Genomic DNA, 124,485 nt, shown 5'->3' on the forward strand with positions numbered 1-124,485 from the left:
GGCTAGTTTCCTTAGAACTCCTTTTGTGATTTAATGCATTTAGTCCTAACGTCCAAAACATAGATCCAGGTCCTTTATGACGTACTAAACTATAAAGTTACAAACTTTATGTCTTTGCATGCATGGATAGGGGTCAAGACATGATATAAGTCCTTAAACACACTTTATGACCATCTAACACTTGCATGGTTGTGGCTTAACCATCAAGGACTGATTTTTATGACTCTAAATGCTTCCAAGAGCTCAAAAGGACAACTGTTATGGGCTGGAACTATCAGAACACAAGAAACCTCAACTATGGAGTTAAAATATCACATAAAACACCCCAAAACTACAATTAAGCATGCAATGGTCAAGCTTGAAGCTTGATACTTCAAATGAGTCATTAAAGATGCTAATCTTCTGGATCTACAAGCTCTCTTCAAGTCCTTGCTTCTTCTTCAAACTCCTTGCTCTTCAAAACCACCAAAACAACACCAAAATGCTCAAAGTAAGCTCAAGATACATGCAATGGAGTTAGGGTTCGAGTTGGGCACTGAGAGAACAAGGGAGGCTGAGAGGATAAGGATTTGGAGGGTTATAAATTGTTTAAATAGGGTGCAGACCCTAAAATTTAGGATTTGCATCTTATCACTCTATGCCCAGCATACGCATGGGGGTTCCCCGTTCCTCGCCTCATATGTGTACGTCGTGCGTACACCTTGTACGCCCAGCGTACGCTCCACCCCAAAAATCCCAGCATTTCATAATTAAAAATTGAATAAAAAGTAACATAATACCTGATAAATCTCGGACGTTACAAATCTCCACCACTTGAATTAGACTTTGTCCTCGAAGTATGCTGCTGCTGCTGGGAATAACTCGGGGTAATGCTCCCTCATCTCGTCCTATTGCTCCCACATCCATTCCGAGCCCTTACGGTGCTGCCACTGCCACTGCACCTTTACCAGTTCTACTTCCTTGTTTCTCAGAGCCTTCATCTTCCTGTCGAGAATGGCTACAGGCCTCTCGATGTAGTTCAGGCGGTCATCCACATGTATTTCCTCCAAAGGAACCACTACAGAATCATCGGCTATGCACTTCCACAGCTGCGAAACATGAAAAGTGATGTGGATCTGTCTAAGCTCCTCCGGAAGGTCCAACCGATATGCTACCTTGCCCACCCGAGCTAGCACCCAGAAAGGTCCGATATACCTGGGGCCCAACTTGCCCTGTTTTCTGAAGCTGATGACACCTTTCCAAGGTGACACCTTCAGAAGGACCATATCCCCGACCTGAAACTCCAAGTCCGATCGGCGTCTGTCGGCATAGCTCTTATTCCGACTCTGGGCCGTCTAGAGTCTACTCCGGACCTGCTGGATCTTCTCCGTCATCTTGAGTACCACCTCGGTTTTTTATAGTATAGTTGGTTCATATTATGCTAGTTAGGATGAAACCTTGGAATATTAAATATTTGCATGTATAATAGAGAAAACTTAGATCCAAGTTTTATAGGGTTGCATGTACACTATAGGAGTGTTAGAATGCTCAAAACCCATCAGTGGTATCAGAGCCTAGGGTTGTTTTCAATTATACTTGATGCAACTTATTTTTTTAAACCATGAATCTGCCCAGACTGAAAACTCGACGAGTTCTGGCCAAAAACTCGACGAGTTCTGGCCAAAAACTCGACGAGTTCATGTGTTAAAGAATGAACTCGACGAGTTCCTTATAGAACTCGACGAGTTGGTCTTCCATTTTGCAGATTTTCGTGTTTTAAGGCTGGAATTGGACTAGAATCATTACACTAAGCTGTTTTTGAACATATAAACATGTTTTTGATGTGGTAATGATCATTCTAATCCAATTCAAAAGATAATTGTCAATAGATTCATGTTTTGTATTAGTTTAATTGTTTGGCTAATTACATGAAAATTGTTTGATTTGAATTGTCTTGTTCATATGAATTTAATCTAGATCATTGTTTTGCTTGATATGTTTGTTTCTTTATTAGATGATCTAAATGGCCTTTAATGGATTCCATAACTTGTCCTCAAGTTATGGAAAACCAAAAGTTTTTCTTTAAAAGAATTATTAAAGAGTCTTAGGTTATGAACTTAGAGAGTCTTTTCCCATAAATTGTTTTATGAGCTCCATAACTTGTCCTCAAGTTATGGATGTCCAAGAGTCTTGCCATTAAAATCCATATTAAACTCATAAGTTATAAAAATGAAAAGTTTTTGAATAGTTTCAAAACTTTCCCTCAAGTTTTGGAATTTGTAAAGTCTCACACACACTTTAATTCCAAACCCTAGAGTTTTAAAAGATAAAATTCAACCCTTATACTTTATAGTATTATGAGTTAATAATATATATGTATAAGAGCAAGTCAGTCTTACTGATAGTAGGCCTCATTCACGAACCCGGTCTATAAGGGGGGTATAGGGGTGTCAATTTATGACACGACACGACAAAAATACACGAAACAAAACGAAATCGGGACGAAATCAAAATTTGAATTCGTGTTCGTGTCGTTTTCGTGTCAAGATTAAAAAACACGATTTCGTGTCGTGTCGTGTTCGTGTTCATAAATCGACACGAAATTGACACGATTAAGCATGTGGTTGTCGTGTTTTTCGTTTTTGTCGTTTTTGTCGTGTTATATATCTTTAAGTATGAACGAAATACACTAATAGTTATGTAATATTATATTTGTCGTGTCGTGTCATGTTGTCGTGTTTTAATTGGTTCGTTTTCGTGTTAATGAAAAAAAACACGACATCGTGTCGTGTCGTGTTATACAAAACATTGTCGTGTCGTGTCATGTCAGACAAAAACACGACACGACCGCCCGATTTGACAGCCCTAGGGGGTATAAGGTTGTTGCCTATAAAATGGCAGCTTAATGGGTGTCCACTCTCACCCACCGCTTCCTTGACTTGTGGAGGGTCGTTAGCCGAACGGATAGGACAACGACTATAATTCTCCCTTCATTATAAGTATAATGATAAATATAAAGTAACTAAACCTTTTATAAATTCCCAATCTTAGTTACTTTACGAAAATGTGAATTTGGTGCTAACCCATGAAATTACACTTTGCACTTTGCTTAAATCGTTAGTGGATCGTGTGTGGTTAACCGGCACACTAACCTGGATTTAACAAGGTAGGAAAAGGGTAATTTAATGTTTATCATAGGATCGGTGGAACGCGTGTGGTTAACCGGCACATCGATTAAGTGATAAATATTAAGGGTACCAAGTATATTTGCATGGTTATTCACACCTTGTTTTGTGATCCTCGGTATCCCAGTCACAAAACTTGAGAGGGCACAATCGAGACTGAAACATGCCATTGAAAAGTTCAATGAATCTCAAAAGATCTAGGAGTTTCAAATCCAATTAAAACCTAATAAATTATTTCGTTTTTCATGGTGGAAATTGGTGAATCGTCATTCGCCTACCTTCAAATATTTTATAGCTTGAATTACGGCATCCCTCTTCCAAGTTATAAAATATTGTGTTGGGTCCTAGCCTTAATATTTCATATTGGGTGTTATATTAAGGACTTTAAATCAACTAACTTGAATTTCTCCCATTGTAAATGTCTGGTTCAGACAACTATGATCTTCCTAAATCTCATGGAACAAGCTTTCCTAATGAAGATGATGTCCCGTGGTTGGCTCATGGAAATCATACTTCACTTCCTCCACCTCCTCCAATTATTCTCCCTAACCCACAAGTTCTTGAATAGTTCAAGGTCACTCAAGCCCTATTGGCAAGCAAGGTCTATGTGTGCTCACATCTTGGAGATGAAGTCACATATTGACAAGCCGGGAGAGTTGGGTGTCAAAGTCTTGAGAAAGTTGGTTGTTCAATCACTTTCTAAGTCACATAGTGAGTATCCTTTGGGACTACTATAAAACAGACTATGACATGACCCTTAATGATCTTATCTATTTGCTTGGTGCTGCTGAATCAGCAATGATTTGGAGGACTGGTAAAGCAAATTTGATTAGAAGATCAACTTACCAAACCTCCATGGACATTTACAATGGTAACATTGGATATCCAGAAAAGCCTTCTCTTCCCCATGGAAAGGGATCGGCCATAGTCAACTCGGTTGACCAAATGGTAAAGAGAAAGACTAAGTCTGAGATAGTCACATGTACCATTACCAAAGAGTCCATATGGTTCTATTTCCAAAGGAAGAGGCATTGGTTGCGAAGCTGCCCTAACTACCTGAAAGATCTGAGAGAAGGTCAAGTCAAAAAGTTTGACTCTGCTTCGGGTAAGTCCATTATCTAACTCTGTTAAGTTCCTTATTGATGATTCTTAATACAAAATGTGACTCGGTTACATTTTGATGTTTGGCAGGATCAAGCAAAGGGAATGAAACTTAAAGGAAGAGTATGCTGAATCTGATCGAGAAGATGGATTTCAATCGCATGGTTCGAAGATCAGATTCTTGAGCTACTACTTAGGAGTTATGATAGATTGCTAGGAAAATATATAATAGCATAGTTTTCATTTAAAGTTGCATTGTAAGGAAAAACGTTTTTCCGCATTTTTTAATAAATAAATAAAATTTTGTTTTATTTTATATCTCCTTGCAATGGCATTTATTGAAAATTGATGTTTGTATGTTTCTAGCAATAATGGAAATATGAATTTCATTCTTTCATTTGTGGTAGTGTCTAAATTTACCAAATAAGGAAAGATTCTCATCACCCAAGTTTTCAATTGGACCGAAACTTGGAATCATGCAAGTTGTATGATGAATGAGAATTTTCATCTTTGGAAAATTAAGACTAGTTCCTTGTTCACATGTATATGTGAGTCAAGTGAAGGACTAAGGGATCGAGTACGCATTCTTGTGCACTGGTCAAGTCCACCACAAAAGATCGATAAGACTATTCGTCATGATTTACTAAAGTTTAGTAAATATGGTTATACTTACAAGTTTAAGTATAATTCTGAAGCATTGGAAAAGTTTCGATGTATGACAGAACGAATGAGAAGAATCAAATTTGGCAGAAAGATAAAAGTTTCTCAAATCTGAAAAGATGGGAGAGTACTTTAGTATCATGTTTTATGATCATCTTAATGATTGTGAGACCATATCATAATTCATCCTCTAGGGTCATCTTAGTGCACTCTTATGGCTAAGAACAGGAGTCATGAATTATTGAAATTGTTAAATCAAGAAGGTGATACATACTTCGTTCCAAAACAAGTCTTAGATTCATACTCCAAGATTGTAATTTGAGTGACACATCTTAAAGAAGGTTTATTAACACTTGTCAAATGTAAGAGTAAAATGTGCCCTACTCTTGTACATTTGAAATTGGTAAGTTGTGATGTTTTGGATAAAACAGAGACCAACTTAGGCCAATTGTGTGAAGTGTTTGTCTTGATAAGAATCCGCACTATCTCTTGAATATTTGTTTGTCAAGGAATGGGTCTTGGCAAGAGAGTCTTATATGTCAAGAGGACAGTGGGAGTCTTAAAGATCATGAAAAAGCTTCAAGATCTAATCAAGAATAAAAACCTGTAGTTTATCACTAGCACGCGACGTGAGGTTTATAACCTATCGTGTTGACATATTCCTATTTCTGTGTCCATTCCAGTTAAAGTTGGCTTTGCATATGAGTTCTGAGAGTTCTCAGTTGGTTGCATAACAACTTGGAAGCAATGGCAGGCCCTTGTGCTGCCAGGTGGCAAGAAGTAAAGACTGCACAAGTTCAGTCCATATGAGTTTGGATTTGTCACTAACCTTATCTTGTGATTATGGTTTTGACAAATTCACATGGATAGGAACACATACACCATAAAATCTAAGTGTCATAAGGTTTCTCTCCGATTCATGAAAATGATGGTGAGGAAACGCTTTCGCTAAGTAGGTTTTAAGTAGATATCAATTGTGATATTTGCATTCTCAAAGTCGTTAGTGGAGCGTGTGTGGTTAACCGACACACTAACATGGACTTGTGAGGAATGACAAAGGTTTAAACAATTGAGGCTGTGATTACGACATCCCTTTTCATAGTTCTGAAATTGTTTAGACACACAGGTGTGCTATCTAAGGAAAGGTGTATGATTTTGATAAAGTTTTATCAAAACATTTCGTATCAGAAGTCTGAACTTTGGTAAGAAAGTCAATAAAGTATTGATTTCTAGAAGTCCAGCTGATCTCTAAGTACATGTCAAAGCTAGTGGGAGCATAAGTGTTATGCTAATAATCATCATGCAAGTGGGAGTATGATAATTATAATAAGTGTTGCAAGTTAGCAATGTTAATTATAGAAAACAAAAGTTTCAATTGGGAAAAGTTGTTTTGCTATAATTAAGGGAGATGAAATTATACTTCATTTCAAATCTAAAAGCTTAGATCGTGAGATTTTAATCAAATTTAGTCAATTATATATATGAATGTTATGTTGGAATGGTTCAAGATAAGAAAATTCTATATATGGGAACATTATTTGCGTTCAAAAATTCGATTATGATTACGGCATCCCTTTTCATAATCTGAATTATGAGAACATGGCAAATAGAAATAGAAATATTATAGCAAAAGACTGGTCTAGTATCATGTCTTTATGTGAGACATCATGAATCGTTTCCATATGCTTCGGATATAGGATCGATTGTATGTGCTATAATATTCATCTGTTCTAAACTCTTCCAAATGCCTATAGCATTAAGAGGGAAAAATACTAGAACGGGATATGACTAAAGTGATTAAGCAATTGTCGAGGACAATCTAAGGTTTACCAAAGATTAGTTGCTCAGGGACAGTTGGAAGTATGGTGTAAATTTTTGGAGAGGACCATATTGACATATTCTGAAAAGAGGCAACTCTTGTTCAGAAGTGATAGTCAAAATGGGAATGTGGAAATGTTCCCATAGGTGGAAGTTATTCATTAGATCTGTGTAAGATTAGGAAACTTAATGCAAGAAGGATGTTCAAAGCATTGTGCTTTGAATTTGAGACTTCGTCTCCACGGAATGATCTCGATTGGAATACTATGTAATGTCTGTTGACAAGTCTTTGTGAATTTGTGCATAGTCATTACGAGAGGATCAGTGCATATAAGTTTAAAATCTAACAGATTTCGGTAAATGGCAGGAATTTTGAATTCTTGCATTTGCGGTAAGGATTTGAGATTGTGAAATGAGAATCATTGGAATTATGTTCAATCGATCTATCCCACAAAGTAAAGATCATAGACAAACATAGTGTGCATACTTGGTGTATGGCATGACTAGTGTTCAGAAAAACGTAGTGTACATGCTTGGAGCATGGGACAACTAATGTTTTAATTCAAGTATTAAGTTGATAAATTTGAAACATTATACAATGAATAATGTGTAATCAATATGGTGATAAATAAAAGGTGTTCTATTTATATTCATAAGTTCTGAGACCATATTGGATTCTATTATTCTTGTGTTTCACTTTGCATGTTTTGACTTCCACAATAACTAGGTCATTCTTCCTGAATGACTAAGTTATTCAAACCATCCACATTCGATAATACGTTGGAAGTATGTATTAAGGCAAGACTGTCATGATGTTGGTTTGTAGATGTCTAAGGTATTGGACATAGCAAGAGTTGCTACAACATTCATGAGTGCTCATAAGTTCTGAGTAATGGATTAAACCCACGCTCATTTGACTCACTTCATGGATTTATCACGAGTGATCATGAGACGATAATATCTTATATTCTTCAAACCTAGAGATATGAGTTGTTGCCTATGAGTTGGTTATACATTGATTGTACGAAAACGCATTGGTAACTCGATGTTATAAAACGTGCCTTTGTGTATGATTCAACAAGTAGTAGAACAAGCATATGAGTCGAAGTTTATCCATTCATTTTACCCTTGTAGGGATAAAAGCGATATCTGTGGGCCCCTCGATGATTTAGTGATGACACCCCTAAGTGCTTGCCAGGCCTGGACTGATTTGATTTGTTCAATTAGTCGGTCGTCATAAATCGGGAATCGGGAAACAACAAATGGACAGAGAGAATGATTATAATCCATGTCTCAGTCCATATGATATCTAGAATGGAGGAATATATGATCCCTTATCTAATGGACGCGTCATTGATTTGTTCAGAGTTCAACAACGGCTTTTAAGAGCTACGATTGCTAGTCGGGTTGCAGAGTCATACACAATAATAGTTTTAGACTTATCCAAGTGGGAGACTGTTGGATTAGTGTCTAAGTCCATAACTATAATTGGTATGTACTTGACCCGATTTGGCATGGTCCATTTGGTTTGCACTTCACCAGAACAATTTATATGGATAGTCTTTTGAGAATAGTATGTTTATGATTTATATTAATATATTATAAGTTCTAATATATTAATATGGAATCATATTATATAATTAGTATTGATCAAGAATTAATTTAGAATTAATTTAGTAATCAAAAGGAACTAATTAAATATGGACTCTTATATATAGTATGGGCCAAGTTCATTTAGGTTGGGCTAAGCTTGCATGGATAGTCCATGGAGTTTTTAACCCATGGATCCTATGGAAATGAAAGGTCATGGGTATTAGGGTTTACATGGATGAAACCCTAATCCTCCATACTATATACAGAGGTCTTTGGCACATGAAATGACACTAGTGTGTGAGGATACAAGAGTGGGCCAATTTCTAGTGTGCTTACTATTCTCTCAAGTTTTCCAAGGTGTTTTGGTGATTTGTGATTCCACTTGAGGCTTCCACAATATTGGGGCTAAGCTCTTAAAGTTCAAGACTTCAAGCTTCATTAGAAGGTATGTCATCTAACTATGATTTTTGTAGTATAGTTGGTTCATATTATGCTAGTTAGGATGAAACCTTAGAATATTGAATATTTGCATGTATAATAGAGAAAACATAGATCCAAGGTTTATAGGGTTGCATGTACACCATAGGAGTGTTAGAATGCTCAAAACCCATCAGCTACATCTCGCTTCATGCAGGGCCACCAGTAATCCAGACGGAGATCTCTATACATCTTCGTCGCCCCGGGATGGATGGAAAATCTAGATTTGTGCGCCTCCTCCATCAGGATTTGGCACACACCACCCGTGTACGGAACCTATACTCTGCGATGGAGTGTCAATAGCCTGCGTCAATCATAGTCAAAAGAGGAAATCTGTCCCACGATACGCTCACTCTTCCGGTGTTCCTCCTTCATAGCCTCCTGCTGAGCCTCTCGAATTCGCTCCAAGAGTGGGGTCACTACTGTCATCCTCAGGTAGATGTCTCTGCTCGGGGCCGCGAATGCCTTGAGGCTAAGTGCATCGGCCACAACATTGGCCTTCCCTGGGTGGTAGAGCATCTCGCAATCATAATCCTTCACCACGTCCAACCACCGTCGCTGTCTCATGTTCAGATTTGGCTGGTCCATCAAGTACCTCAAACTTGTAACACTGTAAAGTATCATTGACTGCCTCCCACCAGTCTCTAGCCCGCTCCCTCAAACACCCAGCAATAAACCTAACCTTCGACCCCTCAGGTCAGAAGCTCTTCATCCGTGCAGACTCTATGTCCGCAATCCATCGTCTGGCTACAATAGGGTCCTTCACCCCATAGAAGTCTGGTGCCCCGCATCCCCTGAAATCCTTGAAGGAGAGCGTACGAGTCCTAGAATTGTCAGGTGACATGTCACTCCTAAATGCCCCACGACGGTCCTCCATCAGCTCAATGATACCTTCCTTGATCGACCCGAAAATCACCGGGGTCGCCTCAAGGATGCCTCTCGTAATCTCGGATGCAATGAACTCGCGTAATCCATCATCAATTGGCTCGGAACCCATACCCGAACCAGACCCAAACCCTGAACCTCCTGCTTCGTGACGTGTCATCACCATTTTGAAACAAACCACAGAATCGTCAGAGTCATACATAATATCGAGAGACCTCATGCTCACTACAAGTTCCCTGGTTTAATCTCAGTTCTCCTTGACTCGAGTACGGATCCACTACTTTCAGTAGTACGAGCCCATACTACCTTCCACATCTATCCGTACTTTCGTCAAGGATTGCCTTGATTTCACTAATTCCCTTTCACTATTTCTGCTCTCCATACTAATCTCATCCTAGGCTTGTCCTAGGGTAATCCTCGACCCACTCTCCGCTATCAGCTGCATAAGAAGTCCCTGCTATCCCTCCCTAATTAGCTCACGAATACCATTACATATTACTAAGACCAGATAATTCTTCGAATGAGAGGTCTCTCCCCACAACGGTTAGACTCAAACGAGAGCTGTGAAATAGGGCTAAACCTAACCTTCTGAAATTATTTAGTCCTCGTAATATGTAACTTAACATATTCGTCTACTAGTTAGTTAAAGATAGCTAGAACTCCTAAAAGCACAAAACAAGCAGCATTCGGGCATCGAGTAAACAAAACCAAGCATATCCTAATTAGGTCATCATATCACTGACTAATCAGTACTAGCATGCAGTTCAATAAGCTCATACCGTGGGCATACAAGGCATCTTTCCTAGATCCTTAGCTCTAATCTAGCATGCAATTCAATAAGCACATACAGTAGGCATACAAGGCATCCTTCCTAGATCCTTAGCCCTAATCTAGCATGAAGTTCACATATTCACACTCCATATCATAATATAACATGTATGTGTACCTTGGGAAAACTTACTTGAGCTCGGCCGATTGCTCGCATCACACTCCTTGTTCTTTATCTAAAACCCTAATTTTAAATTTTTGAAAAATTATTTTTCTTGTAAAAATCTCTCAAACCCTTGATTTAAGTCCAGACACCCCCGAGGGTCTGTCCGAATCCCTCAAACCGAGGCTCTGCTACCAACTTATAACATCCCAAAATTCATGACCAAAAAATTTCATTTTTGATTTACATAACTATAAAAGCCAGTGGTCTAAAAACATCAATAGTGTCATCACATGTCATAATCAAAATCAATATCCAAAACATGTCATAAGAAAACAACATCAGAGTACAACTCCCAAAGATCTCAAGTGCAGAAAATCATCATAGTGTGATGCGTTGCGATCGTGCCAACTCCTTTCCTTTCGAAGAAGAGGTACCTGAAACCAAAACTGAAAACCGTAAGTACGAAACTTAGTGATTTCCCCCATCATACCACATACCATACAACAAATACATTGCCAAGCATATATGGGTGCCGGCCTCCCCTTCGGTCTATTTCAACCGGATACTGCCGAGTATCTGGGTGTTGGCCTCCCCTTCGGTCTATTTCAACCGGATACTGCGGAGCATATCTGGGTGCTGGCCTCCCCTTCGGTCTATATCAACCAGATACTGGGTCTATTTCACCCCTACCATTACCACATAATATCGTATCAAATAAGCACATAAAACATAACAGATGGTGACATATCGGGCAATTATCACAAAGACAATCATCTCTACTACAAACAACTACTAGTGGGTCGACATTGATGCCTTCGACCCACTCATACAGGAAGGTAACTCACCTCAACCGTGTATGTCGAAATCGTACTCCTCGGATGGCTCGGGACTCCTCTCCCTAAAGCATAACAAGTCCCCTAGTTAGTTATTGGGTCCAAGTATGACTCTCTTATGGCCCAACTTCTAATTCATGTCCCAAGGCAAGGTCCCTAGTCCTTGCCCTAATAGGCCTTTTCCCCCAAGGTCCAATCCATACTCAATTTAAGGCCCAAGTCCATTACTTTAAGCTTTAAAGCCCAATAAGGCCCAAAAAGGCCCATTACCATAAATCTCAGTCCTAGGCCCAGAGGCCTTACTCCATAGTGGGCCATGAGACCCAACAAATCAAGGCCTAATCACCCAAGGCCCAAAAACTACATTAATCACTCTATATGCGTACTCGCCGCGTACCTGGCACGTACGCCCGACGTACGCTGGCCTTGACCAGAAGCGGGAAATTGACCTAGTACGTGCAACGTACCAGGGGTACGCCCAGCGTACTGGCTAGTTTCCTTAGAACTCCTTTTGTGACTTAATCCATTAAGTCCTAACGTCCAAAACATAGATCCAGGTCCTTTAAGACATCCTAAACTACAAAGTTACAGACTTTATGTCTTTGCAAGCATGGATGGGGGTTAAGACATGATATAAGTCCTTAAACACACTTTGTGAGCATCTAACACTTGCATGGTTGTGGCTTAACCATCAAGGCCCGATTTTTATGACTCTAAAAGCTTCTAATAGCTCAAAAGGACAGCTCTTATGGCTGAAACTACCAGAACACAAGAAATCTCAACTATAGAGTCAAAATATCACATAAAACACCCCAAAACTACAACTAAGCATGCAATGGTCAAGCTTGAAGCTTGATACCTCATATGAGTCAGAAAAGATGCTAATCTCTTGGATCTACAAGCTCTCTTCAAGTCCTTGCTCCTTCTTCAAAATCCTTGCTCTTCAAAACCACCAAAACAACACCAAAATGCTCAAAGTAAGCTCAAGATACATGCAATGGAGTTAGGGTTCGAGTTGGGCACTTAGAGAACAAGGGAGGATGAGAGGATATGGGTTTGGAGGAATATAAGTTGTTTAAATAGGGTGCAAACCCTAAAATTTAGGGTTTGCATCTGATCATCCTACGTCCAGCGTACACATGGGTACGCCCAACGTACGCATGCGGGTTCCCCATTCCGCACCTCATATGTGTACGCCGTGCGTACACCCTGTATGCCTAGCGTACGCTCCGCCCCAAAAATACCAACATTTCATAATTAAAACTAGAATAAAAAATAATACCTGATAAATCTCAGACGTTACATTTGAATTCGAGTCTTACGTGAATATGCTTAACAACTTACCATCTGATCGGGCATGCCATATCCAAACTAACATGCTCTTTTACTATTATTAGGGGTGGAAACTCTCGACCCAACCCCGTAACCCGACACAAAAATAAGCAGGTTAGGGTTGAGATTTCTGACCCGGTAACCTGTTTATTTAATGGGTTGGGTTGGGTTACCTGTCTGGATTCGCGTGTCAACCCACCAACCCGCCTAGTATATTTAATTATCTATTTATTTTAATTTTTAACAATCTAAGAACGTATTATACTATTATTTATCGTATCTTAAATTTTATTTTGGTATTTGTATCATCAGTCGTATAGTCGTATGTATGTGGTTCATCCATCCTTGACTCCTTGTGCAGCCACTGCGTGCCTAATAAAAAAAAACGCATCTCTTTCCAGCCTCCAGTCTACACATTCACAAACGAAAGAGAAGGACTGAACTTTGAAGGAAGAACCATCACGAATTCACGATTCATTCACTCATCGGCCGCTCCTCATCCGCTCAACGGTCATCCTCGGTCTCACTATCGTACAAAACTTGTCGACGTCGCACTCGTATTGTCGCACAAAATTTGGTGAGTTCTTTTTAGTACAAATATTTATGCAGCTTTCAAAAGATCATAAATTTGATTTTTCATATTGTTTCTATTTGAAGATCATCTTGAAGAAGTCGGTGTTGGATCCTGCTCCTGGGGCAAATTCCTTGAGCCGGTTCTAACGTGAGTATGTGTTTCTATATGTATATGTATGTGTATATGTATATGAATGTATGTGTATAACTGAAAGTGTATATGTAAGTATATGTATATGAATATGTATGTGTAAGTGTGAATGTATGTGTACTGTGTGTATACACACGTATATATTAGGTATATGTGAATGTATGTGTATGTGTGTGTGTATATATATATATATATATATATATATGTGTGTGTGTGTGTGTGTGTGTGTAAGTGTATGTATGAATGTATATGTATGTATGTATGTATATGTATGTATCTATGGGTATGTGTGAATGTATTTGTATGTGTATGTGAATGTATGTGTATCTGTAAATGTGTGTATGTATGTGTATTTATGTGTCTATGGTTATGTGTGAATATATGTGTATATGTATGTATATATATGCGTGTATGTGTGAATGTATGTGAAAGGAATAACTTAGAAAAAGGTGCATACCGCTATACACGTGTAGATATTATGTATAAGTTTGGGAAAGTATAGATAATCATGTATAGTATATGTGTGAAAAAAAAACGAATAAATGTACGTGTGTATATGTGAATGTTAAACAATGAAACGAGTAATGGATCCCGATGGTGCACGCGACCTTATGAACGATATTAATAGCTATAAATTGGTGAAAGTGTAGATAATAATGTATAATAGAGATGTGAAAAAAACGATGTTCGGCGTCCGAAAAATACGAAAATAAGTAAAATATGTAGCTAATCCGTAGGTAATTATCTACGGATTGGTGATGGAATTCTGACGGAAGGCCTTTTCCGACGGTATTCCGTAGGTAATTACCTATGGAATACCTACGGAAAAGGCCTTCCGTTAGAATTCCGTCTATGGATTGACCTTAGATTTTTCCTTATTTTCGTATTTTCGGGCGCCGAATGTCGTTTTTTCCGCTTCGTTTTTTCACACCTCTATTATACATTATTATCTACATTTTCACCGACTTATAGCTATTAATATCAATCATAAAGTCGTGTACGTATTCGGGATCCATTACTCTTTACATTATTTAATATTTTAATGCTTACACTTTCACTAACAAGCTACATTTAAATACAAGGAAATATACATAAACACATACATACACATACACATACACACATAAACATACACATACACATATACACATAAATACATTCATACACATAAACACATACATACACATACACATACATACATAAACACATACATATATATATACACATACGTACATAAATATATAGACATACACATACACACATACATACATATACACACATACACATACACATACACTTATACATACACATACATATACACTCATAAATATACACATAAGCATACACATTCAAATACACACATACACATACATATACATACACACACATACACATACATATACATACACACACATACACATATATACATACGTATACATACACACTCACATACATACATACACATACATAAACATACATACATACGTATATACATACATACATACATACACACACACATACATACACACACATACATACATACATACATAGACATTACAATGTTAAACCATGAAATGACGTGAGGCTGTTTCTTTTTTCTTTTGTTTTATACACCTTTATATCCTCCTCTACAAACATATGTGATCTCTTTTGAGCTTCACGTGCTTCTTAGCTCGACCCATTCTTTCTTCCATACCCTAACATAAGAAATTAGAGTATAAAAACACATATATTAAGAAATTTTTTGAATCAAAATTATAAATCAGAATATCATAAACATTCCTGAGAGTCTTGAAGATGGGTTGATGGCGATGGACAAAGACGATTATAGTGGAGTTCGATGCCTCAAAGAGAAATAAAATTCATCACGATGTCGACCTGAAGCCGTGAATCGGCAATGATGGGAGTGGGTCGACCGAAATCAAAGATGATGGAGGTAGTGGCAGCGTAAATTAGTGTTGATGGGGATGGGGGTGATATGACTCGGTGATGGTGATGAGGGTGGCAGAAGTCGACGATGTTGGGGGTGGTGTGGTGAAATGAAATTAGGTTAAGAAAATATGTAGTGGATAAGAAAGGCATCGCGTGGGAAATGAAATTTTGAAAGGAGCATCGCACGGGAACCAAAATATGAGGAGGGAACTCAATCTTCAATGGTGTGGCCTAGATCTAAATGCACAAATAAATGTTGTTTAATGTGGTGTTTGTATAAACGCACCAACAAATTATTTAGATAGTGCGGTTCTATGGCTTATTAATGTGAAACTAACTTTTGGTGTTTTAATGATGCGGTTTTGGGCTACCACCGCACCAAAAAAACTCATAGCACTATTAAATACGTTTTGTAGTAGTGTTGATCAGTTAGAAGTTAATTATGAAGTTTGTTAAGTTGTTTTCTTTATGTCTGAATGTATATGTGTGTAGCTTAAGGTCCATTTGAATTAATGAGAAGATTCACTCTTTCTCTCAATCTCTTTCATCACTTTTTCTCTCAAATTATATAGTCTACACACCTTGGCCACAATGTTCTTAACACGTTGGCCACAATGTTCTTAATAGAATGTCCATGATTGCACTTTCACACTTTGGCTATTAAGATAAAAAATAAACTAAAATAAAATATAATAATAATAATAATAACAACAACTAGGTGGGGAGCCCCCGCGTTGCGGGGGTCGGATGCGACAATTTTTTCCGTTGTTTGTTTTTTGTAAATGTTATTTGATCAACTATTTGTTTATAGTTTGAGTATTGTTATGGGGCAGTAATATTGTTTCGTCATGGATACTTTTTTTGTTGTCGGATAAGCTATTTATCAAAATATATACTTCATGGGTTTATCCTTTGGTAGTTCACATGCCTTATTTTCCAATTGATTATCGATAAAAAACAATAATTTTTAATTATAATCCTCTACTTTACATGGTTGGAACTCAATAGGGGCTTAGGGGGGTTATGGTTGGAACTCAATATGCCACCTTTCTTGTGGATCATCTTGAAAACCACTTGTTGAATCAACCGAGGATCTTCTCATCGGCACATCATCTGCAAAAAATAAAAAATAAAAAATAAACCTGTGCACCAACGGGAACATGGAATGTGAGATTATGGGGGAAGCCATTGATGTTACGTGTAAAAATAATAAAAAACTATTTATTACCTAATAAACTCCGAAATCAGCAGGAATATCCAGCCGACCAATGTTGTCGCCTCGAAAGAAGGTGGCACCTTTTGACTTTGAGTCGGTTTTCTACTATTTGCAGCTGCTCACAAACTTCTGCGATAGCTTTGTAATTTCCATTGCTGCCAACAGCCTTAATCAAAGGGATACACAGCACAAAACCATACAATGTAAAATCATGAATCCACAGACCTGAAATTCCCAAGAAATGCCTAAAAATGTTTAAATGAGAATATAAGAATTTAGCATATTCATAGGACCTATCATATAAGCTGAAAACAGTTCAGATTGATACCTCTTACAATTATGTGGGGGAAGTGTAATATCATCAAAGTACAAAAGAACATGAAATCATGCCAACCATTAGATAACGGAAAACTATTTCATACTTGGATTACATTGCTATAATTAGGCTAAATGTTAATAGTAGAATGTTGTAATAGGAGTTAAGAATGAAAGAATGATGATATAAGGAACAAATCGGTAGAATCACATTGCTATTCGAGTAAAAACAAATTCGAGTAAAAATTGGTAAAATATTTGCATAAATTAGACTTAAATGACAATATGTTAGCGTAACTAACTAATTTATGGAAAAAACTGTCATGTGCTCGAATTTGCATACTAACTAATTTATGGAAATAACTGCCATGTAACTTGTTCTCTTTCTGTAACTTGCATATCATCATTATTAATTGATAGTTACTAATTAATAACTAATAATAATAAATACCCGACCAGGTTCCTCGACAGGTACGGTCCAGTTACTCTCCTGTTGAAAGTAGTCAAATGATGTGGACTCGATGTGGTTCCATGTCCCTAGTGCTTCCAACTGGTATGTGCCGATGGCTGCTGCACAGAGCTCTTCAAAGTCCATCTTCTTGTAAGATATAACACAGGGGCGCCATCTACAACATCACACCACACATTAATCATTAATTATCCATCCTATCATTCTAATTTTATCATATAAAATAAACCCAAGGTTAGATGACCCACCGCATGATGTTCTTAAGGTATGATAATTCATTTACCAGCTTTCTTAATATCTTTACCAAACTGTTTGTTGGAGTATAAGGGTAAAACGGTCATGTATCATGATAACAAAGGAAATACATACCTTGGGAATACGAATGAGGGGACATTGGATTTAATTCAATCTGTGGGTTTGTAATTTTATTCCACTGCTGCCTCACCTGTAAACCAATGAAATATAGAAACAGGGTGTTAGAATTTGCATTTCCATGTTTGAGAGAAGGAAAATGTAGGAAAGTCAAAGTTAATCATCCAAGGGCAAAGGGGGCAAGAATATTACCTGATGCCCAGGAAAGAATTGCTCCAACCATGTTTGGCAGCAAGAGGAACGATAGGTACAGAGTATTTTGGGGATTTATGAGGCTTAATTGGAATTTTTGATATATAATTAGAAACTAATATAGTAAAAGATAGCTTTTGCAGAAAAGATTTTGATCTTTCATCATGGTTATTTCCCTTTTTGAAGGTGTGGGTAATTGCAGATACCAAACGTGAAACCGATCTTATAGATTGTCTGCAAGTGAATAAAGAAGAATATATGAAATACATCACATGAATGTAAGCACTTTTTTGTTCAGGTGAAGTGCAATTTCCTTGAAAATGCACAAGTTTGTGATACTTCAGTTGTCGGTCGATCCAACCACATGTACCACAAACAACAACAAATTAGACACAGAGAGTAACCAAGAAAAAAGAGTCATACCTGTGTCGATATGTAGGGTTCCTGTTGCTAATGAGTATTCCAAACTGTAAATTTCTTCACACAGGAAACTAAATTGTGAGGATCAGAGAAAAAAAGAACCTGATTGAGAACACGGGCTTTCAAGCGATGGTAGTCGGAAAGATAGTAGGAGTGAGGATCAGTAATGGTAGGGTTCAATCGTCTACATGAGTACTGAAATCCACTACATACACAAAATTGAAATGAAATTAACATGTAATTGGAACTGAAATCAACAGCAAAATCAGATTAATATGCAACCTTACAGCCTTCACTTGTATTGGATACAACCAATCGATAGAAACCCCTGTTTATCCTCAATCATGAAGAAAACCATAATCGAACCGTAGTTTCCTAAAATTAACGATACCAGAGAAGTAGATGAGTCCATCGGTGTTCATGTTACCTGAAAAAAGAAACATCAAATCAAGGAAACGTATGGTTATCGAAGGCATGTACGATATCACAGAAGTAGATGAGTCCATCGATTTCAGTCCATCAGACGGAGCAGAGGGTAGAAGAAGGGAGGAGACTCTCTTTCTAAGTGTTTGTGTATGTTACTCTCTCTAAAATCTTCAGTGAAGTGTTACAGAGAGCAAGCAAAGGTTGGTTTGGCAGTTTGGTTATGAAGGTTTGGAAGACTTACAGTGTTGTTGCAGTAGTCGTCGTTGCTGCTGTCTACGATGTCGACACGAAGACGAAACCGGTGGGAAATCGTGGATTGAAAAAAAAAATCGGTAATTGGAGAATGATAGGTTCAGAAGAATGGGCCGCTTCTGTTAGCACCTAATTGGATGAGAACGGCGGTGATGAATGGGCGTTTGGAGATCAGTGAATGGGCGCATGGGCGCACACAGGAGGTAGGTGTTTGAAGTAGACGAAAAATTGAGGGTTTTTACGTCTTTGGAAACCATCAACATCAGAACGATCGATAGCAGGTAGAGCGGATCTCAGTCGGACGTTTCGTTTCACATCGGCTCAGATCGTTTTCATCAGGACGATATACGAAGGGAAACTGTGGAGAAGGATCCAGAAACGCTAACATACATCAAATAGTCAAATACAGCGACACAAATCCAACGATGAACGACACGTGTCCGAAAGAATGTACATAATGACATAAAATGCCCTCTACAGAAAAGGATCCGAAACTGAAACGAAACCCATAAACAGGGGACCATTTGTGGCAACCCCTTAGGAACTTTATTGTTAAAAAAGGTGGTCATCTTTAATATATATATATATATATATATATATATATATATATATATATATATATATATATGAATAATAATAATAATAATAATAATAATAATAATAATAATAATCTCCACAGTTAATCCATCGACAGTTAAAGTTACATAAAGCCCATTGAATTTGTTCAATAGTTTGTTTTTAGCCGCTTTACATACAAGATTCACGATTTTAGGACATTTTTGTAAATTTTTAGCATTGGAAGTGTAAACTAAAAAAAAAATCTCTAATTAGTGTTTGAGTTTTATGAAGAAACAAATGAAAAAAATATAACTTTAATCAAGCTTGTTAAATGTAATTCAAGAAGTGTATATTTAGAAAATTAAGATGACTAACTGAATCAAATTGCTCTTAGAAGAGTTGGATTCAGTCTTTTGACATTTATAAGAAAATTTGAAAAATATGTGATAACTTTTGTCAAATTATAGTTAATGGAAAAAGAGAATGCAAGAGTAAAATATAGAATGACTAGACAAGTAGACATGTGGGTTTAAACATAGTTAAGGGACCATTTTATTGTCTTTTAAAGGACGTGAATGATAACATTCATGATCGTTTGGGGAAGTTTTTTTAATAACAAATCTAAAGGGTCCTTTTTGGTATATCGATGTTTTTGTTTTTCTTCCCAAATAAGAAATAAAAAAACCTCCAATATCTCCATCTCGGTCTTTCTCCCCCGCCTGCCCTCAAAACATCAAAAATCAGAGCAGCTCTAAACGGAAATAATTGAAGGCTTTTTGACGGACAGTGGGAGGTTTGAGAGTACATTTCGATTCCCTGAAGCGGCACAGTGAGGTTTAGTACCGGTCATCCCTCACTTCAACCCAACTAAAGCTGCCAGAAAGTTCAGGTATATGATAAGTATGCACAGTGATACATTATCTGTATCTGTATATACATTAATTTGGTTTGAATTCTTCATGGCATCACATGTTCTCTTCTCCTAAGAGATCTCAGGCCCCACAACACATCCGAAAGGTTGGGCACCTGGAAATTATTTTAACATTTTTTCAGTCACTCTTTTTTCAAGTTTTGCAGTGTTAGAACTTTCTTTTTGGAAAGTTATTACATCAATAAGTGAAATATTTATTATATGTGAAGACAATCTAATGCGAAATGGAATTAAATAACGTTTTTATGTTTACTCTTTTGACAGAAAATATGCATACGGGTACAAAATTATAATTTATGACAGCACCACCATTTTTTAAAAAGGATCAAAAGTCAGCTATCCAAAATTTTTAATTATTTACTAGTTGTATCCCTAATCGCATCAAGTAGAACAGTTCTTTCTGAATTGTTCAAATAAGGAATCTTGTAATCTTTTTATCCAGACAAACGTAGCACGTTCCACTGCTACAACCGTTGGCTTTTTAACAATTAAAACAGTTCTTTTTGAATTGTTTAAATAAGGAATCTTATAATATTTTTATCCATACAAACCCATCACCTTTTGACCTTTTAATATACACTTTATGCCTTTTAATTCAGCTCATCCAAATTTCTTTGCAATCGTTTCACATAAGTTTTCCCCAGCAAATATTTGATTTTATAGAATCCTTCAAGCATATATACAATCATGGATTCTTCTTCAACTTCATCCACTCGGAAGAGCTTTAAATATGATGTGTTTTTAAGTTTTAGAGGTGAAGACACTCGTACAAAGTTCGTTGATCATCTTTATTCAGCTCTTCAGCATAAAAGCATTTACACTTACAAGGATGATGAGAGAATCAAGAAAGGGAAAAAGGATCAGCGATGAGCTGATCGGATCCATTGAAGACTCGAGATTTTACATCATTGTTTTCTCCAAGAACTATGCATCTTCATCATGGTGCTTGGATGAGCTTGTGAAGATAATGGAGTGTCACAAGATAATGGAGCATACTGCTTACCCCATCTTCTATGATGTCACACCCACTGAAGTCCGCCACCAGAGCGGGGCAGTTAGAAAAGCCTTTGCCAAACATAAAAATAAAGAGGCTGCTGGAAAATGGAGGGAGGCTATGAAAGAAGCAGCCGATCTGGCTGGATGAGAGTTGAAGAACACTGCTGATAGGTAATTCCTTTGTATGCGTGCAACTTTCTTAATTTTGTTTTAAAAGGGTTACCCATCGCATCTCATGTTGTGTTGTCAAATTCTAACTCAAACTCGAGTCTTTTCCAAAGATTAAACATGAGATGTGAAGGTAATTGTACATGTGAGAGTTTTAGTAAAGTTAATTGAATCTTCTTTAAAATACAGGCATGAAGCTAAATTCATCCAAATAATTGTTGAACAACTATCACTAGAGCTATGTTCCATCACTTTCAGTATTTATGAAAAATTAGTGGGCATGGAGACACGGGTAAAGGATATTGTATCGTCTTTAGATATCGGTATTGATGATGTTCGAATTATTGGGATCAAAGGGATGGGAGGTGGTGGGAAGACAACATTGGCCATAACTGTTTTTGATCAAATATCATTTCACTTCGAAGGTAAAAGCTTCGTTGAGAATGTTAGGGAAGTTTCAAGTGCTTCGTTGTCTGGTTTGAACTCGTTGCAAAATAAAGTCCTTTCGGAAGTCTTAAATGATAAAGGCATCAACATAAGAGATATTTATGACGGGAAAAACATGATGAAGAGGAGGATGCCTACTAAAAAGGTTCTTATTGTTCTAGATGATGTAAATCATATTAACCAGCTTGAGGCGTTAGCCGGAGAGCCTAATTGGTTTAAGCCAGGAAGTAGAATTATTATTACAACAAGAGATGAGAAAGTACTGTTAGCACACAGAGTGACGCTGATTCGTGATGTTAATTTGTTATCGGATGAGGAAGCAATTTGCCTTTTTAGTAGGTATGCATTTAAGAAAGACATTCCAATTGAAGGGTACCAAGGTCTTTCAGAACAAGTTGTATGTTATGCTGCTGGTCTTCCTTTAACAATCACAGTCTTAGGTTCGTTTCTGTGTGGTGAAGATAAGCCGGAATGGGAAGATGCTTTAGCAAGATTAAAAACAATTCCACTAACAGAAACTCTAAAAATATTGGAATTAAGCTATACCGCTCTAGAGGATGATTACAAGGAGATATTCCTCGATGTTGCAGGCATTATGAAAGGTGACATAAAAGAGTTCGCAATCCAAGTTCTTGAAAGCTTTGGGTTTCATGCTAGAATTGGTTTAAGAGTTCTTCAGCAAAAATCTCTACTTCTCTAGTAACTATTTATAAAGATGATTATTATGGTGAGTGTTTGGACATGCATGACAGTATCCAAGAAATGGGCAGACATATTGTTCGCCGTTCTCACCCTGATTTGCCAAAGAAACATAGCCGGTTATGGAAGAATGATGAAATTGAACATATATTGGCTAATGACTTGATGAGGATCAAGTTTATGTGTATGTTCGAGAAATCTAACACTTTTTCATCTATTTTCACACAACTTTCATCGTGACCACCTTTCAGGGTACTGAAGAAACAAGATGTATAGAATTTTACAGTACAAAACTCGATCCTTATAAGCTTATAAAAGGTCTTGGAAAGATGAAGGCACTTAGGTATCTTTCAGTGGTTACGACAAATCATTTGAGAGACGCTGAACTTGATACATTTAGTCCAAGCTTTCCAGATGCTTTACGATATCTAAAATGGGATTCTTACCCTTTTAGGTCTTTACCCAAAACATTTCAAGCAAATAATCTTGTTAGACTTGAGATGCCTACAAGCGAAATCGTACAACTTTGGGAAGGGGGAGAAAAAAAGGTAACATTATGGTTGATTGATTATTTTTGCATGATTCATTGTAATGTTATGACTTACACATTCATTGCTTTGTATTGACAGCAATATTCATCTTGTTTTTCTCCTTATGTTAGGTTCTTGACAAGCTTAGATTCCTTGATCTCAGGGATTCAAGATTGAAGACCATTGACCTTGATCTAACCCCAAATCTCGAGACGTTGGATCTTAGTGATTGTCGTGATTTGGTAGAACTTCCAGATGATATCTGGAATTTGGAACATCTGAAATTTATCGAACTTTGGGCTTGTTTGTCCCTTAAGAATTTACCTGAGGTTTTTCAGTGGGTAGGGTGTTTAGAGAATCTAAATTTGTCTCCGGATAGCATTTCCATGCCAAAAAATTTAAAATATCTTCGCCTTGCTCATTGTGATGAGTTTGAGAAGTTACCTGAGGATCTTGGCCGCTTAGAATGTTTAGAGGTTCTAGATTTGACAAATACAAAGCTTAAACATCTTCCGGACAGTATTAATTTGTTGAAACACCTCAACATTCTCATACTTTACCATTCTTGGTATTTTAACAAGTTACCAGAGGACCTTAGTGGGTAAGAATCTTTAAAGGATCTAGATTTGTCATTTACAAATATCGAGCATCTTCCAGATAGCATTTGTGAGTTGAAACATCTGGTGTCTCTTGATATTAATCGTTGTTCAAGGCTAGAGAAGTTACCCGAGGATATTATTAACCAAAATATATACCTTCTGTATATTCCCGATCTTATATTTACTGTGTATTTAATGTAGATTACTTCTTCCTTATTTAGCCTAGATTTTCCCCACTTTCCTCCTGTAATCACTCTGTACAGTGGGTATTTAATCCCCTCCTTTATCAATGAAAGACATCGATTCTTTTGTAATTATATGGTATCAGAGCCAAGTGCTCCTTACCTCAAAATCTCTCCCTACTGTCTCAGCTACTGCGGGACATCTTTACTTCGTTTCTGATCATCCTCTCTATTCACGATGTCAGAAAAACAAGACCCAACTCCTGTCAAAGCTCTCCATCCCGTCTACACGGTCACAAACATACAGAACAAGATCCGCACCCTTGATGGTACCAAGGTATCATACTCTTCATGGGTTCGCTTGTTCAAACTTCATGCTAGAGGTTACAGAGTCCTTGCCCATATCGATGGTTCCGACCCTCCATCCAAGACTGACCCGACCTATGAAAACTGGTCAGAGATTGATGCCATCGTCCTCCAATGGATTTATGGAACAGTTTCAGACGATCTCCTTGCGCGGGTGCTTGAACCGAACTCCACAGCATATGAAGCCTGGTTCAAAATTCAAAATATCTTCCTCAACAACAAAGGATCTCGTGTTGCTGCTCTTGAACACGAGTTCACAAACCTTACCCTTCGAGCAATGTCGTCCCTTGAAGCTTATTGCCAACGTCTCAAGATCTGGCAAGTCAACTGAATGACGTCGATTGCCCTGTCAACGGGAAACGTCTGGTTCTTCAACTTATCCGTGGGTTGCCATCCGAATTTGACATAGTCGGCGCCTACATCAATCAGACCCTACCTCCATGGGATACCGCGTGCTCCATGCTTCAACTTGAAACTCAGCGACAACGTGCTCGAGATTCGCACTCATCCACAGAGATCGTCGCTGCTGTTGAACACAACCCACCAACAAACTCTAATTTCCGATGTGGCGAATCTGGAAACAGAGGCCGCCCTAACCAGCAACGGAACACAAATCGTCGAGCGCCTGTATCTGCATCTCCTTCTCGACCCGGTTATACGTCCTCTGGTCGGCCAACACAAACCCAGTCAAATAATCGCAAAAGCCCTATGTCCAATCAAACACACCCTACATGGGCCGGATACCCACCACCATTCTGGGCCCACCCATATTGGGCTTCACCACCACCTTGTCCATATCCTACTCAAGCTGGATGGGCTTCTCCCTGGCCTACCTCTTCTTCCCAGCAGCAACCATGACAACCACCAACTGAAGCCAATCTTACGGAGGTAAACCCACTTGAACCTTCGGAACTCGGGGCTGCTTTTTCAGCTATGACTATGGACCAAGAACATGCTGATTGGTACATGGACACTGGATCTACATCTCATCTCACAGCCAACGAAGTTAAAATCTCGGTCCATAGTTTGTCTTCTATTAAATCTGTGTTTGTTGCAAATGGCAATCAAGTACCAGTTCGGATCAGGTCATACAACATTACCCCATCCATCCAAACCTATTCATCTAAAAGATGTACTCCACACACCTCATACCGTTAAAGATCTTATATATGTTCGTAAATTTTGTCGTGATAATTCATTTTCTGTTGAATTTGACTCCTTTGGTTTTTCTATAAAGGATTACAAGACCAAGAAGCACCTCTCCAGACACGACAGTTCCGGCGATCTCTACCCCTTCACCAAACAAGCCAACGCTCCAGCTTCATCTTTTTATGTTTCTTCTAGTTCTCCTCTTTGGCATTTTAGACTCGGTCATCCTGGTCATCATGTAATAGATTTTCTTAGTCAAAATAAAAATATTTCTTGCAATAAAAATGATCGTTTATCAGTTTGTCATTCTTGCCAACTTGCTAAACACAAGCGTCTACCATTCAAAAACTCCACATCCTTCACTCTCAAACCATTTGATCTAGTTCACGCCGACCTTTGGACCTCACCTATCCACAGCAAAACTAATTTTAAATAATACCTATCATTATTGACGATTTCAGCCATTTTACATGGGTGTTTCCCTTAAAATACAAATCAGAAACTTTTCCCAAAATCACAGCCTTCTACAAATATATCCACACTCAATTCAATATCACCCTCAAAACTTTCCAATGTGACAAGGGCGGTGAATTCGACAATCACCACTTCTATAATTTTGCTTCCACCATCGGTCTTCACATTCGCTTCTCGTGTCCACACACCTCTCAACAAAATGGCACAGCCGAACGACTGATCCGTCGCATAAACGAAATCATGTTGTGCTTACTTACCCATGCTTTTTTACCACCTTCCTTTTGGGTCGAGGCCCTTCATACCGCTACCTACTTGCACAACATCCTTCCTACTCCATTACTTGACAACCGAACCCCTACCTCCGTCCTCTACCTCAAACATCCAACTTACGACCACCTACGAATCTTTGGTTGTGCCTGCTTTCCCAACCTAACCGCCACCCGCCAACACAAACTAGCACCTCGGTCTACACCTTGCCTTTTTCTAGGCTACCCAGCCCAATACCGAGGATATAGATGCCTCGACATGTCCACCGGTAAAGTCATTCTCTCCCGACATGTAACCTTCGATGAAACTTCTTTTCCTTATGCATCTCAGACACCAAACCCACTACACAATTACTCTTTCCTTGAAACAGAACCCTCTCCTCTCCTCTTCCACCCTCCAACAACATCAATATCCACTCCACTCAACCACCTTCGAACCACAACCCTCCCTCTCCCAACCAAACCCCCGACACTTCGTCCCACCCTACCCCTCCTCCACCCTCATACTACCCACTTACTTACTCCCGGTGAAGCCAACCACCCCCTCCACCTCCGCCACCCCCTCCTACATCATGTCACCCCATGACCACCCGCTCCAAAGTTGGGATCACCAAACCAAACCCACCACTCAACCTTCACACCAACACCAACACCTCCACCATTTCACCTCTTCCCAAATCCCACAAACATGCCCTATCTGATCCAAACTGGTACTCCGCCATGACCGATGAACATCGAGCTCTAATAGATAACAACACATGGGAACTTGTACCTCGTCCCCCCGAGGCTCATGTCATACGTTGTATGTGGATATACCGGCACAAATTTCATGAAAACGGAACTCTTGCACGATATAAAGCACGCTTAGTGATTAATGGAAAATGTCAACAAGTCGGAGTAGACTGCGATGAAACATTCAGTCCTATAGTGAAACCTACCACAATCCGCACTGTTCTTAGTCTTGCCGTTTCCCGATCATGGCCTATACACCAACTAGATGTAAAGAATGCTTTCTTACATGGGAATCTCAACGAGACCGTGTATATGTTCCAACCCCCTGGTTTCACGGACCCGCAACACCCAACACATGTTTGTCGGTTACGCAAATCTTTGTACGGGCTTAAACAAGCTCTGCGAGCTTGGTATCATCGTTTTGCAACATTCATTCACATGCGGTTTTAAAAGCACCAAAAGTGATACCTTTCTTTTTGTCTTCCAACAAGGCACAAAAATGGCATATCTTCTTCTTTATGTGGATGATATCGTCTTAACCGCTTCCGACGACGCAACTCTTTGCCAATTCATCACTCTATTATCCAAAGAGTTTGGTATGTCGGACCTTGGGTCATCACTTCCTCGGCATCCAAGTGAAACATCAAAATGGAGGATTATTTCTTACACAAGAACAATATGTGGATGATATTCTTCACCGGGCGAACATGCAACAATGTAAACCTTGTGCCACTCCAGTCGACACTAACTCTAAACTCAGCGCAACCGCCGGCGACCTAATGCAAGACACAACTCTATATCGCAGCCTCGCTGGAGCATTACAGTACTTAACCTTCACTCGCCCCGACATTGCGTATGTTGTCCAACAAGTATGCCTTTTTATGCATGCCCCTCGCGATCCACATTTTAACTTTCTAAAACGTATTCTACGATACCTCCAAGGCACCCGTCATCATGGACTTCATATTTCTCCCTCCAAATCTATAAAACTCACTGCCTACTCCGACGCAGATTGGGGGGGTGTCCCAACTCTCAACGGTCCACATCCGGCTACTGTGTATTTCTCGGTGATAATCTCATTTCATGGTCGTCCAAACGACAACCAACTATCTCCCGGTCCAGTGCCGAAGCCGAGTACAAAGGCGTCGCCAACGCCGCAGCTGAAACAACATGGCTACGCAACTTACTCGTCGAGCTACATCTTCCGCTTCTTCGCCAGGCGACGATTATACATTGTGACAACATTTCAGCCGTATATCTTACTCAAAACCCGGTTCAGCACCAACGCACGAAGCATATTGAGATCGACATCCATTTCGTTCAAGAAAAAGTTCGCATGGGTTCCCTTCGCGTTCTTCATGTCCCTGCTGATTACCAATACGCAGATATATTTACCAAGGGATTACCCCGTCAGCTATTCATCCGCTTCCGTTCCAGTCTCTCTATTCGGCCAGCCAACCATTCGACTGCGGGGGAGTATTAACCAAAATATATACCTTCTGTATATTCCCGATCTTATATTTACTGTGTAATTAATGTAGATTACTTCTTCCTTATTTAGCCTAGATTTTCCCCAATTTCCTCCTGTAATTACTCTGTACAGTGGGTATTTAATCCCCTCCTTTATCAATGAAAGGCATCGATTCTTTTGTAATTATAGATATTGGCCGGTTAGAATGCTTACGCTTGCTAGATTTGTCACGTACATATATTAAACATCTTCCAGATAGCATAGTTATGTTGAAAAATCTACATAAACTTGATCTTGATCAATGTTTTTCACTTGAGAAGTTACCTGAAGATCTTGGCAGGTTAGAATGTTTAGAGTTGCTGAGTTTGTCAGATACAAGGATTAGACATCTTCCGGATAGCATTTGTATGTTGAAACATCTGAAATCTCTCAATCTGGATGCTTGTCGGTCGCTGGAGAAGCTACCTGAGGAACTTGGACATTTAGAATGTCTAGAAGACTTATCTATAGGAGCTACACACATAAGTCATCTTCCGCAGAGCATTCTTATGTTGAAATGTCTGCATGTTTATGGGTCAAGAGGGAGTCTTGAGGTGTCTGATGAGATACAAATCTCCTATTACGATGACAATCACGTTTTCAATCGCGATCTTCAATACGATTACGTGGCTGGTCACAAATGCTATTACGATTACGATTAACAGGGCCCAGAAATGTTGTAACAGGTATTCTCTCTTTTTCAGTTTTCTATTTTAATTAACCATTTGACTTTGATGTGAATTTTGAGATTGATATGACAATAATAACTATTTCAGCCAAAAATAAATAATTAAATTTAAAATACATACAACTACCATACACAAAACAAAAATCCTTGTTATATTTCTAAAACTGATATGGTAGAGCAGCTTATTCATGTTTTGAACCTTTTCCTGCAATTAGTAGTTATATTACATTGTTCTCCATCAGTAAACCAACTTAACTGTTATTTTGGAAAATACAAGGAAAAACACAACAGTGGTCCCAAATTGACAAGGGTTGGAGAACTCAGCAAAACGAACAAGATGTTATTCTATGCACTGGAGGATGTCCAAGATGAACTTGAAAAGGTAATTGATGTCTTCTCTTCACTTATCTAACTTTCAGTTGGGTGTTTGCATATGTACATTCTCAAGCATGGTTGTTGTCACTTTTGTGGATGTGGATCAGCAAGTAATATGTCCATGTATTGTCATTGTCAATCTGCAACCAGATTAATCAGGAAGCAAGACATGAAGTCTTGTAAGTGGAACGGAAAAACAACTACATTGGGAAGCAAGTGTGTGAAAGCGCACAAAAAATCACCAAAACGATTCATGATTCTTGGCTGACTGCTGTGAGCGATCCAATCTGATATGACTAGTAGACTTTTCCTAATTCAAATCAAGTATGTACTTGTTCGTTAAGTTCTTGAGGCTATCTTCTATGTGAACAAGACCATCTTTTTATTTTGTTTTGTTTCGACATTTTTATTTGCATTCATTTGTTGAGGATTTGTACGAAGAGCTTCACGTAAAAATTACACTATTTTGCTACAACAAGTGGATAAACAATTTTAGTCGTGTTGATTGCTAATTAGTTGTTAAGCAACTCACACAGAACATGGTATTAGATTGTGTGCATTAGCATAACTCAATCACCGAATGGAATAATGATGTAATTCATAGTAGTAAAGGTGATGTCAAGTCACCTTATTGATGCTGAATAATGCTTGCTAAAATTTCGATTACAAGACAATCAAGGGCAACTCACCAAACTATGCCAACCGCAGGAAGAGAAGGAAACAACAAAATATTTTTGAGAGGTAATTGAACATGTAAGAGCACAAAGGATTCAAGTCTTTTAAAACATGTTATTGTTAAATTTTGGTGATGATCCCTAACTTGGAAGGTGTAGTAATTAAGTGACGACTTTGAATCAATTCAGAATTTTGAGCAAGATAAGATCATGTTCTTAGATGAAAATGGTGTGTGATTTGGGTGCCATCACACATGACTTCTTCAAAAAGTCGAATTGTGTTCTTAGATGAAAGTGGTGTGATTTGGTATAAGGTTAAATATGATCCTGTTAAAATTACACTTAAGAAGTTCTTGTAAGTTCTTTAATATCTAAAGAATTTTGATATGCACAATATTCTGAATTGGGTTGAACTCATTAAACATATAAATATTTAACTTTTGAGTCAAACTATTGACTTTCAATCAATTCACTAAGTTTCTTATATTGAAGTACATATTTGAGAATGTTTATTGGTGTTAAACGAATCTATAGAATAATAGAACATGTTTCAATAGTAAGAAGTTGTAGAGGATGATTGTGGAAAATCTGAGTTTGGACTAAAAGTTCAAAGCCAGAAAAACAGGGGCTGAAACTATGAAATAGAACCACATTGCTGCCTTGATAATTAGAGCTTGACGTCATGTTGTGCTCAGCAACCATCTTTAAACATGAAGATGATTTCTCTTCAACATTTAAATTATTTCTTTAATCAAGTGCAAATAATGGGTATATTAAAGAAATCAAATTCAAAGTTGTTATACTCATAAGTAAAACAACACTAAAAGGGCTAAATTGACAAGGTTGAGATCACACAAACCGTTGTTTAAAACGGAGACGACTTCGATGAATCTCAAAGGAGACATTGTTAGAAGGTTCGGGACAACATGGGCTATTTGAGACTGTTTTATAGCAGAAGACGAAGACGGTAAACTGTTTTCGAGTCGACCGTTGTTTTCTTGGTCGGTGGAGATGTCTCTTTAAACAAAGGTGATCGAAACAAAGGAACAGATTGAAAAAACTACACTGTACGAACATTATGGCTTTGGAGTTCAAATCGGATGGTTTTGGATGTGGCCGGGGAGAGGTCGTGAATCCGGGAAAAGTCAAGTTGACTATGAACGTGTCCAACGGGATATCATGTTACATGTTACGTGTGTTGTGGCTTGTGAACAATCAAAAGTACTGATAGAAGATTGGGTGTCCGGGACCCCGGGAAAGGATGTGACCGAGGTGAAGAGTGGGTGTCCGGGACTCCGGGAAAGGCCGGGAATCAAAATGGTTCGAAAAGACGAGATGTACAAGTTGCTATGATTGAAGATGTGCATGATTCTAAATTAGGAGGGAAATGATAGATAATTCAGAATATGGGACGAATTCTATGTCAGGAATATTTTGGGAATTCTTTCTTTTTAAAGGTTTTTCAGTTAGATTAGGATACTTTTTATCTACTATATATAGGGAACATATGTTAGACGTTTTTTCTTTTCATTTTTTTCCAGAGAAAATAATCCTTGTTACCCAAGTAAATTCAAGTTCTTTTCCTTTCAATTATTTCCTACTTTCCTCTATTTGTTTTTTCTTTCTGTTGTTGTTGTTAATCGACTTATATTTTGATCACCAAGGCAACATCAGGTTGTTGCCTTACAGACATTCCTTTGACAAGAATCAAATCAAAAAATACATATAGATTTGTGCAAAGTACCAAACATGTAAAAGGAGTTAAATGTCAAAAACTTATATTCTTGGACATTAGTCTTTCAAATTTGAGGTTTGATATATATATATATATATATATATATATATATATATATATATATATATATATATATATATATATATATATATATATAGGAGTAGGATCAAATGAGAACACCTAAAAGGTTGAGAACGCAAGAACAGATCTGAGCCATCTAATTCTTAAGATGTGTGGCTATAATTAATTGTTATTTTTCTAAGTATTAATACATTTAAATTTTAAATTTTAAATTAAAAAAAATTATAAAGGCTATTAAGGTAAATAAGCATTACCCTAATTTTGTAAAATCCTATAATTACTCTATTTCACTCTATTTTGTTGACCATACAATCGGCATCTACATCATCTCGCCGCCTCATCTCATACAACATATTAGAAGCCCACCCAGACCATAGAGCAGGAGGAGGCCATAGAATCAGCGAAAGAGCACTCTTACAAGTCGATGTTAGTTCATCGGTTTTCATTAGAGATTCTAGACCAGCAATCAATTTCAAGTTGGAAGGTATGGTCTCGATTTTGCTTGAATGTTGCTGTGAAGATAAAGGTTGATGATGGAGGCTATGTCGATGGTGGTTTCCTGGTTACGAAGGGTAAAGGGTATGATTAGGGCTTCCTTTATCTTTCATTTATTCAGAATCGATTCATTGATATATCACCTTTATTCAATGTTTTGAGTTGCAAATCCATCTCTTTCACTTTCAATTTTGTGTTTTTCCGATTTTGGGGTTTTCTATCAAGAACATGAAATGATGAAGTATGAAATTGTTTCAGGAGCGAAGAAAGAAGAATAGGGAGCACCTCCACCGATTTGGTGGTTCATCGCAGTAGTGGAGTGGCTGGGGCTATTCTGGCAACCTCTTCACCACTTCGTTTTCTTGTTCCAGTTACTGTCGATGAGAGGGGGAGGAAGGCAGAAAGAAAACGAAAACAGGGGGTGTTTGGGTTGCTTTGTGTGTCGTAAAACAGTGGGAGAAAACGGAGGGGACTGCTGCCCTTGGCTCGCCGGAAACCACCAGCAAACACCTCTGGTGGGGGTGTTTTTGTTGCACCTCAAAGATAGGAGAAAAAGAAGGGAGGGTGAGAGGAAATGGAAGAATGAAAAATTGTATTTATCTATGAATAGCAGTTATTCATTTATGGATAGCAGTGCATTCATGTGTGAATAACAGTGAATGAATGGCAGTGCATTCATGTGTGAATAGAAGTGTATTCATTTGTGAATAACAGTGAATGAATGTATTTATTTATGATTAGAGGTATTCATTTATTCAATTCTGAATAACAAGGTACTCATTTGTTAATAGCAGTGTATTCATTTGTGAATAACAGTGTAAGCATGTGTTAATGAGTATATTTATTTATGATTAGAGGTATTATTTTTATGAAGAAATGATAATTTTTACACTCTTTTTATTTTCAATTGATTAAAAAAAGGAATTAGATTACTTGTAAATTGATGTGTATTTATTTGTGATTGGAGTAGTATCTGGTTTTTTGAAAAAAAAAATCATTTATGAATACAAATATACTAATTTGGTGTTCGATTTCTATTCATTTTTTAACACAAAAAAAAACGTGAAATAAGAGAAAAAAAAATTGATTTTTTTAAGAATTTGTTTTTTTCAGTTTTAAAATAAATTTTGGTAAAAATGTTTTTTATATTCCATTAATAAGAAAAATAAAAAATTGAATATTTATTTCTTTTTTGGTAACTGGTCCTAAATTTAAGGGAATTTGATTGAAATTTATTTTATTTTAATTTAATTAAAATATACAAATACTAGTATGCCCTTATATATTGATTGGTCCAGAATTGTTCTCACGTTCTCAACCTTTTAGGTGTTCTCATTTGATCATCTCCCTATATATATATATATATATATATATATATATATATATATATATATATATATATATATATATATATATATATATATATATATATATATATATATATATATATATTAGCCTTAATTATTGCTATTTAGAACTAAAAGATACTTATAGTGTTTAAATTTATATTTTATAGGTATATTGTTGTTAGAGCGGAAAAGAAGTAAAAGGAGACGGAAATTGGGCTTGGAATGCAAAAAGGAACGAGGTGGCTGAAGGCAGCCCACTATGCCCCGCGTAATGGGTGTACGCCTTGCGTACTCTGAAGATTAGCACTACGCCCAACGTAGTTCGTGGTACACCCAGCGTACTGGGCTATGGAAAATCGAGTTCTCTTCTCTGGTTGTCCGAAAATCGCTTTTTATATAATTTGGATCCGACTCCGTACACTGGCGTAATGGAATTTACGCGGGGCGTAACAAGAAACTCATCGGATCTAGCTATGTGTCTAGATCCAGATCGCGATGAGTTTCTTGTTACGCCCCGCGTAAATTCCATTACCCTAGTGTACGGAGTCGGTTCCATATAATATAAAAAGCGATTTTCGGCCAACCAGAGAAGAGAACTCGATTTTCCATTGATTCGTAGTCGACAAGAAACCTCTATTATGCCGTTTTGAGGGTCTAGAAGGCGGCCGGAAGGCCGTTAAGCTGACAAGAGGAAATATCTGAGGGATTAGAGAGCGGATTCGTGCAAGCAATCATGTGGTTTGTTATCGTGACCATGTTTAGCATTCCACTGTGATTCCACTATGTGTTTACTTTCTGATTTGGGTATTAAAACCTTTTACTTTATGTTTATGATTGAATGAATCTTTGAATTTATGGTTTAATTGGTATTTTGATTGTTTATTCTTATTTAATTTATTTTGTCAAGTTTGATTGCAAGATCCCTATGTGTTAAGGTTGTTACTTATTCCTTATTGCTGAATTGATAGAGTTTAGATGACCATCTGATTGTGTTAATTTGAATCAAAGTTGTCCACTAGATTTTTGACCAAAACCTAGGGTTTGGAAATAAGTGATGAACTTTAATGTGTATGCATGAGTAGGCTGTCACACCCCGATCCTTGTCGGAATCGATCAAGGCGTGATATATTGTTCAAAGTCTCATGACAACTATGTTATAATATGATTAGATTCAATTAAGTACTAAGTATGCAAACAAGATCCACAACATACAAATACATATCCAAATACGAACAACATTTATTACATCAAATTTAAATTGTCTTGTGGATTTCTAAGGCGCAACCTATTTTTCATCATTCTTCATTCTTCAAATCTGCACCATGGGTAAAAACAGGTCAACTACGAGAGTTGGTGAGTAATCAAATTTTAGTAGAGAAAATTGTGAAGTTGAAACATTTATAATTTGAAATTTGTTTTCTTTTGAAGTCGCCAAACAATTGTATTTGAGATAAATGTTTATAAATCAAAAATTGATTAACAATTGATAACAACAACAATAAGTCCTCACCCTATATATATATATATATATATATATATATATATATATATATATATATATGTATATATATAAATATATATAGGATGGAGCATCTAATCATCATACACACTCAACCACGTGTGATCAATCACCTTAGCGTCCCAAGGCGGGGTGGTCAACCCAATAGCGCTATTATTGTCCATGACGTACCTCAAGAATACGGGCATAGTCATGGAGATTAGACTAAAAATGGTAATGCACTACAAGTACATGTAGCGTAAACAAACAATAGTTATACAATTAATGACTCACGTATAAATGTCCCAACAATGTCTCAATTGTGATAAAACAATAAAATGAAGTTGAAATATATTAGAACCACATGATACACCCCAAAAGTATTGAAAAATTATAAAGTATGGGGTAGATTACTCACTTTAGTCCCAAAACGAAATGCGTGTGTCGTACGATAGACGATTCGGGTCAAAATGGCGTAGAACCTAATATAATTAATAGTTTTGGTTTAGGAACTGCTAAACAAGAATGAAGTATTAATACAAATAATTAGACATGTATTCTTATATTAGATGAATTAACAATAATTCATTTTGATTATAATATTAAGGTATTTATTTGTTAAATGAATTTTAAATTGAATTACTTACTTTGCATAATTAGTTTATATTTTCAATTTAGGCTAGATTTTAATAATTTCTTATTAAAATAATAACTTGCCTAATTATAATTATTTATAGATTTTAACAATTATTTATATGAAATAATCATTAAAATGCATTTTTACATGCTTAAATACTTAGGAAAATAGTTTTAAATAGTAAACAGTATTGAAAAATTATGAAATTATTAGGAAATCATTATTTCATACAATATGAATTACTGTAAAATTTGTATATTTTTCTGAACTGTTTTAGTATTTATTTAATATTTTAATGATTAAACAACACAAAATTCGGGAAAAATAGTAAATGATTCTCAAAAAAATCTGTAAAATTAACCATAGTTTTATAACATGATGTAGAGCCCAGTGTATAAGTTTCAGATATTTGTTACTATGGGAAGTATTTTTTATATATTTCATTATTAATTAATCAATAAAATCATAAATAATAGTAAACAGTAATATAAATGCATGAAACTTCATATATCATGTTTAATCAGTATACAGGTCATCCCAGAATTTTCTCAGAATTTATTGAATGCAACAAGTATTTTATGTGAATTATTGCCATACTTTATTGAAATAATTATGATAATTCAATAAAAATAAGTTATTTTCTGAAAATTTCCAGAACTTCTTATTTTATTGATGGTATTCTGAGAAAAATCAGGTTTATGAAAAAAATGAGTTTTAGATATTTTGGTGGATTTAATTTGTTTCTTGTATGAATTTGAAACTTTTAACAACATACCTTGATGAATGCTTCAAGAGGGATGAAGATTTGAGTATAATAGATTGTTCTTGGATGGAATATGAGTATTCTTGGAGGAAATTTCGAGATTGAGAGTGAGAGAAAGAATAGAGAAGATTTAAGTGGTGAAGAGAATAATGTGTTGGGAGAAAAAAGAAAGGAAAGTGGATGGGAGGTGTGAGTGGGAGACCATGAGAATAATCTTTTTGCTTTTGGTGGTCTTCATAATTTCCCACTAACACAAGCATCTTTTACATAATTAATATATGAGTTTTATAAAATTTAAAGTAAAGTTTATAAAAAATAGAGTTTTATAAAATTTAATGTAAAGTTTATAAAAATGGAGTTTTATAAAAGATAGGTTATTATTTGATTATAACAATCTACTTTCATTTGAAGTTTAATTAGAGAATTCAAGTTTGATTCTTTTAATTTAATTAGAGCATTATACTTTGATTTTATTTTTAATATGGTATCATAATTTACTTTGGTTATAGTTATAACGTTGTACAATACTATGTTGCTATTAACGTCAAGTTATATCGTATTGCATGGGTTTTGATCCTATTAGCGTCAAGTAATCTTGAGTAGGGTTTATTAAATTTCCAATTGGGTTGGGTTGACCCGAATCCATTTTAGGCGGATGTCACAGTCTCCCCTACTTTAGGAAATTTCGTCCCGAAATTTTAGAAGAGAGTACCTTAAGAGAAAAGTTGTGGGTATTTGGTACGCATATGATCCTCACGCTCCCATGTATACTCAGGTCCACGTGCCGACTGCCACCTGACCTTAACCAGGGGAATGCGACTTCTTTTGAGTTGCTTTTCCTTTCGGTCGGCAATTTCCAAGGGTTTCTCGGTAAATTGCATTGTCTCGTCGATTTGGATATCCTCGAGAGGAACATGAAGGTTCTCGTCTGCTAAACACTTCTTGAGGTTGGCTATATGAAATACTGGGTGAACTTTCTTAAGCTCTGTTGGTAGATCCAACTCGTAGGCTACTGGTCCGATCCTTTTTATGATCTTAAACGGGCCTACGTAGCGTGGTGCCAATTTACCCTTGCGTCCAAATCGAACCACACCTTTCCATGGGGACACTTTTAACATGACCATGTCACCTACGGTAAATTCAAGCGGTTTGCGTCGCTTGTCGGCATAACTCTTTTGTCGGCTACGAGATGCGAGAAGGTTATCGCGAATCTGAGTGATTTTGTCGGTTGTTTCCTGGATAAGCTCAGGACCAACGATTGGAGAATCCACTGTTGCGCGAATCACGTGGGACTCACCGATTTCATGCCAGCAAATAGGAGATCGGCATTTACGGCCATACAATGCCTCAAATGGTGGCATCTTGATGCTAGAATGATAACTGTTATTATAGGAGAATTCCACCAACGGTAAATGAGAGTCCCAGTTTCCTCCGAAATCCAAGACACACGCCCTCAACATATCTTCGAGTGTTTGAATTGTCCTCTCAGATTGACCATCGGTCTGAGGATGATAGGCGGTACTGAGATCGAGGCGGGTTCCCATGGCTGTTTGAAGTGATTGCCAAAACCGAGAGAGAAATCTCCCATCACGATCTGAAATGATGCTGAGAGGAATGCCATTCCGACTAACTATCTCGTTGATGTAAATCCGAGCAAGTTTTTCGACTTTGAAATTTTCCCGGATGGGAAGGAAATGAGCGGATTTGGTTAAACGGTCAATGATTATCCAAATGCTGTCGTGTCCTTTTGTGGTACGGGGAAGTTTGGTTACGAAATCCATGGCGATCGCTTCCCATTTCCACCTGGGGATTTCTGGTTGGACCAATAGTCCAGAGGGTCGTTGATGTTCTACTTTGACCCTGGAACATGTAAGACATTTGGCCACGAATAAAGCAATATCCTTTTTCATTCCCGACCACCAATAATTGGTTCTCAGGCCATGATACATCTTGTCAGTGCCCGGATGAATGGAATATCGGGTTTTATGGATTTCTTCCATCAGGAATATGCGAAGATTGTCACGATCTAGGATCCAGATGCGATCTTGATAATAGAAAATACCATCAGATTTGGTTTCCAACTCCCCATCAATTCCCGTGGGCATGTCATTTTCGGTAATTGCCGAGTGTTGGGCTCCTCGAATTCGGTCGCTGAGATTGGACAAGATAGGAGAACATATTAGATGAAATGCATGGGCATGTTCTTTTCGGCTTAACGCGTCGGCTACGACGTTTGCCTTGCCCGGATGATAGCATATTTCACACTCGTAATCATTTAGGAGTTCGACCCATCGTCTTTGCCTCATATTGAGTTCCTTTTGATTAAGAATATGTTGCAAGCTCTTGTGGTCGGTGAAAATTACGCATTTAGTGCCGTAAAGGTAATGCCTCCAAATTTTAAGAGCGAAAATCACGGCACCGAGCTCCAAATCATGAGTCGTATAATTCCTTTCGTGGATTTTGAGTTGTCGTGATGCGTAAGATATAACCTTTCCCCTTTGCATCAAAACACAACCTAGACCGAGATTGGAGGCATCGCAGAATACCACGAAATCTTCGGATCCTTCAGGGAGTGTAAGAATCGGAGCGTCACACAAACTTTGTTTAAGGGTTTGGAAAGCGTATTCCTGCTTGGGTCCCCAATCAAATGGTGTACCCTTGCAAGTGAGAGAAGTAAGCGGTAAAGCAATCTTTGAGAAATTTGAAATGAAACGCCGGTAATATCCGGCTAAACCAAGGAAGGACCGGATTTCCTTAGGGGTACGGGGGGCTTTCCAATCCTGGACTGCTTCAACTTTTGCGGGATCGACTAAAATACCCTTGTCACTTACAATATGACCAAGGAATTGTACCTCATTTAACCAAAACTCACATTTCGAAAATTTGGCGTAGAGCCGATTTCCTTGCAACGTTTGGAGAGTTAGGCGAAGGTGTCTTTCATGCTCTGCCCTTGTCTTGGAGTAAATGAGGATGTCATCAATAAAGACGATAACAAAATGGTCGAGATAAGGTTTAAATACCCGATTCATCAAGTCCATGAATACGGCAGGGGCATTTGTTAGGCCGAAAGGCATAACGGTGAACTCGTAATGACCATAGCGGGTTCGGAAAGCGGTTTTGGGGATGTCTTCTTCCCGTACTCGAAGTTGGTGATAACTTGAGCGAAGGTCAATTTTTGAGAAGCATGAAGCTCCTTGAAGCTGATCAAAAAGGTCGTCGATCCGAGGTAACGGATATCGGTTCTTGATGGTTAATTTATTTAACTCCCGATAATCGATACACATACGAAACGAACCATCTTTCTTTTTGATGAAGAGAACCGGGGCTCCCCAGGGTGAAGTACTAGGGCGGATAAATCCCTTATCGGTTAGTTCTTGGAGCTGACTTGCCAATTCTTGCATCTCGGTTGGAGCCAACCGATATGGAGACTTGGCTATGGGAGTAGCCTCAGGAACAAGTTCGATGCGGAACTCTAGCTCACGTACTGGAGGGAGTCCAGATACATCATCAGGAAAGACGTCGGGAAAGTCTCGTACTATCGGAATATCTTCGATCTTCTTTTCTTTGACCTTTGTTTCCACCACATGGGCTAAGAAAGCCATATATTCTTTTCGTAGATATGATCGAGCTTGAGTACATGACATAAGACTAAGCTTTTTCGAATGAGTCTCGCCATAAATACGAAGACTTTGACCGTCGGCGAGAGGAATACGAATGAACTTATCATAACATACTATTTCAGCATGGTTTTGGGATAACCAATCCATTCCTACGATGATGTCGAAGCTACCAAGTTCCATAGGAACTAAATTGACAGAAAATTTATGACCGGAAAAATCGAAAGTGCAATCTTGGATGACTGCATTGAGTGAAACGTATTTTCCATCGGCGACTTCTACGGTAAAGTACTCATTAAGAATCGTGCGAGGTGTGTGAAGTATGGGCTCAAATTCCAAAGACACAAAACTTTTATCGGCACCTGAATCAAAAAGTACTGACGCGTAGCAGTTATTTATGAGAAACGTACCATTTACGACCTTGTTATCGGTCTTTGCTTGGGTTGCGGTAATGACAAAGGCTCGGCCTTTGGGAGCTGGAACCTGCATTGTTGGATTTGCCTGGGCTTGGGTGTTGATGATATTGACTAGCCTAGGACACGCGTTTTTGAAATGGGTGGGGTCACCACAGTTGAAGCATGTTCCAGTTGGATACCGAGTTTGTGTTTGCTGATTTGAGGGTAGATAGAGTGGTCGCTGAGTTTTTGGTGCACGACATGTGTCCGCCAAGTGGCCATAGCGACCACAATTCGTACAGAGGCGACACGGGCTAGTGGTCATATGGTGATAGTTACAGTGGTTACAGAGGGGGTGAGGTCCGGTATACGGCTTTTTATTTGGTTGGGCTGGTGGGGTGACTTGGGTGATAGGAGTAGCAGGGGTAATAACAGCATGGTTGTGGTGATGACTTTTCCGCTTCTTTTTGTCATGTCGGTGGGAGGACTCGGACTTGACAATTTGGGGGGTCTCAGGGGTCGACTTTTCAGTTGACACCTTTGAACCCTTGCGTGGGAGGACACCATCGTTCACATTGTCCTCGTTGAGTTGACCTGCTATTTCAATGGCAGATTCTAGGGTAGATGGCCTGCTGCTGGTCACCGAATCACGGATCTGGCGTGGTAACCCTTTGATGTAGCGGCGTATTGCAGTTTTCATAGGTTGAACCATGTGAGGTAGGAGTCTCGAGAGATCATGGAATCTATTGGTGTAGGTCGCGTTGTCGCCTCCCTCCTGTTTCAGATTCCAGAATTCATCCTCGAGAGTTTGCAATTCGCTGTCAGGGCAGAACTTCTCCATCATGCGTTCTTTTAGTTTTGACCAGGTCATTCCCAAGGCAACAACCTCTCCCTTTGCCCGTTTTTCTAGGTTCCACCATGTGAGAGCATGACCTAGGAGGCACCCTGTAGCATGACGGACCATCAGGTCCTCAGGACACTCACTATGGATGAAAGTACTCTCCATTTCTTCAATCCATGTGAGGAGTGCGGTGGCACCATCGGTGCCTTTGAAGTAAGGCGGATTGCAGTTACGAAAGTGCTTGAACGAGCAACGAGGAGTTGTTGCTGGAGCTTGTGGCTGAAGAGAATGAAGTTGGGTTGCAATTGTTGGGATGACGTTTGCTACCTCCTTGGCGACCAGGGCAGCTAGCCTTCTGTTGTTGCGAGCAGCGTATGGGGGTCGTAATGCCATCTACGAGAAACACGCATATGGACTTGTGAGTTATTTGTAAATTGATTATGGAAATAAAGTTTTTAGACATTGTTGGGTAAAATAATTGTAAAACACTTGTTGGGCCATGGTTAGGAGTGTTGGACACCTTTTGGGCTTTCCATGGTTACTAAATGTGAAACATGTAGCACTTGCGTGGGCCCCCACAAAACTAAGTTTTCACATTTCTTTCCCACTTCTAGGCCCATTAGGGAACTTAATAGTCCAATGAGTTGGCCATTTTGGAGTGTATCCTTTCGGATACGTTTGATAAGGTCGGGTATTTTGATGGCTCAAAAGTAATGTGAATGACGCGCTTTGGCCTATAGGTTTGGGAACTCTCGCCTTTGGTCCCCAGATAAGCAAACTGGTCCCTCGGTTGATTGGGATGTATACGAATGCTTACCTAGTCAGGACTTTCAGGCTACCGGCACCTCCCCCTTCCAGTTACTACGCGTCCATTACTATGATCCCACCCAACTAGAGTGGATGACTTTGAATTTCCTATGAGCTCTAAGGAATACATATATGTATATACATTTTGTTAAACAACTTGAGTATGCGTGTTATTTTCAAAGAAAGTGGAGAATATTCACAAGTGTATGCACACATATAAGTGTCAGGAGTAATACATATGCACATAAGGGAGCAATTAACACACAAAGGTATTCCTAGGATTTTCTAAGTGCGAATTGCATACAGTTGTGTGTGCATTTTATAAACTAGCATACGAGAGGACCCTAGAGGCTATAGACTAGGTCAAGGCAATTAACCTAATTCCCTATAGTCAAGGGCTCTGATACCAATCTGTCACACCCCGATCCTTGTCGGAATCGATCAAGGCGTGATATATTGTTCAAAGTCTCATGACAACTATGTTATAATATGATTAGATTCAATTAAGTACTAAGTATGCAAACAAGATCCACAACATACAAATACATATCCAAATACGAACAACATTTATTACATCAAATTTAAATTGTCTTGTGGATTTCTAAGGCGCAACCTATTTTTCATCATTCTTCATTCTTCAAATCTGCACCATGGGTAAAAACAGGTCAACTACGAGAGTTGGTGAGTAATCAAATTTTAGTAGAGAAAATTGTGAAGTTGAAACATTTATAATTTGAAATTTGTTTTCTTTTGAAGTCGCCAAACAATTGTATTTGAGATAAATGTTTATAAATCAAAAATTGATTAACAATTGATAACAACAACAATAAGTCCTCACCCTATATATATATATATATATATATATATATATATATATATATATATATATATATATATATATATATATATATATATATATATATATATATATATATATATATATATATATATAATATATATAGGATGGAGCATCTAATCATCATACACACTCAACCACGTGTGATCAATCACCTTAGCGTCCCAAGGCGGGGTGGTCAACCCAATAGCGCTATTATTGTCCATGACGTACCTCAAGAATACGGGCATAGTCATGGAGATTAGACTAAAAATGGTAATGCACTACAAGTACATGTAGCGTAAACAAACAATAGTTATACAATTAATGACTCACGTATAAATGTCCCAACAATGTCTCAATTGTGATAAAACAATAAAATGAAGTTGAAATATATTAGAACCACATGATACACCCCAAAAGTATTGAAAAATTATAAAGTATGGGGTAGATTACTCACTTTAGTCCCAAAACGAAATGCGTGTGTCGTACGATAGACGATTCGGGTCAAAATGGCGTAGAACCTAATATAATTAATAGTTTTGGTTTAGGAACTGCTAAACAAGAATGAAGTATTAATACAAATAATTAGACACGTATTCTTATATTAGATGAATTAACAATAATTCATTTTGATTATAATATTAAGGTATTTATTTGTTAAATGAATTTTAAATTGAATTACTTACTTTGCATAATTAGTTTATATTTTCAATTTAGGCTAGATTTTAATAATTTCTTATTAAAATAATAACTTGCCTAATTATAATTATTTATAGATTTTAACAATTATTTATATGAAATAATCATTAAAATGCATTTTTACATGCTTAAATACTTAGGAAAATAGTTTTAAATAGTAAACAGTATTGAAAAATTATGAAATTATTAGGAAATCATTATTTCATACAATATGAATTACTGTAAAATTTGTATATTTTTCTGAACTGTTTTAGTATTTATTTAATATTTTAATGATTAAACAACACAAAATTCGGGAAAAATAGTAAATGATTCTCAAAAAAATCTGTAAAATTAACCATAGTTTTATAACATGATGTAGAGCCCAGTGTATAAGTTTCAGATATTTGTTACTATGGGAAGTATTTTTTATATATTTCATTATTAATTAATCAATAAAATCATAAATAATAGTAAACAGTAATATAAATGCATGAAACTTCATATATCATGTTTAATCAGTATATAGGTCATCCCAGAATTTTCTCAGAATTTATTGAATGCAACAAGTATTTTATGTGAATTATTGCCCTACTTTATTGAAATAATTATGATAATTCAATAAAAATAAGTTATTTTCTGAAAATTTCCAGAACTTCTTATTTTATTGATGGTATTCTGAGAAAAATCAGGTTTATGAAAAAAATGAGTTTTAGATATTTTGGTGGATTTAATTTGTTTCTTGTATGAATTTGAAACTTTTAACAACATACCTTGATGAATGCTTCAAGAGGGATGAAGATTTGAGTATAATAGATTGTTCTTGGATGGAATATGAGTATTCTTGGAGGAAATTTCGAGATTGAGAGTGAGAGAAAGAATAGAGAAGATTTAAGTGGTGAAGAGAATAATGTGTTGGGAGAAAAAAGAAAGGAAAGTGGATGGGAGGTGTGAGTGGGAGACCATGAGAATAATCTTTTTGCTTTTGGTGGTCTTCATAATTTCCCACTAACACAAGCATCTTTTACATAATTAATATATGAGTTTTATAAAATTTAAAGTAAAGTTTATAAAAAATAGAGTTTTATAAAATTTAATGTAAAGTTTATAAAAATGGAGTTTTATAAAAGATAGGTTATTATTTGATTATAACAATCTACTTTCATTTGAAGTTTAATTAGAGAATTCAAGTTTGATTCTTTTAATTTAATTAGAGCATTATACTTTGATTTTATTTTTAATATGGTATCATAATTTACTTTGGTTATAGTTATAACGTTGTACAATACTATGTTGCTATTAACGTCAAGTTATATCGTATTGCATGGGTTTTGATCCTATTAGCGTCAAGTAATCTTGAGTAGGGTTTATTAAATTTCCAATTGGGTTGGGTTGACCCGAATCCATTTTAGGCGGATGTCACATAGGCGACCAATCTATGCATGATTTCATTCCTATGAACATTAGGGTTAAATAAGGCTAAATCTTTCTTAATATGAACTAAATACTAATTTGAATGATTGTTTGTTCACCTGATCAATGAATTAATAGTTGTGCTGAAAGCAAAGGATTAGTGACCATGATGCTAGTCATTTCAGGAATCGGTGAACAAGAATAAATAAAGTTGTATGTGGAATTATTTATGATTTTAAGATGTAATTTGTCTAAACCAAAGTATCTAAAGAGATTTGTCTTCGGTCAGTTTATCGAGATTTGTTGTTTAGTCGATTGTTTGAGATTTAATTCCATAAAACCCTTCTTTAATGCTTTCGTGTGTTTTGTGAAACATATAATCAAACATTCTAAAATTAATTCACCACCGTTCCTCTTTTGTTCGAGACATGTTCTTACCACAACTATACAATTACACGATTAGGTTCACTGCCTAATGTGTGTGTTAGTCCGGTTGCGATAAATTCAATTTTATAAATTTAAAACTTGAGCTATATATATATATATATATATATATATATATATATATATATATATATATATATATATAACACATCAAGTTTTTTGCACCGTTGCCGGGGAACGGTTTTGCAATTAATTTGGTTTATTTGATTATTCATTATTTGTTTTTCGTTTTATTTTATTTTTAATTTCGTTGATAACGCGTCATTTGTTGGAGGGTTTTTGTTGTTGTGTAAGTGCAGAGAATTTCATTATTCAAACGTCACCAAACGGAATTAGATGGAAAAAGAAATTAAAATGGACAAAGAGAAAAAATTTTGATTAATATTATGCCCAACATAAGTTTAAGAACGCCGACGTACAGAAGATGATAGCGACCAAGATTTCTCAGCATAGCGAGTACATCCAGCGTACTTATGGACTACGCACAGTGTAACTAAGGAAAACCGAGTACGCTCAACATAATTAAGTTGTACGCCTCTCACACCTTGTCGTCATAGGTTATAGTGTTCTTTCCAGCTTTCTTTATCTCTTTCACTTCTTTTCCAACCTTATGTTGTGTCGGCTTGTACTCTACACAAAACTCCGATTTTTTCTTCTTTTCTTGCTAAATTCAACACTAAGGTATGTTGTATGTTAACCCTTTAGGGACCCTAATGATCCCTAAAAATGCAAACTTTATGGACATACATGCCCAAGGCATGTCCTTTCCCAAATCTAGGTCAAGAGATGCAATATGACCTGGATTTCATGTAAGGCTCCCAAATCACCACCACTTCCTAGATATATGAGATATAATGCTCTTGGGACATAGAGAACCCATAAATTTGCAAACTTTATCTCTTCCAACCATACAAACCACATCAAAGGGACCAAAATATAACTTAAAACCTAGATCTAAAGATAAAAGCATCAAAAGGTGGAAACTTGAGGACTTACAAAGAGTCTAGAAGATGCACACAAGTGAGGGAAAGGTTTGATTGTTGAATCAAGGCACAAACTCTTCTTCTTCTTCCTTTAAAACCACCAAGAACTTGAAAAATAAGCACAAAAGCTTCGAAAGAGCTAGGGTTTAGACAAAGGTTCGTTTGAAGGTGATGGAGCCTGATGGTGGAGGAAACCCTAGCCATCACTTCCTTTAAATAGGGATTAAAGCCCGAAAATTAGCGTTTGACCCAAAACAGTTGCCACACTGTGGCCAACATAATGTCACGTCGTGACACTCATTTAAGATGTGCATTTCCAACTAATTTGCCACGTGTGATACTTTCAACACATTCTGGCCAACTAGATTTTAAAAATATAAATATTTAAAAAAAATCATTTCTCGAAATTTTGGATGTTACACAAACCATGTAAGAAGCATAGTGTGTGTAAGAAGAAGACTTACAAGCAATATCCACCCAAGTATGAGTGGATTCGGCCAAAAGAAAGAAAGAAGAGACTATGGAGTGTCTTACATTCAATATCATTTCCCACATGTACATTACTTTATATAAATGAACTCTAAAGGGTCCAAATTTTGTATATAACATATTAATTCATACCTTATGATTTAATAATTTGTTACACTCTTAGAAAATATTATTTTCAAAAAAATATTAAATTTTCCAAGTAAATACAAGAGTTAATAACATTTATTAATAATCGAATTGTATACAAAAGTTAGGCCATCTCTAAAAATTTATTGGCATGGCATTAATATGGTCAAGTTCTTATTGTCTTTTACTTGTGGTTTTATGCTGGCCATGGTGTTTGAAACCGAAGCAGCTGATCAGGCTATAGAACCGTATATAAATGAAAATGTTGACACAAACGATTCCATGGAAGCAACATATGAATCTGAAGAACTTAACGATTTCGGTGTGAACATTGAAATTGACGAAGATGATGTTGATGATGAAAGGATATTGGGAAAGGTTTTTGATACACCTGATGATGCCTATACATTTTATAATGATTATTCATTTTTGCATGGCTTTGGTATACGTAGAGATGACACAATTAAAAATCCTAAAACAAATGAGCCTTTTCGAAAGATATATGTATGCAACAAAGAAGGTTTCAAACGGATGGACAAAAATGATTCAAGTGAAAATGAGAAAAAACGTCGTAGAGATGTTAGAACCGGATGTCAAGCTAAGCTTCGAATAACAAGACAGGAAGATGGAAAATGGTTGGTGGACTCGTTTAATGACACACATAATCACGACTTGACCATGACACCTACGAAGGTGATGAAGCATCGATCTCATAGCAATTTCCACCGTTCAATAGAAGGTAAATCTCTTATGGTGCAATTTGGTCAAGCAGGGTTAAAACCTTCTCAGATTAAAAAGGCTGTTAATACACTGAAAACCTCAAATGTACCTGATGTAACTTCAAAGCAATGTGCTGATGTTTTATCTGAGCATAGAAAACAGCATAGAGGAAAGGAGTTTTATGGACTTATAAAACATTTTCAAGATAAAATATTAGTTGACAGTGACCAATATTTTGTCGTGGATTTATCTGATGATGGGTATCCTAGAAATATCTTTTGGGCTGATGGTAGATCAAGAGATGCCTATACAAAATTCAGAGATATTGTTGTGTTTGATGTCACTTATATGACTAACAAATTCATGACATTTTTTTTGGTTAACTGCACATTTTTCATGTTTTAGACACAAACAATGTATGAAACTATGAATAATCTAGAAGTAATTGATGTTTCTTAACAATTTAAATGTTTTCGAATGAAATATGTTGATTGTTTGTGAAAAAAAAACAAAAATACGATGGTATTTTGTGAAAAAACAAAATTATGAGGGTATTTTGTGACAAAAACAAAAATACGATTGTATTTTGTGAAAAAACAAAATTATAAGGGTATTTTGTGACAAAAACAAAAATACTATGGTATTTTGTGAAAAGAAGAAAGTATGATGCCATTTTGTAAAAAAAAAAACGAAAATTTGAGGCTATTTTGTGAACAAACTGAAATTTGAGGCTATTTTGTGATAAAAAGAAAGTATAAGGCTAGTTTGTGAAAATTAAAGAAAATTTGTAGCTATTTTGTGAAAAAAAGAAATTATGAGGCCATTTTGTGAAAAAACAAAAAATTGAGGCTATTTTGTGAAAAAACTGAAATTTGAGGCTATTTTGTGATAAAAAGAAAGTATGAGGCTAGTTTGTGTAAAAAAAAACGAAAATTTGTGACTATTTTGTGAAAAAAAAAGTATGAGGCCATTATGTGAAAAAAACGAAAAATTGAGGCTATTTTGTGAAAAAACTGAAATTTGAGGCTATTTTGTGAAAAAAAAAAAGAAAGTATGAGGCTAGTTTGTGAAAAAAACAAAAATTTGTGGCTATTTTGTGAAAAGAAGAAAGTATGAGGCTATTTTGTAAAAAAAAAAAAACAAAAATTTTAGGCTATTTTTGTGAAAAAAGGAAAGTATGAGGCTATTATGTGAAAAAAAACGAAAATTTAAGGCTAATTTGTGGAAAAAAAAACTAAAAGTTGTGGCTATTTTGTGAAAAAAGGAAAGTATGAAGCTATTTTTTAAAAAATACAAAAATTTGAGGCTATTCTGTGAAAAAACTAAACTTTGAGGCTATTTTGTGAAAAAAAAAGTATGAAGTTATATCATTATTCACAATCTTATTTAACAAACACATCATACAACCAACTAGGAAATCTGGAAATTTAATGACTTACATTTCATTAAAATATCGCGAAAGTTAGTTTTACACTCAAAATTCATTACAACAATAAAACGTATATCAACATACAATGGTGTTTGTACATATGTGTTTCATTTTTCACCACCTGCATTGGGGTTTGGGTAACATGGTAGTCCCTAATCAAAGCTTCTATCAGGACTTATAGTGGGAATCCATGGAAAGGTAAATATGAAGATAACTAAACTGCATCTTTCAATATGTGAATGCTTTATGAAGTGTGAGGGCAAATCAGTCTTTTTGATTTGAGGGAGCAATCAACAAACACCATGTGGCATCTATTAAAGCCTGAAAATCAAATATTCAAACAGATTCAATATGGCATAATAAGTTGACCAAAAACAAGAAATCATTGATGGTATAGATTTGACGGAGAGTCAACTAATCAGCCGGACAACAACGCCACCTTCTGAACCTCCCTCTCTTTTAATGATACTGAAAATCTTCTCAAAAGCACTCTCAAAGACCAAGATTTTTTGGATTTCCTAGTATTGCAATCAAAGGTCAATAGGCAGGAGACAGAAAGTAATGTAACTTTATAGTTAAATAAAAAAATTTGGCATTAAATAGGGGAAAAATATTACCTCTACTTCATAGGATTGTAAGAATGACTTCTTGTCACCTGAAGGAGACCTTAGTATATGAAATAAAAGTTAAAAAGAACAAAGAAAAAGTGTGTATGACACATACCTAATAGGGGAATTTGTTAAAAGGGGCAGTCAAAAGGTGAAGCATATAATATCTTATATAAAAGTCACCCTCTCCCTGTAAAGACACTTGATTACCAATCACAAACCAAAAAAAAAATCAAGAATTCATTTCCTAAGGTAAAGAAGATCAAGATTAGAAGCCTTACAAGCAAGCTTAAAAGAAGAGAAATGCTTTGTCCATCTCTTGATAAAAGGTCAGTGTTCATCGAAGTTGGTTGAACCTCATTTGCATGTAGTTTTGCATGAGGAATTGGTGTTAAAGGAGTCGCAAGAGTTTCTAGAGCCCCGTGAACCTTTGACAATAAATCAATATATATACCATAAATATGATTTAAAAGAACACATAAAGAGGTGACACCTGCCACACACACCCATGGTTCCAAGACTATGTGTTCCTAGTCAGGCTTCCTAGACACTTACTTGCAGTTTATATTTGTTATGGACTAATTCTTAGATGCATATATATACAATAGAAATGCACCAACCAGAAACAATGTTGCAAATGAAAAACCATTTGAGATTCACATAAAAAAATGAAAAAAATAGTGTTATTATAGGAGATGACATTTTATCGAACACCTGGTGGGCTTCTTTTAATATAGCTGCAAATGTAAAACCATTTGAGATTCACAAATCATTGACATTCTGTGGAAACACATACTCAAACTGAATCATAAATGAACTTTGAGTCAAATGAATTAGTCTCCATTCTTCAAAGATCAAACTTCCAACAATAGGATATATAATAACTTTTGAGTTCTAGTTTTCTGAATTTTAGAGATTCAGATTAAATCAGAAAACTTGGAAGAAAAAATTAGGAGAGGAAATCAACTAACAGTTGGTTGTCTTGAGAAAAGGAAGTCGTTTGAAATATGATAAAAGGAAATCGTTGTCTCGCTCGGTCGTTAGGGTGTAAGCCCGGAACCAATTGAAATAAACCCACTTTGCCCATCTTCGTAATAGGAGTCAATGATTCAATAAGTTGAGAAGAATCGAAGGAGTCGCATCTTTTTCCCATTTTCGTAATAGGTGTGGAAGAGAGTACAGCCTGATCGACCAAGTCGCCGATGTTACTGCCCCCATGTAGAGTACAACCTGATAGCCGATAAGGTCTGAGGAAGAAAGCAAGCTCATTTAACTTGAAACGACGTCGAATAATTCTTTTGGGTACCTAACTTGTATACCCGGTATATTCACTTTTCCATATATATATATATATATATATATATATATATATATATATATATATATATATATATATATATATATATATATATATATATATGGTTAGGTTATTGTGTTCTAACTCTCTATTATGTGTATAAGATTGATTGTGGACCAATCATTTTAACTATTTTAATAAAGTAATTAATGCATATTACATGTTGAAGATATAATGAGTATTAATTAAATCTTCAACATTTAATATGCATTAATTACTTTCTTAAAGTAACTAAAATGATTGGTCCACAATCATTCCTACATACACACAATAGATAGTAAAAACATTTGAACCTAACTCTCTCTCTCTCTCTTATATATATATATATATATATATATATATATATATATATATATATATATATATATATATATATATATATATAAGTTCAAATGAGAACACTAAATAAAGTGAGAACACCATTTGTATGCTATTATTCTTCTTTGAATTTAATATGTATAGTATTGTAGTAATTATAATATGAATATATTCAATTTTATATTGCTATTCTACTATAAAATATATATATATATATATATATATATATATATATATATATATAGTAATTTAGTAAATTCTAATATGAATGTTAAATATGTGATTGTTCATATATTCGTTGATTAATAATGTCATAAAGTTGTACATACAAAATTTTAATGTGAATATTAATGTGTGATTGTTCATATATTTGTTGATGAATAATGTTATAACGTTGTATATACAAAATTCATACCAGAATAGTAACATAAAGTAGTGTTCTCACGTTGTCACTTTATATAGTGTTTTCATTTGAACTTAACCCTATATATATATATATATATATATATATATATATATATATATATATATATATATATATATATATATATATATATATAGAGAGAGAGAGAGAGAGAGAGAGAGAGAGAGAGAGATTTCGTATTGTTCCCAGCTCTACCAAAAAGCATCTTAATTTATTGGTTTAGTTAGTTTATAAGATTGTGTAGTGGTCATATGTTCCAAAATATAATGCACAATTTACGTACATATTTTGTTTTTTGTTTTTCAAAAAGTGTTTTATCATCATAAGATGCTTCTTTCCTTGTTGTTTGAGTTGTAGTATTAAGGTTATGCATTTTTGTACTTCATTGAAGTGAAGATCATGTCCTCTTCTCATGCCATAATGAATTCCATGTTTCCTTCGGTCTCAAATTTATTTATAAGCCATTGAAGGGCAAACCACCAACATAAGAACGCATAAGTGACATACTAATTTTGTATGTCAATGGGAAGGTGAGAAGGAAACATCACATGTTTGAGTGGAAATTCAACAGAGGTTAAAGTACAAGGATAATGGACAAAATATTCAAGTTACTACAAACTAGTTAATTCATGGTGTTTAGCCAACACATTTGACTTCTTTAAAAAGTCAAACTTTGTTCTTGATAAAAATGGTTGAATTTTGATATTAATTTGCATATGATATGTTACAAATAAATTCATTAAGATTTCTAAGTGATGTAAGATCACACCCAAGTTTTTAGTTACCCAAATATTTTCCAAACTCTGTTGAATTCAGAAAACAGTAAAATATTTGACATGATTCAAAGTATTGACTTTCATCAAGTTTACTAATTTATTTATTTATTTGTTATTTTGGAACGATGGAGAAGTTCAATAAGCTTTTAACCAAATTTTAATTAAGAATACATTTCAAATATCCGAATTTGGAAGAAGAAAAATTCAAAACCAATAACGGTGACAAAATTAAATCATCAAAATATGGCTAGAGATGATGAGGTGATACTAGGTCACATACCAAAAGGTTTGTAGCCCAACGGTAGCGGTATCAAATGTTTGTGGAAGGGTGCTCCCAACTAAAGATTCATAGTTCTAGTATCGCTGGAGACGAAAACAGTTGTTTAGGAGTAGTGTACAAATTATTGTGATTGCCGTTCTAAAAAAATATACTAGGTCAAGGGATGGACGCATGATTTCATAGTAGAGGTGTCACGGGAAATTTTAGTAGTGTCACGATAGTAGAAAAAAAAATCAAAAATTTTACACTGCGTCCAGAAAAACTAGACGTTGTCGGTACCACTATATGCACAATAGTAAAACCGCCTATCAGTACGTAATTTAAATAATGATTAACTTGTATGGTTACAATGTAACTTTCAGAACAAAATGGTGATTTATTTTCTCTTTGCTACTTTGTCTATTGAGATAAAAAAATAAAATTTTTGAAGTTAGTTCACCAGCTACTAATTAATTAAAATTATATAGATAATAGCACCCGTTGAACTTGTTTAATAGTTTATTTTTATCTGCTCTATATTTAAGATTCTTCTAGACATTTTTGTAAATTTAAAACATCAATGTATAAACTAATAAAATTTTCTGATTAATGTTTCAGTTTTACGAGGAAATAATTTTTTTTAGCAGGTCTTGTGACAAGAAGTTCAAGAATTATAAAATTAGAAGATTTAATATGTTTAAAACAATCATTAAGTTTAAGTAAATCACTATTTAATCAAACTGGTCTTCGAAGAATTAGATTTGGTTTTTCTACAATTATTAAAAAGTTTGAAAAATATAAGATAATTTTTGTAAAATTGTAGTTAACAGGAAAAGAAAATGCAAGAGTAAAACATAGAATGACCAGACATGTGTATTTAGACATATTTAAGGGACCATTTCTGTTACTCCTCTTAAAGTCTTTTAAGTTTTAAGGGACTTGAATGATAACATTCATGATCGGGCAAGTTTTAGGAATAACAAATCCATAGGGTCCTTCTTGGTCTATCAACATTTTCTTCCCAAATAAGAAATCAAAAGATTCAAAATCCTCCATCTCCATCTGGCTTGTCCAGTTCCCCTCAAAATTAAACATCAAGAATCGGAGTATACAGATGTTCTGAGCTCCGGCTGAAATAATTGAAGGAAGGAGGCTATTCGACAGAGGATGGGAGGTTCGACAATACATTTCGATCCTGATAAACGATGCGCACAGCAAGATTTAGTACTGGTTATCCGTCACCTCAACCCACCTACAGATTCTGGAAAGTTCAAGTATATAGTATGCACAATGATACATTATCTGTATATATATTTATTTGTTAAGAATTCTCTATGGTTTTATATGTTAATTGTTCAATCATGGCATCACATAGGAAGTATCTTCTCCTAGAGGTCGCACAAGTTCTTAACGGAAAGTTTATTTTTTTGCACTTTGGCCACCGAGTATTAAATTTTTAGAAACTACATATGCAGCCCCTGGAAACTACTTTCACAATTTTTAGTCACTCTTCTTTCAAGATTTGGAATTCAGAACTTCTTTTTGGAAAACTGTCACATCAAAAGTTTAAATATTATATGTAAAGGTATTCGTGGAATCGAATTAAATCATGTTTTATGTTTATTCTTTGATAGACAACGAATTCTAATTATGACAAGTTGACAACACCATTTTTTTTAAAAGATGATCAAAAGTCCGCTATCAAAAATTTTAACTATTTACAAGTTGTATCCCTAATCGAATCATGTAGAACAGTTTTCTTTTAATTGTTCAAACTTCAAATAACGAATCTTACAGTTTTTCTATCCATACAAATATCATCTTCCAGAGCTACAACCGTTGACTTTTTAACAATCAGAACAATTCTCTTTGAATTGTTTAAATAAGGAATATTATAATCTTTTTATCCATACAAACACATCACCTTCCAGAGCTACAACAGTTGACCTTTTCACATATACACTTTAAGCCTTTTAATTCTTCTCATCCAAAAATTTCTTTGCAATCTTTTCACATAAGCTTTCCCTAGGAAAATATTTGATTTTATAAGATCCATCAAGCATACCATCAATGGCGTCTTCTTCAACTTCATCCATGCAGAAGAGCTTTAAATACGATGTATTTTTAAGTTTTAGAGGTATAGACACTCGTAAGAACTTCGTTGATCATCTTTATCATGCTCTTCAACAACAAGGCATTTACACTTACAAGGACGACGTGAGAATCACGAAACGGAAACGGATCAGTGATGAGCTCATCGGATCCATTCAAGATTCAAAATTCTACATCATTGTATTCTCCAAGAACTATGCCTCTTCATCTTGGTGCTTGGATGAGCTTGTGAAGATAATGGAGTGTCACAAGACAACCCAACATAATGTTTACCCTGTCTTCTATGATGTGGAACCCACCGAAGTCCGCAAACAAAGTGGGGCTGTTGGAGAAGCCTTTGCCAGACATGAGAAAGCAGAGGCTGCTGAGAAATGGAGAGAGGCAATGAAAGAAGCAGCGAATCTTGCTGGGTTGGAGTTGAAGAACACTGCTGATGGGTAATTCCTTCCTCATATCTCTGCAATATTCTTGCATTTTGTGTTTTTCTTATTGTATACATTTACATGTATTTAAAAAGGCTTGTACATGGCGTCTGATGCTGGATTCTCAAATTTCAACTCAAACTGGAGTCTTTTTTGGAACGGGGATTGCTCAAGCTGAAGTCATTAAACATGAAATATGCTTATATTACTTTGTTTAATCACTTCATATACGTTTATATGTTATAGATCTAAAAGTAAATTTTCACGAGGGAGTTTAAGCAAGCTAATTGAATCTTTTTCCAAAATGTAGGCATGAAGCCAAGTTCATCCAAAAAATCGTTGAAGATATATCACTAGAGCTACACATCATCAATTTCAGCTTTGATAAAAAATTAGTTGGTATTGAGACCCGGGTAAATGATCTTATATCATCTTTAGATTTAGGTATTAATGATGTTCGCATGATCGGGATCAAGGGGATGGGAGGTGCTGGGAAGACAACTCTGGCCAGAGCTGTTTTTGATAAAATATCATTTCGGTTCGAAGGTAAAAGCTTTGTTGAGAATGTGAGGGAAGTTACAAACACTCCTTTGTCTGGTTTAAAGTCATTGCAAGAACAAATCCTTTCAGATGTCTTAAATGATAAAGACATCAGAGTAAGTGGTGTTCGTGAAGGGCAAAACATTCTGAAAAGGAGGATGCGTGGTAGAAAGGTTCTTATTGCTCTAGATGATGTAGATGATATAGAACAGCTTGAGGCGCTAGCTGGTGAGCATGATTGGTTTAAGTCGGGAAGTAGAATTATCATTACAACAAGAGACGAGCAAGTACTTCTAGCACACAGAGTGACTTTGATTCATGATGTCAATCTGTTATCGGATAAAGAAGCAACTTGCCTCTTCAGTAGGTATGCATTTGGGAGAGAGATTCCAGTTCAAGGGTACCAAGAATTATCGGGACAAGTTGTACATTATGCTTCTGGTCTTCCCTTAACGATCAAAGTTTTGGGTTCACTCTTGTTTGGTAAAGATAAAGCTGAGTGGAAAGATGCCTTAGAAAGGTTAAAAACTATTCCGTTAGCAAAAACTTTGAAAATATTGGAATTAAGCTATACTGCTCTAGAGGATGATTACAAGGAAATATTTCTAGATGTTGCATGCATAATGAAAGGTGGGACCCGGAAGGACCAAGCAATCAAAGTGCTTGAGAGCTGTGGATTTTGTGCTAAAATTGGTTTAAGGGTTCTTCAGTTAAAATCTCTCATAACTGTTGATGACTATCGAGGATATGAGTATGTGTCCATGCATGACCATCTTAGAGAAATGGGCATGAATATTGTTCGTCGATTGCACCCAAAAATGCCTCAAAAACATAGCCGATTGTGGAAGAATGACGAAATTGAACATATTTTGGCTAATGACTTGGTAAGGATCAAGTTAATTTGTAAGTTAGAGAAATCTGATTTTTTTTTTTTTTTTATCTATTATGACACAACTTTTCATGTTGACCACCTTACAGGGTACTGAAGAAACAAGATGTATAACATTGTACACTGAGAAACTCGATCCATATATTCTTATAAAAGGTCTTGCAAAGATGAAGGCACTTAGATTTCTTTGTGTGGATATGAGAGATTGTTTCTGGAACCTTGAACTTGATACATTTAGCCCAAGCTTTCCAGATACTTTAGAATATTTGAGTTTTAATCAATACCCATTTAGGTCTTTACCTAAAACATTTCAAGCAAGTAATCTTGTTACACTTGAGATGTGTCACAGCAAAATCGTACTACTTTGGGACGGGGCAGAAAGAAAGGTAGAATTATGGTTGACTGATTGTTTTTCATGATTAACTATACACCAATTGCTTTGTTATGACACCTATAAGATTTTTTTTACTTATGTTGTTAGGTTCTTGAGAAACTCAGATTCCTTGATCTCAGTTATTCAAAGTTGAAGACCCTTGACCTTCGGTTGGTTCCAAATCTCGACACATTGACTCTTACAGGATGTGTTGATCTGGTTGAATTTCCAGATGGTAATTGGAAGTTGGAGCATCTGAAATCTCTAGAACTTGATGGTTGTAAGTTACTTGAGAAGTTATCTGAGGATCTTCACCGGTTAGGACGTTTAGAGAAGCTAAACTTGTCATCTACAAGTATTGAATATCTCCCAGATAACATTAGCATATTCCAGCATCTAAAATATCTTGAACTTGATAGATGTCAGTTGATTGAGAAGTTACCTGACTATCTTGGCCAACTTGAGTCATTAGAACACCTCAGTTTGTCATCTACAAAGATTCAACATCTTCCAGATAGCATTTGTATGTTGAAACATCTGGAATCTCTGGAACTTGATAATTGTACATTGCTTGAGAAGATACCCGAAGATCTTGGCCAACTAGAGTCATTAGAGCACCTAACTTTGTCATATACAAAGATTCAATATCTTCCAGATAGCATTTGTATTTTGAAACGTCTAGAATCTCTAAAACTTATTAATTGTCGGTTGCTTGAGAAGCTGCCTGAAGATCTTGGCCAATTAGAGTCATTAGAACAACTCAGTTTGTCATCTACAAAGATTAAACATCTTCCGAATAGTATTTGTATGTTGAAACATCTAAAATCTCTCGAACTTAATTTCATTTTGCTTGAGGAGTTACCTGAGGATATTGGCCAATTAGAGTCATTAGAGAACCTAACTTTGTCATCGACAAAGATTCAACATCTTCCGGATAGCATTTGTATGTTGAAACATCTGAAATCTCTCAACCTAGGTGATTGTTGGTTTCTTGAGAAGTTACCTGAGGATCTTGGTCAATTAAAGTGTTTAGATAAGCTGCACATGTCTTATACAAAGATTAAAGATTTTCCAGATAGCATTTCTATGTTGAAACATCTAAAAGTTCTCAAACTTTATGATTGGGGGTCATTTGAGATGTTACCTGAGGATCTCAGTGGGTTACGCTGTTTAAAGGTGCTGCTGCTGTTATCTACACAGATTAGGCATCTTCCAGATAGCATTTGTATGTTGAAACATCTGAAACTTCTCAGCCTGGCTCAATGTTGGTTGCTTGAGAAGTTACCCGATGATCTTGGCCGATTAGAGTTTTTAGAAAAGCTTCGTTTGCATTGTACACAGATTAAACATCTTCCAGATAGTATTTCTATGTTGAAACATCTAAAAGTTCTCAAACTTGATGAATGTCGGTTGCTTGAGATATTACCTGAAGATCTCGGTGGGTTAGACTGTTTAGAGGTGTTGCGGTTGTCATATACAAAGATTAGAAATCTCCCAGATAGCATTTGTATGTTGATACATCTGGAATATCTCGATCTTGATCATTGTTCATTGCTTGAAAAGTTGCCTAAGGGTCTCAGTGGGTTAGTGTGTTTACAGGTGTTGCGTTTGCCATATACATATATTAGACATCTTCCAGATAGCATTTGTATGTTGAAACAACTGAGAGTTCTCAACCTGCGTGAATGTTCATTGCTGGAGAAGTTACCTGAGGATCTTGGCGAATTAGAAAGTTTAGAATTCTTAAATATAGTAGGTACAAGCATATGTTTTATTCCGCAGAGCATTCATAATTTGATAGTAGGTCTGCATTTTTGTGGGTCAAGAGGGCTTCTTCATTCATTTGGTTTCAATGTTGAAGACGAAGACGTCAACGAAGACAAATACATATATGAGTACGAAGATGACTACGAAGACCTATACGGATACGGATATGAATATGATGATGAAGACGAAGAAGAAATGTTATAAGGAACGGACCCGAAGCAGGAGGCTACTCTACTGTGCTTGGGATATTATTTTCAGAAGCCCTGAAGAATATTAATGTATATTTTGTATTGATACATATTGTACTTTAGAGTAAATAGACTTGCAGTATGTGAAAACAAATGAGCAGGTAGCAGATATCCTAACCAAGAGCCTTGCAAGTAGGAAACTAATTGAATTCAACAACATGATGGGTATGGTAGAAGTTGATGTTGAGAAGGAATATTAAAATGCGCAACATCCAACTCATGCAAGCACCTCACCTACTTGCTTCTATCCTTAATTTAGTTTATGTTTATTTTACACTAGGTGTAAAACCCATGTATTATATGGGTTCATTTAAAAGAAAAATTAAATATGAAATTCTAAACATTTAAAAGTTTGAAAGAAAAATATTGAATTATTAAAATTAATTTGTTTTTTTCTTTTTTAAATTTAAATAAATAATTTAGATAAGTAACAAAGGAAACTAATGAGGTTTTAATTTAGAAATTTTAAAACTAAAAGGAAAGTCAATTAATAAAATTGATATGCATTTATTATTACATTTAAATATTATATGGAATATGATAAAATGAAAAAAACCACAAAATGCCATGTGGAAAAAATTTAATTGAAAATAACCACAAAATGACATGTGACCAAATCAATGAGAGTGTGACATGTGGCAAAAAGATTTTCATTTATTAGAGTAGAAGATGTCTACCATAATTTAATTTATGTTTATTTTACATGTCTAGCATCTTTCTTTCTGTTGAATTAGTGTAGATAGTGGGCAGTTGTCCAATTGTATTTTCTTGTTTTCTAGGTAGTGGTATTGTATTAGCACTATAGCAGTTTTCCTCTTTTTAGTTTTGCCTTATATGGTTTTCATGTAATCCGTTTTCAAGTTATCAAAATATACACACACACTTGATAACTGTGTGTTTCCTTCTTCATTGCTTTGTTGTGTTCCTTAGTTGTGTACTAGGAAGATTGTCTTCATCAGGTCAACAAAGTGGTATCAGAGCCTAAGTATCTACGGCTGAACTACAAGTCGTTGGTGGAGTAAAGAAGCTGAACAATAAGAACTACAACACTTGGTCTACTTGCAGCACGTCATACATGCAAGGGCAAGATTTGTGGGAAGTTGTGAATTGGACTGAAACTAAGCAACCTGAGTCAGAAGACAATAACGGGATCTTACGTAAGTGGAAGATCAAGGCTGGCAAAACTATGTTTGTTTTAAAAACAACCGTTGAAGAAGATGTGCTTGAGCATGGGATATCTTATCAGCCTTGATCTTAAAGAAGAATGATACGAAGTTGCAACTCCTTGAGAATGAACTCCTATCTGTTACCCAGAGAGATATGACAAACTCACAATATTTTCACAAGGTTAAAGCTACGTGTAGAGAAATTATGGAGCTTGTTCCATACTATCAAATTGGTGAAGCAAGGATGAAAAGAATAATCATCCATGGGCTGAAACCCGAATTTAGAAGTTTTGAAGTAGTGATTCAAGGTTGGGCAACTCAACCTTCCCTTGTTGAATTTGAGAACCTCTTGGCTGGACAGAAAGCTTTAACGAAACAGATGGGAGGGGTAACTATCAAGGATGATGGAGAAGCTTTGTATGCGGAGAAAGACAAAGGAAAACATCGATCTTCAGGAAATCATTGGTATAGAAACTATTCGGACAGAAATAAGAATCAGGAAAAAGAAAAGGACTTACAAGCATGAGAAAGGAGAGTCATCTGAAGAAATATCAAAGAATCACCATCACAACAAACGTTTTCCTTACAAGTGCTACAACTGTGGTAAAAAAGGTCATATGGCGCGTAATTATCGTTTTGAGAAAGCGGAAGAAGGGAATGATGCAACATCACAAGAGAAAGAAGTATGGGACGTAGAAGCAATGTATGCCCAAGTCCAAGATGTTAATAACTTAGCACTAATAGCAACCATTAAAACAAAAACTATATTGATGAACGGATTCTCGACTCGGGCTGTTCTAATCATATAACAGGATATCATAAAAAGCTTCAAGAATCAGTTAGTTATGGAGGAAGTAGGGTGGTTGTAATTGCCGATAATTCCAGACTCCCAATAATACATGTCGGTGAGGTAGTATTTCGTCCTGAAGATAACAACAAGGAACTAACACTCGAAAGCATGTACCACGTCCCAGGTATGAAGAATTATATCCTTTCAGTCCCGCATTTAGCTTCCACTAGTCATTATGTGTTGTTTGGACCAGATGATGTGAAGATTTTTACAGAATTTGAGACTCCTTCGAAACCTATTTTGACAGGTAGACGATAAGATTCCATCTATGTAATGTTTGCATAAACAACTTATGTAAAGAAAACAAAAAGAAATCAAAATCCAGAGCTTGAAGTTAGAAAAGATGTGGTGTGTTCCGGATATCAATTCGGCTAAGCTCATTAACAACCATTTGGCAGATCAGTGTACAAGTCCAAAGCACCGTTAGAACTTATACACTCCGATGTGTTTATACCGGTTAAGAAATCCTCTGTGAAAGGTATGAAGTACATTGTAACATTCATAGAGGGATTTTCAAGGTATGTTTGGGTGTATTTCATGGTTGAAAAGTCTGAAACGTTTGCCAAGTTTAAGGAATTTAAAGTGGAAGCTGAAAGAGAAACAAAACACAACATCGGTTGTCTCCGATCTGATAATGGAGGTGATTACCTTGCCACAGAATTTGGTGAGCACCTGAAAACACATAAAATCAAACGCCAGAATTTGGGTATAATCTTGATGGGTTAAGTGGTTTTTAGTTCATGGGTCGTTTGAGTCTTTTATGCATGTTTTATTGTAATAATAAAGGGCTTGGTCAAATCTCATTCCGATTGAGATGTATTCAGTTGGGTAGAAAAGGTCTTTCATGACCTGGTCCTTAGGTAGAATAGTATTTAATTTGTTTTTCTTTTGATTGTCACGTGGTGTGTAAGGCCTATATAAGGCATAGGTTTCTTTCAATAAAGATATGCAGAGATTGAGTGTTTACCCCTACTCCTTTTCACTTCTTATTTTATTCTTATTTTGTCTTCATATCTGTGCAGTAAACAAGGATAAGAGGCTGTAAGTTAGGCCTTATATCCAACATTTGGTATCAGAGCACCAGGCTCATACCTGGTTCGCAACAAGAAAGGAAGATGAAAGCTAACAGCAAGGTATCACACTTGGTGATATGAAGATCGACTGATGTGCATCAAGAAACAACATACAAGTAGCAAGAAAGCAAGAAACAACATCAAGTAGCAAGAATTAATAAGCAAGTAAGCAAGAAAGAAAGTAGCAAGAAGAAAGAAGAAAGTAGTAGCAAGAAAAGAAAGCAGTTAGCAAGTGGCAAGAAGAAAAAAACGAGATCAGATCCTGTTCTTTTTAAACTCGAAATCTCAGCAAAAAAATTGGTAGAAAGTGCAGGTACATCAACAGTTCGTGAGCAAGGTAATGTCACACTCCAGTGCCCAAAATTGACTGAAACCAATTACACTTCATGGTCAATCTTGGTTGAAACTGTGTTGAGAGCACATGGCCTTTGGAAGACTGTTCTCCCAGAAGATGTTCTTTTGCAGGTAGCAAAATACAAAGATGCACAAGATGTTTGGGACTCCATTAAGATTCGGTACTTAGGTACTGAAAGGGTGCAAAAGGCAAGGTTGAAAACATTAAGGGGTGAGTTGGAGAGGCTAAATATGAAGGATGATGAGACAATCAATGACTTTTCAGGAAATATAAGTGCTATAGTTGAGAAGTTTAAAAGTCTTGGTTCATCTCTTGATGAAGAAGTGATTGTTAGAAAGTTCCTTAACTCCGTTCCAAAGAAGTATTTGCCAATTGTAGCTTCTATTGAGCAATACTCTGATCTTGAAAGTTTGCCACTTGAAGAAGCCGTAGGAAGGATAAAAGCCTATAAAGATAGGCTCAAAAGTCATGATGAAAAGGAGGAAGAGCAAGGTCAACTCTTGTTAACAAGTTCCAAGAGTAGTGAGCATGAAGATAAGCAAATGGGAAGAGGAAGAGGTAGAGGAAGAGGTTTCGGTAGAGGTGAAAGAGGACTTGGAAGAGGCTCGGGTCGAGGTGATAAGAGCGGGTTTAGATGCTATGAATGTGGAGAGTATGGACATTTTGCAAATGAATGTACAAAATGGAAAGACAAAGAAAAAGAATTCAATTTGATTCAAGAGGAAGAAGTGGCTTTGCTGTGATAAAGAAATGGTTCAAGAGCATCAAGATTAGGGGGGTGATTGTTGGGTATAATCTTGATGGGTTAAGTGGTTTTTAGTTCATGGGTCGTTTGAGTCTTTTATGCATGTTTTATTTTAATAATAAAGGGCTTGGTCAAAGCTCCTTCCGATTGAGATGTATGCAGTTGGGTAGAAAAGGTCTTTCATGACCTGGTCCTTAGGTAGAATAATATTTAATTTGTTTTTCTTTTGATTGTCACGTGGTGTGTAAGGCCTATATAAGTCATAGGTTTCTTTCAATAAAGATATGCAGAGATTGAGTGTTTACCGCTACTCCTTTTCACTTCTTATTTTATTCTTATTTTGTCTTCATATCTGTGCAGTAAACAAGGATAAGAGGCTGTAAGTTAGGCCTTATATCCAACATCCAAATACACCACAACAAAAGGGTATCTGAGAGGAAAAATAGACACCTAGGTGAGATTTGCAAAATTATAATGCACGACAAAAGTGTTCCAGGGGAGTATTGGGCAGAAGCTATGAAAAAACAGCTTACGTGATCAATAGCATACCACAACAAAATCTTGATTACGTATCACTGTTCGAAAAGCACTTGGAGATCAAACCAAATGTGAGTCATCTACGTGTATTTGGGTGTGTTTGTTATGTGATTATACCCAACCACTTGTTGAGTAAAATGGAAAAGAAAGATGTTCGATACATATTTGTGGGATATGATGAAGAAAGAAAGGGTTGGAGGTGTTGTGATCCTAATTATGGAAGGTGTTATATCTCAAGGAATGTGGCTTTCGATGAGAATTCTTCATGGTGGTCAGAAAATCATGAGGCTTTTCTTAATACTAAACTTCTTAAAGAAGAAATTGAGTTGTCAAATGTGACGCTAGACATAGAAGGGAGTGATGTGGTTAATGATAATGATGATGTTCATGTTTAAGGTCAATATCTGGAACCGTCAAATGAAGTTGTCAATGATGATGACAACAACGAGACTCAAAATACTAGAAGATCATCTAGAGTCAGGAAGCCAAACCCTCGCTATGCCAATGTTGTAATAGTTGAAGAAGTAAAAACTAAACCAAACATATATGATTAAGCTGCAACTAAACAAGAGTGGCTTTTGGAAATGAAGGAATAATTTTATGCCCTAATTAGGAACCATACATGGGATTTGGTCCCAAAATTAGATGAAGTGAATCTCATTTCATGCAAGTGGGTATTTAAGATAAAACGCAACGATGATGGATCGATTGGTTGACAAAAGGTGCATTTAGTAGCATGTGGTTTCTCACAACAATACGGGCTAGATTATGAGGATATGTTTAGCCCGATGGATAAGTTAACCACAATTAGGGTTTTGCTAGCTTTGGCGGCAAGTAAAAGTTGGAAAATATGGAAAATGGACGTGAGCAATGCTTTTCTATATGGAGACTTGGATCATGTAATCCATATGGATCAGTCTCGTAGTTTCGAGAGTAAAAGTCAAGCAAGCTATGTGTGTAAACTCAAGAAAAATTTATATGGCCTAAAACAATCTCTAAGGGCGTGGTTTGGAAAAATGTATGAATTTCTTGAACATAACGGGTATACAAGTACTCCAGGAGATGCAAGTTTATTTGTGAAGAAGGTTGGAAACAAAGTTGCATTTGTTCTCGTTTATGTCGATGATTCGATAATCACAGGAGATTTGGAAGATATGGTCAATCAACTCAAAGATAACCTAAGTACTCATTTCCACATGAGAGACTTGGGAAGGCTGAAACACTTCTTAGGGCTCGAACTGAATTATGATGATGAAGGCATAGTTTTGCATCAGCGGAAGCGGAAGTACTGTACTGATTCGTTGAAAAGGCTCATAATGTTGGAATGTAAAGCAGCAGTAACACCTATGGATACTAATGCTAAATTGTGTGTATAATCAGGAAGTAAATTAGAAGATGCAACACTATATAGGAAGATGGTGGGAAGCCTCGTTTATCTTACCTTGACGCGACCAGATATATCATTTGCAGTTGGTGTGTTAAGCAGGTTCATGCATAATCCAAGAAAGCCTCATCTTGGAGCTGCACCCAGAGTGTTAAAGTACATAAAAGCCACCCTCGGCTATGGAGTTTAGTTCAAGAGGGAACCTGATTGTAAATTGATGGGTTTTTGTGATCAAGAGGGAACCTGATTGTAAATTGATGGGTTTTTGTGATACTGATTATGTTGGTGACTTGAACACAAAAAGGTCAACAACTGGCTATGTATTCATGCTTGGGTCCAGTATCATATCATGAAGTAGTAAGCGCCAACCCATCATGTCTTTATCTACAACGGAAGCAGAATATAGAGTTGCTGTCATGGCAGCTCAAGAATGTACCTGGCTTGTTTAACTGTTGAAGAATATAAACCAGGAACTTGGTTATAGTATTCCACTTTTATGTGACAATATGTCCTCCATAAAACTTGTTGAAAATCCTATCTTTCATGCTCGTACCAAGCATATTGAAGTTCACTAGTCCTTCATTAGAGATAAGGTATTAATGGGAGAAATAGACTTGCAGTATGTGAAAAAAAATAAGCAGGTAGCAGATACCCTAACCAAGAGCCTTTCAAGTGGGAAACTAATTGAATTCAACATGATGAGTATGGTAGAAGTTGATGTTGAGAGGGAATATTAAAATGTGCAACGTCCAACTCCTACAAGCTCCTCACATGCTTCCTTCTATCCTTAATTTAGTTTATGTTTACTTTACATGTCTAGCATCTTTCTTTCTGTTGAATTAGTCTAGATAGTGGGAAGTTGTCCAATTGTATATTCCTGTTTTCTAGGTAGTACCATTGTAGTAGCAGTTTTCCTCTTTTCAATTTTTCCTTATATGGTTTTTCATGTAATCGGTTTTTAAGTTATCAGAATATACACAAGTATGTGTTAACTGTGTGTTTCCTTCTTCATTGGTTTGATGTGTTCCCTAGTTGTGTACTAGGAAGATTGTCTTCATCATGTCAACATATTTTAGAGTTTAATTAGCCCATTAGTTTAGCTTAGTCTATTGGCCTTAGAGCCCATGGTAAATTGTATTTATTATGCATTAGTTAAATGAAATGGACATGGGAAATTATATGCCAAAGATGGTATCAGATATCTTCTATTGATCTTAGCAACCCTATTTTTCTGCCTGCCTTACCCTTCCCTTCTTTTCCCTCTCTTTTCTTCTATCGATCTCTCTATTGTCACTTCTTCGGGCATGGCAAATCAAAAACCTTTTGGTATTACTAATATCAAAGCTTATGTTCCCCAAATTATCGACATGAATAAGCTTAACTATGACCTTTGGTGCCATTTATTTACCATTTATTGCTGAGCTTTTAGAGTGTACGACATTCTCACAGGTACCACCAAACCCACTGGACCTACTAATACAGAATGGGAGCATCTAGATAACATTATTCAGATGTGGCTCTATGGCACCATGACCCTACCGCTTCTCAACACTATCCTCAAACCAAACTCCATTGCCAATTCTGTTTTGCTGGCTGTTGAATCAGTTTTCCGAGAAAACAAAGACGCCAACGTTGTAGAATTTGACAGCGAGCTCTGATCCATGGTCCTTGGAGATCGCAACATGGCTGATTATTGTAAGAAAATGAAGTTCATCTATAACTTATTAAACAACATCCGTTCTCCAGTAACCGAGAACACCCTTTTCACATACCTGCTTAACGGTCTCTCGCCTCAATATGAGAGCATTGGCATGGTGATCCGCCATAAGGAGCCATTCCTTTCCTATCTGCAAGCTTGTTCCATTCTAGTATCCGAAGAAGTTCGCCTTAATAGAAGCCACCCACCACCATCGAGCCATCAAGACCACAACTCTTCTCAAACAGTCCTTCTTTTCAATAACAGGACCGACAACTGGCGGGTCCAAAATAGTCGCCCCTCCTCCTCCTGACGTCCTTCTGTCTTGTCCAACAACCATCGAGGACAACCACCTACCGACAACAATTAGCCACAAAACCTCCAGCGCCAATAACAAATTCCACCATGGAACCTATTTTATTTTCCATGGTCCCCCTATGGCAGGTTTGCTCCGCCCTCGTGGGTTGCCCCACACCCTCCACCTGCCATCCTGCAACAACAGCAACACCAATAGTCACCTATCGCCGGTATTCTTGGCAGATCGTCGGCCTCCTTCTTCGGCTCGGGTTCCAAACTGGTAGCCTATCATACCACCACCGACCCGAATGTTGTTCCACAACCATGGAAGTGGTTCCCTCTTGTCACCATTGATCAACCTTCCGGACATCCCACATATATTGCTGCTATGTTTAATACCACGACTTTAAACAATCCATGGGATCCCAGCTAGTACATGGATATAGGTTCCACCTTGCACCTTGCTTCGGATTAAGGTATTCTCTCTTCTATCAATAATACACGTCATTATAATTTAGTTTTTGTTGGCAACGGGTCCTCCATATCGGTCACTCAAACCGGTCATACCACCATTTCCTCTTATCATCGCCCCTTACATTTAAACCATATTCTTGTCACTCCCAATATCATCAAAAACCTTATTTATGTTCATAAATTTACTACTGATAATGATACTTCCATTGAATTTGATCCCTCTGGTTTTACTGTGAAGGATTTTTTTCACCAAACAGTAGCTCCTTAGATGTGATAGCACAGGCGACCTCTATCCCATCACTCCATCCGTGGTCGCCTTCATTACCACCGCTTCTCTTTGGCACCAACGCTTGGGACACCGTGGACCACGCTGACCATTTATTTCTTCCAATAATAACGCCAATGAGTTGTTTGAAATTATTCACTCTGATATATGGACCTCACCCATCCTAGCACTAGTGGTATCAACTATTACATTATATTTCTTGACCATTACGCTCATTTTTTGTTGGTGTACCCCTTACGTAAAAAATCCGATGTTTTCACTAAATTTTTATACTTTCGGTCATATGTTCAAACTCAATTCAAAACTGAAATCAAATCATTCCAATGTGACTATTTTGGTGAATTTGATAACCGACAATTCCATTCCCTTTTTGATCAAAACGGAATCCATTTCTATTTCTCTTGCCCTCGTACCTCTCAACAAAATGAATGATCTGTACCATTAACAACATTATATGTACCCTTCTCTTTCATGCCCACATTCCCCCTACCTATTGGGTTGAGGCCTTACACATGGCATGCCCCCTTCTTAACCTCAACCTATCTACCTCTATCCATAATGACATCCCTTTCACCCGCCTTTTCAATAAGAAAACCCTCATACACTCACTTACATGTCTTTAAATGTCTATGCTACCCCCTTATCCAAACTCTCCGCCCTCTTACTCCTTTCTCGATCCACCTTTACCCTCTTCTTCCACCCCTACTTCTCTTTCCTTTGACGACCCTTCCCCATTCTTGGGTACATATAGCCACCCCTCTTACCGAAACAACCACCGAAACACCCCCAACCGCCCTCCACCCTCTCACACACCTCCCACCAATCCCCTACTTCTGCTACTACCCAAAATAGCACCCAGACATTATCAAAAATTCCAAAAACAGCCCCTTCCACCACAAAAACCTTCCAAATAGCCCCCTCTTCCGGTTCCTCTAACTCTAACTCTCCCTCTTCGTCCCCTTCTCCTCCTCCTATACAATCCACCCACCTAATGCGCACACGTGCCAAACGTGAAATCACTAAACCTGTCACCAAACTCAACCTCTACACCACAACCGAATCACCCATACCTCGTTCTTATCTTCATGCTCTTCATAACTCTAACTGGACCGATGCCATGAAATTTGAATTTAATGCTCTTATTAGTAATAGAACGTGGGTACTTGTTCCTAGGCCACATGTCACTAACATTGTGCGGTCTATGTGATTATTTAAAACAAAATATAAAGCAGGTGACTCTCTAGAACAGTACAAAGCCCGTCTCATTGCTGTAACACCCGTTTTCCTAGACGAATCGAATTGGGACATAAGGGCTCACGACGTGAGATGGGATGCATGAAGATTTCTGTCTAGGACTGAGCTCACGACGTGAGCAATAGGAGCTTACAACGTGAGCAGCTCTGCAGCCGAAGCCCACGAACTTTTAGGGTATCCCACATATTTAAGCTCCCTTAACTTGGTTTTAGGATTCATTTCTCATCCTCCACCTCCCTCAAACTCAGAAAAACCCTAACCCTCATCCCTCTTGGTGGTTTTGGATCCATCTTGGTGTTTTAGTGGCTATAAGAAGAAGAAGGTGTTCTAAAGTGTTGATCCAGCAAGGAGGCTTCATCATCATCGTCTTGTGTACATTCTGGACCATTGTAAGTGTCCAAGATTCAACCTTTATGGGTTTAAGTTGCTAGATCTAGGTTCTTGTACCTTTTCTTTCATGATTATGAAAGTTTGCATGGAGGAAATCCATAAAGTTGGCAACTTTATGGCCATTAAGGGTCCCTTGAGCATCATATCTTATGGATCTGAAGTTTAGATGTGATTTATGAATCTTGCATGAGTTTGGGGCCATTTCTTGTCATTTTGACCTAAGATGGGTTTAGGACATGCATGGGGGCATGCATGTCCATCAAGTAATCATTTTTATTGACCTTTGGAGTCCTCTTTAGCTTCTAAAAGAATTGGGGTTGAAGTCTTAATGGATTAAGGACTTAAAAGTTGGATTTTTAGCCTCAAATTGTTCTCATGACGTTAGACAAAAGGTCTCGCGACGTGGGGAGCGTTTGGTTGCATTTTTGATGAGCTTGTTGGGGATCATGATGTGAGGATATGTTGCTCACGTGAAACGCCTCAAAAATAATGACATAAAATTTCAGTTTTCAGGCTAATAAATCGTTAATACATAACATTTCCATAAAACCAAGTTAATTGAGATTTATCAAAACACCATCAAATCAGAGTAAATCGCAGAATGCAGAAACATGTGGTGTGTGCTCTGCAATCACCCCGAGCTCTTCCATTTGAAAACCGAAGTACCTGAAACATAAACTGAAAACCGTAAGCACAAAACTTAGTGAGTTCCCCAAGATACCTCATACCATACATATATAAATCACATACTAGGGCCCCGCCCTCCATCGGGCCTTGCCTAGTCTCGAGTCCCACTTGGTCTCGGGCCCCGCCATGCATCGAGCCTCACCCGGATTACAGATCTGTCAATCACCGGGCCCCGCGTGACATTGGTCCCCGCCCGATACACACACAATCATATAACAATATATTCATATAAACATATAACCTTACTAACACATGCAATAATCACAAAGACTATAGCATACCATACAGCCATCGAGCCTCGCCTGGTAAGCATAAAAACAGATACTTATAACTAGCATTCAATATACTCATCAGGCCTCGCCTGGCATCTAGCATCCTAACATATAAACCACGGGCCGACATTAGTGCCTTCGACCCGCTAAACCCAGTGAGGAAACTCACCTCACACTGCTTAATCCCGCAGATAAATCTCTGGCTGATGGCTGACTGATCCCCGAACTAACAATATCAAAAAAACCTATCAACATGTGAATCCTAATCCATATCCATAAGTCCATACACGGGGTAAAAAGACCATTTTACTCCTAACCTAGCTTGGTCCAATCCTAAGGCCAAAACTCACAATCTGAAAGGCCCAAAAGCCAAATAATCAACCAAGGCCCAAACATGGCCCCACATATCCCATGGTCAACCCTGGTCAAACTTCTGGTCAAAGTCAAAGTCAACAGTCCATGTTGACCAAACACGTGGTGTTGACTTTCCAATATGTCGTGCTTCGCCATTAACTAAACAGTTAGGAAAATCCCAGCCAACACGCCATATTGACTTCCAAACATGTCGTGTTTGCCTGAATTCCAACAGCTTGATACATTAAGCTACTTTCTCTGATTCTAAGAGCTCGAAAGCTTAGATCTAGTCCATAACATGGTCCAGAAGCATAAAGTTTCCAACTTCATCCCTTGGGATTACCCAAAAGGTTCAAAACTCCATCCATAATCTTAACGATGCAATGGCTTAAACGATAAGCACTTAACCCATAAAGACATAGCCCCAAAAAGGACTTAACAAGGGACTTAATGCATGCATGTAACCAATTATCTCATAAAGCTTGCACCTTTATGCTCAAGGAGTCCAATACCAATTCGGATCTGGGATAACAAACCCTTAAACTTCTTCACTCTCTCCTTAACCCAAAAAGGGACCAAAAGAACAACAAAGGACAAATGAAGAGATCTAAACATATACAAGACAAGATGCAAACTTTATACCTCAAAAAGCTTCCCCACTAGATGATGATTCTGGATCTAAAGCCTTTTCCCTAAACAAAGCAACTTCAAGATCTCCTCTTCCTTCACAAAGACCAACAATGAGCACCAAAAACTTCTTACTAGCTCAAGAACACCAACAAGAGACTTAAAGATCGATTTTAGGGTTTTGGTATCAATGGAGGCTGGTAAGGAGACCAGTCCTTGGGGCTTAAAGATATTATATAGGGTGCAACATCCTAAAAATTGGGGTTTCCTTCCCATCTTCCAACACGCCGTGTTTAGAAACCAACACACCATGTTGACCTTAATGAGAACCGCGATTTTCCTTAACTATACACGTCGTGTTGGTTCCTCCAACACGCCGTGATCAAACCTTAAAATAGGATTTATTCCCAACAATTGATCCTCAAGATTTCTGGTGTTACAACTCTCCCCCACATGAATTAGATTTCGTCCTCGAAATCATTCCTTACCATCCCAGGCGCGCTAAACAGCCTGAAGAACGAAACCACAGCCCCAAGCATACAACGGCCTCCCCAAGGCTACCGAACCCAACCTTAGAAGAACTCTCCAAACCCAAAGGAGACGAATCCATAATCCAATGCAGAAAATCAGCCCTACCATACTTGTTACCTAAAATCTCGAATTGTACTGTCTCCCCGACAGACCGCCCACACCGAACCCCTTCCATGCCAAAATCTCATTGAAAACCTGACTTAATCAGAACGTTTCCAACACTTGATCGACTTGATGCTTCTAATGTAAACGAAATCAATGACCATTATTGCTGCAGAACACTTACACTTGACAGTAGACTCAAATAATCCTTCGAGTAAATGACTCATCCCTACAACAGTTAGACTCAGAATAGAGCTGCATAACAGGGTTAAATCATTTACTTTGAGAGTATCCAATCCAAGATGTAAATGTCTTACCATATTCTCCGAATAACAAGCAACTCTACACGTGAGCCCCAAATCACTGATACCGTCTTGACTTAACTCACTGCCCCCTAGCTGCCTTCCAAAGCAGCTGAGACCTCTCTGATCCCATCTTGTCTGCCTCTAATTGAAACACCAGATTCCTGCCCGGTTGCTCAGTCAAAAGAAACACACACATAGTCGCCCCATGCGAATTCCGAATGAAGGCCTCATCTGGCAATAATTGCCCCAAGCTATCTCACCACTTACGGCTCCAACCAATCATAACATCCCGAAAACCCTAGCTCCACCAAATCCAGTGCTAAAAGAAAATGCTACAAGACCAACTGTAGTCTTATATCATAACCGGTCTCCAACGACCTACCACTTCCCGGTTCCATGCATGTTGTGGTCTTTCGACAACCTTACAAACTTATCCACCCTGGTCTAACCATCTGAAGAAATCCCTGACCAATCATATAATGAAATCCGTCTAAAAATCCGAAGCCCCATACTTGTCTAACCCCACACGGATAGAACCACACCAAAAATACAGGAGCCTGAACTGCTAATAAAATTGAACCATTCATTACCCCTGAACCCTTCCATTTATTCCATTGGCATACTGATACCTTATTTCATATCCTACTGAATAGAAGACCTTACACATAAACACCCACGATTCCCAATGCGAGTTCCCACTAAGAACCAACTCAGTACCCAACTCATAATCCGAGACCCAAAGATCTACACTTGCAGTTCACCCACAACCCTTTGATTCACGACAACCCCTCCCTAGAGTGGAAGGTGAAGGTTTCCAACCCAATACTGAGTGTACCAGTCTAGCACCTGGTCCAACAACCCATTTCCCAAGAATCTAAATAACAAGGCTACCCAGCCTATAAACCCCTCTGCGTCACAGATTGACTATCCACTCAATCCTGCAACCCAAGATTCAAAACCTTAACCCAACGGTCTCTACCAGGTCCCACCTGTATTGCCATAAACACATGGGCCTCGCCCACATGTCCCACCCAACTATACCACTTAGCGGCCTCACCCACGGGTCCCACCCATCTAGAGCTACACATGCCCGACTCCGCCTCGGACCCCAATGGTTCTCAACCTAAACAGAGAATACCCCCGGAAATCCTGACTGGTGTGCCCAAGGCACAAACTGATTCCCCTTTGCGTTTATGACCACCTCCAACAATAGTCTACCTAATATCGGTGAATGCTACAATCCCATCGCAGTTTTACAACACTTCTAAACAACCCCTGGTTTCACCACACCCAAACCATCTTACCCCAAGATATCCTGAATCGAACCCGCATTCGACTGAAATCAATCACGTGTTCGGGTCATGCTTCGAGCCCCAAAGCCTTCATCAGACAAGAACATGCAGCGAGGCTCTAACACAACCATCGACCTGGATCCATCCACAAACCTGCCATGCATAATAAAAAGACACCGACCAGCTGTTGGGAGTTTCCTGAACTCCTAACTTACACATATTCATTCCAGACAACCACTTGTGTCGCTTCCCTCTTGACTGTGATGTGGAGCTTACCCTAGTTCCATACCTAATCCTGCTCCCAAAGATTCTAATCGATTCTCCCCCACTTGGATTCGACGAAGCTCTCTCATCCCATAAATGTTGGATTAGTGTCTAAGTCCATAACTATAATTGGTATATACTTGACCCGACCCGACATTGTCCATTTGGGTTGCATGGCATCATGCATTTGGATAGACTAAAATGAGAGAAATAAAACTTAAGGTTTATTAATATATTATTAGTTCTAATATATTAATAAGATTATTTAATTAGTATTGATCAAGAATTAATCTAGAATTAATTAAGTGATCAAAAGAAGACTAATTAAATATATGGGTTGATTGTGTAAATCATCCATACTTGTATAGTGGGCTAAGACTCCATGGATTACCAAGTTGGGCTAAAACCCATAGGATACTCCATGGATGCTCCATGGTGTATTTGAACCCATGGATCCAAGGAAATGAAAAGCCATGACAATTAGGGTTTACCCTAATTATAACAACTATATAAGCATCTTATTTTGTGCAAAAATCGGACACTATGAATGAAGTAGAGGGCAAACCGATTTCATGAAGTGTGCATTTTCTCTCAAGTTATTCCAAATGTTCATGGTGTTGTGTGAACCATTTGAGGTGTCACATTTGGGGCACTAGGCTCTTGAGCTCCATGGAATCAAGCACCAAACAAGAGGTATGTAATTCTACTAGAATTTATATTATGTGTACTTTATATTATGCTAGTTAGAACAATACCTTGGAAAATTGATATTTGCATGTATAATAGAGAAAACATAGATCCAAGGTATTTAGGGTTGCATGTACACCATAGGAGTGTTAGAATGCTCAAAACCCAACAGTGGTATCAGAGCCTAGGCTTGTTTTCTTGTTATACTTGCTTATACTGCTTGAAAATCGAAGTTTTGTGCTGTCAGGACAGGGGACTCGACGAGTCCATGAAGGGACTCGACGAGTCCAAGGCAAAATGCACCCAACTCGCCGAGTTGGTTCATGCACTCGACGAGTTGGACCCCCAAACAGCATATCTTCGAGTTTTGGTGCTGGAATTGGTCTAGAATCATTACCTTTGACTGTTTTGGACTTATAAAACCTATTTTTTAAGTGGTAATGATTTTGCTAAACCAATTTCAATGCTATAATCAAAGTTTCAAGTTTTATATGTGTTTATGTAATTCTTGAAAAATGTTGACTATGAATGTTCATGCTTATGAGTTTTGGTAGATCATAGGAATTATGTGCAAATTGTTTGTTAGTATAATTCTTGATCACAATGAAATTGTATGGAGTCCATAACTTGTCCTCAAATTATGGATTACCAAGAGTTTTATGTTTCCTTGAATTATGAGTTAGTTTAGATTAATGAAAAAACATTTGTGTTTTAGTTGTTTTAAATCCAAATTAATCTAGAGTTAGTTCATAAAATATGTTTTTGTAACTTGTCTTCAAGTTATATGAAAAGTCATATTTATGAATCTTAAAACTCATAATTATTGCCAAAGGTTACATAAAATGAAGAGTCTTATTCATTAAATTATTTTATGACTCCCTAACTTGTCTTCAAGTTATGGATGTTTAAGAGTCACTTCTTTAAAAGTGTTATTAAAGAATAATAGGTTACATAAATGTAACGCCCCATTTCTGGTATGTGATTTAAATAAAGTAATTTTCATTTTCTTAAGGGATACTCGACGAGTCTGTAGCCCAACCCGTCGAGTAGAGACGGGTTGATCACGCGTATTAAGCTGGCTACTCGGCGAGTCCATATGCTGGGACTCGGCGAGTCCGCTTGTCTGGATGAAGCCCTAATTTTAAGGGTCTGCACCCTATTTAAACACATTTATGCGCCCCAACCTCGCCTCCATCACCCTCAGAATATTTCTTATCAAACCCTAGCGTCCTTAAAGAGTGTGTGAGTGGTTGTTGCCTTGTGAAGGAACTTTTTGTGCATTTTGGAGCAAGTAGAAGAAGGAGAAGGTTGAAGAGTTCAAGGAAGAAGAAGTAGATCCGGGACACACTCCTTTGTGGTCATCTTTTCTGGTAATAAAGTCTCCATCTTGTTTATTGGTCTAATAGATCTAGTTTGTCCCCAAAATTGTTGATATTAAGCTCAAAAACCCCAATTCTCTTGTAATAAAGCCTTATGATCGAGTTATACTTCAGATCTAGCCCCTCTTGAACTCCAGGAGCTCATTATAGCCACCTTTATGCAATCTTGGCCTTGTTCCAAACCCTAAGTGCTTAGTAGTTGATGATTTTGGGTATTTTAGCCTCATACCCTTGTGCATGCACGTAAAGTTGGAAACTTTACGTGTAAAACCAGTCCTAGAAGCTCAGACCTATGATTTAGAAGCACTGAAATCGATTAGAATCGACTGTATAGTAATAGCATGCTTGGGACTCGGCGAGTTGTTCTTCAGGCTCGACGAGTTGTTCTTACGACTCGGCGAGTCGCAGACTGTACGTGTTCATATGATGAAGGAGAACTCGACGAGTTGTTCATACAACTCGGCGAGTCGGATGAAGTTAGACTCGATTTATGTATCGAAGAAGAACTCGTCGAGTCTTCGCCAAACTCGACGAGTAGAAGAGAGTAGAGGACTAGAACGGATGAAAGGGACTCGGCGAGTTGGCGGCCCAACTCGGCGAGTCCGGTCAACTGGGAGTTGACTTTGACCAGGAAGTTGACTTTGACCGGGGGTAAAATAGTCATTTCACCCTCAGTTTAGTTATCAGTATTTGATTGAGAATATTTATGGGAATTGTAGCCGCGGAGATACCGGAGCAGCAGCAGACAGTTCCCGAGTAGCTTTTTCACCATCCAGCTTACGAGGTGAGTTACCTTTCAGTAGGAACGGGTCTACGGCCACAATGCTGGCCCGTTTAGTTAGCAGTAGTTCCGGACGTCGGTCCGATGCAGTAGTTCAGTGTGCTTGAGGTCTTTGTGATTCAAGCATGTCTTTGTGTTATGTGTTTCGGACTTCGGTCTGATGCAGTATGCAGTATATGTGTTTAAGCCAGTAGTTGCGATGATGCTATGTTATGTTCAGTCAGTTCCGGACTTCGGTCCGATGCAGTATCCGGACTTCGGTCCGATGCAGAGGGCAAGGTCCTGGTTAGTTCCGGACTTCGGTCCGATGCAAATGGCAAGGCCCTGGTTAGTTCCGGATTTTGGTCCGATGCAGTTTCCGGGCTTCGGTCCGATGCAGAGGGCAAGGCCCTGGTTAGTTCCGGACTTCGGTCCGATGCAATTTCTAGACTTCGGTCTGATGCAGAGGGCACGACCCTGGTCAGTTCCGGACTTCGGTCCGATGCAGTTTCCGGACTTCGGTCCGATGCAGTGGGCAAGGCCCAGTAGTTGTTTTATATGTTATTGTATGGTATGTGGTAGTTTGAGGGAAACTCACTAAGCTTTGTGCTTACAGTTTCAGTTTTGGTTTCAGGTACTTCTGCTAGCAAGGGGAAGAGCTCGGGATGATGGCATGGCACACACCACAGCTTCAGTTTAGCCTGGGAGTTCACTCTGATAGTTTTATATGATTTGACACATTTTCTGATTTGATACATTGATTATAACTTTTTGAGATACACGTTCCATGATTTTATGATATGACATTTGATGTTGTGATTTTTAGTAATGTTGAAACAAAACTTTTTGGGTCGTATTTTTGGGTTGTTACAAGTTGGTATCAGAGCCTTGGTTTGAGGGATTCAGGCACACTCTCGAGTGTGACTGGACTCAAACTAAGGAAATGGTAAAACGATTTTCAAAAGAAAAACGTTTTCAAGAGGATTTTGGAAAATGAAACTTAAAAAGAAAAAGAGTTTTGAGAAAAGAAAAAGGGTGTGGTGCATGCGATCAGCCGAGCTCAAGTAAGTACTCCCAAATTACCCATACAAGTTTATGTTATGTATATCAGTTCCAGTTTCAGTAGAACAACATGCTAGAATAGGACTACGGATCTAGGAGGATGCCTTATGTGCCTGCTATATGTGTTTCAGCTTTATGAGAATTGCATGCTAGTATTGAGTAGACAGCAGTAGGATAGCCTGTTTAGGTTATGCCTGATAGTATGAGCTTAGCATTGTATGCTAGTACAGTTTCTTGTTATGAGGATATAATTGCTTGAGTAGTCTCCTGTGTCGGAATGCTGCTTGCTTCGTGCTTTGTGGGACTCGGAGTGATGGAAATTAGCCATTAGGTGAATACGACACGTCACATGTGAACATGGTTGAATAATCTCAGAGTGCTAGATTTGGCCCTATTGCGCAGCTCTTGTTTGAGTCTAACCGTTGTAGGGACGAGTCTTTTACTCGAAGGATTATCTGAGCCTCGCCACATGTGATGGTATTCAGGTGATGGCTAATTGGCATTACAAGGAGGCCTTCAACAACTGAGGATTGGATTGGGTGGAGTCAGAGATTTCCCTAGGGCAAGCCTAGGATGAGAGTAGCAGATATCAGTAGCAGTAGAAGTGACTTGGTGGAGTCGAGGCAGTGCTTGAGGAAAGTACGGATAGATGTGGAAGGTAGTATGGGCCCGTACTACTGAAAGCAGAGGATCCGTACTTGAACCAAGGAAAGCTGAGATGAGACCAGGAAACTGGTAGTAGTAGCGATCCCTCGAGATATATCAGTGTTTCTGACGTTTGTCATGATGTGTTTTTAGAATGGTGGTTTTACGCCCTAGACCAGCAGTCGGCAGTTCAGGTGCCGGAGAGGGATCAGGATCAGGCCCGGAGGCCGGGCAGTTGGACGAGCAGACTAGGGAGTTTCTCTCTTCAGAGATTACTCGCACTATACTTGAGCAGACTCCTGTGATCTTCGGTTCGATCAAGGAGGGTATTTTAGAGCTGATGGACGAGAGGTTGAGCACCTTCTGTGCTAAGGTGGCGGCTATGATGGGGTCGCGCACACTCACCTTCAGGGAGTTCCAGGCTTGTGGAGCTCTAGACTACCATGGGGCACGGGATCCCATTGCGAGTACCAGGTGGTTCGCGGATGTCGCCAATGCGTTCCGCACCAGCAGATGTCCCGAGGGGGACAAGGTCAGACTAGCATCCTGTCTTCTGAAGGACAGGGCACAAGATTGGTGGGAGGAGGTCGGGCATGTCATCGGGGATGACGCAGCGCTTGATGCCATGACTTGGGCTGATTTTACTACCAGGTTCAGAGCCGAGTTTGCACCGGTTATTGAGGTGCAGCAGTTAGCCAGGGAGTTCCAGGATCTCACCCAGACTACAGAGACAGTGGTGGAGATTACCGCCAAGTTCAGGGAGAGGGCTCTTCTTGTTCCTCAGTACGCAACTGACGAGGAAATGAAGAAGGCCCATTATCATGAGATGTTGCGGAGTGATATCCGCCAGTTTGTGAGCCGGTCCAGCTGTAAAATGCTGGATGATATGATTGCGAGGGCTCGGGAGAGGGAGATAGATCTGGAGATGGAGAGGAAGAGGAAGCCAGAGGTGGCTTCTGGTACAGGGAGTTCGGGCAAAAAGCCCAAGGTGTCAGATCACAGATCCAGAGGACAGCAGAGCCACAGTCGGTGTGGCAAGTATGGGAGATTGCACGATGGGGCGTGCAAGGCAGGTAGTGCCGGTTGCTATAAGTGCGGTCGGACCGGGCATATGAGTAGAGATTGTACAGCTACTACTACCGCCACCGCAGCAGTTGATCTGATTTGCTTCCATTGTAATCAAAGGGGACATAAAAAGTCCCAGTGCCCGAGTTTAGCAGCAGCAGGGAAGGTGGCAGCACCTGCCCCTGCTACCTTGAGGATTACAGACGGCCGTCAGGGTCGGGGTGAGACGCCAGTGGCGAAGAGTAGAGCTTTCCAGATGACAGCAGAGGAGGCGCGAGCGACTCCTGATGTGGTGACAGGTATATATTTTCCTTTTATCTCCTTATTCATATTGATCGTTTCTCATGGTTATATGTTTTCGTATAGGGTCGTTCTTAGTGAACGGCATTTTAGCTACAGTATTGTTCGACTCGGGGGCTACCCGATCATTTGTGTCTCTTGCACTTAGCAAGAGGTTTAGCAGAGCTCCGGGGTAGCTGGATTGCCCCCTAGAGGTTGAGATAGCTGATGACAGGACCGTCAGGGTCGCGAGAGTTCATAGGGCGTGTTCGTTGCAGTTATTCGATGAACAGTTTTCAGTGGACTTGGTTCCCATTCCCCTGCGAGGGAATAAGGTTATAGTGGGTATGGATTGGCTGAGCCCCAATGGGGCAGTGATTGATTGTGAGCTGCAGTTAGTGAGGGTTCGCACTCCCAGTGGGGGAGAGTTAGTGATTCAGGGCGAGAGGCCACAGCGCGGACCGATACTGTGTTCAGCAGCGAGAGCGAAGCGCTACGTTCAGCAGGGTTGCGCAAGGTACGTCGCCTATGTCATAGATGCCCGAGAGAAGGGTAAGGCGACGGTCGACGATGTGTCAGTAGTACGAGAGTACCCGGACGTATTCCCAGAGGATTTGCCTGGAATACCTCCGGAGAGACAGGTCGAGTTTCAGATTGACCTGGTTCCGGGTGCGGCTCCGATAGCCAAAGCACTGTATCGGTTGGCTCCTCCAGAGATGCAGGAGTTGTCAACGCAGCTGCAGGAGCTGCTAGATAAGGGTTTCATCAGGCCGAGTAGTTCACCAAGGGGAGCCCCGATCCTTTTCGTGAGAAAGAAGGATGGGTCGCACCGTATGTGCATAGATTACCGGGAGTTGAACAAGGTAACGGTGAAGAACCGTTACCCACTTCCGAGGATAGACGACTTGTTTGACCAGCTTCAGGGAGCATCTTGGTTCTCCAAGATTGATCTACGGTCAGGATATCACCAGATGCGGGCCAGGGATGAGGATGTGCAGAAGACCGCTTTTAGGACCCGCTATGGTCATTATGAGTTTGTGGTGATGCCGTTCGGGCTCACCAACGCTCCAACCGCGTTCATGGATCTAATGAACCGCGTATGTAGACCGATGTTGGATCGGTCTGTGATAGTGTTCATTGATGACATCTTGGTTTATTCCAAGACTCAGGAGCAGCACGAGGAGCACCTGAGAGAGGTGATAGAGACGCTGAGGAGGGAGAGACTTTACGCGAAGTTCTCCAAGTGCGAGTTCTGGTTGCGCGAGGTGCAGTTCCTTGGACATCTCGTCAACCAGAAGGGTATACTAGTGGATCCGGCCAAGATAGAGGCCGTGATGCAGTGGGAGGTCCCGAGATCTCCAACTGAGATTCGGAGCTTCCTAGGATTAGCAAGGTACTACAGGAGATTCATTCAGGATTTCTCCAAGATAGCAGTTCCGCTCACCCGACTGACCAAGAAGTCGGTGGTGTTTCGCTAGGGGCCTGAGCAGCAGGCAGCATTTGAGACCCTCAGGCAGAGATTGTGCGAGGCGCCGATTCTCACCCTGCCAGAAGGAGTAGAGGATTTTGTAGTTTACTGTGATGCTTCGATCACAGGTATGGGAGCAGTGTTGATGCAGCGAGGGCATGTGATAGCTTATGCCTCTAGACAGTTGAAGCCTCACGAGGCTAACTATCCGACACATGACTTAGAGTTGGGGGCAGTAGTGTTTTCCCTCAAGATTTGGAGACATTACCTCTATGGGGTCCGTTGTATCATTTACACGGATCACAAGAGTTTGAGGTACCTCATGGATCAGCCGAATCTGAACATGAGGCAGCGCCGATGGTTAGATGTGGTAAAGGACTACGATTGTGAGATCCTTTATCATCCGGGCAAGGCCAACGTAGTGGCCGACGCCCTGAGCCGCAAGGCGGTAGCCGCCCTGATCAGGGATATTTGTCTGAGGATGACAGTGATTACTCCATTGTTGGAGCAGATCAGAGAGGCACAAGTTGAGGGCCTGAAGGAGGAGAGACAGAAGTGTGAGAGGATTGTGGGCCGAGTAGCTTCCTTTGACTATGACAGTCGAGGATTGTTGACCCTTCATGGGAGAGTTTGGGTACCGTACTGGGGAGGAGTACGGCAGGTACTGATGGATGAGGCCCACAAGTCTCGGTTCTCCATCCACCCAAGGGCGACGAAGATGTACAGAGATCTTCGACCCGACTATTGGTGGCCCTGCATGAAGCGGGACGTAGCTTGGTACGTGGAGAGATGCATGACCTGCAGGAAGGTCAAGGCGGAGCATCAGAGACCCCACGGCAAGATGCAGCCGTTAGACATTCCCGTGTGGAAATGGGAGGATATCACCATGGATTTCATCACTAAGCTTCCCAGGACCGCACATGGAGTTGATTCGATTTGGGTCATAGTGGATCGGCTGACCAAGAGCGCGCATTTCATACCGATTCAGGAGAGTATATCGGCCGAGAAGCTAGCTGATATTTATGTGCGCGAGGTAGTGGCACGGCATGGAGTGCCTGTCTCGGTGGTGTCAGACCGAGATGTCCGGTTTACTTCCAGGTTTTGGAAGCGGTTTCATGACGAGATGGGGACTCGTCTTCACTTCAGCACCGCTTTCCACCCTCAGATGGACGGGCAGAGCGAGAGGACGATTCAGACTCTTGAGGACATGTTGCGGGCATGTGTTCTAGATTTTGGTGGCAGTTAGGATACATATCTTCCATTAGCGGAATTTTCATATAACAACAGTTACCACGCCAGTATTGACCGTCCTCCTTTTGAGATGCTTTACGGGAAGAAGTGTAGGACCCCGATTTGTTGGTGCAAGGCCAGTCAGAGGGACATCGGAAGCACTGAGGTGGTGCTCAAGACTACAGAGTTGATCCAACAGGTCCGTAGCAGACTGCAGACTGCGCAGAGTCGGTAGAAGAGTTACACCGACAGGAGGCGTTTGGATTTGGAGTTTCAGGTGGGCGATATGGTCCTCCTGAAGGTATCACCCTGGAAGGGTGTTATCAGGTTCCGAAAGAGGGGCAAGCTGGGCCCCAGGTTCATTGGTCCTTTTAAGGTTTTGGCCCGAGTAGGTCGGGTCGCCTATCGGTTGGATCTTCCAGCAGAGCTTAGCCAGATCCACAACACTTTCCATGTTTCTCAGTTGAGGAAGTGTTTGGTGGACGAGTCAGCGGTTGTACCCTTGGAGGATATTCAGGTTGATAACAACCTGAATTATATCGAGAGACCAGTTGCGATCTTGGATCGGAAAATGAAGACTCTGAGGAACAAGGTAGTCCAGCTAGTGAAGGTGCAGTGGCAGCACCGAAAGGGTTCAGAGTGGACGTAGGAGGCCGAGGAGGAAATGAGGGAGCATTATCCAGAGTTGTTTATAGATTCAGCAGCAGCAGACTTCGAGGATGAAGTCTAAGATAAGTGGGGGAGAGTTGTAACGCCCCATTTCTGGTATGTGATTTAAATAAAGTAATTTTCATTTTCTTAAGGGATACTCGACGAGTCTGTAGCCCAACCCGTCGAGTAGAGACGGGTTGATCACGCGTATTAAGCTGGCTACTCGGCGAGTCCATATGCTGGGACTCGGCGAGTTCGCTTGTCTGGATGAAGCCCTAATTTTAAGGGTCTGCACCCTATTTAAACACATTTATGCGCCCCAACCTCGCCTCCATCACCCTCAGAACATTTCTTATCAAACCCTAGTGTCCTTAAAGAGTGTGTGAGTGGTTGTTGCCTTGTGAAGGAACTTTTTGTGCATTTTGGAGCAAGTAGAAGAAGGAGAAGGTTGAAGAGTTCAAGGAAGAAGAAGTAGATCTGGGACACACTCCTTTGTGGTCATCTTTTCTGGTAATAAAGTCCATCTTGTTTATTGGTCTAATAGATCTAGTTTGTCCCCAAAATTGTTGATATTAAGCTCAAAAACCCCAATTCTCTTGTAATAAAGCCTTATGATCGATTTATACTTCAGATCTAGCCCCTCTTGAACTCCAGGAGCTCATTATAGCCACCTTTATGCAATCTTGGCCTTGTTCCAAACCCTAAGTGCTTAGTAGGTGATGATTTTGGGTATTTTAGCCTCATACCCTTGTGCATGCACGTAAAGTTGGAAACTTTACGTGTAAAACCAGTCCTAGAAGCTCAGACCTATGATTTAGAAGCACTGAAATCGATTAGAATCCACTGTATAGTAATAGCATGCTTGGGACTCGGCGAGTTGTTCTTCAGGCTCGACGAGTTGTTCTTACGACTCGGCGAGTCGCAGACTGGACGTGTTCATATGATGAAGGAGAACTCGACGAGTTGTTCATACAACTCGGCGAGTCGGATGAAGTTAGACTCGATTTATGTATCGAAGAAGAACTCGTCGAGTCTTCGCCAAACGCGACGAGTAGAAGAGAGTAGAGGACTAGAACGGATGAAAGGGACTCGGCGAGTTGGCGGCCTAACTCGGCGAGTCCGGTCAACTGGGAGTTGACTTTGACCAGGAAGTTGACTTTGACCGGGGGTAAAATAGTCATTTCACCCTCAGTTTAGTTATCAGTATTTGATTGAGTATATTTATGGGAATTGTAGCCGAGGAGATACCGGAGCAGCAGCAGACAGTTCCCGAGTAGCTTTTTCACCATCCAGCTTACGAGGTGAGTTACCTTTCAGTAGGAACGGGTCTACGGCCACAATGCCGGCCCGTTTAGTTAGCAGTAGTTCCGGACGTCAGTCCGATGCAGTAGTTCAGTGTGCTTGAGGTCTTTGTGATTCAAGCATGTCTTTGTGTTATTTGTTCCGGACTTCGGTCCGATGCAGTATGCAGTATATGTGTTTAAGCCAGTAGTTGCGATGATGCTATGTTATGTTCAGTCAGTTCCGGACTTCGGTCCGATGCAGTTTCAGGACTTCGGTCCGATGCAGTTTCCGGACTTCGGTCCGATGCAGAGGGCAAGGCCCTGGTTAGTTCCGGACTTCGGTCCGATGCAGTTTTCGGACTTCGGTCCGATGCAGAGGGCAAGGCCCTGGTTAGTTCCGGACTTCGGTCCGATGCAGTTTCCGGGCTTCGGTCCGATGCAGAGGGCAAGGCCCTGGTTAGTTCCGGACTTCGGTCCGATGCAGTTTGCAGACTTCGGTCCGATGCAGAGGGCACGACCCTGGTCAGTTCCGGACTTCGGTCCGATGCAGTTTCCGGACTTCGGTCCAATGCAGTGGGCAAGGCCCAGTAGTTGTTTTATATGTTATTGTATGGTATGTGGTAGTTTGAGGGAAACTCACTAAGCTTTGTGCTTACAGTTTCAGTTTTGGTTTCAGGTACTTCCGCTAGCAAGGGGAAGAGCTCAGGATGATGGCATGGCACACACCACAGCTTCAGTTTAGCCTGGGAGTTCACTCTGATAGTTTGATATGATTTGACACATTTTCTGATTTGATACATTGATTATAACTTTTTGAGATACACGTTCCATGATTTTATGATATGACATTTGATGTTGTGATTTTTAGTAATGCTGAAACAAAAATTTTTGGGTCGTATTTTTGGGTTGTTACAATAAAAATGAAGAGTCTTCATTTAATGAACCATTAAACTCATAAGTTATGAAATGAAAGGTTTTGAATAGTTTCAAAACTTGCCCTCAAGTTTTGGAATTTGTAAAGTCTCACACACATTAATGCTTTAATTCCAAACTCTACAATTTTAAAAGTTAAAATTCAAACTTTATGGACTTCATTAAATTAATTAAAGTGTTTAATTAAAAGAGTTAATAATTCCATAAAGACATGGTTTAAGTTTAATTAAATTAAGAATATAGTTTAATTAATAGATTAAACCACCAAGTATTTTAAATGTTTAAAATACACCCTTATGCTATTATTATAATTTTAATTATATAGATATGTATAAGATAAAGTCAATCTTACCGTTAGTAGGCCTCATTCACGAAGCCGGTCTATAAGGGGGGTATAAGGTTACTGCCTATAAAATGGCAGTTTAATGGGTGTCCACTCTCACCCACCGCTTCCTTGACTGGTGGAGGGTCGTTAGCCGAACGGGTAGGAAAGGACTATAATTCTCCCTTCATTAAAAGTATAATGATAAATACTAAGTAACTAAACACTTATAAATTCCCAATCTTAGTTACTTAGGAAAATGTGAAATAGGTGCTAACCCATGAAATTACACTTTGTACCTTACCAAGTCGTTAGTGGAGCGTGTGTGGTTAACCGACACACTAATAAGGACTAGTAAGAGTGGCAAAGGGTAACTTGACTTTATTATAGATCGGTGGAGCGTGTGTGGTTAACCGGCACATCGATTAGGTAATAAAGTTAAGGGTACCAATTCAATTTGTATGGTTATTCACACCTTGTTTGTGATCCTCGGCATCCCAGTCACAAACTTGAGAGGGCACAATCGAGATTCAAACATGCCATTGAAAGTTCAATGTATCTCAAAAGATCTAGGAGTTTCAAATCCAGTTAAAACTTAATTATATTTCGTTTTTCATGGTGGAAATTGGTAAATTGTCATTTACCTACCTTCAACTATTTTATAACTCGGATTACGACATCCCTCTTCCAGTTATAAATAGGTTGTTGGATCCTAGCCTTAATATTTCATATTGGGTGTTATATTAAGGACTTTAAATCAACTAACTTGAATTTCTCCCTTATAGATGTCTCCTTCAGACAACTATGGTCTTCCCAAATCTTTAGGAACAAGCTATCCTAATGAAGATGATATCCCAAATGGCAATCAAGGTGAAAGATCAATCCCTTTGTTGTGCATTAGTGGGACTGGAAATCATACTTCACTTCCTCCACCTCCTCCAATAAATCTCCCTATCCCACAAGTTTCAAGACTTGATAAGTTCTAAGTCACTCAATCCCTATTGGCAAACAAAGTCTATATGTGCTTAGGTCTTGGAGATTAAGTCACATATTGACAAGCCGGGAGAGTCGGGTGTCGAAGTCTCGAGGTAGCTGGTTGTTGACTTGGTTCTTCAGTCAATCCCTGATGACAGATCACGACATGACCCTTTAATGATCTTATCTATTTGCTTGGTGCTGCTGAATCATCAATGATTTGGAACACTGGTAAAGCAAATTTGATTAGAAGATCGACTTCCCAAAACTTCATGGACATTGACAATGGTGACACTGGAAATCCAGAAAAACTTTCTCTTCCCAATGGAAAGGGATCGGCCATAGTCAACTCGGTTGACCAAATGGTAAAGAGAAAGTCTAAGTCTGAGATAGTCCCATGTACCATTCCCAAAGAGTCCATATGTGCCTATTGCCAAAGGAAATGGGCATTGGTTGCGAAGCTGCCGAATTTACCTGAAACCTCATAAGGACGGTAAAGTCAAAAGTTTGACTCTACTTCAGGTAAAGTTCTGTTATCTAACTCTATTAAGTCTCTTTTGGAGATTCTTAATACATGATGTAATGTAATTACATTTTGATGTTTTTGAAGAATCAAAGGAAGCTTAAAGAAAAGGTGTGCTGATTCTGATCGCATGGTTCGATGACCAGAATTTTGAGCCACTACATAAGAATTATGAGATATTGCTTAGGAATAGATAACAACAAAGTTTTCATATGAATTTTCATTGTAAGGATATGTTTTTCCGCAAGTTTTAAAATAAAAGAAAAGTTTTGATTTTATTTATTTTAAAGTATCCTTACAATGGCATTTGTGAAAAAATTGTTGTTTATATGTTTCCATTGATAAGCAATATTGGAAAATGAATTTGATTCTTTCGTTTGTGGTAGTGTCATAACTTATCAAATAAGGAAAGATTCTCATCACCCAAGTTTCAGTTGGATAGAAACTTGGAATCATGCAAGTTGTATTGTGTGATGAATGAGATTTTTCATCTTTGGTAAATTAAGACTAATTCCTTGTTCACATTCGCATGTGAGTCAAGCAAAGGACTAAAGGATCGGGTACATTAGGTTGTGCACTAGTCAAGTCCACCACAAAGGTTGATAAGATTATTCGTTATGATTTACTAAAGTTTAGTAAATATGATTATGCTTACAAGTTTAAGTGTAATGCTGAAACATTGGAAAAGTTTCAATGTATGGCATAATGAATAAGAAGAATCAAATAAGGCAGAAAGATAAAAGTTTCTCCAATCTGAAGAGATGGGAGAGTTCTTGTGTATCTTGTTTTATGATTATCTTAGTGATTATGGAACCATATCACAATTGATCCTCTAAGGACACCTTAGTGCATTTGTTTGCCTAAGGAGAGGAATCGTGAATTGTTGAAATGGTTAAATCAAAAGATAAATCATACTCGTTCCAAAAACAAATCCTGGAGTTATACTCCAAGATTGAGCCTTGAGTGACATAATCTTAAGAAAGGTTTAAAACACTTGTCAAATGTAGAGTGAAATGTTTTCTTACTCTTGTACAATTTGAAATTAGTAAGTTGTGATGTTTTGGATAAAACAAAGACCAACTAAGGCCAATTGTGTGAAGTGTTTGTAAAAGAATCCGCACTATCTCTTGAATATTTGGCAAGAGAGTCTTATATGTCAAGAGGACAGTGGGAGTCTAAAAGATCTTAAGATAGGTTCAAGAACTAATCAAGAGATTTGTTAATCACTAGCCCACGACTTGACGTTTGTAACCTATCGTGTTGACATATCATATTTCTGTGCCCATTCCAGTTAAAGTTGGCTTTGCATATGAGTTCTGGGAGTTCTCAAATGGTTGCATAAAAACCTGGAAGCAATGGTAGGCCCTTGTGCTGCCGGGTGGCAAGAACTTAAGATTGAACAAGTTCAGTCCATATGTGTTTGGATTTGCCACTAACCTTGTCTTGTGATTATGGTTATGAAAAATTCACATGGATAGGAACACTTACACCATAAAATCTAAGTGTCATAAGGTTTCTCTCCGATTCATGAAAATGATAGTGAGGAAACTCTTTCACTAAGTAGATTTTAAGTTGATAGCAATTGTGAGAATGACAAAAGGTCTAAACATTATGATTACGACATCCCTCTTCATAATTGTTTAGACACACAAGTGAGCTATCTAAGGAAAGTTGTATGATTTTGATAAAGTCTTATCAAAGCAATTGCGTATCAGAAATCTGAACTTTGGTAAGAAAGTCAATAAAGTGTTGATTTCTAAAAGTCCAGCTGATCTCTGGATACATGTCAAAGCTAGTGGGATCATAAATGTTATGCTAGTAAGATAATAATCATTATGCTAGTGGAGCATGATTATTATGTTAAGTGTTGCAAGTTAGCAATATTAATTATCGAAAACAAAAGGTTTCAATTCGCTTTGAAAGGTTGTTTTGCTATAATTAAGGGAGAGAATTTTATACTTCATTCCAATTCTACAAGCTTAGATTGAAATTTTAATCTACTTTAGTCAAGGATATATAAGAATGTTATGTTGGAATGGTTCAACATAAGGAAATTCTATATATGTTGCGTTCTCAAAATTCGATTATGATTACGGCATACCTCTTCATAGTTCGAATTGTGAGAATATAAAAAATAAAAATTTATAGCATGAATCGTGTCCTATATGCTTCGGGTATAGGATCGATTTCATGAGCTATAATAGTTATCCTTTCTAAATTTTCCTAATGCTTAGGGCATTAAGAAGGGAAAAGGGATTAGAACTTGATATGACTAAAATGATTAAGCAATTGTCGAGAACAATTTGAGGTTTTCCAAAGGTTGGTTACTCATGGACAATTGGAAGTATAGAGTAAGGACCATATTGACATATTTTGAAAAGAGGCAACTCTTGTTCAAAAGTGATGGTCAAAATGGGAATGTGGAATTGTTTCCATAGGTGGAAGTTATTCTTTGAATTTGTGTAAGGTTAGAGAACTTAATGCAAGAAGGATGTTCTAAGGAATGTACTTTGAATTTGAGACTTCGTTTCCATGGAATTGATCTCCATTGGAATTCTTTGTAATGTTTGTTGCCAAGTCTTTGTGACTTTTGGGTATAGTCATTACAAGAGGATCATTGCATATAAGTTTAGAATCTAACATATTACAGTAAATGACAAGAGGATTGGGATTGTGAAATGAGCATCATTGAAATATTGTCAATCGATCTGTTTCACAAAGAGAGGACCAAATGTAAACATAGTGTGCATACTTGGAGTATGGCATAGCTATTGTTTGGACGAACATAGTGTGCATGCTTGGAGCATGACATAACTATTGTTTCAATTCAAGTATTAAGTTGATTAATCAAAACAATGAATAATGAGTAATCAATATGGTGCTTAGATAAAAGGGTTTTTTATTTACACTCAAAGTGTTGGGGCCATACAGGATTAGTATTATTTTTGTGTTTCACTTTGCATGTTTTGACTTCCAGAATAACTAGGTCATTCTTCCCGAATGACTAAGTTATTCAAACCATCCACAGTCGGTCATATGTTGGAAGTAGATATGAATCAAGACTGTCATGAATTTGGCTTGTATGATTTGTCTAATGAGTATTAGACATAGCAGTGGTTGCTACAACATTCATGAGTGCTCATAAGTTCTGAGTATTGGATTCGACCCACGCTCATTTGAATCACTTCATGGATTTTATCACGAGTGAATCATGAGACGATAATATCTTATATTCTTCAAACCTAGAGATATGAGTTGTTGACTATGAGTTGGTTATACATTGATTGCACGAAAACGCATTGGTAACTCGATGTTATAAAACGTGCCTTTGTGTATGATTCAACAAGTAGTCAGTACAAGCATATGAGTCGAAGTTTATCCATTCCTTTTACCCTTAAAGGGATAAAAGCGATATTCGTGGGCCCCTCGATGATTTAGTGATGACAAAATGTAAGTGCTCGGCCGGGCCTGGACTGATTTGATTTGTTCAGTTAGTCACGCGTCATAAATCAGAAATCGGGAAACAACAAATGGAAAGAGAGAATGATTATAATTCATGTCTCAGTCCATATGATATCTAGAATGGAGGAATATATGATCACTTATCTAATGGACGCGTCATTGATTTGTTCACAGTTCGGCAACAGCTTTTAAGAGCTACGATTGCTGGTCAGGTTATGAAGGCGTACTTGCAATAATAGTTATTAGACTTATCCAAGTGGGAGACTGTTGGATTAGTGTCTAAGTCCATAACTATAATTGGTATATACTTGACCCGACCCGACATGGTCCATTTGGGTTGCATGGCATCATGCATTTGGATAGACTAAAATGAGAGAAATAACACTTAAGGTTTATTAATATATTATAAGTTCTAATATATTAATAAGATTATTTAATTAGTATTGATCAAGAATTAATCTAGAATTAATTAAGTGATCAAAAGAAGACTAATTAAATATATGGGTTGATTGTGTAAATCATCCATACTTGTATAGTGGGCTAAGACTCCATGGATTACCAATTTGGGCTAAAACCCATAGGATACTCCATGGATTCTCCATGGTGTATTTGAACCCATGGATCCAAGGAAATGAAAAGTCATGACAATTAGGGTTTACCCTAATTATAACAACTATATAAGCATCTTATTTTGTGCAAAAATCGGACACTATGAATGAAGTAGAGGGCAAACCGAATTCATGAAGTGTGCATTTTCTCTCAAGTTATTCCAAATGTTCATGGTGTTGTGTGAACCATTTGAGGTGTCACATTTGGGGCACTAGGCTCTTGAGCTCCATGGAATCAAGCACCAAACAAGAGGTATGTAATTCTACTAGAATTTATATTATATGTACTTTATATTATGCTAGTTAGAACAATACCTTGGAAAATTGGTATTTGCATGTATAATAGAGAAAACATAGATCCAAGGTATTTAGGGTTGCATGTACACCATAGGAGTGTTAGAATGCTCAAAACCCAACAATAAATCTGATGGATTTCCCAACCCATCAAACCTTATATAGCAAAACCGCTTATGACCTGCGCTTACCAATACTAGCGTTCCATTACTAGCCAAACTGAATGATCACCCAACTCCTGAAATCCAGAAGAATACTCCCTGAAATCTTAGCATACCTGATAATCCTGATCACCTACCATTATACCGCATCAAGTCCTTAAGTCTTTTATGCTAATGAATAAAACCATAACCCTTGCCCTGAACTGGCGAATCTTCACCCCAACTTCCATTTTCGAAGAATCATTGAATTCTAATTATTTACAGCCCATGCCAATATAAAGTTTTCCCTGACACCTCCAATGACCAAATAACTCATGCAATTATCACCACCATCTTCCTGCTACCGCTCCTCTCCCAGCAATGGTAGCGTTGAACCCTAAAAGTTCTTCCATAGACGACTGCCGATCCTACCAGATCAAAAGATGAAACAACTTAACCCTGGCCAAGGATCCTCCAAACAATACCCCTGCATTGATCCTATCGAGAACTGAAATAACAACTGAACACACTGAAACCCGCTCAACAAAATACGACCAACTAATGATTCATTGGAGACTCTCGACATGCAGAATGGCATATCACAATCCTTGATAATATAACCCAGACAATAGCAGAGATCCAACCCGAGATATTGCTTACCCAGACCCAAGCAAAATTCCGAAGCAATACAAATTTTCGATAACAACCCGGAGGAAAGCAGAAGATAACATGCCTACAAATTCATCTGAAGGAATCCTGGCCTCTTCCTCCTGAGAACATGGTGAAAAACTCACTGCCGATCCCAAATGACAAGAACTAACAACAAGATCCTTCTTCCTGAAGGATTCTAGGGATCCACAAGATTTGGGCTCCAGACGAGCCCCCAACTGCCCTACTATAATCTCGGCCTGAAAGGCCCTGAGATGACCATCCAAGAGCTCTAAAATCCCTTCCTTGATTGAATCAAAGATCACCGAGGTCCATTCCAAAATACCGCGAGTAATCTCCGATGAGATGAACTCCCACGACCGTGCATCGATCAGCTCAGTACCTATTCCTGAGTCGGAACCAGAATATGAACCTCAATTCTAGTGCTCAACACTATACCGAAAACCACATGCGAACAATCAGAACATACCCAAGAATCCTCATCTCATAGGTTCCCTAGATTCTCCAAGACTCTCCCGTTTCGAGTATGGATCCTGTGCTTTCAGTAGTACGGGGCCAATACTACATTCCACACCTATCCATACTTTCCTCACGAATCCTCCCGAATCCTTTAAGTCACATTCTCAAATCCATACACCAAACACTCGTTAACCAACGCAACGAAACCCACTGAAGCAATTCCCTAGGCTTTCCTAGGTTCCCGACCTCGCAGTGCCATCAGCTGCTGAAGAACTCTCCATAACTTCAGTCACATACTTCATGAATACAATCACATGCAACAAAGCCCAGAAAATCCTTCGAGTAAAAGACTCATCCCTACAACGGTTAGACTCAAATGAGAGCTACACAGTAGGGTCAAATCCATCACTCTGAGATTATCAGAATTCGATCCACTTGACTCCCCCTCGACCAAAGGATTTGAGATATGATGCTCCCCCTCGACATCAGCACAGTTTAGCACATGCTCCCCCTCGACTTGATCTATAGTTGCATATGTTCCCCCGCAACATGTCACAACTGGCAAAATTAGGTTAAGATGTGAGTTCATGTACAATATAATCTCCTTGAGTAACCTTACAACGTCTCATGTAGCGAAATTCTAAACTTTAATGCCATTAAGATTCTATTCTCATACATTGACATTTAGGTTGAAACAATCCCATATAAGCTCGAAACCCAACCCAATAAGCTAAATCCACTCAACTTTGGGCCTTAGCCCAAGTTTTCTCAGTCCAGACCCCTTAATGGACCAAAACCTTCTTATTGGGTCGAAAACCATTCAATTGTTTTTCATGGGCCAAAAACCCATTCCTTTCACCACATTGGGCCGCAAACCCGTAAGGGGCCTTCATGGACCAAAAAGTCTAAATTGGGCCATGGTATTCTCGGTTTCACTTCAAACCCAAGCCCAACATTCGTTTCTTCCTTCCCTCTCCTATTGGGCCGATCGGGTAGCCCATAAGTAAAAAAAAGAGAGAGAGAGAGAGAGAGAGAGAGAGAGAGAGAGAGAGAGAGAGAAAAGGTGGTGGATATTATGAGTGCCACCTCACTTTTATATTGCATACATCCATGCATTGCCTAGCATACATCTAGGAGGGTTGGAATTGTCCAACATACATCTAGAACATCTCTCTTTCCCTCTCTTCCCTTAAACTCGGCCACTCCTCCCACCTCCCTTCACCATTTCATTTGCAACTTATCTCCTCCCAAACATTCAAGAAATCCCTCATATTTTCCTCCAAAAATTCGTGGATGGTGTGTGTGTTTTCAAGAAGTCCTCTTCAAGATCCATAACTTGGTAAGTTCTTGTCTAACTGAAGAGGTTTTACTTCATGTTTATGCTTAGAACTTTCCATTTACACACTTTGTTGTGTGTCAAACTCCTTAGAACACCCATATTTTCGAGATCTCTTCAGGGCACAAGCTAGGTTCAAAGTTTCATCTTCTTCTTCATCTACATCTTGAAAACCTCAAGGTGAGCTTCATACCCCCATATATTTCGTATTTTCCATGTTTTCGGGGGAGGATACAAGTCAACTCTCGTTTAACCGTTGGATATTTGCATGTACCATTGTGTTATGTGTTTAACTTTTGGGTTTTTACTTGAACATGAAGTTTATCACCTAGATCTTCATAAAAAGCATGAGAAAAGTATGTATTATCATATATATTACATGTAAACTTCTAGATCTGGGATTATACACTCAAAATAGAAAAAATAAGTGTTGTGTTCAAACATGTATAACCTAAACTCAAAAATCAGCTTTTAACAGAAACGTTTTGGTCTAATTACGGACTGTTTTGACCACCTTGATTGTAATATTTTTCAAAACTGTTTTACATGCAAAACGCTCAGGTTTATACCTTTAAAATGACTACTCTCACGCGTTTATACAATTTTTCTACAATTTTTGGCAATTTTTACAAAACTTCCTATCATTTTAGGAATAATCTCGGACCAGTCTGTGAAGGTGAACAATTTCACACTGGTTTGAGGCCATTAAAAATTATGAGAAATATTGTGAACAAAGTAGACTCAAATTACAAACTCCCAGAGTTTGCGGATCCAAATTTCGACTTACGATGATTTTTCTATAATTTTTCTAAAAACAGTGACAGAAAAGCCAAAAACCAGAAAATTGTTTTAACTTAATAAAAGTGCTTATACTTGTGTTTAAATGAAAGTTTAAAGGTTGTAACCTTTTGAAAACACCCAGAAGTGATAACTTGAATGTGCGTATACACTTGATCATATAAATATTTTCAATTACACTAGATATACTCAAGTCGTTTTACAAGAAAGAGAAGTCATAGTTTACGTAAATCTGTTAAGGGACTTGTGAGACTTTCCTTCGCCGTACCTACCTAGTGTACAACCGTAAGTCATGTAGTTATAACTAGAGTCTCCTGGAGGGGGAGCGAGAGTTTTGTATAGATCTATATGGGGTTGACACCCCCACACCTGAGTTGTTCGCTATAGCTAGACTAGGCCAGTCTAGGGTGACAAATGTCTTACTTAAACAAGTCGACGCCTGAAAAACGTCATGACAGGCAGATCAGTCATATCAAGCATGGTTATAGCGAATTACATAGGGGTTAACAATACGATTTTGGTTTACGGGAAGCTTACACTTCATCGGTTTTATTAAACTAAAAAACTGCAAATCATTTTCCAAGTATTCAGTTTCTTACACTTCCGGTCTTAGGGTTTAAGACTACACTTTTTCCTTACATCAGAAAATATCGGATTTTCTGGGAACGTTCGCTTTACTTTTACAAACAAAAGATAACAAATGACAGACATGCATATATTCACAATTTTAGAATGAGACTCACAATTTACTTTTTTTATAGAAAATATTGGGTTTTCTGGAATTTTAAAACTTATTATAAGCAACGATATTACAAAGTTTTTCCTACAAACATGCTTATGAACTCACCAACATTCTATGTTGACGCTTTTCAAAACGACTTGTATTCTCAGGGACTCAGTGAACAGGTACTCAAGCCTTGGATTTGGACTAGTTTACTACCTTTTTGAGCAATCCTACTTTATGTTATTTTTGTGTAATTGTTAAACAAGTACAATTTGTAAAACATTGAATGTTGGAATATTGTAATGTATGATGTTTGGTTGCTATGTTTCATTCATATTCAATTGTTATGATACTGTACATGAAGTCATCCGTCCCCGGATGTTTCCGTCGTCCTGGTTCGGGGGTGTGACACAATAGTCGAATCATGATTGTCATTTTGTGACGTCGAAGTCAAGTTCTCCCCCTCCACGTGATTATCAGTCGAAACCGATACTCATTCGACATTCAATCTTGAAGTTGATGAAGATTGTGTGTCATTTTCTTCCCTTATAACAGTCAAATCATCAGATTGCTTCGATGCTTCAGGAACATGATTATCATCAGCATGGTTTTCAGCATCAATGGTCCTATCTATAGTTCCAAAAATCAAATAAAAATCAATATCATAAGAATTCATGATTTCAGATTCAACATTTGATTCAGCCATTATAGGATTTTGATAAAAAGACTATTCGACTCTTTTGGCGTAATAGTCATCAAATGTAAGATTGAAAGTTTCTTCGATCTTCCTCATTCGTTTGTTCAACACCTTATAGGCAACAGAGTTGTGTGAATGTCCCAAGAAGATTCCTTCATCAGCTTTCGACTGAAATTTAGAAAGATTGTCCATGAGATTAATGATGAATCATCTACACCCAAAAACATGAAAGAATTTGACATTAGGTTTCCTCCTGTTTATTATTTCATAAGGTGTAATATTAAAACAACGATGAATAAAATAACGATTTTGTGTGAAACAAGCAGTCAAAACAGATTATGCCCAAAGATATTGAGGCAAGTTCGCATAAGTAAGCATTGTTCGTGCAACTTCACATAGAGAACGATTCCTCCTTTCGACAATACCATTTTGTTGTGGTGTGTAAGTAGACAAAAATTTATGTGATATTCCCAACTCAGTCAAGAATGAATCTAAAATTCGATTCTTGAATTATGATCCATTATCACTCTTAATTCATCGAACTTTCTTCTTTAAACTCAACACTATGTTCTTGATAAATTCAATCATCACTTGAGCAGTTTCAGACTTCTGTCGAAGAAAGAAAACCCAAGTAAACCTGGAAAAATCATCAACAGTGACTAATATGTATTTATTCTTATTGAGAGTCTCAACAGTCGAAGGTCCACATAAGTCAATGTGAAGAAATTCCAAAGGTGCGATGATTTTTGAATCTATAACAATTGGATGACCTTGTCGATGTTGCTTTCCCTATTCACATGCAGCACACAACGAATCATTATCAAATTTTAAAACAAGTAAACCTCGAACAAGATCATTTAAAACAATTTTGTTAAGATTTTTGAAGATAAGATGGGAAAGACGTCGATGTCATAACCAGCTGAGGTCTGAGGAATATTTTGACAACAAACACACGGAGACAGCTCCAACAATAGGTTTGATGTCAAGAGTGAACATATCTCCTTTTCGTTTCGACTTTAGGAGAATCTCCTTTGTTTCTTTGTTAAAGATAACACTTCCTTCCTCATCAAAAAGAACCTGATTGTCAGTGCCCACAACAAGTTGCGAAACACTAATAAGATTATGCATTAGTCCATCGACATACGCCACTCGATTCACCGTGAATTTCCCATTCGTTACTTTGCCGAATCATTTGACTTTACACTTGTTTTTATTTCCAAATTTTAGAATTCCAACATTATCCATCTTTCAAAAATTTCTCAAATTCTCCTTCCTTCCAATCATGTGACGTGGGCATCCACTATCGATATACCAATTCTCATCGTATTGCTCATCACATAGTACATGCAATCAATCAGGAGAATTTAGGTCTCTAAGACTTTTTGGGTCCTCAGACATTAGATTGAAACACATTGTGCAGCGAAGAACCTATAGCCGAACTGCGAACTTTCAACTTGAAACTGTCTATTAAGTTAGTTTCATTGGCTTTAGGAATCGAAATGTAATCATTCAATATGAAAGGTTCAACATTGATTTTCATTTTTTCATTGTTTTTCTAAAATCCATCAACTTTCTTCTTTGGAATTTCTTTCCACTTTCGCACTGTCGGATTAGATTCTTGTGACGATGTACTTCCACACAACGAATCATTTAAGTACTTCTCATAAGTAGATTGGATTTTCTCTTGAGAATACTTTCCTAACTGATATACTTTTCCTTTTCCCTCTAGCCAATTATTAATGTTCCTTACATCACTTCTAAATGATGCCTTCATCCTCTGCTTTGAATCAGGATTTGGAAAGTGTAGATTTTTAGGTTTGAAAGGTTCATTTTTCTTTCCTTAAACTTCCTTTTTTAAACTCTCGTTTTGGAAATAACATTTTTTGTGGATTTTGAAAACGATTTTGGTATTGATTACGATAACCAACACCATTTTGGTGAAAAACTTTTTGATTTTGATCAAAACGTCTTTGAGCATGAGTTGGACTATAGTTCCTTCGTTCATTATTTTCAAAAAAAATCCTTTGTTCCTTGTTTTGAACAAAACGTCCATTTCCATCATTTTGATCAAAAATTCTTTGATCATGATTTTGAACATATTTTCCATTTCCATGATTTTGAACATTATGTGGTCGAAATTGATTTTGAACATTGTATTCGACTCTTTTGAAAACCACTTTGCTTTTGAGACGGTTTGTTCTGAAATGACGTCTTATTTTGAGAAAATGTTTGAATGTTTTCAGATGATTTTTGCTTAAAAAATTTTTGTTTATGAAAAGCTTTTATATTTTTCCAATAGGCTTTGTTTCGTGCTTTTGAATACGAAACATCTTCCTCACAAGCCAATTTTTCCACTTTTTCTTTGAAAAATTGTGTTTTCATCTTTTGAGATTTTGAAGCATTGGGCAAAAAGTTAACTTCTTTTTCTTTGTTTTTATTATCAAGACTTGATTTTTCAGTTTTCACAGCCCAAACACGTTTTGGTTATTGTTGATGAAAAGTTGTTGTGTTTTTGTTCAAACAATTTTCGACAGTGTTTTGATTCGAATAAAAACCTTCTTTTGTTACTTCTTCATTGTCTTCCTTGACGAGTTTTTTTAATTATGGATTCACTTTATCACCATTTCCAGATGTGACAAGGACTTGATTAGGAAATACAACTTCAAGATATGTATCCTTGAACCTTGGATAGACCACTGAATTTGATTCCAGATAATGTTTTCCTTTATCTTTCAACACCTTTGTGTACTCCTTTGATTCCTCGTAGACTTGTTTGACTACAACCCTAGGAATATTTTTCTCATTCGAAACATCATCCTCATCGCTCACATAGTCTTCAACCACAACATGATCAAGAGGATCACAAATTTTGGACGTAGAGGGTTGATCATTGTTTGCTTTTCACATTGAATCATGACATTTTTCTTTGCCTTTAGCCATAGAATTAATATTAATAACAGACAATTGTGAACAATCGACACTTTCCTCAGCCTCAATTTTACTGATATTATCAGCATCATCTTCGATAACAGCAAAATTTTGTTGAGAATTAAATGTTGACTTCTAAATCATGTTTAAAATCTTGACTTGTTCATTTTTAGTTAAAGTTTCATTAACAGTATGCACAAGATCATCAACATTCAAGTAATCATCAATCTTAACTATTCCATATGCATATGAGTCATTAGGAATCTTATTATGCTCATATATCTTCTTTTCATAATCATAAGAAGTTTCATCTATCTTTTCTCTCTTAAAAGCCAAGAAAGGAAGCAACTTTCGATGTTGTTCTTCACATATTTCAGATGAATGATGTAGCTTAGTCAATTTAGCATACAAATGTTTAGCTGAATTATAGTAAATATTCCTCTGTTTGACTAACAACATGTTATCTGTCCTAACAGAATCTCTATCTGCTGTAACTGATCTTGTTTAAGCTCTAAACTCTCAATGACACTCTTCTTAACTTCCAATTTGTTTCGAGCATCATATAGCAATGATTTCGATTGCTCAGCTTCTCTAATCATGGAAATCAACATATCATTAAGATAAGAAAGATTATCGTCAAATTCTGTTAAAACTGCATGATAAGTATTTGAAGGAATATTAAGAGATTCAAGAAGATCATGTACCTTCGTTGTCATAGGAGATTTGTCAGCACTTGTTGAGATGAAACATCTTGCTGATATCTTCTTTTCATCAGAATCACCTTCTTCGAACTGAGCATACATAGCTCCATGCATAGGATTTCACATCTCTTCATCATCAGACCCAGAAGACCAGATCTGATATGTTCCTTCGTCCTCATCATGTCCTCTCGCCATCAAGGAAATTCCTTTGGTTTGAGATTTTATCTCCTCAATCTTTGCTGCATAATATGCTTTGTCCTTCACTCTCTCCTTCTTCTCTTCCTTCTTTCTCAGCATACAATTCTTTGCTAAGTGGTTTGACCCATTGCATTAATTGCAATCATAACCTGAATCACCTTTAAGCTTCATCTCCTTCTTCTCAACTACGTTCTTTACTTCTTTCTTTTCCTCCTTCAAATCAACCTTCATATTCTTTCCAGTCGAACTGTTCCCCTTAAACTCATTTTTATTCTTGTAATTCAGATTGAAAGGCTTCTTGAAGAATTTCTTCACTTTTTTATTTGAGTAGTAAGCCACCGCTCCATCATCATAGTTAACCAACAAGCCTTCTTCCTCAAGTTTATCTTCTTCAGCAGATTCGACTTCAGAATCCTTGGCAGTCAATTTCGACATCATTGCCAATGGTCCTCCCAAACTTAACTTTCCTTCTTCAGTAATTTCATTTATCTCACTTTCATGAACTTTAAGAACATTATACAGATTAGTCAACCAATAACCATCAAAACTCTCTTGAGTTTTGATCATGACGCTAATGTTTCTCCACTCTTTTCTCAATCCCGTCAGAAAAGTAAGATTGTACTCCAGAGTCGAAAAAGTAACACCATATCGCGTACATTTGAATACCAGTTCGTTCAAACGATCATAGTAAGACTCTATTGATTTGTTATCCTTCTACTTGAACTCAACCAGTTCCAACAAACACTGCTTCACAAAGCTTTTCTTTGTCTTTTCATTGCCTTGATATTTTTCTTTCAATGTGTCCCAAATCTACTTTGCAGTTTTACAACTTCGGACGTAATTCTAAACTACCGGTGGAAGAGCACCACGTAGTTCACGAAGACATTTCTTGTCATTCGCTTCATGTTTATCTTTTCTCAAAGCCATATCAGTAAAGGAACCAATAATTCCAAGATCTTCAAGTATGTTGGGATGATAATTTCCACTTTTGATACATCTCTAAAGATATTCATCTATTCCATTGAGATAGTCCTCCATTCTGTCAGCCCATTGCTCATAGTATTATGGAATGAGCATCGAAATCTTAGTAGATGATCTGAGCAAGTGTGAGAAACTTGATATAGTGTTCATGTTGAAGTTCGCCATTGTTATACGGACAAATGAGATTTTAGATTCAAAAAGAGAGATATGAAAGGATAATCAAACATAAATTAACCAGTAATCACTCGATCTAACAAAAAGAGTGCAGAATCGAAAGAAAAACAATCAACTGAAACAAGTTTTCTGATTCAAATTGCGGAATATTTTGAATCGGAACGAGCGATTCAAAAAAAATTGAAAAACACGAGAAAACTGAAATTCATTGGATGAATCTTGCTCTGATACCAATTGATGTAAGTTAGAATCGATAAACGAACACAAAATCAATCAAAGAAAGCAGTAAGAACACATCATGTAAATATAATCTGATTGGCTCGTATTAGTCTAAAGAGAGTACAAAGTATTCGAGAGTGTTTACAAACTAAAGAGCACAAAAGTTACTCTCGACTCTAGTACTTACCCTATTTATAGGGTACAACAGGCGCGACAAAAAATACAAGGACTAAACATTCTAGCATTGACAACATACAATGCCCTGTAAATACATAGAGATTCGAAATCATTTCGATTTCGAACTCTTACAGACTCAATCTATTTCGACTGCTCACTATATACATTTCGACCCCTACACTTATGGCATTTAGGCTAGTTTGGATTTAGACCATGATATGTTAGGCCCAATAAGGGAAGGGTAAAGCAACCTTTTTACCCTAGGAGTCGGGATTTAGGATTTGGACTCTCGGGTTGGATTAATGACCCAATTGCTAATTAGGGTTCTATTTATTATGATTTAGTGTGAGGATTTTACGATTCGGTAGCCCAAGTGTGTTTTGTTTATCTTCAAGCCGAGGTGATTTTCCTTCACTATACTAGTGGGTCGAAGCCACCAATGGCGGCCTCCTGAATTATGTTTAGAGGTTGATAATTGTCTTTGTGACAATTTCATGTTATACTTGTATGTGCTTGTTTTCTCTGAGACTCTTGCTGTTAAGATTGTATGCTAGCGGTAGAGGGTGAAATAGACCCGATACTGGTTGAAAGAGACCGAAGGGGGTGAAATATACCCAGTATCGGTTGAAAGAGACCGAAGGAGGTGAAACATACCCAATACCAGTTAAAAGAGACCGAACGGGGTGAAATTGACCCAATTATATTTTGATTGTTATGCATGTATGGTATGGGGTATTTTGGGGGAGATCACTAAGCTTTAGGCTTACGGTTTCCAGTTTATGTTCCAGGTACTTCCAGCTCGAAAGGGAAGTGCCCGACTTGATCAAACCGCATCCACCCATGTTTTCCACATTATGTGATTTTGTGATTTTGTACTTCGATATTATTTCACTATGATACACACTTGGTTGTTTTGACATGATTATTGGATGTTTTGGAATGAATTAAAATGAAATTTTTATCTGGAAGTTTTGGGATGTTACACAAAGTCACTACAAATTTCAAAATAAAACAATTAGGCATGTTTCTTCATTTCCTCTCATCAGCTTTCTTGCATGATAGGCATATCAAAATCAAAGTAAACATTAATCTAAATGAAGAACTTTATAGATATAAGATTTGTACCCTTTAAGCTTAAATTGACTTAGTCCTCTACCATTTTATCTCCTCTAGTGGCAGGTTATAACTGTAAGAAATAGCCATCAGTTCATGTCAAACCACACAAAAAAAACCTAGAAATTAAACAACAAATATAGCCCTAAATCTTATACATTCAGTATTCCTTCCAAGTTCCAAAAACAATTCCATTTAATTTCAAATTTTTGTTCAAGGCGTTTGCCTGGACCGTTATTCCATTTAATTGCAATTTTTTTGTTGAAGGCGTTTACCTAGACCATTAAAAGCGTCGATCCCCCGACTGATGCGAATCAACCTGAAGAACAGCGAAAACAGTGAAGCTTGTGAAACGTTTTTCCTTCGTTCTTCTTGGCCTCGTTTACTCTAACCAAAAACACAGCAGAAAACAGTGATTCCAGAAGTTAGTTTTCAAGTGAATTACATAATGAAAAACAATTACCTATCCACTATTGAGGTATGAAGTCTTGTAACATGGAGCATTTAGATCATGTTCATGGAGCATTTGGAACACATGGAACTCAATTGAGCACTTTGAGGTTCATGGAGCATGTAACAAAGGAACGTATCATCTGAGAAGGGAATGGATCGTCTGACAAAGGAATAGATCAAGTGCCAAAGGAATGGATCAAATATAGGGGGTTTGGAGCCCCTGGAAGAGGTTTGGAGCACTTGGGAGTTATATGGAGCAACAAGAGGACCTTGTTGCACCACCTGATAAAGGGATGTGCCAAGAAGGATGTTGTTGCACCTTAAGCATTCCTTCATGCACCATGAGGTATCCCCCTTGGGCCATGAGGTATGCCTCTTGCGCCATGGGGTTTCATCTTGCGCCATGGAGTATACTGTTGCGCCAATCATGTTGTTGTTATGCCAAGATGGTGATGTTGCTCTAACCTAGAAGTTCTTGCACCATAATTGATGCCACTTGCGCCATCATGGTGCAAGATTGTCACACCCCTAAACCAGACGGCGGAAACGTCCGGGGGTGGAGGATTTCATTTGTAGTATCACAACACATGCATTATAGTAATCAGAGTACAAACAACCACTGTATTTAAAAAGTATAAGTATTTACATGTGTTTCATCATTGTATACTGAAACCAAATAGTTATACAAAAGAAGAAGACAAGACATAAATAGCTCCATCTTCTTAAAAGCACGGGGATTACCTGTCTATTGGTTCCCTGAGAATACAAGTGATTTGAAAAGAGAGTATCAACATAAAGTTGAGTGAGTGCATAAGTATTTATGTTTGAAAGAATGTTATATGTTTCTTGAATATGTAAACTGTTCCAGAAAATCCTATATTTTCTGTTGTATATGAAAAGTAGTTTTAGTTACATAAAATTGTACTATTTGTAAACCAATGTTCTGTATTTGTAATCCTTTTGTAAACTTGTATCTGAGAGTGTGCCTGGTTTCATCAACTGTTATTGTAAACTGTAATGTAATACTGTAAATTGTATTTTGTAAACTAGTACTTTGAAAATGTACTTAAGTTTAGTTAATTATACACTAACGTATTGTTAATATCTTTTATATGAGTTATTATAACCATACTGACTAGATGTCCTGACCCAACGCTATGAATGCGTTGAAAGCTGTTGATAACAACTGTCACTCGTAGGCGTGTATGCCTGACCGTAGCTAGCAGTCTGAGTGCGGGGTTGTCAATCCCAATATAGATCTATACACATATTGTTTCGATCCCCGGCTGGAGATTCTGGTTATAATATCAGGACTTTAACTATATTGTTTAAATGAATTAAACAACCAGTATCAATTGACTCATAAAAAGCATATAAACGTTACATGTATAATAGTTATGAAAACCCAATCATTCTGAAATAAATGATTGATAGTATGTTCTTGAATTAGTATTCTTAACATGTATATGAAAGATGTATACTCTTGATTAGTTTTGAATCAAACCTTTGTTCTTGTAAGACAATGTACTTTAGTATACTTGAATCGTGAACTAATTTTCTGTATATCATAAATTATACCTATTATAATTTATATGTACTTTCTGAATTGATACCGAGTATTCATGAATGCAACCCCTTGCTCAACATGTTACAAAGGGTAATTGAACTTAATGAACTAACTTTTATACTTGGATACATATGCAATTATATATAAGTAAAATTTAAATGACACTCGGACAAATAACTGATACTTGTAATCCCACATCCAAACAAGGAAAAGGAACCAAAGTGGGTTATCAGTCCTAAGTCTTTTAAATCTTATTATATATATATATATATATATATATATATATATATATATATATATATATATATATACAAGTATGATTTCTGGGAGAAATATAAGTTTATAAAAACATTTAAAAGAAGTTTAATAATTTGAAATACATTTTGGTGACTTGATGTCATTTTGATACAATCATCGAAAACCATTTGATGATAACTGAAATCCATTTTGATAAGATATTTGAAACCATTTGTTTATAACACAAAATCTTTGTGTTAGACTTGTATTCCCCCCCCCCTTAAAACAGTAAAAACTATGAAAATACGGGGGTATGAACTCACCTGTAGTGAGTGATCCAAATGTAAGATCGATGTAGGATGATAAGTGTCAAGTGAAGTCTCGAGCACAAACGGATCCTAGTAAGCATATAATGACACATATATGGATATAATTAGTGTATATAACAACTAATTATGATAGGAAACCACTTTAGGGACTAGGAAACACTTGAATTAATGTGTTACAATCATATATGATTGCATTAAAGGGGTTTACGGCCACACAAGGATGTGTACGACCAAGATGTGTACGGCCAATGTGGTGTACGGCCATTGGGTGTACGGTCTTGGAGTGTACGGCCATAGAGTGTACGGTCATAGAGTGCACGGCCGTACACTCATGGCAGAAGTATGCAAAAAGGGGTGTTTATGGCCCTATCTAGCATCCATTAAGTGTTCATGATCTTATGTTGGGACATGAGGTGAGTTTGAGGCCAATACATGCACTAAACAAGGGTTTACGGCCATATGAGGAGTGTACGGCCGTACACCCTTGGTGTTCATGCATTAGCTGACGAATCAAGGCTAGGAATCAAGTGTTTCTCAAGCTTAACTAGCAGCTAGAAGAGATACTCACACTTTTGAAGGCTTCTAAGGAGTTCACGGCCCAAGAACAAGTAGGTGTTCTTGGTGTTCTTGGTGAAAGTGAAGAAGACTTGAAGATTTATCCAAAAAAGAAGATTTCATGAATGAAAACATGGATCTTCACTAGATAAAGCCATATATCAACTAATCAATGGAAGGAATACTTACATCTTTGAAGATCAAGGTGTAAAACTTGATGATAGTTGAGAGAGAATCGGATTTCTTGAGGTGAAAGTGTAAAGAAATGAAGGAATAGCTTATATATGGGCACGGGTTCACGGCCACCTTGGGTGTACGACTGTACACTCATGTGTACGGCCGTACACTCATGTGTACAGCTGTACACTCCTCTTGATAGAGTGTTTGGCCCGAATGTAACCCGATGAACCTAAGTTAACTCATCCCTAAACCCAAACCTTGAATGTACTAGGCTTAGAACACTCAAACAGACCCTAAACAATGCTAAAAGATAGCAGAAATGAGTCTGACTGTGATTGAATTGAATGACTGTACAAGATATAAATTTCGGGTTGTCACATTATCCCCCCGATAGAGAGAATTTCGTCCCGAAATTAGAGTTGAAGTGTGACAACCCGAAATTTCTATCTTGTACAACCATTTAATTCTATCAATGTCAGACTCATTTCCGCTATCTTTTAGCATTGTTTAGAACCTGTTTAAGTGTTCTAAGCCTAGTGCCATCAAGGTTTGGATTTAGGGATGAGATATCTTAAGTCATAGTATAGCATTCGGGCCAATCACTCCTTCAAAAGGAGTGTACGGCCGTACACATGGGTGTACGGCCATACACCCATCTATGGCCGTGAACTCTCACCTATATAAATGATGCTTAGTCATTATTCAACACTTTTCACACTTCCAAGCCAAGAATTCAGATTCTCTCTCTACTATCATCAAAATTCTCACCTAGATCTTCATAAATGTAAGTGTTTCCTACCTTAATTTGCTGCTACATTGCTTTAACTAGTGATGAATCCATGTTTTCATTCCATAAATTTCATCTTTGGTTAGATCTTCATCTTTCACCAAGAACACACACTAGTTCTTGGTGGCCGTAAACCCTCATCAAGCTTCCAAATTGTGAGTAACAGCTTCCTATGCTTGTTATCTACTAGAAACACTTGTTATTCATCTTAAAATCGACCATCTTAGCAAGAACATGAAGGGTGTACGGCCGTAAACCCTTGTACGGCCGTATACACCTCATAGGGCCGTAAACCCTTGTTGATGTTCATAGTTGGCCTTAAACTCTCCTTAGAGCTAATCATGGGACCAAGAACACTTCCTTGAAGCTATATAGGACCTTAAAACACCTCATTTGCATACTTCTTCATGAGTGTACAGCCGTACACTCATGGGCCGTGAACCCCATGGCCGTATACACCTTAGTGTGGCCTTGAACCGGCCTTGAACCTCCCTTATTCAATCATATGTGATTTTAACACTTAGTTTCAAATGTTTCCTAGTCCCTATGGTGATTCCCTCTCATAACTAGTTGTGTTATACACTAATTTGATACAAATATGTGTCATTATATGCTAAATAGGATACGTGTATACTCGAGTCGTCACTTGACACTTAGCATCCTACAACCAATCTTATGTACGCATCACTCACAGCAGGTGAGTTCATACCCCTAAACTTTTACTATTTTTCATGTTTTCAGGGGGGAATACAAGCCTAATACAATTATTTTTGTGAACTTATACAAAAGAATTTCAACGAGTTTAAAACTTATGAAATCGATACAACCAAAAGACTTTCCATGTATTATAAAATATTTAGATATTTATCCCTGTTGTAATATGCTGAGCATAAGGGACGTTTTCAACTTACAAGCATAACCACATAGTTTTCAGACCAATACATAAATCAAAGTACATATACAAACACACAAACTATAATAGGTATAGTTTGGGAATTCAATACATGGTTATACATATACAAACACACAAACTATATTAGGTATAGTTTGGGAATTCAATACATGGTTATACATATACAAACACACAAACTATATTAGGTATAGTTTGGGAATTCAATACATGGTTATACATAAACATACACACATCTTTTATAAACCTCTCCGTTATTTATAAAAAGGTTCTCCCGTATTATTACTTGTAAAGTCGTTAATCTAGTTGAGAGACATGTCTTTGGGTACAATTACATGTACTAGTGGAAGACAACCCTTATGAACCAGAGTCTCCTCGAGGGAGAGTGTGAGTTTGTGTATAGATCTATACGGGACTGACAATCCCGCACCTTGCTGCTAGCTATAGTAGGACTGGCAGGTCTACGGGTGACAAAGTCATAAAAGATACTGGCGCCCGATTCGTGCCATATCAGTTAGTATGGTCATAAAACTCGTAAGTAGATAACAACGATATATTTACGTAGTAATATGCTTTACATAAACAATGCTTATTTAACATAATTATGGAAAATACATGGTTCTTTATGAGAAACAAAACTACTATACAGACTGGTAATAACCAGGGTTTTTCAAACAGATCATTCTATTCATACTGGCGATAGCCAGGGTTTTCTTACAAAAAGGGATTTTACATTCAAAACATTATTATACAATTAATCGGGTGGTAAATAAACATTCAAACAAATACTTTATGGAACAATGTAACAAACTCACATGTTAGAAAATATTCGATTTTCTTGGAAACATACAAACATTTTCACTGATTCATTAACAGGTTTTTATTACAAAAAGATGCTTATGAACTCACCGGCTTTTATGTTGATACTCTCTTTCAAAACCGCTTGTATTCTCAGGAAATCAGTAGACAGGTACCTTGGCAGACTTTTGAGCAGACGGAGCGTATGGAGTCTCGTATTTCTTTTTACTACTTTTGATGTATAAAAATATGAAGCAAACAGATGTAAATACTTTTGTGTATATATATTCAATGTAATGGTTGTGTTTACTTTGATTACTATGATGCAATTGTTGTGATACTACATATGACGTCATCCACCCCCGAACGTTTCCGCCGTTTCGGTTTGGGGGTGTGACATTAAGCAATTAAGCAATTACAAATAACTAAGCAAAAAGGTGAGGATATTGCAGTTTCATTTGATCCTTGCGCTCCCAAGTGAATTCAGGTCCCCGCTTGGCATTCCAGCAAACCTTCACTATAGGAATACAGCTTTGCTTCGTTTGCTTGACCTCTCGGTCCATGATATCTACTAGTTCTTCCACAAAGTTGAGGCTCTCGTCGATCTCGATTTCGTCGAGTGGGATTACAAGAGTCTCGTCGGACAGACACTTTTTCAAGTTCGAGACGTGGAAAACAGGATGTATGTTACTTAGTTCTTGAGGTAGTCGGAGTTTGTAAGCTACTGGACCGATTCTAGCAAGAATCTCAAATGGTCTTATGTACCTTGGATTCAGCTTGTCACGCTTTCCAAAGCGTATCATGCCCTTCCAGGGTGAGACCTTCAACATGACGCGGTCACCAACCTGGAATTCCAAAGGTTTTCTTCTTTTGTCAGCGTAGCTTTTCTTTCTATCTCTGGAAGCTTTAAGTCGCTCCCGGATTTGTATAATTTTCTCCGTAGTTTCGTGAATGATTTCCGGACCAGTGAGAGTACCATCAGGAACTTGACTTCTAGCTAGCTGCATGTCACCCACTTCAGCCCAGCACAGAGGCGATCTGTACTTGCGGCCATAGAGAGCTTCGAAAGGAGCAACCTTTATGCTAGTGTGATAACTGTTATTGTAAGAGAATTCGACAAGGGGTAAATGAGTATCCCATGCCTTTCCAAAGTCTATCACGCAAGCTCGCAACATATCTTCTAGAGTTTGAATTGTTCTCTCACTTTGTCCGTCAGTTTGTGGATGGTAGGCTGTACTCATGTCCAGCCTAGTTCCCAAAGATTTTTGTAAAGACTGCCAGAAACGAGAAGTGAATCTACTATCTCGGTCAGAAATAATAGATATTGGCACACCATCCAGTCTAACGATTTCCTTAAGGTAAGTTCTTGTTAGCTTCTCCATCTTGTCGGTCTCTTTAATTGGTAAGAAGTGTGCGTATTTGGTTAATCTGTCGACGATTACCTAAATAGTATCATAACCACCCGATGTCTTGGGTAACTTGGTTATGAAATCCATTGTAATCCGCTCCCACTTCCATTCAGGGATTTCAGGTTGTTGCAATAAACCTGAAGGTTTCTGGTATTCTACCTTGACTTTGGCATAAGTAAGGCACTTGCCCACAAAGGTAGCAATTTCGGCCTTCATGTTTAGCCACCAGTATAGTTTCTTGAGGTCCAGATACATCTTGTCTGAACCTGGATGAATGGAGTATCGGGTTTTGTGTGCTTCATTCATAACCACGTCTCTGTAACCACCGAACTTTGGTGTCCAGATCCGGCTCATGAAACAATAGACTCCATCATCCCTGACTCTGAAGTTTTTATCCATTCCTCTCAAGGTTTCACCTGCCATGTTTTCAGGTTTTAAGGCCTCGAGTTGAGCCTCTCTGATCTGTGTGGACAGATGTGAATGGATTGTCATGGTCAACGACTTTACTCAGCGTCCCGAGTATTCTTTTCTACTGAGGGCATCAGCTAATACGTTAGCTTTACCAGGGTGATAAAGAATCTCATAATCGTAGTCGTTCAGTAGCTCCACCCATCGTCGTTGTCTCATGTTCAGCTCTTTCTGATCAAAGATATGCTGAAGACTTTTATGGTCCGTGAATACTGTGCATTTCGTGCCATATAAGTAATGTCTCCAGATCTTCAGAGCAAATACCACTGCTCCTAGTTCAAGGTCATGTGTTGTATAGTTGACTTCATGTGTCTTTAGCTGTCTTGAGGCATAGGATATAACCTTTCCTCTTTGCATAAGAACACATCCAAGCCCTTGATTAGAAGCATCACAGTACACTACGAAATCCTCTGTCCCTTCAGGAAGAGACAGGATCGGTGCACTACACAAAGCTCGTTTCAGCGTTTGGAACGTTGTTTCTTGCTTTTCTCCCCAGCTAAAAGTTACACCATTTTGCGTCAGGGTGGTAAGAGGTTTAGCTATTCGAGAGAAATTCTGGATGAATCTGCGATAGTAGCCAGCAAGACCTAAGAATTAACGAATTTCTGTAGGTGTTTTGGGTGCTGATCAGTTTTCAATTGCCTTTATTTTGGAAGGGTCGACATGTATTCCTTCTGAACTGACCACGTGACCTAGGAAATCAACCTTCCTGATCCAAAATTCACACTTTGAAAACTTCGCATAGAGTTTCTCTGATCTAAGAGTTTGCAATACTCTACGAAGATGTTGTCCATGTTCCTTTTCACTTCTTGAGTAGATAAGGATGTCGTCAATGAAGACTATGACGAATTTGTCTAGGAATGGACGACACACTCTGTTCATTAGATCCATGAACACAACAGGTGCATTCGTCAATCCGAATGGCATCACTACGAACTCGTAATGACCATAACGAGTTCTGAACGCAGTTTTGGGAATGTCATCCTCCAAAATCCGTAACTGGTGATACCCGGATCTTAAGTCTATTTTTGAGAAGTAGCTCGCACCTTGGAGTTGGTCGAACAGATCGTCAATGCGAGGCATAGGACATCGATTCTTGATGGTAAGTTTATTCAGTTTGTGGTAGTCTATGCACATACGGAATGATCCATCCTTCTTCTTCACGAACAAAACCGGTGCTCCCCAGGGTGAGAAACTTGGTCTTATGAAACCTTTGTTAAGGAGTTCGTTAAGCTGGCTGGATAATTCCTGCATCTCAGAAGGTGCAAGACGATATGGGGATTTGGCTACAGGGGTAGCCCCAGGGATTAAGTCGATTTTGAATTCGACTTGTCGTTCGGGAGGTACTCCTGGAAGATCATCGGGAAAAATATCGGGAAAGTTGCAGACCTCAGGAATGCTCGCGATATCTTTCACTTCTTGATTTTTGTCTACCACGTGAGCTAAGAAAGCACAGTACTCTTTGCGAAGGTACTTCTGTGCCTTGATGCAAGAAATGATCTGAAGGTTTGTTTCGGGTTTGTCGCCGTAAATAACAAGAGTTTTGTTAGTTGGCAAGTTCATACGAATGGCTCTTTCATAGCATAGGATGTCAGCATGGTTAGGACACAACCAATCCATACCTATTATGACGTCGAAACTTTTGATAGTGACTGGCATAAGGTCTATTGGGAAAGAAAAGTTATTCAAGGTAAGAGTACATCCTATGTATATATTGTTGGTGGATTCGGATTTCCCGTTAGCCATTTCAACTGTGAATGTTTCTTTTAGTGGTTGGCAGTTTTGACTTAGCAAGTGTTTGAAATTATGGCTCACAAAGCTCTTCTCAGCACCACAGTCAAATAGAATGCAATAGAATGCATGCATAAATGTTGTTGAGAAGAAACGTACCCGTGACCACTGCAGGGTCTGCTACCGCTTCTTCGTGACCCAAGGCTAAAATTCTCCCAACTCCACCGGCATTTCCAGCTTTTGGACAATCTCTCTTGAAATGCCCCACATCACCACATTGGTAGCATGCTTGACCTACTCCAGCGGCAGGTACTTGGTTAAGCGGTTGGGTAGTGATCTACAGAATCGGGCAGTATGCCCTTTTCTATTGCAGTTACGACATTGCATTTCTCGGCAATTTCCATTATGGTGATAATTGCACTTGTTGCACTTGGGGAGGTTACCAGCATAAGGCTTAGCTGGTGCAGGGTTAGCAGGAACAGCAGCAGGTATAGTAGCAACATTGACTGCAACTAGTTGTTGCTTCTTTGAGGATTCCTGTGAAGACTTGGCCTTCCTCTTGTTCCAACCCTTCTTCTTGTTGTTGTTGTTGTTATTGTTGTTGTTGTTGTTTCCTTTCGGTTGTTCTGGTGCAGCAACCACTGATTTTTTACGGACTCCGTGATCAATAAGAGATTGTGCCAGCTCTTTGGCGTTGTCAAAAGTAACAGGCCATGAAGCTAAAACAATTGACTGAATTTAGGGCGATAGACCCCAACTATATCTCTCAATCTTTTTGCTCTCCAGAGCAACAATATCCGGACAAAGAATTGCCAAATCACAGAATCTACTGGTATAGGTTGATATGTCAGAACCAACCATTGTAAGACCCCAGAGCTCTTGCTCGAGTCTCTGAACTTCCCCTCGCGGACAGTATTCCCGCATTAGCATGGCTTTTAAGTTCTCCCAGCTTATTGAGTTAGCCACTACCAGAGTCAGTGACTTAACATGGCCATTCCACCACGTTAAAGCTCTATCCGAAAAGGTACAAGCAGCTAATTTGACTTTGCTGCTCTCTGGACAGGAACAGATTTCGAAAATTGCTTCTGTCTTCTCAATCCACTGTCTTAATGTCATAACTCCTCCAGCCCCATTAAAGGTCCTGGGTTTGGCATTCGAAAAATCTTTATATGTGCACTCTCGCGAATGCCCATGACTCTCGCCATGGTTAGAAGGATGTGCACCAGCTCCCGACCCACTAGTACCAGGAGTATTGATATGAGACATGGCAGCCGCTACAACCGACGTGACCGCTGCATGGAACATAGCAACGTCGAACTGAGGAGGTGGTGGCAGAGGTGGCGTCGGTGCTTCATTAACAGTGTTACGTCTTGGATTTCTACTAGGAGGCATCTTTTTCTATAAAAGTTAAAAGATACAAATATGGTAAGATATCAAGAGTGAATATGAATTTTGATATCTCTGAACTAAAACATTTAGTTCAACATGAATTTTGTAATGAATTGGAAATAGAAGTCTACGACAACTACAACTTGTAACAGAATGATATGAAATTGAATGGTTATTTTTCAAAGAGTCTGAAAATTCTTGTCAATAATATTGGCGTATTGAATACATAAAGTCTGGAAAACTTGACCCTAAACAGGTCTACAATATACCAAATTCTAGGAAAAACATCGACATCATATTGACCTACCGAAAATGAAATTTTCGCGGTCGTACTGAAAAACATGGAAAATAACGCTAGAACATATCCGTAGACTTTAAATATAACCAAAAGAGTGAACAGGAAACGAGTAGAGCATCTCCTACTAGCGACGGGTATCACTTGGACGAAACCTCAACTCAGTCAGTTGACGCTCCACAGCAAGCAGATATCTTTCATACACTGCCAGGCATGCTCGAAGCTCTTTGACTTCAGCTCGAGTTACAGCTAATTCTTGCAGCAGAGACTCATTGTCTCTCGTAGCTCTCTCGCGAGCATCTTCAAGACGAAGAATGCAGATTGTATTAACTCCCGCATTGGCATCAACTTCCATGATTTGGTTGATGGCTGTCCTACCCTGTATTTCATTTCGAGCAACCATGCAGACCAGAATTGGCAGGACTCTGTCTGCTGAGCCTCCTTCGCTCAGGTTGTAGAAGCTTCTGTCTCCGTTGTATGACATGGGTTGACCCTGCTCTTGACTCCATGTTTCCAAGCTTTCCGCCCACAGAGGCATCGGGCCTTGAAAAGCCGGACGAGGGTTAGGATTTTGGGCAACTGGTGGTGGACTATAGGCTTCTGATTCAGAATCATTGTCTTCAGGAAAATTTTCTGCAAAATCATCATCTAAGGGAATTTCGTGATTTTCTTCTAGCTCTGCATCTTGTCCTTAACCGGGGAAGTACGGGTCTCCGGGTAAGTGAAATCCAGCTATTGTTATCTAAGCGAGAATAGGGATAAGAGATATAGAATATAGTTAGTAACGATAGATTAAGGACACAAGTTTCTACGAGAGAGACTTACAGTTAACAAGTAATGTATTATGTATGACTTGTTCTAGGTATTACTATAACTATAAAGTGTATACTAATAATATATAACTTGGGTATAACTGACCTTTGATTAAATGACCCGACTCTAAATCCACAACCAAACAAGAAACAGGAAATGAAGCTAGATCACATATTCTAAGTCTATACAACTTTAATTATATATAACTGTAATATACCCTTAATATTTATAGTTCTACCCTCAATTGTTCTATTGTTTTCACATGTTTGTAATTAGTATATAGTGCCTAAAATACCCTATAGTATTTTAATCTTTATGTTCTGTTCTAGAGTTATTCCGAATATGTATAATTGGTAAGTTTTAGACATGTCGCAACACCACTATCACTCCCAAACACATGTTGGTCATATCTCAAATCAATATAGTTGATCAGGCTGTATTAATCCCAGATATGATTACATAACTACCCAAGTTTGACTGTAATGTCCAACATCCAAATACTTTTAAGTTCTTATGACTGTGATATTGTACTTGTAGGTATGAGTGTTAGTATACTTCTTGTAAAAATACTTCAATTTTTAAAAGTATACTTGTAGTTAGAGCTCTCAGCCCCAAATGTATTTATAGTTTGTATATCTTTTATGGATTGATATACTGAGTTCACTATAAACATTGCTCTGATACCAATCTGTCACACCCCCAAACCAGACGGCGAAAACGTCCGGGGGTGGAGGAGTTCATTTGTAGTATCATAACACATGCATTATAGTAATCAGAGTACAAAAAAACCACTGTATTTAAAAAGTATAAGTATTTACATGTGTTTCATCATTGTATACTGAAACCAAATAGTTATACAAAAGAAGAAGACAAGACATAAATAGCTCCATCTTCTCAAAAGCACGGGGAGTACCTGTCTACTGGTTCCCTGAGAATACAAGTAATTTGAAAAGAGAGTATCAACATAAAGTTGAGTGAGTGCATAAGTATTTATGTTTGAAAGAATGTTATCTGTTTCTTGAATATGTAAACTGTTCCAGAAAGTCCTATATTTTCTGCTGTATATGAAAAGTAGTTTTAGTTACATAAAACTGTACTATTTGTAAACCAATGTTCTGTATTTGTAATCCTTTTGTAAACTTGTATCTGAGAGTGTGCCTGGTTTCATCAACTGTTATTATAAACTGTAATGTAATACTGTAAATTGTATCTTGTAAACTAGTACTTTGAAAATGTACTTAAGTTTAGTTAATTATACACTAACGTATTGTTAATATCTTTTATATGAGTTATTATAACCATACTGACTAGATGGCCTGACCCAACGCTATGAATGCGTTGAAAGCTGTTGATAACAACTGTCACTCATAGGCGTGTATGCCTGACTGTAGCTAGCAGTCTGAGTGCGGGGTTGTCAATCCCAATATAGATCTATACACACATTGTTTCGATCCCCGACTGGAGATTCTGGTTATAATGTCAGGACTTTAACTATATTGTTTAAATGAATTAAACAACCAGTATCAATTGACTCATAAAAAGCATATAAACGTTACATGTATAATAGTTATGAAAACCCAATCATTCTGAAATAAATGATTGATAGTATGTTCTTGAATTAGTATTCTTAACATGTATATGAAAGATGTATACTCTTGATTAGTTTTGAATCAACCTTTGTTCTTGTAAGACAATGTACTTTAGTATACTTGAATCGTGAACTAATTTTCTGTATATATCATCAATTATACCTATTATAATTTATATGTACTTTCTGAATTGATACCGAGTATTCATGAATGCAACCCCTTGCTCAACATGTTACAAAGGGTAATTGAACTTAATGAACTAACTTTTATACTTGTATAAATATACAATTATATATAAGTAAAATTTAAATGACACTCGGACAAATAACTGATACTTGTAATCCCACATCCAAACAAGGAAAAGGAACCAAAGTGGGTTATCAGTCCTAAGTCTTTTAAATCTTATATATATATATATATATATATATATATATATACAAGTATGATTTCTGGGAGAAATATAAGTTTATAAAAACATTTAAAAGAAGTTTAATAATTTGAAATACATTTTGGTGATTTGATGTCATTTTGATACAATCATCAAAAATCATTTGATGATAACTGAAATCCATTTTGATAAGATATTTGAAACCATTTGTTTATAACACAAAATCTTTGTGTTAGACTTGTATTCCCCCCCCCCCCTTAAAACAGTCAAACTATGAAAATATGGGGGTATGAACTCACCTGTAGTGAGTGATTCAAATCTAAGATCGATGTAGGATGCTAAGTGTCAAGTGAAGTCTCGAGTACAAACGGATCCTAGTAAGCATATAATGACACATATATGGATATAATTAGTGTATATAACAACTAATTATGATAGGAAACCACTTTAGGGACTAGGAAACACTTGAATTGAAGTGTTACAATCACATGTGATTGCATTAAAGGGGTTTACGGCCACACAAGGCTGTGTACGGCCAAGATGTGTACGGCCAATGTGGTGTACGGCCATTGGGTGTATGGTCTTGGAGTGTACGGCCATAGAGTGTACTGTCATAGAGTGTATGGTTGTACACTCATGGAAGAAGCATGCAAAAAGGGGTGTTTATGGCCCTATCTAGCATCCATTAAGTGTTCATGATCTTATGTTGGGACATGAGGTGAGTTTGAGGCCAATACATGCACTAAACAAGGGTTTACAGCCATATGAGGAGTGTACGGCCATACACCCTTGGTGTTCATGCATTAGATGACGAATCAAGGCTAGGAATCAATTGTTTCTCAAGCTTAACTAGCAGATAGAAGAGATACTCACACTTTTGAAGGATTCTAAGGAGTTCACGGCCCAAGAACAAGTAGGTGTTCTTGGTGAAAGTGAAGAAGACTTGAAGATCTATCCAAAAGAGAAGATTTCATGGATGAAAACATGGATCTTCACTAGATAAATCCATGTATCAACTAATCAATGGAAGGAATACTTACATCTTTGAAGATCAAGGTGTAAAACTTGATGATAGTTGAGAGAGAATCGGATTTCTTGAGGTGAAAGTGTGAGAAAGTGTGAAGAAATGAAGAAATAGCTTATATATAGGCATGGGTTCACGACCACCTTAGGTGTACGGCCGTACACTCATGTGTACGGTCGTACACTCATGTGTACGGTCGTACACTCCTCTTGATGTTGTGTTTGGCCCGAATGCAACCCGATGAACCTAAGTTAACTCATCCCTAAACCCAAACCATGAATGTACTAGGCTTAGAACACTCAAACAGACCCTAAACAATGCTAAAAGATAGCAGAAATGAGTCTGACTGTGATTGAATTGAATGACTGTACGAGATAGAAATTTCGGGTTGTCACAAAGATGGGCCATCTTGGTTCCTTGATGAGCCATGGTATCCCTGATGATCCAAGTATGCTATGAAGTCCTCTATGATGCTCAAGATTGTTCAAGGATGCTCAACAGTTGATATCGCGCAAGGATTACACCATGTTGTGCCACCATGATGGATGTTGGACCATTAGTGTTCATGATGCGCCACTTGTACATCATGATGCTCCACTATGGCACAAGGTGCTCCATCATGTGTGTTGCTGATTCTCATGGGTTGTATGACATGGAAGAATGTTCCAGAAGATGTTGCATGGCGATATATGATTGGTTGTCACCATTCATGGGCCTATGGTCCAATGGGCTTGGCCCATTAGGGTTTTAGGTATGATCCCTCAAGTATAAATAGACTCATATCTCCATCATTATGAATGTCCAAAAATTTCAAGAAAGTAATCATTGTGAAGTTGAGAGCACTCCTTTGGATCAGTTAGTAAGCAAGATGGATTATTTTGTTTTGAGAGCTCAAGTGAGGTGTAACCTTTTGTGTAATTGTAATTGTTCTTGGAAGTTAATAAAGTTCTCTCTCTCTCTCTCTATCTATCTATCTCTCTCTCGTTCTCCTGTGGATGTAGGTCGCCTTGACCGAACCACGTTAAATATTGTGTTCACTTGATTTACATTTTCAGAAGTTTTATTTCCGCAAGTTCACCGAAGTTTGTTTTGATAATTGTCTGAAGTGCTTAACTTGTTTTACTGTCACCCAACAAATTGGTATCAGTGTTATGGCTGAAGACAGGAGAGTTAAGATCGACAAATTCAATGGGTACGATTTCGTTTCTGGAAAATGCAAATCGAAGACTACCTCTACCAGAAGAATTTACAGCAACCATTGTCCAAAAGTAAACCTGAAGAAATGAAGAGGGAGGATTAGGAATTGTTAGATCGGAAGGCACTTGGTGTGGTGAGATTATCCTTGGCAAAGAATGTAGCTTACAACATTGTCAATGTGAAGACTACTCATGAGTTGATCAATGCACTATCTAACATGTATGAAAAACCTTCAGCAGCAAACAAGGTTCACTTGATTCAAAATTTGGTAAATCCGAAGATGAAGGAGGGTGGTTCAGTGACTGATCATGTTAATGAATTTAATTCAATTCTATCAAGGTTGATGTCGGATGATATTAAATTTGAAGATGAAGTCATGACATTGCTACTATTATCATCGTTGCCTGATAGTTGGTCTGGTACAGTGACAACAGTTAGCAGCTCAACTGGGGGTGCTAAGCTGACATTCGAAGGCATTCACGATTTAATCCTTGGCAAGGATGTACACAGACGAAGTGCTAGAGAAGCTTATAATAGTCGTCTGAGTACTGAAGATAGGGGAATGGGGTCCAACAGAGGATGTGGAGGTAGTGGAAGATCGCAGTCGAGAAGGAGAGGTGGACAGAACAATAGGAGGGACGTGACCTGTTAGAACTGCAAAGTGAGTAGTCATATCAAATGTCATTGCCCAATGCTCATGGAAAATAAAGGCCAAAAGGAGATGAGTATGGCAGAAGATTTTAAAGGTGATGCACTCATTTGTTCAGTTGAAAACTCAATAGAATCCTAGGTATTGGATTCTGGTGCGTCATTTCATGCTACTCATTTCAAAGATGTGATGGAGAACTTCAGGCATCTCCAAGGGAAGGTCAGGCTGGCAGATAGCAAGTGTCTGGATATCATGGGTGTCGTAGATGTGGTTCTCAAGATGACTCTGAGTGCATATTGGACTTTGAAGAATGTCAAGTTCATTCCAGATCTAAAGACGATGTTGATATCAGTTGGACAACTTGATAATGAAGTTCATCATGTTACATTTGGTGATCACAAATGGAAAGTAAAGAAGGGAAACTTGATCATTGCTAAGGATCAGAAACATGCTACACTACATATGGTGGAAGCTTCTGAACAGGGAGCAAGCACTGTTGTAGGAGTTAGAACATCCACTCTATGCCACAAAAGATTTGTTCACATGAGTGAGGAGGGAATGAGGAAGCCTGTATCCAGTCGGAGGATGCCAAATTCAAAGAATGTGACCGATGTTTCAAAGCCATGTTCTATTGGCAGACAAAAGAAAGTAAATTTTGCGAAGACAGGAAATCCACCTAAGTTTGGGACTTCGGGTTCAGTTCATTTCGGTGTTTACAGTCTAATTTCAGATTCTTTGATGAGAGGATCCCAAAATCATGCAAAACCTATCTCTATTCCAAGGATAGGCAGATGTTCAAGAAGTAGTGGGAGCTATGATAAACCTGGAAATAGTGGGAGCTCTAGTGATATGGTTATAAGGGTGGAGTTGTAGGTGCTTCAAAGATCAAATCACAAATTATCCAGAGGACCACGAAGAAAAGTACTCAAGTGAAGTATTCTCCATCAACTAATGACATGTTGATGTGTGAGAATGGGTCAAAACTAGAAGCCTTGAGGATGAACTCAATACAGTGGGAGAAGGCTATGGATGACAAGTTGAGAGGACTGCAGAGCAGTAAGATATTTCAAGTTAAGGATGAGATAGATGGCGGTAAACTTGCAAGGGAAGATTGGTGGTCAAGGGAATACAACAGAAAGGAGAGGACGATTCTCTAGTTGCAAATATGAATACAATCACTTCTATATTAAATGTAGTGGCCTCTGAAAATCTCCATCTAGAGCACCTAGATGTGAATTCAACTGATCTCCTTTATGATAACTTGGAAGGAGACATCTTGAAGGCACAACCAGAAAGTGCTCTTACAGCTGGTAAGAAAAACTTGGTGTTCAAGAAGAAAGAAAACTTGTATGGCATGAAGTGAACTTCTAAGCAGTGGTACTTAAAGTTTGATAACTTCATGAGGAGGAGTGGGTTCAGAAGATGTGAGGTAGATCACAATTGTTACTTGAAGAAGTTAAGCTCCTCCTACATCATCCTCGTATTAAATTTTGATGTCGTGTTGATTATTGGTTCCAACAACCAGAAGATCAATGAGCTTAAGATGCGGTTGACCAGAGAGTTCAAGACAATAAACCAAGGGTCTACTAAGCTGAAGAAAGTCCTTAGTATGGAGAACTCAGCAGATGAATGTACTAAGGTGTTTACCACTGAAAAGTTGAAGCCAGGCATGGTTTCAGCTACCCTTCCAAGATTTTGAGGACGAGGTTTGGTGTAGAGAAGGAGAGAGATTAAGAGAATGATGAAGAATTTGAATGGCAGATGAAGTTGTTCAAGCCTTCAAGTGGGAGACTGTTAAGGTATGAAGTCTTTTCCAACATGGAGCATTTGGATCATGTTCATGGAGCATTTGGAGCACTTGGAACTCAATTAAGCACTTGAGGTTCATGGAGCATGTAACAAAGGAACGTATCATCTGAGAAGGGAATGGATCGTCTGACAAAGGAACAGATCAAGTGCCAAAGGAGCGGATCATATAAAGGGGGGGGGGGGATTTTGTGCCATAATTGATGCCTCTTGCGCCATCATGGTGCAAGATGGGCCATTTTGGTTCCTTGATGAGCCATGGTATCCATGATGAGCCAAGTATGGTATGAAGTCCTCTATGATGCTCAAGATCGTTCAAGGATGCTCAGAAGTTGGTATTGCTAAAGTATTACACCATGTTTTACCACCATGATGGATGTTGGGCCAGTAGTGTTTATGATGCACCACTTGTACATCATGATGCTCCACTATGGCACAAGGAGCTCCAGCATGTGTGTTGCAGATGCTCATGGTTGTATGACATGGAAGAATGTTCCAGAAGATGTTGCATGGCGGGATATGATTGGTTGTCACCATTCATGGGTCTATGCTCCAATGGGCTTGGCCCATTAGGGTTTTAGGTATGATCCCTCAAGTATAAATAGACTCATATCTCCATCATTATGAATGTGCAAAAATTTCAAGAGAGTAATCATTGTGAGGTTGAGAGCACTCCTTTGGATCAGTTAGTAAGCAAGGGAGATTCTTTTGTTTTGAGAGCTCAAGTGAGGTGTAACCTTTTGTGTGATTATAATTGTTTTTGGAAGTTAATAAAATCATATATGTATATATATATATATATACATATATATATATATATATATATATATATATCGTTCGCCAGTGGATGTAGGTCACCTTGACCGAACCCCGTTAAATATTGCGTTCACTTGATTTACATTTTCAGAAGTTTTATTTCTGCAAGTTCACCGAAGTTTGTTTTGATATTTTTCTGAAGTGCTTAACTTGTTTTGTTTTCACCCAACATCGAAGAAGGAGAAGAAGAAGCGACACTTCGATTACATCGCATAGGAACCCTGAGACGAACAGTTTGCAGGGACGACGCAAAATCCGGGAAGCAAGTGGTGCCTAAAACTTGATACACACCATCCAAAATCAGGCCAACAAAAATTGGAAGTCAAAAGCAGAAAATATTTAAAAATAAAACCTAAACAACCAACAATAAAGTAAGATGATACAATTCCTATGGAGTTTCGGAAACCTGATTTCATTCAATAGACAGGTGCAGAAGTAAACCTAATATCACTTCCATAAACCGGGGTTCCCAACCTTCCTATTGAGCAAAAACCGAGAAGCCAAATAGATAAAACTGGTTAGTGGTGGTTTGAAGGTGGTGCTCTCCGAATGGCGGCTGCGATAGGGAATCGGTAGAGAGTCGACCTGCAATATCAAGTAACCGATTAAAAAGAATGGAAAAGAGGATTAAAGGTATGGAGGTATTTGAGGCGGTGGATGGTGGAGGGATTAAAGTAAACAAAGTGGAGTTAAACTAACTCGAGTGTCAGGTATTGTTAATAAAGGGGTTTCTCAATTTATATATATGGTCAGCGATGGTTTGAAGGCGGTGCTCTCCAAATCGCGGCTGCGATCGAAATCGGTAGAGAGTCGACCTGAAAAAGCAAGTGACCAAATAAAAAGAATAAAGAAGAGGATTAAAGGTATAGAGATATTTAAAGCGGCGGATGGTAGAGGGATTAAAGTAACCAAGGTGGAGTTAAACTAACCTGATGAACAATACTCGGGTCAGGTACTGTTCATAAAGCGTCTTTTTCTCTTTCTCTCTCTCTCTCTCTCTCTCTATATATATATATATATATATATATATATATATATATATATATATATATATATATATATATATATATATATATATATATATATATTGTAACACCCTGTTTCGAGTCGTTTTATAATTCGAGGTCGTCACCCGAAGATCAAGTATCATAAGGCTTTAGGCTTTGGGAAAGAGAGGTTTAAACCCATTTGGATGTGGGCAATATAGATTATGTGATCCAAGAGTTCAGTTTATACTTTGGAGTCAAAGGGTAAAATGGGAAAAATGATGTTATAGACTTCTTTTATGGATTAAGGATTTTAGTTCGATGTGTTTTAAGTTAAA

The 124,485-nt window shown here is 38.0% G+C and overlaps 5 protein-coding genes, 1 long non-coding RNA gene and 1 pseudogene across 14 annotated transcripts; 6 read left to right on the forward strand and 1 right to left on the reverse strand.

Moving 5' to 3' along the window:
• Positions 1–16,330: 16,330 nt before the first annotated feature.
• On the reverse strand, positions 16,331–19,468 carry LOC145138555 (uncharacterized). 8 transcript variants are annotated; one of them, XM_079072625.1, is made up of 8 exons: positions 19,105–19,468; positions 18,720–18,864; positions 18,441–18,642; positions 18,018–18,251; positions 17,702–17,898; positions 17,441–17,610; positions 16,750–16,894; positions 16,331–16,566 (listed from the first exon to the last, which is right to left on the reverse strand). In XM_079072625.1, the coding sequence occupies exons 5-8, from the start codon at positions 17,704–17,706 to the stop codon at positions 16,563–16,565; spliced, it is 324 nt and encodes a 107-aa protein (XP_078928751.1). In that variant the 5' UTR covers positions 17,707–17,898; positions 18,018–18,251; positions 18,441–18,642; positions 18,720–18,864; positions 19,105–19,468; the 3' UTR covers positions 16,331–16,562. The 8 variants fall into 8 exon arrangements, 1 of the variants encoding a protein (XP_078928751.1); XR_013721599.1 differs by having other exon boundaries at positions 16,682–17,898; positions 18,441–18,461; positions 18,540–18,642; XR_013721594.1 differs by having other exon boundaries at positions 16,682–17,610; positions 17,823–17,898.
• A 1,729-nt stretch (positions 19,469–21,197) lies between these two features.
• LOC145138553 (TMV resistance protein N-like) lies at positions 21,198–23,154 on the forward strand (annotated as a pseudogene). The gene is made up of 2 exons (XR_013721591.1): positions 21,198–21,771; positions 21,958–23,154. The product of XR_013721591.1 is annotated as a TMV resistance protein N-like (transcript).
• An 89-nt stretch (positions 23,155–23,243) lies between these two features.
• LOC145138554 (disease resistance protein RML1A-like) lies at positions 23,244–24,169 on the forward strand. Its single transcript, XM_079072624.1, has 2 exons — positions 23,244–23,462; positions 23,576–24,169. Exons 1-2 carry the CDS (start codon positions 23,244–23,246, stop codon positions 24,047–24,049), a joined length of 693 nt encoding a protein of 230 aa, XP_078928750.1. The 3' UTR covers positions 24,050–24,169.
• A 294-nt stretch (positions 24,170–24,463) lies between these two features.
• LOC145140317 (uncharacterized) lies at positions 24,464–24,922 on the forward strand. The gene has a single exon (XM_079073844.1). It carries the CDS (start codon positions 24,464–24,466, stop codon positions 24,920–24,922), a length of 459 nt encoding a protein of 152 aa, XP_078929970.1.
• Positions 24,923–29,037: 4,115 nt separating this feature from the next.
• LOC145138556 (uncharacterized) lies at positions 29,038–30,131 on the forward strand. The gene is made up of 3 exons (XR_013721600.1): positions 29,038–29,408; positions 29,688–29,792; positions 29,936–30,131. It is a non-coding gene; the product is annotated as an uncharacterized LOC145138556 (long non-coding RNA).
• A 17,724-nt stretch (positions 30,132–47,855) lies between these two features.
• LOC145140319 (protein FAR1-RELATED SEQUENCE 5-like) lies at positions 47,856–48,773 on the forward strand. The gene has a single exon (XM_079073845.1). The coding sequence runs from the start codon at positions 47,856–47,858 to the stop codon at positions 48,771–48,773; it is 918 nt and encodes a 305-aa protein (XP_078929971.1).
• Positions 48,774–55,387: 6,614 nt separating this feature from the next.
• LOC145139515 (TMV resistance protein N-like) lies at positions 55,388–60,047 on the forward strand. Its single transcript, XM_079073313.1, has 4 exons — positions 55,388–56,088; positions 56,384–57,497; positions 57,592–57,888; positions 57,984–60,047. The coding sequence occupies exons 1-4, from the start codon at positions 55,610–55,612 to the stop codon at positions 59,844–59,846; spliced, it is 3,753 nt and encodes a 1,250-aa protein (XP_078929439.1). The 5' UTR covers positions 55,388–55,609; the 3' UTR covers positions 59,847–60,047.
• Positions 60,048–124,485: the final 64,438 nt, after the last annotated feature.

The sequence above is a fragment of the Lactuca virosa genome, chromosome 9 (assembly GCF_052849685.1).
Source record: "Lactuca virosa cultivar CGN04683 chromosome 9, Lactuca_virosa_CGN04683_v6, whole genome shotgun sequence".
NCBI lineage: Eukaryota > Viridiplantae > Streptophyta > Magnoliopsida > Asterales > Asteraceae > Lactuca > Lactuca virosa.

Coding starts and splice junctions, on each gene's coding strand:
- LOC145138555 (XM_079072625.1), bottom strand. Junction 16,895..17,440: donor CGTACCTGTCGAGGAACCTG/GTCGGGTATTTA, acceptor TGGGAATTTCAG/GTCTGTGGATTCATGATTTT.
- LOC145138554 (XM_079072624.1), top strand. CDS start 23,244: ATGAAGGCACTTAGGTATCTTTCAGTGGTTACGACAAATCATTTGAGA. Junction 23,463..23,575: donor GGGAAGGGGGAGAAAAAAAG/GTAACATTATGG, acceptor TCCTTATGTTAG/GTTCTTGACAAGCTTAGATT.
- LOC145140317 (XM_079073844.1), top strand. CDS start 24,464: ATGTCAGAAAAACAAGACCCAACTCCTGTCAAAGCTCTCCATCCCGTC.
- LOC145140319 (XM_079073845.1), top strand. CDS start 47,856: ATGGTGTTTGAAACCGAAGCAGCTGATCAGGCTATAGAACCGTATATA.
- LOC145139515 (XM_079073313.1), top strand. CDS start 55,610: ATGGCGTCTTCTTCAACTTCATCCATGCAGAAGAGCTTTAAATACGAT. Junction 56,089..56,383: donor TTGAAGAACACTGCTGATGG/GTAATTCCTTCC, acceptor TCCAAAATGTAG/GCATGAAGCCAAGTTCATCC. Junction 57,889..57,983: donor GGGACGGGGCAGAAAGAAAG/GTAGAATTATGG, acceptor TTATGTTGTTAG/GTTCTTGAGAAACTCAGATT.